The sequence below is a fragment of the Macaca mulatta genome, chromosome 12 (genome assembly GCF_049350105.2).
Source record: "Macaca mulatta isolate MMU2019108-1 chromosome 12, T2T-MMU8v2.0, whole genome shotgun sequence".
Lineage (NCBI taxonomy): Eukaryota > Metazoa > Chordata > Mammalia > Primates > Cercopithecidae > Macaca > Macaca mulatta.
This window is the reverse complement of record NC_133417.1, coordinates 14608319-14736560: the sequence shown is the minus strand read 5'-3', so window position 1 is coordinate 14736560 and position 128242 is coordinate 14608319. Positions and strand designations below refer to the sequence as shown.

Genomic DNA, 128242 nt, shown 5'->3' with positions numbered 1-128242 from the left:
TGGTGGGAGTAAGACTGCCCTTTCAGGTTGCGTGGGAGCTGGGTGAGACCCGTGACTGCTGGCTTTCCCCCACTTCCCTGACAACCTGCATGACTCAGCGGAGGCAGCCATAATCCTCCCAGGTACATGACTCTATTAGCCTGGGAATTTCACCCCCATCCTCCACAGCAGACACAGCAAGACCTGCCCAAGGAGAGTCTGAGCACAGGCATGCCTAGCCCCACCCTCACCTGATGGTTCTTCCCCAGTCACTCTGGTAAAGGAGGACAAAGGGCATAGTCTTGGGAGTTTTAGGGCCTTGCCTATTGCTGCTTCCTCTCCATACTACCACAACTGATGCTCCCCAGAAAGCACTACCTCCTGGTAGGAGACCAACCAGCACAAAAATAGAGCATTAAATCACCAAAGCTGAGAACCCTCACAGAGTCCATTTCACCCCACTGGCACCTCCAGTGGAACAGGTGCTGGTAACCATGACTAAGAGATCCATAGATGGTTCACATTACAGGGCTCTGCGCAGACAACCCCCAGTACCAGTTCGGAGCCGGGCAGACTTGCTGAGTGACTAGACCCAAAAGACAGATAACAATCACTGGAGCTCAGCTCATAGGAAGAGACATTAATAGGAAAACGGGGCGAGTACAACATCAAGGGAACACCCTGTGGGACAAAAGAATCTGAACAACAGCCTCCATCCTTAGACCTTCCCTCTGACAGAGACTACCCAAATGAGAAGGAACCAGAGAATGAACTCTGGAAATATGACAAAACAAGGCTCTTTAACACCCTTCAAAATTATACTAGTTCACCAGCAATGGATCCAAACCAAAAAGAAATCCCTGATTTACCTGAAAAAGAATTCAGGAGGATAGTCATTAAGCTAATCAGGGAGGCACCAGAGAAAGGCTAAGCCCAATTAAAGGAAATCCAAAAACCTATAGAAGAAGCGAAGGGAGAAATATTCACGGAAATAAATAACATAAAGAAAAAACAATCAAAACTTCTGGAAACAGTAGACTTACAGAAATTGCAAAATGCTCTGGAAAGTCTCGGCAATGGAATTCAACAAGTAGAAGAAATAAATTCAGAGCTTAAAGACAAGATCTTCAAATTAACCCAATCCAACAAAGACAAAGAAAAAAGATTAAGAAAACATGAACAAAGCTTCCAAGAAGTGTAGGATTATGTTAAATGACCAGTCTTAAGAATAATTGATATTCCTGAGGAAGAACAGAATTTCTAAAGCTTGGAAAACATATTTGGGGGAATCATCGAGGAAAACTTCCCCAGCCTTGCTAGAGACCTAGACATCCAAACACAAGAAGCACAAAGGACATGTTGGAAATTCATTGCGAAAACATTATTGCCTAGGCACATTGTCATCAGATTATCTAAAGGCTTTACATGCAAATGGACACCAAAAGCAATCAGGGGTAGCTATTCTTATATCACACAAAACAAACTTTAAAGCAACAGCAGTTAAAGAGACAAAGAGGGACATTATACAATGGTAAAAGGCCTTGCCCAATAGGAAGATATCACAATCCTAAACATATATGCACCTAACTCTGAAGCTCCCAAATTTATAAAACAATTACTAATAGACAAGAAATAAGATTGACAGCAACACAATAATAGTGGGGTACTCAGTAATCCACTGACAGCACTAAACAGGTCATCAAGACAGAAAGTTAACAAAGAAACAATGGATTTAAACTATTCCTTGGAACAAATGGACTTAACAGATAGATACAGAATATTCCATCCAACAACTGCAGAATACACATTCTATTCAACAGCACGTGGAACTTTCTTTAAGACAGACCATTGATAGGCCATAAAACAAGCCTCAGTGAATTTAAGAAAAGTGAAATTATATTAAGCACTCTTTCAGACCACAGTGGAATAAAACTGAAAACCAACTCTAAAAGGAACCTTTAAAACCATGCCAATATGTTCAAATAAATAACCTGCTACTGAAAGAACATTAGGTCAAAAACAAAATCAAGATGAAAATTAAAAAATTCTTCAAACTGAACAACAAGAGTGATGCAGCCAATCAAAATCTCTGGGATACTGCAAAGGCGGTGCTACGAGGAAAGTTCATCACCCTAAACGCCTACATCAGAAAGACTGAAAGAACACAAACTGACAGTCCAACGTCACACCTCAAGGAATTAGAGAAACAAGAACAAACTAAATCAAAACTCAGCAGAAGAAAGGAAATAACTCAGATCAGAGCAGAACTAAATGATATTGAAACAGAGAACCAACACACACACACACACACACACACACACACACACACACACACACACAGCTGGTTCTTTTAAAAGATGAATAAAATTGAAAGGACATTACCAGGATTAACCAAGAAAAGAAGAGAGACAACACAAATAACCTCATCAAGAAACAAAATGAGAGATATTACAAGGGAGTGACACCCCTGAAATACTATGAACATAAACTAGAAGACCTAAAAGTGATGAATAAATTCCTGGAAAGACACAAACCTCCTGGCTTAAATCAGGAACAATTAGATATCCTGAACAGACCAATAACAAGCATTGAGATTAAAATGGTAATGAAAAAATTATGGTAAATAAAAAATTACCAACAAAAAAAAGTCCAGGACCAGATGGATTCAGAGCAGAATTCTAGCAGAATTCTAGCAGACATTCAAATAAAAATCGGTACCATCCTTTTGAAACTATTCCACAAGATAGAGAAAGGAAGAACCCTCCCTAACTCATTCTATGACATTACCCTAATACCAAAACCAGGAAAGGACATAACTGAAAAGGAAAACTACAGACCAATATCCTTGATGAACATAGATGCTTAAATCCTTAACCTAATACTAGCCAACCAAATCCAACAACGTATCAAAAAGATAAACCACCATGATCAAGTGGGTTTCATAGGTAAAAGCCATATTTATATTTAGGGTAAAGAGGGACATGGAGAATGTGATATCCCTTCCCAATATAAGAATTGCAGTAACCAAGTGTTTCCAAACAGAGGATAATTCTTCTCAGCAGAGCATTGTCACCTTCCGGAGGGCCAGTGTCATGACAGCAGGGCTGAGGAGCTGGGGTGAAAGCACTAGGTACTCTACTTCTGGAGCACTGTTAGATTATTCCCTCCAGAATTTCAGAAAAAATGCAGGGACACTTTGAGGAGAAAGTTAGTTTCTGCTAACAGCATCGTAGACTTGCACCAACCTGGTTGAGCTACAAATGTAAATGATAGGCAAAATATTTAGCACACAGGATGCAATATGTGGTATTTTCCTTCTCAGTCTTTTACAGTGGAATTTTCATCTGAATAAGAAAGTAAATAGATTAGTGGTCTCCACTTTGGCTCCCACGTTCAGCTGCAATTTCTACTTTAGAACAGGTAGACACTGTTTTATCTGATTGGTGGCATAACTTGGCTAAAGTTGTGGTGTGTTGGTCACGCAGAATAGATTATCCAGGATGGGGAAGGAATGGAGCTTTGGGTTTGGGGCTTTGCTGACTTCCTGATTGTTCTACAGACCAATGAAGAGTCTGTGCGTCCAAACACCTATTACACTGCCTCCTGAAGAGAAGGCCCAATATCTTATACATTACAAGGTTCAAAATATTATTCAAAATAATCCCTCTTGTCTTCAAATGCACATTTCCTCCAAAAATTAAAACACACAGAAAGAAAATGTAAAGCTCTACAAAATTTAACAAACACTCCAGGCCATTATTTCAACTTTGCCATGAGCAATTCAGGGAAATGAAAACCCAGGTGCTATTTTCTATTTGACTAACTTATGTTTTAGTACTTGGCATTTGTGTGTCTACTCTCATAACAAGCAACTATGTGGTGATTAAAAATTAAATGTTTTGCCTTGTTTGAAGAGCTGCTGTTCAGAGGATTGCATTGGAAAGCACTTACCTGAAAGGAGAACTAATGTTCTGTTAGCGGTGGAGAGCAGAGTGATTTCCATTTGCTCTGTGCATATCACTGGAGAGGTCCTAAACTGTAAATACTCACTGTCCATTTATGGGGTTTATGTATGCAATTTCTACAGAAATCGTCTTTGTAAATGGAATTGAAAATTATCCTTGCACTTATTCCACAGCCTTTTCTCATCTCCAGCAAGTGAAAATGAGCTTTCGGGTCTCAAAATATCTCCTGTGTGTTTGATTTTGTTGGGCAAATTTGAAATGATCCTCCAGCTCCAGAGTTGGTAAAAACAAAATGGTTTTCTTCTTATTGACTGAGCAAATGATATTCTTAAAAATGATGTCTGTATATTACTTATCATATGACACAAATTCCAGGGAAAGACCATGGGAATTACAGTCAGGCATAACAACCTTTCTTCTCTCTCTGCTGTTTACTGGCTGGATAATACAGGGTAAATTATTTAAATTCTCTGAACCTAAATTTTCTCATATATAAAGTGAAATTAAAAATATTTTCCCCAAATTTCTGCTTCCAGAAAATGTGGCCCACTAACCTAAAACTTGAGAAGCATGGTAGTGTATACAACACAAAATTCTAAGCCTGACAACCAACTGATTGGACCTTTTCTCTCAGTCAAGAGCATTCCAAAATTAACCTGAAAAATCAGTTAATGTCATAATGTGAAGGGGGAATCAGATACCCCTTACACCCTCCATCCTTTGGAATTCAAACACAGCTGACCAGTATCAGCATTAAAACAGAGATCTTAAGACTAACAAAACAGACTATTTGTAGCAATAAGATACACAATTCCAACCTAACTCTAGTAGTATCACATGACAGATAGCAGGCCCTGAAACAAATAAAAATATTTCACCCCAAAATATATCTTACTAAGTCTCTTCAGGAAAGTCAGGCACCTTTTAAGATCTGATAAAAACACATTTACCATTTACCATCCATTGCCTCTGAAGTCTTCTCCCTCCAGGCTTCACCTGCGTAACAAGAGCCTTGGTTTCCACAACCCTCCTTATTTTAACCCCAAGCATTTCTTTCTGCTGACTTCAACTCTTCGAGCAAAACTTAACTCTTTCAACCAATTGCCAGTCGGAAAAACTTTGAATCCACCTATGACTTGGAAGCCAACCTGCCTCCTTTAAGATGTCTCACCTTTCTAAACCAAACCAATGTACGCATTGCATGGATTGATTGCTATCTGCCTGTAACTTCTGCCCCCTACCCCTTAATGTATAAAATCAAGCTGTGACCTTACCTCCTTGAGCACATGTTCTCAGGACCTCCTGAGGCTATGGTGTGGGCATCTCCTCAACTTTGGCAAAATAAACTTTCAAAATTGATGGACACTTGTCTGAGATACATTTTTGTTTAAAGCACAAAGAGGAGATAGAAAAAGAGAGATGAGAGTAATGAATATAAAATCTGGAAGAAAATATTGTGGAGACAGAAAATGATTGAGTCCCGTTGAGGGGAAAGTATCTGTCTTGAGCAAAAAAGATCCTAACAGATGGCCAGAGCATGTGTTAGGAAACACTTTTCATTGTGACTTTTTTCTCCCCCAAATTTCCCATAATAAGCCATTTCTCCCTCGACCCAACATGGTTGTTCTCTGGAACAGGAGCACTGTTCACATGCTGCTCAAGAATGGTGGTGGTAACAGCAGAGCAGCTCTTGAGACTGGCTGGTGGAAAATAAGTCTCAATGAAGGTATGCAGGACAGCTTGTCTCTAAAAATTACCTTACCTGCACAAAACGTAACTCCAAGAGCTAGAGGATTACTCTTTGGTTCTGGTTTTTATGGCAGCTTCATTATGTAGCCACGATTGATTAAATGATTGGCCACTGGTAATCAAGTTAATTTCCAGCCTCTTTGTCCTTTCCTGAGGTTGGAGGGTGGGACTGAAAGTACCAATTCTCTGAGCACGTGGTTCCCCTGGCCACCAGCCCCTTCATCCATGGAGATTTTCCAAACGTCACCTTATTAACATAAACTCAAGTGTGATCGAATTGGGCTTGTTATGAATAGCAAAAGACCCTCCTTTAAACTTTATAATTTTGAAGCTATTTCAGGAATGGGGGAAAACAAATATTATTTAAAAAAAGGTATTCCTCTTATTCCTATAACTCAGGAATTTGCAAGAGTGTTAGAAGCTCTGTGGTGGGAACCAGGGATAAAGACCAAAGACGTATTTCTGAGAGCACAACTTTTCAATAACCAATTAATACATTATTTATTCATTTATTCATAAATAGATAGATGGTTACTGTCAAAAAAAAAACCACTTTGTGTTTATAGGTAATACAACAATTACAATATATAGGGCACAAATGAAGCTTCACAGGTGTCAAGACTCGAAATCTTGTAGACTAAGTTCTTTGACCAGAATGCAATACAATTGGAAATCAGTGATAAAAGAGCCACCTCAAATTTTTTATTTTAGACAATTAAGTAAGAAATCAAAGAGCTTTTGAAAAGTATTAGAATTTATGAGCTGTTATATGCTAACATATTTGAAAACTTAACTGAAATGGTAAATTCCTATAGAAACATGAAATTTCAAAAATTGTTAATGAAGTAAAGAGCATAAAAGTGTTAAAGTAATGGAAGTGGTCATCAGAAGAGTAACATATAAGTTCTACAAACTTTCACAGAATAGCTCTTTACTAACTTAAAAAAGTTGTTCCAGGACAAAAAATAAATAAATAAATAAAGCTTTCCCAGCTCATTTTATGAAGCAAGGGTAATCTTTATTCCAATATACATAAGGTTTCTAAAAAGCCATTCTTAAGGGTATGTGGCCAATATGCTGCTTATTCAAAATTAACTGAGGGATTAGTAAAGAAAGCTCAGAAATATAATCATGTATTTGTAGCAGATATGCTAAGTGATAGAACTGGAATGCCCAATTAGTAGGGAATATGTAAAGGATAAAGGCCACTAAAAGGAAAAAAGTTATGTTCAATTTATTTCATTCAATATATAAATGTGAACTCCAGAGTGCTTAAAAACCCTAAACACTATCGAGCTAAAGTAACAAAATGTAGAATATCATTGAGCCCTGACATAAGGATGGGGGAAAAAGATAGTATACCAGATTCTTAAACAAAAGACTATTAAAAAAAGAGTTAGTGGGTTCTATTAAAGAAAGATTAAATATTTCATTAAAGAAGGAAAGTATAGGTGATGTTAACAAACACAGGGCAGATTGAAAGGAGAGATCTGCAACAACTAAAACCAATTATAAGCTAATATGTTAAATATGGAAGAAATTCTACAAATCAATAAGAACACAGGGAAATATAGAGAACAAACCTAAATATCTAGAATTATATGACAAGATACTCATCCTCACCAATAGTAAACTGAGATATTGTTTTATACGTATTGGGAGATGCATTTCAGGCAAAGAATAGAGGTTTGAATTATACCAAGCATTGTTATGGATGGAGTGGTGTGTGTGGCAGTGACCAGGGTGGATGCAACTGGTAAGGCTGATCTGGAGAGCAGCCGACAGAAGTTACATTGCATATGTGTACATGCTGTTACCAGCAAGCCCATTCCTGGGTGTATATTCCCAAGAAGTTAATGAAAAATCATGTGTGAAGCTCATTCTTTTTATCGCTGTTTGTGATAGCTACTGGTTGTAGCCATTTTATGTGTTTATCTCTAAATACATAAAATATGATTGATGTATTCAGTGCAGCAAGCACTTAGGAGCAGTGAATTAGGTGCACCTGTGATCACATGAACGTTACTTAAAGCTACCACATTACACACACACACAAATAGGCTCCATGGCACAATGTCATTTACACATCCTAAAACACGTACAAAAACCCAACACTCTTTTTATAAGGTTATAGGCAAATCCAAAGACATGGAACAAACACATTAGATTGGGTGTCTGTGTGGGAACGTAGAACAGGATTGGGGGTCAGGAAAAGCAAAAAGAAAATAAAGGAGAATGAGGTCTTCCACGAACTAATGATAATTATGTGCCATAAACTGGAAGTTATACTTAATTAAACTCCATAGCTGAGGCCAAATAGAAACAAAAAAGTGTGCAGCAGCAAGGAATTGTTTAAGTTAACAGTGCTCAACATATTTGTGTTTCTCTGCAGTTTAGAAAATTGAAATTTTGAAGGGATTGGTTAATACCGTATTCATTTGCTTTTTGTTTGATTACTTTTTATCTCAGTTCCTCCTTAAGAAGAAGAGCTTAGTCCTTGCTGTGAATTTCTTTTGTATTCTTTGGGCAAAATCTTTAAGTGCCTTAATAAATATATGATCTTTTGTTAGTACTGAATGCGTAGGAGGGTTTTTTCTCTTTCCCGTCTTCATCTCCACGTTCTTTCTAGCAGATGCTGCCATCAGAGCATGATCCTCAGTTTTCATAAAAATACACACACTTATAACAAGAATCGACCACATATTGGCATCACTTAAGCGTTCCTACCACTCCATTTTACTGTGATGTATCAGTGGGTAAACACTGCATTAAGTGAGCTATAGTAAAGCAATCCAGAAGAGAACTATGTGGTCATTAGAATGATGGAAACAGTTTTAACAAGATGGTGACTGCTAACAATATATGAGTGGAAACAATGCCAAAACAACAATATTCCTCATATATATTTGTAGTAAAAATCCGTTTGAAAGAAAATATGAAACACATTAGTAATGATTTTTCACTGTGGTGAGAAGATTGGCCTTGGTTGTAACAGAAACCACCAGTACCATCATCCCCATAGCCCTCCCCAACTCTTCCCTGTGCTTCGCAATTTCCAGCAGCCACCAGTGTCAGCATCTTTGTGCCTGAGGGCTTTGGAAAGCCTCTCTGCTGATGTGCCCGTACACCAATGAATTGACACCTCCTGGGGGCAGCCCTCAACGGGGACCCACCGGAGTTCACGTATAACACCAACAGAAAAACAATGCAACATAAAAAATTATGCTGTGACAAATTAATGACTCCCATCAGTGTAAGGGACAGAGTTTAAAAATGTTCACAGTATGACTTTCTGGCTTCCTCAGGTGGTGTCAATTCCTAAGACAAACACCTTGTAATTCCTTTTTTTTTTTTTTTTTTTTTTTTTTTGAGACGGAGTCTCGCTCTGTCGCCCGGGCTGGAGTGCAGTGGCGCGATCTCGGCTCACTGCAAGCTCCGCCTCCCGGGTTCCCGCCATTCTCCTGCCTCAGCCTCACGAGTAGCTGGGACTACAGGCGCCTGCCATTGCGCCCGGCTAACTTTTTTTTTTTTTTTTGGTATTTTTAGTAGAGACGGGGTTTCAACGTGTTAGCCAGGATGGTCTCTATCTCCTGACCTCGTGATCTGCCCGCCTCGGCCTCCCAAAGTGCTAGGATTACAGGCTTGAGCCACCGCGCCCGGCTAATTTTTTGTATTTTTAGTAGAGACGGGGTTTCTCTGTGTTAGCCAGGATGGTCTCGATCTCCTGACCTTGTGATCCGCCCGCCTCGGCCTCCCAAAGTGCTGGGATTACAGGCGTGAGCCACCGCGCCCGGCCAACACCTTGTAATTCATTACAAATACATATATGTCAAATATTATTATTTGAAAATAAATAAAGAAAAATTAATACAGTATTAAAATACCGCTGTTTTTCCTGTCTGATACATAAAGAAAATGTAATATGAATACTTATTGTTTCCAAGAGTATATGGAAATTGACATTCATATATACTTTGGTACCTAAGTAAATTTATAGCAAAATAATTTAAAATATGAACAACTACTGGTATGTTTATTGTGGCATTATATATAATATCAAATTAGAAGAAAAGTAAACGTCCAACTAAGATTTTAAAAAATGTATTGTAATTGCACAACAATGTACTTAATGCCATTGAACTGTGCACTTAAAAATCGTTAAAATGGCAAATTTTGTTAGGTATATTTTATCACAATAAAACATATGTTATAGTGCACCTAACAAAGAAATGAGCTATTGAAGATGATATCAGAAAGCATTTTATCAATGGAGAAACGTATTTCTCTGTGTGTGAATCATGTTGTAAAAATGTGCTTAATATTTTGCATTGTATATTATTTGTTATGTCTATATGTAAATGCATATCAATTTATATTTATAGACATTGAAAAGGTTATATTTTAACATAAACTTAATGTAATTATAGTTCACACATTTTTCTTTTGCTTATTTAATTTTTTCTAATATTTCTCTAATAAGCCAATCTTACTTAGGTTAAATGGAAATGACCCTTTGATCTCAGCACTTTGGTAGGCCAAGGTGGGCGAATTACTGGAGTTCCGGAGTTTGAGACCAGCTTGGGCAACATGGCGAAACCCCATCTCCAAGAAAAATATAAAAATTAGCTGAGCGTGGTGGTCCAAGCCGGTAGTCCAAGCTACTCAGGGGGCTGAAGTAAGAGGATTGCTTGAGCCTAGGAGGTAGAGGTTGAACAGTGAGCCAAGGTGATGCCACTGCACTCCAGCCTGAGTGAAAGAGCCAAGCCCTGGTTTATTGATTTTTTTTTTTTTTTAAGAAAATGACCTTGATGGGGAAACATTTGGAATATTGCACAAATATGTTCTTGGGTGTCTAATCCAAACCTGAGATTCAATAATGCTTATAAAATGGGAGAAATAGAGCAAAAAATATTTTTTCTAAAATTTTTCTTTCTCATTTCTCTGATTCAAACTTTTTTGACCTACTTTTTTAATGAATAAGAAGCAATTGATTTCAAATCCCTTAATTTTTATCTCATTTCTTAATTACAAGGAAAACATAGGCTGATTTGTCCATTTTTATGTAAAGCCTAATTCTCAGAAGGCTTTCTGTGCACCATATTTAAGTCACTTTCTACATGATAACATCGTTATTTATGTTGTTTATGAATATGCTTTCTTCTATTGGGTTGTTAGTTTTATGAAAACTGCATTCTGGCTAATTTATTTAATGTATTTCCCACAGTGTCCAAATAAATGTGCGTTTGTACATAATAGATTCCTGGTATATTTGAGGGATAACAAATGGCAGTAAATTAACCTTTTCTTTTCCTACCGTTTTTCTCCATTTTTTTATAAAAACATATGGAGCCTTAATGGGTTCCTCCCTTGTGCGTTCCTGTTCCTTTCACTCAAGCTCCCTCCTCTTCTCTATTAGAGCCATTTTCAGGTATTTTTCGTCTCTTAGGGAACATGTAACATTCAACGGTTAAGATTTATGGAAATGTGCCCCCCAATATGGCTACATGCCCTTTTTTTTATGGTGTGAAGAACATAATTTTATAAGTTAGCCGTTCCATTATTGGGCTGTCAAAGCTATTAATATGTTCTTTCTAACACGTGAGCTACATTTTTTTTCCCTATGAATCTAGCCATTGACTCCATCTCTGCCCCTATTGAAACGGGGAAAGGGTAGGGTCTCTCATCTATATGGCACTCTGTGGTTGAAGAGCATAACCTGGGTTCCCTCAGAGGCTCCTTTACTGGGCTAGGTGGCCCTGGGTTCTCACATAGCCCAGCTTCCTGGACCTTGCACTGTGATGGCTGCTCATGACCACGCTGTTGGTTAGCCATGGTGCTCCCAAGGCAGGGCACGGTGCTACTGGTTTAACTAGGCACAAACAGAAGACAGGGGATTTGCCATTTCAGAGATTATAATCCTATCATAATCATGTAAGTGCTTTGACTTCATTTCAGCGAATGTGGGCATTGCCGTGTTATGCAGATCTTCTGCCTCTTTGTTACCATTTCTTGATGTCCATTTATATTCTGAGTGTGTGTTCTCCAGCACTGCAAGCTTGTACTTGACTTCATAGGTAAGAATTCCATGTTTTTTTTTTTCACCCATTTTCTTCACCCAAGTTATGCTTTATAAATGTTAACTGATTATAAAACTTGAAAGTTCATTTCCTCTCTCTACTAATTTCCCCCACCCCAGCACTCCTGAATCACGTGTGGCATCAGAACGGAGCTGGCATGGTTTCTATGGCACAGAAAACACGGTGGGAAAAGGGTCTATGCAGGACCCTGGGATGGACACTGCAGAAGTTAGGGAACCAAAAGACCAGATTTTAATACTTGCTCACAAAATATCATCCCCTGGCAGTCAGAGAGAAGGACCAATGCCAGTTTGAGGCACCGACTTGAGGTATAGCTTTATGTTAGCACAAAGTTAATGTTTATTAATTTCATATTATAATTCTTCGGTACCTTATCTACTCTAATCTTCTCAACCAATGTGTAAGAAAATTTTGTTTATTTTCCCCATTTTACATTTCAGGGAAATAAGTATTGGAAAACCATGTACTTGCCCAAAGGATACTCTCAAGTTTTGGCAAAAAAGACGTCTTTCGTCTTTGCCCCATATTCCTATCCTATGCCCCATATCCCATATCCATCCTTAGGGAAAGAAACATGAAGAAGCGCTCTCTGGCCTTTTAACTGTTCTGGCGGTCATAGCTCCCAAAAAGAGTAAGGAGTCCTAATCTGTGTGGACAGAGCCTAAGATTCTGGGTGATGTTTCACTAGGCTGCAGACAAAGCAGGTGCCCGACCTCCATGTTCACTTCCTGTGTGTGTCTCTCCCCAGGCTTCCTGCGCTGCTGGGTTTCACGAGAAAAGCCAGAATGGGGGCCGCATCCGTGCAGAGTGCAGCCAAATGGGCACTCTCTGCTCCAGATTCCAGACCTGCTGGGACAAGGTCCCTGACCAACATGTCCACTGGCCCTTTGTCTAGGAAACAGTTTGTACACCTACCAGGTTGGTGCAAAAGTAATTGCGGTTTTTGCCATTTAAATTGACGGCAAAACCATGATGTAGTAATGGCATTACTTTAAATGGCAAAAACCGCAATGACTTTCACACAAACTTATCGCTCTTCTAGCTTCAAGGGAGTGACAAGTAGAAAGTTTTACATTGATTCCTGAACCTCAGCCTTGAGTATTGTTGGGAAGACATCTGCTCCAGATGGCCAGGGTGTTGTAATCAAGGTCTGGCCCAAGTACTAAGAGAAAGTAGGGTTTCATTTTTGTTTTTGTTTTTGTTTCTATTTTCCAGTTTCTCTTTAGCTGTTATGCTCGTGTCCAGGCATAGGTAACGTCTGTGCGAGTACAATCTCCTTTCTATAAAACTGGAAAGGAGTGAGTGGTAGGTTTCTTGTCCAAAGCCACGGCCTTAGATTCTTAACATTAACCTTTTATTCCAGGTGCCAACTGTTTCAGGTATAGAGGCATGGGGCTTGGTTGATTTATGCAGGAAAAAATCCTAGGTAGTTTCTCGGAAACCTCCTTAGCTTTAATTAATCCAGGGAAAATCTCCGTGGCTATTAAGGACCTTCCTTATCCTCTGTCTTAGGACACACATGTGTGACTTAAGTTCTGTCTAGTTTCCCCTACTGTGGAGTTTTTTTCAAGCATCATAGGCATTAAGTTGGAAAGGACCTCTGTTACACATACTGATTAGTAAGAGAATAACAGACATTCATTAGCATATTATTTCATATATTATTCATTAGCATATTATTTCATACATTCCCATTCTCTGGGAAGACATCCAGAGAATGAAAAAGTCTCAAACAGGTGGCTTTGAATGTCAGCTTATAGAGCATCTTCAACAAAGTGTTCTTTGTTGATGAGGAGTAGATTTATAGAGAAGTGACAAGAAAAAGGAAAAGGACTTTGAGTTTCTAGCCAGGGCAACTTGTGGGCCTGGCAACTTGTGGGAAGGGAAATAACTGGCAGATAAAGTCTGGTTAGCAAAGGTTGTTAACAAAGATTCCTCTCCAGATGGTAAGAATCTACAGCTGTCTTCAGTAATTAACCTTTGTTCTTCCCAACGGAAGTCAAGATACCCTTTACCTTTGTAAATCTATGTCTTGTTTCCAGACAAATACAGGGAGGACAGAGAGCTTTCCTGTATCTGCTTCAACTTGCCTTCAGCTCAACAACCCTTCATATTCCAGGGAGGTATATTCTGCTGCCCCTCTGCCATACTCCAGCATTCCTCTGCTTTCCTCTCCGATGTACTGCGCCTTTCTTTTCCATCCTATCCCCACATTTTGCTGTAGTGTGTGTTGCCCCAGGCCAGGTAGCCGAAACATCCCCTGTGCAGCCTCTCCTTACTCTCCTCAAGCTACACAAGCTTCCCTCTGTGAAGTGACCCTCTGCTCCCGCATTTTGTTTCACGTTGTACTTTCTGTTGCAGCAGAAACCAATATTGAGCCTGCTCCTGAGAGCTGGGGTTGAGTAGCTTGCCTGGGTGAGATGAGAGTGAAGACACGGAGAGTGAAGCCCTCCCTAACACTGTGGGTGCATCCCAGTGCCATGGGTGCCCATGAGCTCGTGATACTGTATTCTGTGTATTGGTTTGCCTCTGTCTCTACAGCATTACACTAGGAGTTTCTTAATTATTCCACCCTTTATTCATTCAATAGATATTGTTGAGCATGCCCCATGTGCTAAGAGTCATGGCAAGGTCCCAGAGTAAAAAGGATCAAAACAAACAAAAGAATAAAACATGGTCGCTGCCCTCAAGTGACTCCCAATGTAATGGAAAACCCAGGTGAGTGAACACTCACACTGCTGCGATGGTTCAAGAGTCAGCTAATGCCTGTGAATCCCTGGACGAGATGCGGTTTATCTGCATGACAAGTGAGGAGACTCAGACTCTAGCAGATCACTTTACCTGGTGCCCTGAAAGGTTTGCAGTTACTCTCTAGAGGGAGCAGGCCAGGGATAGAAAGGGGTGGGGGTTAGGAGCAATAACCACGTATGCACCGAGGAATGAGGCTGCAACAGCAGTGCAATGTCTTTGTGGCTAGTGAAAGCACAGGGAATTGGAAGCATTTGTTGTGGTGGGAAAAGAGAGTATGTGGGGAGGGGGTGGGAGTTGAGGGGATGTGGATTGGAGACAGAGGCTCTTGTTGTGGTGGGAAAAGAGAGTATGTGGGGAGGGGGTGGGAGTTGAGGGGATGTGGATTGGAGACAGAGGCTCAATTCTGTTATTCATCTTTGCATCTACTGCACTCCACAAGGCATGCACAAGGCATAGGCTCTAGGCTCTCTTTTCTCAGTCTCTCTCTCTCTGTCTCCGCCCTTATTTTCTAATGAGCAAATGAATGAAGAATGAAGTAGACATTCCAAGGCTGCCTCCAAATGCCTCTTAGTAACATCAATATGTATGGTTGATGGCTGTTGAAATCACCAGGAAAAAATATGAACATTACTGTTTAAGTCTCGTTATTCCTTAAGTGCCTGTGTGTGTTGGCTTAATTACTTTGAATGGAAGCATATTTTAACATTGCTATGACATCCCCTACAGAATAAATGAGCTAAGAAAGAGACTTAAGCTGTAGACCACAAATGGCCCTTATATCATGTGAAGTTATTAATACCTGCCCTTGTTCATTGATTATTTAGGTAATTTATTTCCATTTGGGACATTTTACTGCAGGTATTCTAGTCTGTGCTAAAAGCTGCAGGAAGGTGTACCTGTCCAGCCTGCTGGGTGTGATGCCCTGTTCTTGCACATATCTGTCCCAAGCTCTGGGGTCACTGGCACCCATTAAGTTCTAGAAAAACTACAGGAAGGAGCACAGTAAGCCTGGGAATAGGCCAGTGGGGAAGTACGAAGAATGAGAAGCAAAGTGGAGAATTAAGGAAGCACTGGAGAGCTTTTGCCACTGAATCGGACAAAATATTTGAGTTGTATCGGAAAATCAAAATTAAACAAAAAATTTTGAGAGGCGCTTACTCTGTTTTTAACCCTGGGCTAAACAAAGACATGTTTAGATGTAAGAATTTATTATAGGTAGATAGATAGACAGCCCTTGGCATTGTGGAACTTAGAGTTTACTTAAAGATAATTACTTCATAGTGGTCAATGAAAATAGTAGATATTTACTATGTGTTTTATCAAACTGCTCTTATTCATTCATTTCATAACATCATAATAACTCTCAGGGGAAAAAAAATAGTGGAAATGAAATTGTTAGATAGTTAGACAGACATGAGCAGGGCAGGAGAGCTGCCTTCCAGCCCAGGAACGTCAAGTGACCATCAGGTGATGTTCAGGCAGTTGTTAAACTGTCTCTCTAAAATAAAAATTGGTCACAGTCAGTGCTAAAGAAAGTCCGTCTCCCAATAGACAGAAAGCACTTGAAGCTGGTGATCAGCTGCTTCCTGATAAGATCTCAGGAGTTGGGCAAGTGTGCTCAGGCACGTGCACTAAGAGGCAAAATGGCGGAGTTTAACTGGTATATGACCTTCCTCTAGCAACACTCAGCTGGTAAAGGAAGAATGCTTCAAGTGAGCATGCACACAAAGTCAGTAAATCACTGTGCATGTGGCCCCTCCCACATGCTGGCAGGCCACTGAACATGCCGACAGCCCCTCCCAAGGAAAAATCAAGGGAGGAGAAATGCAAACTCTGGAACCTAGCCAATGTATAAAACCCCAAGTCAAGGGCCAAACAGCACACTTGGATCTCCTCATCGCCCACTTGGCCCCCTTCCAAGTATGCTTCCTTTCGTTCCTATCTAAAACTTGACTCAGTCTTTCCCTCTGCCCTATGCCCCTCAGCTGAATTCTTTCCCGATGAAGCAAGAATCAAGTTGCTGCAGATCCGCCAGATTCGCTGCTACTAACAAAATGAACTTTGTGAAGATGAAGGAGGAAAGAGAATTAAGGACTACGCTCTGATTTTTAAAAATCTTGCCCAAATTCCTATTTAAGGGGCCTGGGGAGTCATGCCCTACAAATCGTAAGTTCTCATCCTACGGGTTTTATTTAACTCTATATATTGTGACTTACTTTCCAACCTGGCATAAATTACAAGACAAGGAAGAAAAATCAAAATATTTTACCACAAAACTTACTTCTTTGCCATATTTTGAAATGGCCCTGCAAACTTGTTCTTTGTGGAGGAAAATTTTTCATCTGTAAAGAATCTCTATTAACATAGCTGGATCTTTTTCTTCTGGATGCTTCCAATCCTAAAGAAACCTCTTTAAGATTAACTATGATTTGAATAGGAAGCAATTTGTCATCTATTGTCTCTAAAGGCAGCTACTATAAGACTTCAAAAAAACTTTTGCCTCCACAGTCTTTTATCTTAACCTGAACATTCCCTTCCTATGGATCCCAAGTCTTTAGACAAACTCAACCAATTGTCAACCAGAAAATGTTTGAATTCACCTATAGCTGGGAAGCCTCCCCCGACTCCCCTACCCTGCTTTGAGCTGTCCTGCCTTTCTAGAAAAAACAAATGTATTTTTTAAATGTATTTGATTTATATCTCATGCCTCTCTAAAATGTATGAAACCAAGCTGTACCCTGACCACCTTGGACGTGTTCTCAGAACCTCCTGAGGGCTGCTGTGTCATGGGCCATAGTCACTCATATTTGACTCAGAATAAATCTCTTCAAATATTTTACAGTTTGACTCTTTTTGTTGACAGAATAACCTGAAGAATTGGACTACACTTAATGGGCAGCTGAATGTTTGGAAACATTATGGATTTGTAGTTAGCATTTGTTTAATTCTAGGGCAGTATTCCTCATAAAATAGAGAGAAGGAGAATTTTCATGGTTATCATTAAGATTAATAAGATAACACATGCAAAGTGATAGGAAAATTGTTGTTGTTATTTCAATCAATGTAGCTATTATAATTATGTCACTGAATAGAGAGAAACTGCATACTTATGAAAGATCATATAGTAGCTCATGAGAAGAACTTGAGCTGGAACCCAGTTCCTGTGACTCATATTCAAATTATCTTTCTAGGAAGTCACACGGCATACTCAGTTCTCTTTAAAAACACCAGAGTCCCCATCTTGTGCTCAGAATGTTCTCTTACACTCCCTTTGCTTCCTCTTTTCTACTAGGTGAGGTAGCAGCATCACTGGACGCAAGAAGGACGCCCCTACCCCAGCCCCACTGAAATGATTTGGATGTCCAGGTAAAGTGTGGCCTCCCTAAAACATGTTTCCCAAGGGTGACTGAAACAGCACCATTGAAAATTCAGTACTCTGGTTTCAATGTTGACTTTTTCCTCTCTTTTCAAAGTTGTCTATTTCTGTGAGACAGAAATGCTGGTCACTTCATCAACACTTTAACACAAAGATTCTTGAATTCATTCAAGTGACTGAGCCCTTAGGAATCCTTCCCGCCTTCGGGAACACTCCGACATTTGGATAGGCTCACATTAAAGTAAGTAAATAAACCAGACACCATTTCACACTAGGTCCCAGTGAGAAAAAGAAAGATTCCTATCAAAGGGACAAAATGGAAATGACCTCTCCCAACTTTTCATATGTGTAGATTCAGCCGAGGTAATCAAAATAATGGTTTTATCATCTTATTCCTTCCTTCCAGTTCAGGCCTGATCGGAATATCTAAAGACCTCTGTGGAATCATAGTAAAATGGGCAGATGTTGGAGCATGGTAGTAAGGATTGATTGAGAAAATATCAATGGCAAATATTACTTTAATAACTAGGTTAGTGAGTCAATCTTTGGGTTGAGACCATAAACCCAAATTCATCTTTGTTGAAATTATAGTACAGCATATTTGTATTATGTCGGAAAAGTCATTTACTGTGGTATAAGACACAGATATATTTGGTCTTTGTTCTGAATTCCTGGCACACAGTTCCTAGAACCTTTGGAATTTCCTGAGTGATAGAAATATCTTTTGTTATTCATAATGAAGCTGTTTCCATCACACCTGAGTTTATGCTGATATGTGACTTCAGGTGGAGCCTTTAGATAACCTCTGGATGGGAGTGGGTATCAGAAAGACTAAGTATTTAGGAGATTGGAACTTCCAGCCCTGTGTGGCCACTGACCTCCAGAAAATAGGATGAGACAGCTGGAGATTACGCTCTATAAAAGTCTTGAGCAATGAGATTTGGAGACATTTTGGGGTTCGTGAGCAGGTCAATTTGTTCAGAGGTGGCAATTTAGAGATGTCCTACCTAGAGAGGGCATGGGAGCTCTATGTCACCCACTGTGCTATGGCATGCCTTATGAATCTATTCCATTTGGCTGTTTCTGAGTTGTATCCTTTACAATAAACCAGTACATGGAACTAAATAAACAGGAGAGAATCATAGGAACCCCAGATTTATAGTCAGTATTATATTTATAAAATATATAAATATATTTATAGAAGTATTAGGTGGCCCAGGACTGCAACTGGTGTTGGAAGTGGGGACAGTCCTATGGGACAGAGCCCTTTAATTTGTGGCATCTGATGCTTAGTCCAGGTAGACAGCATCAGAATTAAATTGAATTTTTGGGTACTCAGTTGGTGTCAGAGCCCTGGGGAATTTGTTGTTGGTGTGAGAAAACTCCTGACACTTACCTCTCAGGGTTTCTCAGTTTATCTGTAAAACAGAAATACTAAAGTCTATCTGTTAGGTTGCTATGTGGTTTTAATTAGATATCATAAATGAAGTGCCTTCTATTTTGTCTTTCATAGAGTAGTTTTTTTTTTTTTTTTAGAAAAAGCTAACTATTCTTAAAAGATTTTATATAAAACAGTTTTAGTTCCACATCTTATGAGAAATTTTGTGTTGCCTAATTAGAGAGGCTTATAGCTCTGCCCCCATGGTTAGGATGTCTCAACCCTTGTCACTGACCTAAGATTCTCCAAGAATTCCAAAAATCCAGCTATGCCAGGGAATACAGACCAACAGCAATCTTTTGTTTGCACAACTTTTTTTGTAATTGAAATTGTTTAAAAATGACTGTATAGTAATGAGATTCACATCGAAAGCTTTGATGACGTGCGTCTTCTGAAAAACCAAAAGGTGCGGCCGAGTAGGCTTCACAGTCACAGTCACGATGCGCTGTGTTGAGGCTGCTGCTTAGAAAGGTGGGGCTTCTTCTCCCTGCTCACTCACTTGTCTGGCTGATCTCTCAGTTCAGCTGCAGGAGCTTGTTGGTCCTGAAGAGTGGTCTGTCTTTATTTGCTGATGCTTAAACTTTCCTTCTTGAAAACTGAATCATTGCTATTTGGTGCACATTTTCACCCAGTCTGAGTGCCACCTTACATCTTTCATTCTGCATCTTGAGAATTATGTTTTTACATTCAGAGGTGACGACTAGATCAGAGCATTGACTGCTCCCAATTTCACTTTCACAAAAGAGAGCAAAGGAGGTGGTGATGTGAGGTTTGGGGGTGATGATAAAGTCAGAGAGGGGAACTTCCACTGAAGCCCACATTATAAGAAGAGCTGAACGAACTTGTACTCTTGATCTCCCCTTAGAAGCTGGTTTTGTACCTGAACAGAGAGAAGTGCAGATATTAGAGACCTGGCTGATGTCTGGTGCTTTATTGCCCTGAATAGACAGAAAAATGCAGACCCTTGGGATGCAAAGTGCTTGCCATAGCTGAAAGTGAACAACAGAGGCTGGGAAGAAGCAGGGCCAAGCAAATCCAGCAATTCTCCAGGGCCGTAGCCCTAGGCCCAGCTGGTGGTAGTCAGGACAAATTAGGGGCATGTACAGTGTTGAGATCAGAGTCCTGGGAAAGCACCTGTATTACAGATCAGAATGAAGGATGATCCCAGAAACAAGTCAGACAAGAGGCAGGTAAGTGAACAAAGTGATCACAAGTCAAGGGAAATGGTGAGTCCATAGTCTGTCAGTAGAAATTTACTTTAACTACTTCATCCTAGGCCATATTGTGTACATACATATATTGCACATCAAGGAGATCTGCTCCATTTTTCAATCGCACGTCAAGGAGATCTGCTCCATTTTTCTTTTCCTTTTTTTTTTTTTTTTGTATATGTGTTGCTGAAGTGAGCACAGATCTGCTAGCTTTTAATCAGAAAATCCACACTCCAGGGCTGGCTACTACAAGTTGTTTCACTTCCTTTCTTACTAAATACTATCAGAAGCTATACTAATTAAGCATAAAGGTTGACAGATATTAGAAAGGTTGTTGATTAGCAATAATGAACATTAGAAATGTGCTTACATTTTTGTGCATTTTTGATATGCAATGTGTGTGGATTAGGTAAAACATTTTGAAAACACTCTGATTTTAAAGGAACAAACATTAAAATCTAGTGTCTATTTCACTATATACCCTTAGAGATAACATGGGAGGTTCAATACATAAATAATCTTGTGCTGTGATGTTGCTTTAGAAGATTATTGGTCACAGTATTCCAAGAGATGATTTGCTGAAATACATAAGGAGAATATTGTAACAATTGTTTTCAAAGAACTTTCCATGCAACGCGTTTTCAGAACCTCAAAACAGAATAGTGCGATTTTATTAAGGCTGCATGCTTACTCCTAAATTGTGTACATGTGTAGCATAATTCAGTCTTGGGCTTAATTGTATAATTTCCTGGAAGCTAAATAATGAAAGAGTGTTAATTCTCACCTGTCTTCAATTACTGGGCAGCACTGGTGAGATTCTCAAAAGAAATCTAGTAGCTGCGTGTGACTACAGTACTCAGGAACTGTATGGATAGAGAAGAACAAGAATGACCTACGGACAAAAAAGACAGAGCAGTGGTCCAAAGGGAGTGAGTGAGACACCAGCAACAGGGAAGCCTTCTGGCTCAGTAAAAGCACTTGATCTGTGGTGGGGAATGCTTCAGGCTGCACTAGCTATGCCTTCTCTGGGGAATAGGCAACCTTGGGCACGGAAAATCACTGAGACAAGATTCCAGAGGCCCAGTTCAGTGCCAGCCCTAATTGGTCATGTGAACTTGGGTAAGGCCCTTATCCCCTCTAGGTCTTGGCTTCCTGATGGGTTAGATGAAGAGTTAAACAAAATATTCTTGGCTGGTGTAGCACAGTGTGGTGAAGGCAGTAAGATTTCAGGGTCTTTGGTCTCTATTATAATCTTAGGCTCACTCTGCGTATCTAGGGCTTCTTGTGCAAGTTATTTGATTATTTAAGTTTTAATATTTTTAATCTATTAAATTCGGGCAATAATACCTATATCAAAAAGGCTATTTTTATTATTAAGTAAAAGGTGACATGAAAAGTGTTTAAAAGACTGCTTAATAGTGTTAGCCCATTCCTCTCACCTTTCCCTTTACACTCACACAATCTACTATTCTATGAGTTAAGGGGAAATTACTGATGGAAATTTGTGGCGCAGGCACAGATTCAGTTGTAATGTTATTTCCTCAGTATTGGGCTTGAGTGATACTAAACAATGAAGATAAAGTTTACTTTTGAAGTGGAATGGTTACAGTACCATTGAGGGAATACATGTTTAACCTAATAAATCTGGAGACCCATTTTGTAGTTGTATCCTACCCCATGGGAAGTACAAGAGACACAGCACACCAAACACTAGGAAAGCTTTACGATGACCAGTCAGGACTCTGGATCCAACTGGAAACATCACGGTGTGATGGATCAGAATTTGAAGCATGAGGAGAATCTGGGCTAAATGAGCACAGAAATCATGACTTCAGCACCCTGGGAAGAGGAACCTCTCTCTGTATCTATAAATGTTTGTGTGTGTGTGTATATGTATATACACACACACACATATATATGTATATATAACATATATTTAGTATATTTAAAAATTATGAAATTATGATAAAATTGTGACTTCAGTCATCAACAATTTTTTGTTAAGTCATTAATGAATGACTTTTTTTTTTTTTGAGACAGAATCTCACTCTGTTTTTTTGAGACAGCCCAGGCTGGAGGGCAATGGCATGATCTCGGCTCATTGGAATCTCGGTCTCCCAGTTCAAGCGATTTTCCTGTCTCAGCCTCCTGAGTAGCTTTGACTACGGGAGTCTGCTACCATGCTCAGCTAATTTTTGTGTTTTTAGTAGAGATGGGGTTTCACCATGTTAGCCAGGCTGGCCTTGAACTCCTGACCTCAGGTGATGCACCCGCCTCAGCCTCCCAAAATGTTGGGATTACAGGCAAGAGCCATTGCAGCTGGCCTACACGAATTTTCTTTTTTAAAAACCTGGTTTGCTTCATTCCTTATTTGACATTTTATTTTATAAAGTGATTTATTTGTACTTATAAATTTAAGCAATATAAAGGATGCAAGGAAAGAAAAACTTAGAAAGCAAAAATGAATCCCAGTCTAATGAAGGGGAATTAGTCATGGTTAGTATTTGATACACATGTAGATGGACCTGTGGATGCAGAGATAGACCTGGAGGCAGATTGGCAGAAAGATAGATAACTAACTAGAGGTGTCTGAAGACTGGAGTTGGAAGGGGTATCACGTACGCCTGAAACGAGTCTCTTTAGATGGCACACCCAGGGGATCCGTGTGTTTCACAATAATGTTCTTTAAGTCACTAGTTCTCTCTGTTAGGATCTTATGATATCTACTTTCTCATTTTTCCTCTTCCCAACTTCATTTCCAACAGTTTCTCAGCCAGAAGGTTGGCTGGTAATAAGACAAGGACAAGTGAGAGTGCTTCCTCCTTCATCTCCATCTGTTTTGAAAAGGAGTCTTGTATGTGGACATTCCCCACTTTTCCTTGGCACCCCTCACCCCTCCTTGCAGCGTTACATGGCTATTTGAGCACCATGAGCTTCACTTTCAGGGAGATCTAAATCCTACCTAAGGTCTGAGTTAAGACTACCTATCTTTCAGCCTCCTACCTCATTTGTCCTCAATATAACTGTATTTGGCAAATATTCTTCCAAGTGTGAAATTTGGAGTTGGGGCATATTCTTGTTAGTGATGAAGGTGGAGCTTTCTTCTTGATATTTTCTTGTTGCTTTTATAGATTTTAGCAAGTTTTATGGAATGAGAAGTCAAAAAAAAATGGCTTTATTCAATGTGCTTGAGCCAGAAGTCTCCTACCTGTGAAGATTCTGGTACTCAGATTTAATACAATCAAGTGTCTCTTGAAATTTTCTGTCTTGTTTTAATTTTTGGGTGTGCTATACCTTGCTTCAGCACTACTAATATAAAAAAAACTATATAGACAAGAATAATCAAGAAAAATACATCAAGGGACGATGTGAAAAGATTTTTAGTATTTTATAATCTACCATTAAGTAGTAAGATATATTTAAAATCTGTGTATTTTTAAGAGGAGGCTCCAAATGAAAGAAATATGAAACAAACAAAGTTAGACATGGGAAGGAAAATGATCACCCCATTGCTATGTTCATCATGTCTTATTCTCACTATTTTAGGAATGTCAAGGTGGCGTTTAGGCACCGTGTGACTCCTTTACTGTGAATCACCCTCCACAACCCCCAGGTGCAGGCTGCTGATTATTCTCTTCAGATTTTCTCCAGGAGTTCCCTGTTTCTCTGTCTTGGATATATATTTGGCTCTGCATGGTAGACCAGGAGCACCAGAACTGAGACATTAAAACCTTTTGAGTTAAATAGTGTTAGGAGATTATTTTCACAGGCGCCTTTAAAAATAGATGTATCCAATTACTGTAATTCTAATTTTTCAAATGCTAGTACTTTTGACAAGTTGCAGCTCTGTTTACCAGCTCTTATAGGAGTCTTATGATTTCCCCCAAAAGAGCAGCATGAAGCTGAAATTGTAAGTTTATCAAAGCAAATTGCATGCATTTTCCAAAGGCAAATTGCAGACCAAAGCCATTTGTAGATGAATAGAAAACTACATGAAAGAGAACACTCTACTGTGTTTGCCTACTCATAACTTCAACCCAAATTACCTTTTAAAACACTATTTGGAAATCTATAGAACCTCAAAAGGGCCCATTAATGGATGTGTTGAAAATAGAACCCAACTTCTTAAACTCCAAACACAGAGTTTCACTCTTCAACAAGGAAGTTTCCCAGAGTAAGGTTTAAACTTAAGTTCCTGAAGTTCATAGGCCAAAAATATACAAAGTTTACATTGTAGTTTCTTATTACTGTAAGACTCACCACATATTCAAAAGACCATTAGGAAGTCCTGAATGCACACTGTGTCCTACCCTGAAGAAGGCACAGTTTATTGAAACTATTATCATGTATATCTAAACAAACTGTTTTACATAGAAAAAGGTAAGTAAAAATATTATTGTGGATTAAGGGATAGAGGATTGAAAGGACAATTTCAACGGCTTTTAACAAACTCAGCAGATTCAAAACTTGAATTCTGGTCTCAACTTATCTTTCAGGAGGAAAATGCTGAAAGTGTACAGCGAATGTAACTTCGGTTTTCTGTACAATATTTAATGAGATAAATGCCTCCCTTCCTGTGGTGTTGGTAACTCAGCATTTGCCTTGCATTTTTATTCTCCAGCATATTCTCTTCTGTGTCCAGAAGGCTGATTTCCATGGGGGGCATCAACTGCATTCCCTCCCCACTTTCAATTTTGCTGGTATAAAGCATCAGAGAGAGATCAGAGGATGAGAAATAGAAAGATCAGGGCATTTAATCCTCCCACCCTACCCCGGCTTGAGTTCAGGTCTGACAGTGTCTACAGCACTGGCACTACAGCCCTGAGGGCCACCTTATTCCATGCTCTTAACTAAGCTCTTAACTAAGCTCCGGTAACACCATTGTGTCCATTTGTTCCATCAGGCCTAGGAGTGGAAAAGGCTCTTCACTCTTGCTGGCCGCTAGGTGTCTACATATCCCTTGTAGGTTGCTACCTCTTCCCACACCTTGGTAAACACTCCCCTCATTAAGAAGCTTCTTTGAAAAATCCCTTGCCCACATCCTGGCTAACACGATGGAGCCCTGTCTCTACTAAAAATACAAAAAAAAAAGAAAATTGTCCGGGCATAGTGACACATGCCTGAAGTCCCAGCTACTCAGGAGGCTGAGACAGGAGAATCACTTGAACCTGGGAGGCAGAGGTTGCAGTGAGCCGAGATTGCGCCACTGCACTCCAGCCTGGGCAACAGAGTGAGACTCTGTCTCAAAGGAAATAAAAGTGTCAAGGTCATGAAAGTTAAAGGGAGATTGAGGGACTTACAAATAGGAAGAGACTGAGGAGACGTGACTACTGAATGCAGTGTGGGATCCTGATTTGGATCCTGAAACAGAAATAGATTCATGGTGAAAATTTGGTTTAAAACCTGGTAAGATTTGAATAAAGTCTGTAATTTAGTTAATGGTATTCTAAGAATGCTTATCTCCTGGTATCAACAAATGTACATTGTAAGGTGTTAACATAAGGGGAAGGTGAGTGAAGTATGGACACTACATAACATTTTTGCAACTTTTCTGTAGGTCTAAATTTAATTCACAATAAAATTTTAAATTAAAAAAAAAAGAAAGAAAAATCCCAACTAACTGAGCGTGCCATGTGTTTTAGACTGGGGTCCTGACCGATACACATTTGTGTATCTAATTTTAAAAGCCTATTTCACCTCGTGTTCTTGCATACAATTATAGTGCATAAGCTTGTGGTTAGAGATAAGCAAACACGCTGAAACTAAAATGCAAATGTGCACTGGAATACTGTAACTTAAAAGCTGCCACCAAAATAATTTCTGCAGCACACAAGTCCTTCCTGCGCTTAAGAGATGAGCCTGCGTATGCACACAGGTGCTTTTCTTAGCAAGAGCTTCTTCTTATGTGGGTAACTCTAGGCCCTCTCTCTGGTGTGGAGTCTCTGTCTTGTTTGGGAGTCCTGATCTTCTCACTTATCCTCTGCTGAGCCTTTCCAGGCAAGCCAGTGATTCAGGAAAGACCACTGACAGTGGAGAAAGTACACAGTTTTGTTTCTACAGTCCAGCTAGCGGGCAGTCCTGGTATTCAGAAGGAGAATTAATTCTTTATTTTGGATTGAGGGATATGTTTGGCATTTATTAATTAACAAGCGTGTGAGAGATCCTGAGAATTTCAAACATTTAATTTTTAAAGGAGTCTAAGTTGAAACTTAACTTCATTATATAAAACTTCCTTCTGCTTCCTCAACTTCACTTGTTGGAATTATTTTATTTTAGAAATGGCAAGCTTTCTCAAAGATTAATGCAAAGCTCATGTCAAAGTAGAGCTCTCCTCTCTCTCAATTTTATTTCTACTATTTTAACTATTTCATCTTATTTTATTCATTTATGTATTTATTTATTTTTAGTTTTTCTGGCCCATTAGTTCCGTGATTTAATTTATTATTTTACTTTAAAAGATTTTCCCTTGCCAGTCAAGTAGCATTCCATAGAATACATGAGAGAATACATTTTTGAAGAAAACTAGTAAACAACCAATTAAAACTCTTTATGGGTTTTCTTCCACATATAAATTACTATTCTGTACACGAAATAATAAAAATAAACTTTGGAATGAAAGTATATAAAAATGCCAATAGAAATTCTAAGTGTGGGATAATCAGCCTTGAGGTAATTGATAGCTGCCTATACTTACATACTTTGTCATCTGTCAATCATTTATTCAACAAATATTTTCCACAGCTCCTATAGACAAAGCATTTTAAGGGTAGTATTAAAAACAAAATATTTTCCCTGCCCTAAAAGTCTTTATAATTTATTTCAGAAGAAGAGAAAGGTACTCTTTTTGGTGGATGGGGACAGAGTCTCTCTCTTTCACCCAGGCTGGAGTACAGTGGTACAACCTCAGCTCACTGCAACCTCTGCCTGCCAGGTTCAAGCAATTCTCCTGCCTCAGCCTCTTGAAGTAGCTTGGACTACGGGTGCCCACCACCACGACTGTCTAATTTTTGTGCTTTTAGTAGAGATAGGGTTTCACCATATTTTCCAAGTTGGTCTCGAACTGCTGACCTCAGGTGATCTGCCTGACTCGGCTTCCCAAAGTGCTGGGATTACAGGCGTCAGCCACCACGCCCGGCCTCCAAGAAAGGTACTTCTTAAGGAAGTGCAATGACAGTGGCAAATAAGAGTTCCAAGCAGAATGAAGCCTCTTCCTGGTAGTGGGAACTGGGGTTTCTGGACTCAGCCACGGATCAATTATCACTGACAGGAACCATGAGACCTGTGCAAATGAATGACTGTGTACAGTTCTAGTCATTGATCTGATCCTCAAAAAAAGATGTGGTAAATGTGGATTAATTGAATAAGGGATTGTGTGTGTGTATGAGTATGTGTGTGTGGAAGGGAGTGTAAAGTATGCCACTACTTTGTTCTTTGAAGATAGATTGAAAACGCCTCCATCTCTTCCTTCGGCATGCAAAGACGAAACGTGCGAGAAGTGTGAATGCAAGTCTATTCACCAGTTTCTAGGATTTGCTCACAAGGTTTGGTGGGTTGGGATGGGGTTCAAAGTTTCAAAGAAATATTGCACAGCCAAGAAAATAAAATTCTAGTATACCTATTCAGTTGCTAGGCAGTTACTAATAGGTTGTTGATGCTTAGGTAGGCTGAAATACAATTAATTTGAAGAACTATCTAGGAAAAATCCTGGATAAGAGACCTAGAAGGGATTAAGGAAGTAAGAGTGGCTCAGGCACTTCTCTAACCATTCAACTGTATAATGGAGCGCAAGCAATGCTTTTCCTCGATCTTTAACAGAGTGTACTGGTGGGAAGATGCATCATGACACATATCCAGGAAAATATCATCTCTGAGTCTTTCTGCCTTTTTGTGTTGGTTGGGAGAGGCTAAAAGAGACTTCTGAAGAGGAACGACAAGTGTTAGAAGAAGCGTAGCATATGTGCTACCATTTCAGGGCATTACAGCGGAGAACTCAGAGAGGCCAGAATCCTGTACCAAACGGTAACCACCTCTTTTCCGGGTGAGACAGCTACCAAAGAAAGACACATGAAGCAAATGGAGCCAAACGAGATGATCATACTGATCTCTGCTACATTGAGCTACAGCACACGGGAGTCCCAAAACTTGCTGGGCCGCCTTTCACCTTCATGTTCACTCTTATTAACTTATGATGAGCCCTCTGCCAAACTGTCATATTTGAAAGAGCTTTTACCAGAGAGGAGGAGGGGGAGGAAGAGAGAAAGAAAAAAAGATAAGCAAAAGGGCTGGACTTGCCGTGTGATCACCAGATAAAAATACTAAAAACTCAGTTAGCTAATGCTGGAGGGTGACCTCTTACATGACCCAATCAGAGATTTGACATTTATCTCCTGAGTGTGACATCCCATCTCATCAAGGATTTGGGACAGTGGGGATGAGGAGACACATTCTCTCTCCCTTTCCTTGCTCAGCCTTATTCTCTCTGTTCACTCTTTGGGCCTCAATGCACTTTTGTGGCCAGTCCAGTTTGTGGCCTGCCCCTTGCATGGCCATCTCTGCAGTATCAGTGAAAACTCACCAGACCCTCTGTGTGGCCACTCTTTTTTTCTTTTCTGAAAACAGTTAGATACTTATATCCACCCCATGCAAATTCCTCCAGGATATTGCTCTTGAGTTATCCTTGAGAAATTTCCATCTTGAAACATGTCTATCTCCATATGGGGAAATTTAATTAGTACTCCTATTGTAGGGATTAGGGAAAGCACCACTACACTTTTCAGCAGCTTCAATGACTTCACCAAAGGGCATTTATTTACTTAGTTATACCAACTGTTTGTTCACCGGATACCATCTCCTTTGACCCTTTCTATGTGCACACAAACACATACACACAGTGGGTGTTGACTGTGAGAACTGATAATATCACACCCATTTTAGATACATCATTGGGGCAAAAGGGAACATTTCTGGGAGATATTTTTCTTTTTGTTGTGGAAATTCTAACAATCTCATTTTATTTTCTCATTATTCAAATTATTAAATTATTGTCTTTCTCTCTGTGCTTACATAGGGATCATCTTTTGTTATTTTAATCCATTTCAAGAGCATGTCTTGAAATGGATTAAAATAATCCATTTTGCCCTATTCAGGGATGATTGCCCCTACCTGAACTCCATCTTGCTCCAACAAACAAGCCATATAATTAGAGATCACACTCTTAGTAAAAAGTCTGACCAGTTAAAGAATTAATTCCCTGTGGCTGGGAGTATGGAAAGCAAAAAAGAAACTCTGTTATGATTTCTATAGATGGAAGGAGAAATGTGCTATTTGAATGATAGCATTTAGTTGTCATTATCTAGAAGAGATACTTCATTTAAACTTCTCCTTTACTTAAACACCTCAGTGCTCACATTCCTGCCTGGAACATTTTTAGCAATAACTGCTGGTTGTCAATGACAACAATCATATTTAATTGTTCATCTTGACATGCTCCAGCACTCTATTAAGCAAAGATTACAATAGATTGAATAAATGAAAAGCAAAGATGCTGGCTAAGAGTTCTGAACATATCAGTGGAAATAATGAATTACATCATCCTTCCATGAAAATGCAGGAAGGGCCAACACAGGTCAAGAGCTTATTAGAGTTTCAGATTGTCCATTTTTGACAGAATTAAAAAGAAAGCAAGTTTATTATGGATTATACATGTTAGCAGGGAGAGGATGAAGGTCAAATTTCTTGATTAGGTGTTATTTAGCTATTTTACCATATCTCAAAGTTATAATTCAGAAAGGGAATGAAATATATCTTGTTTCTTATATGAATTTTTAAAAGGTACACAGTAGATAGTCTTACTGAATTTTAGTTTAATTGCACTTTCATCTCAATATTATTATTTTATCAAGCCAGATAAGTAAATAATATCCTTTCATCAGTTATCAGAGCACAGTTGTAATATAAATGGGATTAGTACAATGAATGCCTTTGGAGAAAATTATAAAATGTCCTTTCATGCAAATACAGTTTTATAAACACGACTTTCCTTTGTTTTAATTCAATCTCTGATGAAAATGTAAAAATTTTAAAATTCTGGGAAGAAGAAACATATCTGATCATTTTTAAGTAATTGATAGATCACAGTAGAATTATGTTTTTCTTTTAAATGATGAAGATAGAAAATTTGAATCGTTTAATTAGACATGTCACTGAACCCAGATGTAAGGGGATCACTTTGATGCCCTAGAAAGAACTTTATACTGAATGAAGAAGTCCAGATATCATATTCTGATGTTGGGCTAAATACTAATTATAAAACCATCATACAAAATTATTATTATTATTTTGCAGCAAGTGACTGTTAACATTGAATGTGTGTTATCAACTTAAAAAGTCTATTCTTTCTTGAAAATATGTGTCATAAATATTTTCTCCTCAAATAATAAACACACCTTTTATAAATTAGTTAATTTATTACAGAATTGTCTATTTATGACAGCATCCTTCTGCCATTTATCCAATAATTATTTTGTTAACTATTACATTTCATAGGCTTAATGTCTTATAATTGTTTTGGTAAACTTCCTGAATATCTCTATGTGTACAGAAAGCAGGGAATGGGCATTTTAAGGGGATGAGATTTACAAATTGTCTTTTAGAAAGTTTGTAACAATGTACCTAGCCCAATGATAAACAAGAACGTCTTTCTATTGATTATATGAAATTTCTACTTTCCTTTAAAGTTTGGCAAAATTATAAGAAATATTTAATTATTATTATTTATTTATGATTTGTTATACTCATAAATAATCCATCCATCCAATAACAAATAATTTATCTATCCAAATTATAAGAAATATTATTAATTATCATTTATTAATAAATAATTTATCCAATAATAAATAACTCATCCATGTTGTCTATCATGTGTTATTTTAACAATGAATAATAGATAATATTTAATATTTATTATTTGATTTAATTTTTACATAAATGAGGTTGCATTTTTTTAAGTATTTATTGACCATTTGTCAAGCTCTCTTGTTAATTTCCTTGACTTCTTATTCCTAATTAGACCTGCATGCTATTCATGTTGCAAATATTTCTCAGTTGGTCAATTTTCCTTTCTTTTTTATTATAGGCAATGTAAACTTACTACAGAAAGTCGTAATTTTAAGGTGTCTCTGGCACCAGAATAAATGCATGCTAACAAATAATACATGGTACAGTAATAATAAATGGTACGGGAATAATAAATGGTACGGTACAATTTTAAAGTCCACAGATTGGGTGGGAGCCAAATGGAACACTCTCTTCACAATGTGGGGCATGGTCTTTGTGAGGACAACTCCTCTAAACCCAGCTTTAATTATGTAGATTTGTGAGAGTGTCAGAAGTTTGAAGTAGGATCAGTGAATAGGATTCTATGGTCCTAAATATTATTTTAATTATCCGGTATTCCAAAAAGTGTTTCCTGAAAGTTAAACAATGAGAGTTGGTTTCCTTTCACTTTGCTAAGCGGTGTTTTATTTTTTCCTTCTTAGACTATATGCATGGTCTGTAATTATGCATGAAGTCAAATTGATGAGGGTTAGCCAAATATGCTGAAATGTCAGTCTGAGAATTTTAAGTGTAACTCTTGCAGGAAATAAGAGCAAACTTGTCCTACTAATACTGACTACCCTGGAGGACACTTGTACTTTAGTAAGTCTAATGAGTTGTTTTTCATTGAGTCAATTTTTTTACATCAATGTTCATTGAATATTTATTCTGCATCAAACCCTGTATTCAGCACTATTTGGTTAAAGATTATCTATTTACTTATCTTCTATTTGTCTATCTATTATCTATCTATCTATCTATCATCTATCTATTCATTTATCTATCTATAACCATCTACCCAACTATTTATCTCTATCTATCTATCTATCTATCTATCTATCTATCTATCTATCTATGTCTATCTATCTATCTGTCATCTATCATCTCTATTCATTATTCATCTGTCTACGCTATCTATCTATTAGCTACCTATTTAGCTAGCTGGCATCTATCTATCTGTCTCTATCATCTATCTTGATAGAGATATACAGAGAGAGATATAGTTTTTTCCTCAGGAAAGTCAGTGTTAAATAAGGCTGTCAACCGAGCATAAGGATGAGGACAGGTGAACGATAGAGGAATCTAATTCAAATGGGTAGTTCAGGGAAGGCTTCTTTGGGAAGGGGATTATTAACACTAACACATGAAGGGCACGTGCATTTATGCATTATGTGGATAAATTACCAGAGGAAGTACTGGAGAGAACTAGAGAGAAAGAAGCAAGATTCAACATGTTTTTTTTAAAAAGTGTGCTTTAAAAAAAGTTACAGGAAATTACCCTGTCAGTCAGTGTTTCTTAAGGCTGAGCATCAAGAGAAATAATTCCTGGGGATGTTAAAAACTCAAATGTGTGGGAACTATCCTAGGCCTGTTGAAAAGAAGCTTAATGAGTCCACAATAGGTCTAAAGCAGTGGCAATCTTGAAGAAAACACAGAAAAAGACAGAGACTGAAGACCAATGCAAGCAATTCTAATTCCAGACCCAAGGAAATGAGATAATAATTATAATTTCTAAGTATTAAAGTCAACCTTCTACAAATGTACAGAAACAGAAACCCAGGACAATATTTAAAAATGAAGAAATGAAAAAAAAAGATAACGTATCTATAAAACTGTGCATCTACAGCTTAATTTTTTAAGAATAAATACTGCTTTTATTAGTAACTTAAAGAAAAAGGTTATGATTTAGGCAAATAATAAGGAAGAAGTAAATTGAATTCAGTTAGTGACTGATTCAAGTCATTGATTGAAGAAACAAATAACAAGTTTCTTGACTTAAACACCCTATTTATTTTTCTAAGTTAGAGTAAGGCTCAGGAAACAGCAAGTTTTGTCTGAAAAAATTATTGGCAAAACTCAGAAGTTCTCCCTCAAATCAAGGAATTCCTCTCTCTCTCTTTCTTACTCACATGCATGCACACACACCAGCAGATTCTAATCACAGGGAAAAATACCAAGATCAATAAATATGCTATTCAGATATAAGAAACTTTAATATTTTATAATACGTGCTCTATATTTTTAAAGGAATAATAGGGCTACAGTTAAAGTCTGTTTTGCGTTACCATCTCAGTCTTACTTCTTTCACTTCTTCCCTTTGCAAAAAAATGTCATTTTACTGAACATTAAATATTTAGATCTAGGTCATTTCCTTTAAATGCTGTCTGAACATTTATGTATGAATGTATTACAATTTCCATACCCATTCCTCTAGCAATGGAAATTTAATATTATTCCCAGTTTTCTATATTACAAAATGTTGCAATAAATATCAATATTTTTATCTCTTTGTGGAGGCTATGGAAGTTCCCATTTAGAGTTCTTATTTAGAAATGGGAATTCCCAGTTGCAACAGACATCAATATTACTAAATCTCATCCTTTTCCTCTATTTTTTAGTTCACACTTTTGCCCCCACTTGTACCTAATCACACTCACCAAAAGGGCGGTAGGTGTGGTTGCCTTTCTTGCCTGTCACTGTGTGATGGTTTGAAGCAGCTAATCCTTTCAAAGGCTAAATGGAATGTAAAGACTTAGCCCTATTTTAGAGATAAAGAAGGCTAAGTTAGAGCACGCTAAGTATGTTTTTTAGATATCATCGAGAAAATGGAATATCCATTATTGTAACTGAAAAGTCTGGGCTGTTTCAATTGAGTTCAAAAGCCACAGTAAAACATGAATTTAGAAGCAAGCTGTTAGAGAAAATATGCATGTGAATGTGTATGTCTCTGTGTGTTTATGTATAAATATATACCATGTAAACTATAACACAGATAAGTCAGCCTCCTACCCACTATACATGTGTGCACGTGTACACACAGACACACAGAAAAACATGCATTGTATCAGGGTTATTTCCAGACCACCTATAATATTGGATTATAAATTACTGCCTTTAATAACATAGTTTTGCCGGCAGCTTGGTAGGAAGTCCCCAGTAAGAATTAATTTGAAGGATATAGGTGCAAGTTGCAATGTCTTTCTACTTTCCAAATATTTCCCTTGTATACTTCAACAGTGCCTGGTGTTTCAACATTGGTGATTTATTCACTTGTTTTCAGGCATTGCAATCTCCAAAGGTCCTACTTTCAAAATAAAATTTTAGAATTTATAGAAAACGTGTATTATGCCACTAAGATTAGAATGATTGAATAGATCTAAAGCATTTATAACCATTTCCCTTTTGGGGTGTCCAAGGGAGAGAATACAGTCATAGATTCTGAGTTCTGTTTCTGGTTGGGCCAGTGAAATACCTTCCTCATCCCTTGTCTGCTTTTCTCTAGAGACAGAAACTAAAATCCAAGGCTCAGGCTGCCAAAAGCTTAAAACAAAACAACAATAACAATAAAATAAGGCAGGTTGGACAAGTCTGTGGGATGGTGAGGGTGTAACAAGTCCTGGAGAGGGGATGTTCCAATAGATAGAAGACAAGAGTAGATGGGAGAGGGCTTCCCACAGCGGCTCACCTATAACACATCTTTAAATGTCTTCTTTAAACACCATTTCCCTTCCCCAACATAGCCGATACACTCTCTTTATATTCTCTCAGGCCTCTTATTATCACACTTCTCCTCCTTCCTTATCTAACTCTCCCTGCCCTCAGGTTCTGAGCTACTCCCTGCCATGGACAGCCCCTCCACACCTTCAACCTCAACAAGGCTCATGTGATTCTCTCTTCATTCCAGTGTAATATTTCTCAATCTTGGCATGATTACCAATTTGAGCTGAATAATTCTTTGTTGTAGGGGAAATCTTGTGCATTGTAGGATGTGTACCAGCATCTTTGGCCTCTAGCAGTTAGATGTCAGTAGGATCTCCCCAACTGTGACAACCAAAAATGTCCCTAGACATTGTCAAATGTGCCCTGGGGGACAAATAGTTGAGAACCACTTTTCTGGATATAATCTCTATCTCATTACACTGGTAATTGCAATACAGAGTAGTCTCAAACATAAATAATGAGATTCAGAAACTATGTGAAGTATAGTGTTTATCTGAGTGCAAAGCTGGAGGATGACCACCTGGAAAACACATACTCTAAAAGAATGGGTCATCGTTCCTAGGTGGATAAGTTGAGGTTGCATTTATATAGGGGGAGTTGCAACATTTTCCATACAAGGTCAGTGCATAGGTTATAGCAATTTGATAAGCTAGAGATTGCCACAATAAAAGGAAGATTGCCTTGACATTCCATGAGGAGGGATGATGATCCGAGGCGGGTCTTATCTCTGTTGCCACAAGGCCTTTCCTAATCATTTATAGGAAAGAACAGAAGTTCTAGCTGCATACCATGTGACTCAGGCCACATAGCCAGAATCCTCTCTGAACTCAAAATGCCTTAAAGTTCCAACAATTTCAAGTTTGAATTATTTAATTTTACAGTAGAAAAAGATGTCAGGAAGAGTACTGAGAAAGTATCTAACCCAGAATAAAGAGTTCAGAGAGGGCCCCCTAAAGGATGTCAGAAATGTCAATGCATATGGTTGAGAAAGAGTTTTCTAGGTTGAGATACATCACATATGGAAGCCTGCTGATAAATGATAATGAAACATCAGGAGAAATATTAAGTAATTCAGAGTACCAGCAGGGAAGTAGTGAGATACCGCTGGAGGAGGTGGGTGAAAGGAATGGGATGAAGAACGTTGTGTACTATGATGAAGAGTTTGACCTGCTCCTGAGGTCAAGAGAGGACCACTGAAGCATTTTAAACACAGAAATAGTTTCATTTTAGAAAAGTTCTTCTGGTAGCCTGTGGAAATTAAAGTCAGCAAAGATAGAGAATATTAGGAGACTATTATACATCTTAGAAAACATTCGTGTAATGTTTAGGGCCATGTAGTCATTGACTAGGTCAACTAGGTAAATCCTAGTGTCATCCTCTTTCTACATCATAATTTCAACAAAGTCATGGCTGTCGGAAATTCAAAAAGGGATTTTTTTCTTTTTGAATGATATTTCTATCATTGTTACACAGTGAGACCTGAAAGAAGGTAAAACACGCTTAGGAGCTCTTACTCATATTTTTCATTGTAGTTTTTTAGAATTTAATTTTTACTTATTATTTTCTCAATCTATAAAATTCGAAACTCTCACAAGCCTTAGCATGTAAGCTCTGTTACTGTCTTCACACATTTGGGAGTTCTCATCCAGTCTCGGGGCCATAAATGTATCCTATATTTTATTAACTTTAATTTACATCTCTAGCTTGAATTCCGCCACTTAATTCTCAAAAACTACTCAACATATCAACTTAGATGCCTAATAGGGACCCCCACACAATCTATCAGTAAATTCTGAAAGCACTATCATTAATAGACATATACCTATACCTAACTCACACACACACACACACACACACACACACACACACACACACACACACACGGTTTGGTTTCGACATTATTTCTTCTTACTTTTTCTCTGAAATTGGTTACAGTGTGAGTTTCCTTTTTATAATCAATCTTTACTCAGCTAACACTAGCTATTGTGCTTTACAGTTAAAGATCAGACTGGCCGTTATGGCTTACTATTATGAGAATCAATGTTTTATTTGACACTTTGTGCCTCAAAGCTGCCTATTATTAAATTGTGGCAGCACTATTACTTCCCAAATGTGTTGGCCTTAACCTAATCCCCAAATCCTTGTAGGCACATGTACATGGGCATGTTATTAACTGAAAGTACTTACTCACACAGCCTTACCAACTTAAAAAAAAAAAAAACAGCAAATGTGGTGGAAAAAAAAGTCATGTAACATTAATAGCACATATTCTATTATAAATTATTCTGCAACAAATAAGCAAATGTAAAAATGATGCTGTATTCACCCCCCAAGTTAATCTTGTGTAGTGGCATACTGTGACATGGTGTATCTCATTTCCCAGTTTAATGAATTATTGTAAACACTATTTGGTCAAAATTACATGTGTATAAAAACCTTAGGTCCCATGTTTCTTGATATTTCTGTGTTTGAAGTGAAAACCACACCACACAATCTCTATAATTTGTGCATGACTATTTAATTCCAAATAATGCAATACAACCTGAACTGGCAAAGATAAAAAAAAGAGAGAGAGAGAGAACTTACAATGGGATACAGAATCAGAACCATCTTGGATAGCCACAGGAAGGCATATAGCCTAGCCTCAAAAATGAACCTGAAGCAAGAACTATGTACCAAGTAATTTTCTTTGAATTGACTCATCTTTGCTTTATCCCACAAATCTGCTTCATTCTTCTCTTATGTCTCCTTCTGTCTTTCTGTGATTCACTGGTTTGTGAGGTAGAGCCTGACCTACAATGATTCTTTCTTTTATTCTCTCTTTTTTTTTTTTTTTTGAGATGTAGTCTCACTCTGTTGACCAGACTGCAGTACAGTGGTGCTATTTCAGCTCACTGCAACCTCTGGCTCCTGGGTTCAAGTGATTTTCATGACTCAACCTCCCGAGTAGCTGGGACTACAGGTGTGCACCACCAGACTTGGCAAATTTTCGTATTTTTAGTGGAGGCTGGGTTTCCTCATGTTGGCCAGGCTGTTCTTGAACTCCTGACTTCAAGTTGTCCACCCACCTTGGCCTTTCCGCATGCTAGGATTACAGGCATGAGCTACCACACCTGGCCCTATAATAATTCTTGAACTTATATGTTACTATTCCCATCATCAGGCAAAATAACCTTCTCTCATTCACAACGTCTGATTTCTGGGAAAGACACTTGCTATTGACTGAATGTTTGCATCACCATCCCCCCAACCCCGGCATCAAATTTATGTGTTGAACCTATAATCACCAACGTGATGCTATTTGGAAATCAGACCTGTGGGAGGTAATTAAATCATGAGGGTGACTGTTTATGGTAGAATTAGTGCTCTTGTAAGCAAAGAAACAAGAGAGGATGCTTCTTTCTCTGTACTCTCTGCCATGTGAGTACACAGCATAAACATAGCCATCTGCAAACCAGGAAGGGCGCCCTCACTGGGAACCTGACCATATTGGCAACCAAATCTTGGACCTTCAGCATCTAGAACTGTGACAGATACATTTCTGTTGTTTAAGCTACCCAGTCTATGGTAACTTGTCACGGCAGCCTGAACTGACTAAGAGAGTACCCATTCTTATGCTGTCAAATGTTAGCAAATAATTGAGATCCTGCTCCACTGAAGACTTCTTTGTCCTCAATTGTAGATTGAGAGAATGGGCAGTTAATAGAAATGATTGTAAGTAAGTCCAAAGTGGTTTGATATGGTACATTTAATAATTTAAATCTGATTATGTTATTTTTCCTTTTGGTTTAACATGTATCAAATAAACAAAAAGTCATATCCTGGTCATATGGTGCCTTAGATTTAGGGAAAAAAATAAAAATAGAAAATAAAAGAAAGGAAAAGAGATACCTCAATCTTTTCATCCTACTGTGCTTAACTGAAAGAACTGTATTTGATAAACTTTACTTTGCTATCATTTAGGAGACTCTCCTTAATGTGATTCTGTTCAACTTATCCAGATCCTATTTCACACGTCTTCTGTAGAAGCTGTCTTACTTCCCACACTCCCTCCCACTTTTATACATTCGTCAAACCATTACCTAATCCCTGAAATGACCTCTCTACCTGATTGCCTAAGTTTACTTACTCCTCAAGATCTCCTCCTATTTTATTTATATTATGCTTTTACTTTTTAATACATGATGTTCAGTGTGCAAAAGTTGTAAGATTAAAAACATTAATTTCCATTTTAAGGAATTTATAGTATTCTAATGGGTAAAACACTTTCAATGCAAACTAATATATTATACAAACAATAATATAGCCTTATACATGTATACAATTAGTATTCTAATTGGCTAAGCACATTTTCAATATAACTAATGTATTAACATAGCCTTTACATGTAATATACATATAAAATGTATAAGCCTATAATTATTAATACTATATTAAATGTATTAAGCAAACATAAAATAGTCTTACATGTGTAAAAAGTAGACGTGTCTGGAGAGAATAGGTGAAATTCAGAGAGGAATGATTAACAATTTTGTAGAATGGGAAATTAGGAGATTGGGAGGAGAAGTTCAGGAAGAATTCACATAACTGCAAAGATCTTCCCTTCTGATAATCTTATCTGCCCTAGCATTAGTGACGTCTTATACATTGGACCCACCATTTTCTCTGTGTACTTTATCTTTGTAATGAGATTGTGAATTCATGTGAAGAGCAAACATGAGTGACCTATTTTCTCGATTTTACAGAATGTGCTGCAGAGTTCCTATCATTTTTCTTTTTCTTTTTTTTTTTTTTTTGAGACGGAGTCTTGCTCTGTCACCCAGGCTGTAGTGCAGTTCTGCGATCTCGGCTCACTGCAACTTCCACCTCCCAGGCTCAAGTGATTCTCCTGCCTCAACTTCCCTAGTCGCTGGGATTACAGACACGTGCCACCACACCAGGCTAATTTTTGTACTTGGAGTAGGATGGGGTTTCACCATATTGGCCAGGCTGGTCTCGAATTTCTGACCTCAAGTGATCTTGACCTTTCAAAGTGCTCAATTACAGGCGTGCGCCACCACGCCTGATCCCATTTTTTTTCTTTTTTTTAAGTTTTGACATTTTTTGAAATCTGGGAACTTGACAGTAATCCGTTTTCAGCAATTGAAAGAAAAAAATTACTTGATGACTGGGAAGGAAATAAATATTCTTAACCAAAGTGTTCTTCTAATGCACTAGAAAATGACGGGAAGGGCAGAGAATAGTCTCAAAAACTTTTATAAACTGGAACTGTGTGGTTCAAATGATCAGCTTTGTATTTGCCTCAAATGAAGCTGAGCCCTTCTCTGCTTTCCCATGTAGGGAGCTGGACTCAGACTGCCTATAGCCTTTGGTCGACTGATGGCTGCTTAATCACAAACAAAGAAATTCTAGGACAAGTAACGATAGCTTTTATTTAAAAAGGACTTCATATGTTACAAAATCCATTATCACCAGTGCATTGGTCAGTTCAGGCTTCTGTAACAAAACACTTCAGACTGTGTGGATTAAACAACAGAATTTATTTTCTCACAGTTCTGGAGGCTGTATGTCCAAGATTAGCGTGCCAGAGTGGTAAGGGTCTGGTAAAGGCCCTCTTCTTGGCTTGCAGATGGTCACCTTCTCACTGTGTCCTCTGATGTCCTTTTCTCTGTGCACACACAGAAAAGAGAGAGGGTGAGAGAGACAGAGAGTTAGTTCTCTGGTTTCTATTCTGATTAGAACACTTAATTACTCTCTTGTGGTCTCCATTTCCAAATACAGCCACACTGGTGGTTAGGGCTTCCCCATATGACTTTTGGGGAGACGCAGACATTCAATCTATAACAACATGTTACTACTTGGAATCCTCAGATTAGTAAAGAAGGAAGGACAAGAATTAATATAACCATTTGCCAATGAAGCACTAAATATCAGGGAGCTTACAGATTGTTCCAAATCATAGAAGCAGCAAATCTTAGAATTGAAATCAGAACTTGCGTCCAAGTGTTTCTTCTCCATGTTTCTGTCCATTACTGATGTTGGTGCCAACTTGGAGTTCAATGGGGAAGTCTTGTGGAATATAAGGATAGGAAAGCTGGGTTCTGTATATTTTAGAATTAAACTGTGAACCATCTACTGCTTTATCTTGGCTTTTTTTAAAAAAAGAATTTTCCAGATTCACTTAATGCTCTAGGAGGTAGGCAGAGTGTTAGAAAAGAAGAATAAGACAAAGTTGCATGATAATGAGGCTTCAGGGCTTCAGAATAAGACCTCTGGATCTGAATATTTGTTATTCAGGATATCAAAAAAGGATACTTTTTAGAAAAAAAAAAGTGTTATTTTAAACCAATTGTAGTCATAGTGGCAGGAGTATTTATATTCATTAGTTGTTAACATTGGTCCTTTAACATTCTTGTAGCTTCCTGTAAGCATTCATGAACAACAAAAATGTTTTCTTTTAAGAGAGTAAGAAACCAAAAGGACATGTCTATAATTCTTATTTTGAAATAAGATAAAATTACTTAGCTACAAGGAGATATTTTGGGAGAAGATGTCTTTTACTACTTAATAAAATTTACTTTTTTCCTCAAAGATAAGAAAACAACAATAATAGCAACCAGAACAAATCAACCTTCTTGATTTCTAAGAAATTGAATTAATTTTCCCTTCAATAATAATCTTTTTCACCCCCTTCTTTTTTATTTCTTTTTAACAAGACCTAGCACCAGCTTTGGTAGAGCAACTGACTGAGGAGGTCCACACCTTTCTTTGAAGTTAGGAGCCTTTGACTTTCCCCACATCATGAAGACGTCTCCTTTTGCCCAGCACCTACTTCACCTGGCTCAGAAGGAGGCCAATGCACACACTCGGAGTGCTTATCTCACTCTCCCTCCATTCTGCACATTCGGGCACTGTTCTTAGCAACACAGACTTTTCCGTAAGGAGAGTTGCAACACATTTTGCTCAGGAGGAGGGAAAGGGAAGTTGACTTTCCTACTACTTGCTTAAAATACTCAATTGCTCCCCAGTGCTCATGGGATCAGATATGCACTTGGTAAACTTCTCCAGGAGGTTCTGTGGGGGCCTACCTTCCCTCCCTCCCCAGCCTCCATTTCATCGCTTCCCTATGCAAAAGCCAGGCTGCTTCTTGAGTTTTTGCTGCTTGTTTTGTGTTTTTGTTTTGGTTTTGGTAAAAACACATAATGTCAAATTTACCATCTTAGCCATTTGTAAGTGCACAGTACAGTATTATTAACTATATGCACATTGTTGTGCAACAAATCTATAAAGTGTTCCATCTTGCAACACTGATATGATCTGGCTGGGTCCCCACCCAAATCTTATCTTGAATTCCCATGTGTTGTGGGGGGAAACTGGTGTGAGGTAATTGAATCATGGGGGCAGGTCTTTCCCATGCTGTTCTCATGAGAGTGAATACGTCTGATGAGACCTGATGGTTTTAAAAATAGGAGTCTCTCTGCACAAGCCCTCTTTTCTTGCCTGCTGCCAATGTGAGACGTGACTTTCACTTTCCACCATCATTATGAGGCCTCCCCAGTCATGTGGAACTGTAAGTCCAATAAACCTCTTTCTTTTGTAAATTGCCCAGTCTCGGGTATGTCTTTATCAGCAGCATGAAAACAGACTAATACAAACACTAAAATTCTATGCCCACTGAGCATCAAATTTCCTTTTCACCCTTTACTGTCCTCTGGCAACAATCATTCTATTTTCTGCTTTTTAGAGCTTGACTACTTTAGATATTTAGATATCTCATATAAGTAGGATTCTGCAGCATTTGTCTTTTAGTGAATGGCTTATTTCACTTAGCCTGATGTCTTCAATATTCATCCACATCATAGCATATGACAGGATTTCCTTCTTTTTCAAATGTAAAAAAATATTTAATTACTTGTATATAACATATACCACAGTTTGCTTACCTATTCATCCACCTATGAACATTTAGGTTGCATCCACCTCTTGGCTAGTGTGAATAATGTTTCCATGAAGATGGTATGTAAATATCTCTTTGAGACTTTGTTTTCAACTATCTTGGATAAAGACCCAGAAGTGGGATTGCTGGATCATTTGGTAGTTCTATTTTCAATTTTTGGAAAACCACCATACGATTTTTTTATAGCAGCTGTACCATTTTGCATTCCTACAACAGCATACAAATGTTCCAGTTTCTCCACATCCTTGCTAACACATCCTTGCTAACACACTCTTTGTCTTTTATTTCTGAAAATAATCATCCAGACAAGTGTGAAGTGGTATCTCATAGTTTTAGTAGCATTTCCCTGGTGATTAATAACATTGACCATCTTTTTACATATTTCTTCACCATTTGCACGTCTTTATGGAGAAATGTCTATTCAAATATTTTGCCCATTTTAAAATGTTTTTGAGAAACTATTCAGTTAGAAGATTTGTGTATATTTTGAAGATTAACCCTGTATCAGATATATGGTTTGTAAATGTTGTATCACATGCCATAGGTTGCCTTTTTACATTGTTACTTGTTTTTTTGGCTCTGAAGATGCTTTTTAGTTTGATGTAGCCACATTTGTTTATTTGTTTTTGTCACCTGTACTTTTGGTATTGTACCCACTAAATAATTGCCAAAACTAATATTATGAACCTTTCCTCCTACATTTTTTACTAGAAGTGTTACAGTTGCGAGTACTACATTTACATGTTTAATCCATTTTTAACTATTTTTTTACTCTGATGTAAAATAAACATTCAATTTTATTCTTTCATACATTAATATTCAATTTTCCCAACACTGTCTATTGAAGTGACTATCTTTTCCAATTGTATATCCTTTGCACTCCTCAAAAGTCAATTGTGTGGGGTCTATTTCTGGGTTTTCTATTTTGTTCCATTGGTTTGTATGTCTGTCACTGTAGCAGTAACATATTGTTTTGATCACTGCAGCTTTGTAATATATTTTGAAATCAGGAAGTATGATGCCTTCAGTTTAGTTCGTGTTCCTCAAGGTTGATTTGCTAATTGTAGTTTTTTTGTGGCTCCATATGAATTTTAAAATTGTTTTCTCTCCTTCTGTAAAAATAATTGGGATTTTTATAGTGATTGAATTTAATCTGTAGATCATATTGGATAGCATGAATATCTTAACAATATTAAGTTTTCCAGTCCATGAACATGGGGTAGTCTTTCCATTTGTTTGTGTCTTGTTTAATTTCTTTCATCATTGTTTTATAGTTTTCAGTATACAAGATGTTCACCTCATAGTGAAGTTTATTCTTAGGCATTTATTGATTTTGGAGCTATTGTAAATGGGATTGTTTTCCTAATTTCTTTCTTTCTATTTTTGAATAGTTTATTTTTAGTCTATAGAAATGCAGCTGAATTTTATGTTTATTTCATATGTTGCAACTTTACTAAATTTGCTTATTACCTGTGACTTTTTAAATTGAGTCTTTAGAGTTTTCTATACATAAATTTTTAAATTGAGTCTTTAGAGTTTTCTATACATAAGATCATGCCATATGCAAACAGAAACAATTTTAATTATCCTCCTATTTCAATATATTTTATTTCCTTTCTTCCCTAATTGCTTTGGCTAGAGCTCTGGTACTATGTGGAATAGAAGTAGAAAGAATGAACACTCTTGCCTTCTTTCTGATCTTAGAGGAAAAGCATTCAGTGTTTCACCATTGAGTATGTTACCTGTACGCTTTTTACATATGGTCCTTATTATATTGAGGTACCTTCCTTTTATTTTTACTTGTTAAGAGATTTTACTAAGAAAGTGTATTGCATTTTGTAAAATTCTTTTTCTGTATCTATTGAAAGAAACATTTAATTTTTACCCTTTGTTTTAGTTTATATGATATATCACATTAATTGATTTTTTATATATTGAACCATCCTTATAGCCCAGTGATGAATCTCGCTTGGTCATGATATAGGAGGATCCTTTTAGTGTGCTATACCATTGAATTTAGTTCACTAGTATTTTGTTAAGTAGTTTTACACCTTTATTCATCAGGAACATTGACCTGTAGTTTTCTTTTCTTTGTCTGGCTTTGGTATCAGGGTAATGCTGTCCTCATAAAATGTGTTTGCAAGTGTTCTCTCTCCTTTAATTCCTTTGCAAAAGTTTGAGAAGGATTAACATTAATAGTTCTTTATATATTTATCAGAATTAACCAGTTAAGCCATCTAGTCCTAGGGTTTTGTTGTTGTTGACAGGTTTTTGACGACTGATTCAGTATGAATGTTCAGACCTTCTATTTCTTCATAGTTTACTCTTGGTCAGTTGTATGTTTCTAGAAAATTTTCGATTTCTTCTAGGTTACCCAGTTTTTTTGAAATATAATGCAGTAGTATCTTATGATCCTTTTTTATTGCTGTGACAACAATTATAATATCCCTTTTTGTTTCTGATTTTATTAATCTGTCTGCTTTTCTTGGTCAATCAAAGGTCTTGTAAATTTTGTTAATCTTTTCAAAAAACCAATTCAGCATTATTAAATTTTTTTTCTATTTCATGTGTTTCTGTTCTAATCTTTGTTATTTTCATCTTCTGCTAATTTGGGGCTTAGTTTGTTCTTCTTTATTTAGTTTCTTGAGGTGTAAATTTAGGTTGTTTATTTGAGATCATTCTTCTTTTTTTAAAGTAGGTGTTTATTGCTATGGCCTCCCCTTCTTAGTACTGCTTTTACTGCATCCCACAAGTTTTAGTATATTGTATTTTTCATTTGTCCCAATGAAGTTTTAAATTTTTTTGATTGCTGCTTTTACCCAATAGTTGCTCAATAGTGTATTATTTAATATCCACATATTTGTGAATTTTTCAGTTATCCTCCTGCTATTGATTTCTAGTTTCACTCCATTGTGGTAAAAAAATATACTTGGTATAATTTTAATCTTAAATTTGTTAAGATTTGTTATTTTGTGTCCTAACAAGTAATCTTTTTGGAGAAAGTTCCTGGTACACTTGAGAAAAATGTTTATTCTGCTACTTTGGGGTGGAATGTTCTGTGTATGTTTGTTAGGTCAATATGGTTTATGATTTTATTCAAGTCCTCTGTTTGCTTATTGATATTCTGTGTTGATTTTCTGTTCATAATTTCTTCCTTTAGTTTTGTCAATGTTTGTTTTATATGTTTAGGTGCTCTGATATTGAATACATATACATTTATATTTGTATTCTTTCCAGCATGATTGACCCTTTTATCATTATAAAATGCTCTTCTTTGTCTTTTTTTCACAGGTTTTCATTAAAGTATATTTTGTCTGATATAAATATAGCCATATCTGTCTTCCTTCTCCTCCTTCTCTCTTCCTTCTCTCCTCCTTCTCTTCTTCTTCCCTTCCTCCTCCTTCATCCTCTTCCTCCTCCTCTTCTTCTTTTTCTTCTTTTTTTTCTTCTTCCATCATCATCATCATCATCATCATCATCATCATCCTTTTTCTTCTTTTTTCTTTTTCTTCCTTCTTCTTCTTTTTTGAGATAAGGTTTTATGCTCTTGCCAGGCTGGAGTACAGTGGTGTAATTGTAGCTCACCATGGCCTTAAACTTCTGGGCTTAAGTGATTGTCTAGCCTCAGCCTCCTGAGTAGCTATGACTACAGGCACATGCCACCACATTTGGCTATTTTTTAAAATTACCTCTAGAGAGAGAGTCTTGCTATATTTTCCCAGGCTGGTAAGAAATTCCTTACTTCAAGCAGTCCTCCCACCTTGGGCCTGGCAAAGCACTGGAATTACAGGCATGAACCACGATGCCTGGCTACATCTGCTCTTTTTTGGTTGTGATTTGCATGGAATAACTTCCCCTTTCTCTTCTCTCTCAGCCCGTGTCTATTGTTAAAGTTAGTTTCTTGCATACAGCGTATGGTTGTGTCTTGTATTTCTTTTAATCAGCCACTCTATAGCTTTTGATTAGAGAGTTTAATCTATTACATTTGGAATAATTTTTGATGGGAAAGAATTTATCACTACCGTATTTTGTTAATTGCTTTCACTTAAGTCTGGTAGTTCTTTTACCTGTATTTCTATTCTTGCCATCTTCTTCATTTTTTGTTTATTTTCAAAGATATTTAGAAATTAAGTAGAGTGGCTAACACCTGTAATCCCAGCACTTTGGAGACTGAGGTAGGAGGGTTGCCAGAGCCTATGAGTTCAAGACCAGACTGAGCAACATAGTAAGACTCATCTCTACAAAAAACAAACAAAAAAACAAAAAAAACCCCACTAAATTAATTAAGTAATTAATTAATGTAAAAATTAACGAGATATGCTTGCATGTACCTTGGGAGGCATGCTGATGTATACCTAATCTTCTCAGGAGGCTGAGGTAGAAGAATCCCTTGAGCCTAGGAGTTTGATGCTCCAGTGAGCTATGATCATGCCACTGCAATCCAGTTGTGGGTGACAGTGCAAGTTCCTGTCACAAAAAGAAAAACAAAACCTTTACAAAACTTACATACTTTGTTATTTTTAATTTTAAAATAATTCTATAGTTTTTTTTGTGTATGTGGTTACCCTGGAGCTTACACAAATATCTTATAGTATTACAGTCTATTTAAAGCTGATAGAAACTTCAATCATGCACTAAGACTACACTTCAATTTTCTCCCATACACTTTATGCTATTTTTATCATGATTTATTGTATTCATATTATATACCTTTCAACATATTTTAGCTATATTTATTTTAGTACATTTTTCTTTTAACTTTTATACAAGTATTACAGTAATTTACAATGATTACAGTAACAGTATTATATACTTGTCTACATATTTACCTTTGCCAATGAGTTTTACATTTTCTTATACTATTGTCTTGCTATTTTGTATCCTTTCATTTCAACCTTAAGGATTCTCTTTTGCATTTCTTTTAAGGCAGGTTTAGTGATGATGAACTCCTTCAGCTTTTGTTTTTCTGTGACAGTCTTTATCTTCCCTTTTTGTTTTAAAGAACAGTTTTTCCAGATACTGTATTCTTGATTATCAGTTTTATTTTTTTCTTTCAGCACTTTGAATATATTATCTTACTCCTTCCAACCCAAAAAGTTTCTGCTGAAATATCTATTTATAGTTTCATGGAAGTTCCTTTGTATATGACAAGTCACGTTTTTTCTCTTGCCGCTTTCAGAATTCTTTGTCTTTTACATCTGACAATTTGATTATAATGTGTTTCAATGTGCATCTATTCATCTTATTTGGTGTCTCTGGGTTTCTGGGACCTGGAACTTACTTCTACAGATTTGATAAATTTTAGTCATTACTACATTAAGTGATTTTTATGGTTCTTTGTTTCTTCTTTTTCTGGGACTTCAGAATATGTGTGTTGGTCAACTTGATGGTGTCCCATAATTCCTAAAGCTTTCTTCACTCTTTTGTAGTCTTTTTGTCTTTATGCTCCTCTAAATTTTTTCCAGTGATCTGTCATTGGATTTGCTAATCCTTTCTTTTGCTTGATCTAGTCTGCTGTCGAGCCTCTCTAGTAAATTTTTCAGTATATGTTCTTCAGCCCATGATTTCTGTTTGGTACTTTTTAAGATTTCCCAACTCGTTGTTGAAATTCTCACTATGTTTTTATGTCCTTGATGAGCATCTTATAATTATTGTTAATTATCTATTGGATAAATCATGTAAGGTTGGTTTCTGTATGTTTATCTTGTTCCTTTGTTTGGAACATCTTTACCTGATTCTTCATTTTATCTTGACCCTCTATGTTGGTTTCTGTATATTAATAAAGCAAGCACCTCTCCCAGTCTTCATGGATTGGTTTTATAAAAGACAACACTTTCACCAACAAATCCAGCCAAAAATAATGGTGGCCTGCAACAATTCTTTCCCTCCTGAGAAGGAATTAGGCAGTTGTATTTTTGTCCATGTATTCCGTGGTGAGCCAGAGAGAGGGTAGCTATGGTCTACAAGCTCAAAACACCATTTTCATATTCTCTGAGCAGCTTGACTGTGCTGGGCTTGTTTAAGTCAAAACTGGTTAGAAATGTTAGTTATTTTGGCATCCGTGGAGAAAAGTTAGGGTGCTGGACACATGGACAAATTCTTTCCCTTCCCGTGGGGTAGCTTTCAGCTTGGTTTTTAAAACCTACTTGCTATGTGCAAAGCAGGGAGTGTAATCACTGGCATCTACCAGGCTAAACTGTTGCCAACATTCTCCCCTGGGTGAACGTTGGACTGTGCCAGACCCATCACAGTCCCAATATTGGTATTCAGAAACCACTTTGCTGAAAGCCCCTTTGGAAAAGTGGAGAGCTGAACACACAAACCAATCTCTTCTCTCTCCTGGGTGAAGCGGCTCAAGATTCTTTAAGATATTTTGAAATATTTTTTTCAGAAAATTCACAGAGCTCTCATTCTTTAAAGATCAATTTCTAGAAATGTTTTTTTCTTTTGATTGAGCCTTATTTCCCTGTTTCTTCATATGCCTTTTTTTTTTGTTTTTTTTTGGCCAGGATTTACTTATTTGGAAAAAAAGATCTCAAATTCTCAGGCCATAAGGACTGGCTTCATGCGGGGGAAGATCTTTACTAATTATTCCAGTCAGAGATTCTGTGGGCCTCTCAAATCTTTTCTAAAAATGGGTCTTCTCTGTGCTTGTTTATGTAATTTCCTAATTACAATGGTACACAGGATTTTAAGAAAATCTCATAATTTCTTGTGCCTTCTACTGTCTGTCTGTGCTGCTGCTGGTTTTCTGGTGTTGCAACAAGCTACTTTGCTCTCAGTGGCTCTTAGGCATCCAATGTATTGCAGCATATCATCAATGCCCTTCACCAGGTGAAACAGAAACTAGTTCCATAGACAGCTTCACTGAAAAGCCAGAAAATTTTATGTACACTCTACTCTTCTATTTCCTTCTCAAGGAAAAAGTTGTGAGTTGACCATGTTCTCCTGATTGCACTAATTGTGCTGGCTTGGTGGGAGGGCTATTAGTGAAATGCAACAGGCTTTCCTACTCTTTTCAATACAGCTATTGTTTGCTTTGGGGTATTGTGACTTCTTAATTATTTCCAGAGTTCTCATAAAGGCTTTTGGAATATATATTATTGCTAAATTTGGATCTCTGTTGGATAATGAGTCTGGGGTTCTTAATCTACTATCTTGCTGATATAACCCTTTTCAAAACTTCAGACTTTTAAAACACTTTTTATTGTCATAAATTGGAGACATTGTATCATTTGTAGTGCATAAACATTTAGACAGAACAACCCATAATTATTCTCTGTTTTAGTATCTTCCCTTTCAATATTTTCGCATGCTTTTTATAATGTTGCTATTATCCTGCATGAACAAGATTTATTTAACATTATATTCTAAGCATTCACCATAAAATTATAAACTACTCATAGAATTACTTCAGAAGTTTTATGAATTCAACTATGTGAATATTTTGTAATTTACTTGAACATTTACCTATATATATATACTTTTTTTGCTATTATCAATAATAGCTAATATTATTGCTAATGATATGATTCTATACCTAAAAAACCCTAAAGACTTCACCAAAATGCTCCTAGACTTGATGAACTATCTCAGTTAAGTTTAAGGCTACAAAATTAATGTACAAAAATTAGTAGCATTTGCATACACTAGTAAGGTTCAAGCTGAAAGTCAAATCAATAATGCAATCACATTTACAATAGCCAGAAAAAAATAAAATATCTAGGAGCCTATCTAGCCAAGGAGGTGAGACATCTCAAAGAGAGCCACAAAACACTGCTGAAGGAAATCACAGATGACAGTATCATTAAAATGTCTACACTGCCCAATCTATACATCCAGTGCTATATGTACCAAATTACCAATTTTTTAAAAAAAAAAGAATTAGAAGAAAGTATTCTAAAATTTATATGGATTCCCAAAAGAGCCTGAATAGGCAAAGCAATCCTTAGCAAGAAAAACAAAGCTGAAGGCATCACATTGCCCAACTTCAAACTGTACTATAAGATTATAGTAATCAAAACAGCATGGTACTGGTAATAAACTAGACACCTAGACCAATGAAACAGAATAGAGAATTCAGAAATAAAGCTGCACGCCTAGAACCAACTGACCTGTGACAAAATGGACAAAGATAAGCAATGAGGAAAAGACTCCCTATTCAATAAATGGTGCTGGGAAAACCGACTAACCATTTGTGGAAGAATGAAACTAGACCACTCCCTCTCACTATATACAAAAAATAACTCAAAATATATTAAAGACTTAAATATAAGACCTCAAACTATAACAATTCTTGAAGAACACCTACAAAATACTCTTTCAAATATCAGCATAGGCAAAGAGTTTATGACTAAGTCCTCAAAAGCAATAGCAACCAAAAGAAAAACTGATAATTGGGACTTAATTAAACTAAAGAGCTTCTGAACAGCAAAAGAAACTAGCAACAGAGTAAAAAGGCACCCTACAGAATGGGACAACATGTTTGCAAACTGTGAATTTATAAAGGTCTAATATGCAGAATCTATAAAGAACTTAAACAAACCAGCAAGAGAAAAAGAAATTATGTCATTAAAAAGTGGGCAAAAAGTATAAAGACTATTCTCAAAAGAAGACATAAAAGTGGCCAAGAGACATATAAAAAATGCTCAACATCACTAATCAGAGAAATGCAAATCAAAACCACAATTAGAATAACACCTCACACCAAGTGAGATCCAAGTGTCATGTGAATATCAAGTTTTCCCAGCACCATTTATTGAGGAGACTGCTTTTTCTCCAGTAGATATTCTTGGTGCTTTTGTTGACAGTTGGTGGTAAATGTCTGGATTTATTTCTGGGTTCTTTATTTTGCTCCACTGGTCTATGTATTTGTTTTTTGCCAGTATTATGCTGTTTTGGTTACTATAGCTTTGTACTATGTTTTTAAGTCAGATAGTGTGATTCCTTCAGCTTTGTTCTTTTTGCTCAAGGTTGTTGTGGCTATGTGGGTTTTTTTCAAACTAAAAAGCTTCTGCATAGCAAATAAAACAATCAACAGAGTGAAGACACAACCTATAGAATGGGAGAAAATATAAGCAAATAATATGTTTGATAAGAGATATATATCTGGAATATATAAGGAACTTCTATAATGCAACAACAAAAAACAAACAACCCAGTTCAGAAAATAAAAATAAAATAAAGAACTTGAATAGACATCTATTTAAAAAAGCATACAAAAAAATTACAAATAGACAATAAGCCCGTGAAAAGATGCTCAACATCATTAATCATTAGGAAAATACATATCAAAACCACAGTGAGATACCACTTCACTACCATTAGAATGATGGTGTGGGTTGGCTCTGTGTCGCCACCTAAATCTCTTGTTGAATGTAATTTCTAGTGTTAGAGGAGGGGCCTGGTGAGAAGTGATTGAATCATGGGAGTGAACTTCCCCCTTGCTGTTCTCATGATAGAGTTCTCACAAGATGTGTTTTTTCTAGAATGTGTCACACCTCCTGCCACCCCTGCCCTGCTGGCCACATAAAGATGTGCTGGCTGCCTCTTTACCTTCTGCCATGATTGTAAGTTTCCTGAGTCCTCCCCAGAAGCAGAAACCTGTTCAGCCCACAGAACTGTAAGCTGATTGAACCTCTTTCCTCTATAAATTACCCAGTCTAGGTAGTTCTTTCTAGCAATGTAAGAATGAACTAATACAGATGACTATTACAAAAACAAAAGCAAAACAGAAGTAACAAGTGTTAGCAAGGATGTGGAGAAATTGAAATTCTTGTACATTGCTGGTGGAAATGTAAAATGGCATAGCCGCTGTGAAAAACAGTATGGCAATTAAAAAAAAAAAACTATTGCAACCATATGATCCAGAAATTCGACTTCTGGGTGGCAGGCTCTAGTTTCAATCACCTCTTACCTAAGGGCAAGGGCACTATGCATTCCAGACACCATATCTGAGCACCCTTTTCCCCGTCCAGCAGCACATTCTCTTGGTTATTTCTTTCCTAGATCTGAGTCTGATCCTAATTCTCTCCAATAAGTCACTTCATAGAGGAGAGAAATAGCAAGTATTCCATAGGCCAACTCAATTATTACAGGACAGAATTTTTCATTCTGGATCTCACCAGGCCTGCCTGTCTTCAGCACAGTGCTCAGCCTAAAATGAAGACCTCAACAGATATTCATATATCTATGTTCATTGTTTACAATAGCCAAAAGTTGGAAGTAGCCCATATGTCTACTAATAGATTAGTGGGTAAACATATTGTGCTACAGAAATATAGATGGACTAATATCCAGCTTTAAAAGGAAAGAAATTCAGACACATGCTACAATGTTGATAAACATTATGCTAAATGAAACAAACCAGTCACAAAAGGACAAATGCTCTGTGATTCCAACCCGTATGTGATACTCAATGTAGTCAAATTTATATAAAGAAAAGTAGAATGGTATTTGCCAGGAGCTGGGTGATAGGGAGAAACAGAGAGTTAATGTGAGTAGTTTAAGTTTTGCAAGACTAAAATGTTCTATGGATTTATGATGGTAATGGTTGCACAGCAATGTGAATGTACTTAATGCTGGTGAAATGGCAAAAATAGTAAATTTTATATTATGTACATTTTACCACAAGTTGTACAAAATACATATTTTTTTAAAACCAAAATTGTCCATTTTTTTTCATGTCTCATTGGGGGAAAAAGATACAAATAGTACCTTTATTATATAAGAAACAAGATATAAATTTAAATACAGTGGAATTTTTAAAACATGGAAGATTATCATACAAAATGACTTATTACCACATTTGAAAATAGAGATGAAATAGATTTTTTAAAATGATTAAAATTCACTTAAGAATGTATGAAAGTTCTGAGTAGGCTAATATGCTTAAGAGAATTGAATATGTAGTAAATACCACTAAGTAAAGAAAAAACCTGCATAGGTTTGTGAGTAAATTAAAAATTTAAAGCAATGAAAGCAAATATATTGACAAAAATCCTTTCAGCACACAAATAAGTTCTTATTATAAAACATTTTACAAACCTAAAAATACTTTTTCATTAAACATATTTTCTAGCTCAGTTTACAGGTCTCACATTTTTATTAAAAAATGAACAAAAGTAGCACACAAAATGTAACTGTGAGGTTAATTTATTTTAAAGGACTATAATAAGGAAATTATATGATAATATCAAGACACACCCAAGCTATTATTAATTAATTCTCATTAAAATATAAAAACCAAAAAGAGACTGCTGGCAAGATGGCAGAAAAGGAACAGTTCTTGTAGCTCCAGCCAGACCAATGCAGATGGCAGGTTATTTCTGCATTTCCAACTGAGGTAACCTGTTCATCTCATTGGAACTTGTCAGGCAGTGGGTGCAGCCCACTGAAGGCAAGCAGAAGCAGGATGGGGCATTGCCTCATCTAGGAAGCGCAAAGAGAGGAAATCTTCCCTCCTCCTGTGTCCGGAATTGGTGGGTTCTTGGTCTCACTGATTTCAAGAATGAAGCCACGGACCCTCGTGGTGAGTGTTACAGTTCTTAGAGATAGTGTGTCCGGAGTTTGTTTCTTCAGACATTCAGCTGTGTCTGGAGCTTCTTCCTTCTGGTGGGTTCGTGGTCTCGCTGCCAGGAGTGAAGCAGCGCGTCTGGAGTTGTTCATTCTTCCTGGTGGGTTGTTGGTCTTGCTGGCTACAGGAGTGAAGCTGCAGACCTCCGCAGTGAGTGTTACAGCTCATAAGGGCAGCATAGACCCAAAGAGTGAGCAGCAGCAATATTCATTGCAAAGAGCAAAACAACAAAGCTTCCACAGTGTGAAAGGGAACCCCAGAGGGTTGCCGCTGGTTAGCTTGGGCAGTTTGCTTTTATTCCCTTATTTGGCCCCACTCACATCCTGCTGATTGGTCCATTTTACAGAGAGCTGATTGGTCCGTTTTGACAGCGTGCCGATTGGTGCGTTAACAATCCTTGAGCTAGACACAGAGTCACAGAGTGCTTAGTTAGCTAGATACAGAGTTAGCTAGATACAGAGTACCAATTGGTGTATTTGCAAACCCTGAGCTAGACACAGAGTGCTGATTGGTGAGTTTAAAATCCTTGAGCTAGACACAGAGTCACAGAATGTTAGTCCTCCAGGTCCCCACTAGGTTAGCTAGATACAGAGTGTATTCACAAATCTTGAGCTAGACACAGAGTACTGATTTGTGTATTTACAAACCCTGAGCTAGACACAGAGTGCTGATTGGTGCGCAGAGGATCCTCAGGCTAGATATAAAAATTCCCCAAGTCCCTATCCGGTTCAGGAGCCCAGCTGGCTTCACCCAGTGGATCCTGCACCAGGGCTGCAGGCAGAGCTGCCAGCCAGTCCCCAGCAGTGCCTGCACTCCTCAGCCCCTTGGGCTGTCCATGGGACCCGACACCAGGGAGCAGGCGTGGTGCCCATTGGGGAGGCTCAGGCCACACGGGAGGCCACCACAGGGGGGAGGAGCTCAGACATGGTAGGCTGCCAGAGCCCTGCCCTGCAGGGAGGCAGCAAGAATTTGAGTGCTGCCCCTGTGGACCAGCACTGCCAGGGGACCTGGCACAACCCCCGCAGCTGCTGGCCCAGGTGCTAAGCTCCTCACTGCCCTGGGCCCGCGGTGCCGGTGGGCCACTCCATGTGTGGGGCCCACGGAGCCCATGCCAGCGCCTCTCCCTCCACACCTCTCCAGCAAGCAAAAGGAGGTGTCTCCGGCCTCAGCCAACCCAGAGAGGGGCTCCCATGGTGCCATGGTGGGCTGAAGGGCTCCTCAAGCACCACCAGAGTGGAAGCCGAGGCCAGAGGCCAAGGAGGCGCTGAGAGTGAGGACTGCTAGCACAGTGTCACCTCTCACTCCAGCCAAGGGAAGCTGTGAGGGACTGTGCTATTCAGCCCAGATATTATGCTCTTCCCACAGTGTTTGCATTCCACAGACCAGTAGATTCCCTCACATGCCTACACCACTGGGGCCCTGGGTTTCAAGCACAGACTGGACAACTATTTGGGCTGACACTGAGCTAGCTGCAGGAGTTATTATTTTTATTTTTATTTTTTTCATAACCCAGTGGTACCTGGAACCTCAGCATGACAGAACAGTTTATTCCCCCGGAAAGGGGGCTGAAGCCAGGGAACCAAGTGGTCTCACTCACTGGGTCCCATTCCCAAAAAGCCCAGCAAGCTAAGAACCACTAGCTTGAAATTCTCACTGCAAGCACAGCAGTCTGAAGTTGACCTGGGAAGACTGAGCTTGGTGGCGGGGTGGGGGAGGGAGGGGCATCTGTCATTATGGAGGCTTGAGTAGGTGGTTTTTCCCTGACAGCACTAAAAAGGCCCGGAAGCTCAGACTGGGCAGAATTCAACATGGTGGAGCAGAGTGGCTATGGCCAGACTGCCTGCCTAGACTCCTCTTCATTTGGCAAGGCAACAGCTTCAATCAGAGTCCTATAGATATTACTCCCATCTCCCTGGGACAGAACACCTGGGGGAAGGCGCGGCTGTGGGCATAACTTCAGTGGACTTAAATGTTCCTGCCTGCTGGCTCTGAAGAGAGCAGCAGATCCTGACAAGGAGGGTTTTCTCAGTACAGCGGTTGAGCTCTACTAAGGGACAGACTGCCTCTTCAAGTGGGTCCCTGACCGCTGAACCTCCTGACTGGAAGAGACCTCCCAACAGGTGTTGTCAGAGACTTCATACAGGAGAGCTCTGGCTGGCATCAGCCTTTGGGACTAAGCTTCCAGAGGAAGGAGCAGGCAGCAGTCTTTGCTGTTCTGCAGCCTCCACTGGTGATATCCAGGCAAATAGGGTCTGGAGCAGACCTCCAGCAAACTGCAGCGGACCTCCAGCAAACTGCAGCAGACCTGCAGAAGAAGGGTCTGACTGTTAGAAGAAAAACAAACAGAAAGCAATAACATCAATATCAACAAAAAGAACCCCCCAAAAGAAACCCTATCCAATGGTCTTCAGCCTCAAAGATCAAAAATAGATAAATCCATGAAGATGAGGAAAAACCAGTGGAAGAATGCTGAAAATTCGAAAAACCACAATGCCTGTTTTCCTCCAAATGATTGCAAATCCTCTCCAGCAAGGGCACAAAACTGAAAAAGAATGAGTTTGATTAATTGACAGAACTAGGCTTCAGAATGTGGGTAAAAACAAACTCCTCTGAGTTAAAGGAGCATGTTCTAACCCAACGCAAGGAAGCTAAGAACCTTGACAAAAGGCCCATATAGCCAAGACAATCCTAAGCAAAAATAACAAGCTGGAGGCATCACACTACCTGATTTTAAACTATACTACAAGGTTACAGTAACCAAAATAGCATGATACTGGTACCAACACAGCTATATAGACCAATGGAACAGAACAGAGGCCTCAGAAATAACACCAGACATCTACAATCATCTGCTCTTCGACAAACCTGACAAAAACAAGCAATAGGGAAAGGATTCTCTATTTAATAAATGGTTCTAGGAAAACTGGCTAGCCATATGCAGAAAAGAGAAACTGAACCCTTTCCTTATACCTTATACAAAAATTAACTCAAGATGGATTAAACACTTAAATGTAAAACCTAAAACTATAAAAACCCTAGAAGAAAACTTAGGCAATACCATTCAGGGCATAGGCATGGGCAAAGACTTCATGAACAAAACACCAAAAGCAATTGCAACAAAAGCCAAAATTGGCAAAGGTGACTTAATTAAATTAAAGAGTTTTGCTCAGCAAAAGAAACTATGATCAGAGTGAACAGGCAATCTACAGAATGGGAGACAATTTTTGCAATCTATCCAACTGATAAAGGTCTAATATCCAGAATCTACAAGGAGCTGAAACAAATTTACAAGAAAAAAACCAAACAACCCCATCAAAAAGTGAGCAAAGTATATGAACAGACACTTCTCAAAGGAAGACATTTATATGGCCAAGCAAACATGAAAAAAACCTCATCATCACTGGTCATTAGAGAAATGCAAATCAAATCCACAGAGAGATACCATCTCACATCAGTTAAAATGACAATCATTAAAAAGTCTGGAAACAACAGATACTGGTGAGGATGAAGAGAAATAGGAATGCTTTTACACTGTTGGTGGGAGTGTAAATTACTTCAATCATTGTGAGAGACAGTGTTGCAATTCTGCAAGGATCTAGAAGCAGAAATACCATTTGACCCAGCAATCCCATTATGGGGTATATACCAAAGGATTATAAACCATTCTACTATAAAGACACACACACTCATGTGTTTACTGCAGCACTATTTACAATAGCAAAGACTTGAAACCAACAAAATGCCCATCAATGATAGACTGGATAAAGAAAATGTGGCACTATACACCATGGAATACTATTCAGCCATAAAAAACTGAGTTTATGTCCTTTGCAGTAACATGGATGGAGTGGGAAACCATCATCCACAGCAAACTAACATAGGAACAGAAAACCACATGTTCTCACTCATAAGTTGGAGTTGATTAATGAGAACACAAGGACACAGGGAGGGGAACATCACACACTGGAGTCTCTCGGGGGTGAGGAGCAAAGGGATGGAGAGCATTAGGACAAATATCTAATGTATGAGGGGCTTAAAACCTAGATGATTGGTTGATAAATGCAGCAAACCACCATGACACAGGTATACGTATGTAACAAACCTGCACATTCAGCACAAGTATCCCACAACTTAAAGTAAAATAAAAAAAATTAAAAATAAGAAAACAAAAAACAAAAAAATACTCACTGTTATATTTTTGAGTATGAATGAAAAATATCATTCTCTAATTGCAATGCTTGTTTATCATGTATCATTTTTAATGACTTAACAAGAGTAGCATCCTATTTAGAAATAAGAATATGAAATAGGCCGGGCACGGTGGCTCAAGCCTGTAATCCCAGCACTTTGGGAGGCTGAGACGGGCGGATCCCGAGGTCAGGAGATTGAGACCATCCTGGCTAACATGGTGAAACCCCGACTCTACTAAAAAATACAAAAAACTAGCCGGGTGAGGTGGTGGGCACCTATAGTCCCAGCTACTTGGGAGGCTGAGGCAGGAGAATGGCGTGAACCCAGGAGGTGGAGCTTGCAGTGAGCTGAGATCCGGCCACTGCACTCCAGCCTGGGTGACAGAGTGAGACTCCATCTCAAAAATAAATAAATACATACATACATACATACATACATACATACATACATAAATACATAAATAATATGAAATAATATTGAAGAAGATAGGAAAAATTATTTGTAGATGATTTGAATGCCTATTCAAACAAATCTAGGAGAATCTTCATGTTATTAAAATTAATAATCGGTTTCAGCAACATGGCCAAAATATAAGAATAAAAATGTAAAAAGCAGCATATGTTTTAAAGCCTGATCAGAAACCAATTTGAATTTATTTCTTAAGAAGGTACATTTGTGGTAGAAACAGAGCTATTAAATATCTAGGAGTTATTTATAGAAGAGATAGCTGTACATATAGATATATACATACACAGAATAAAAACATTTCTCTTTAAGACTTCAATGTCCTTTAAAAGAACAAAAATATGTCTAGTTTCAGACTTTCCTGAAGCACAAAATGTTATAAGACAGAAAAGCAATTTGTAAAGGTGTTTACAAGACAAGATTTTTACTGAAAATTTTAATATGACACTTATTTATTACTAAAATAATTTAATGACCTCTTCAAAAATATACCTGGCTATTGCCTAAGCCATACATTCTTCTACCTTTTAAAAAATGACTTAAAAACATACTCCAACCAGTTGAAAGTTGAATCCAGTCTCAAAGACTCCTTAGTTAATTTATATAATTATTTCCCTTCGAAATTTTCTTAATATCTTATTGTAATGTTTATGTTAACACTTACAATCCATACTGAATAGTAGTACACTTAAAACACCTGAAGCAAGTTCAATGATGCAATTGTACACGAAAATGCTTAGAAAATTCCATTCAAAATCCCGAGTGCAAGTTAATCCTCCTGAATTTGTACAAAGATAAAATTAGCACTATCACACTAATGATGTACAAAAAAAAATTTCCTTTCTTTGGAGTCATATGACTAACTACATTTTACTTGCATTTACTATTAACAAATGAAGGGTTCTTCTGTTCAACGTAGTTAATTGACTGGATGTACGGTACTCATCCCCTGTTATCAATACAGAAGTGAGGATAAACAAAAAGGAAGGAAGGGAGGGAATTAGCCAAAGTGGTGAAAGACACATGGATCCAAGGGGAATTGGAACCTGATGATGGCTTTGATACCTACCTAGAGGTAGAGGACACTTGACTATAGGTTCCATGCCTTTGGGTAGCTATAACTGAGTTACATTCATAAGGTTAGAAGTCACAAAGTTCTACCTCATCTGTGAAGCAAGTTCTGAGAAAAATACTCTACCAAACAGCACTAGAAGTCCCAGGAATACTGTCCAGCTCCCAGGAACCATTGCTGGAAAACGTATCACACACAAAATGCCAGGAGCCCAGGCCTACAGCTTCCATACTTATAAGGTAAATTTATACTATTGTCACGGTAAATGAATATCAAGATAATTAATGTCCACATCTGTTTGCTCACATTGCTTCTTAATCTTCCTCTTTCCTCCTAAAATTAAATTAAAATTATTCTGCAACTGGGAAATCAGAATTCTGAATCATTTTTGGAACAACAGCAAGCATGCCCACTACAGGCCAGGCACATCAAGGAACCTCATTGGGGGAACTCACAGGGATAAAATCGTAAATCAAAGGAAAACACAAAACATTATAACACCTTTTAAAAATATTCAATAAAAATTGTACCTTATAACTACTGAAGATAAAACCCCTTAGGCAACTTTAAGTAAGTGTGTTTAAAATGCTCCATGATACAGTGGACGGATGTGAAATTACGAAGCAAGAAAAGGACAGTGTGAAAAAAGTCAACCAGAAAAAGAAATTTCTTTTTCAAATAAATGTAAATAAAATTATAGACATTGAAAATATAATCACTCAAATTTAAAAAAATCTCAGTGGATGTATTAATATCTAAGAAAGAATTAGTAGATTTGAAGAGAGATCTGAGGCAATCACCCAGAATTAACACAGAGGAATATTTAGGGATGAAAGATACTGATAAGAATTTAAGAGATGGGAAAGATACGTAGAAAATAACCATCATGCATAAAGTAGGGCTTCCGGGAACATACTATTATCAATAACGAGGAAACAACAGTTGAAAACAAAATACTTTCAAGTTTTCTAAAATTGCAGACTCATATAGACGGAAGTCTCTGTGTCCTGAGAGGCTGATTCCACACCTTGGCTATCAAATGATGGTTCAGAACTTGAAAAGCAATGAAAGACCTCTTAAAAGCTTCTCAAAAGAAAACACCATACATAAAAGGAAGAAGAAAATGTGACTCACATTTTTTCAGCGACAGTGCATAAGAGACGACATTGAAACATCAGCCTTAAAGTTCTGAAGGGAAAAAAAGATACTCGACCCATGGCTCTCTATCTAATTTAAATTATATTAAATGCTGTGTCTATAATAAGAATATTTTCAGAAATAGGAATGAAAGAAAGTTGACTAATCAGACCCTTTACAAAATGTAAACAGATTTGACTCACATGTCTTAAACGTCTCCCAATTTGAATAAACATTAATTAATTAAATATAAATTCTTAATTAAGTTTTCATAATTTATTGTGTACTAGATGGCTGGTTATTTTAAGTTTAAGAAATATTTATTTATCAGCTATCAAATATCAAGGAGTGTACTGCATATAAAGAAGGGATTTAAAAACCATATGAGTTTAATGCCCTGAAATAAGACCACTACAAATAATAGCTAACTTTTTTTTGTTGGCTTAATTATGTATGCCAGGCGCTTAGAGTTACATTTACTTTAGAGTCATGCATAAAACTTTCTTGAGATAGCTATTATTTTACAGATTATGAAACTGAAACTAAAAGTGGTTTAAAAACTTGTGTAAAGCTCTTAAGAATAGAGACAGAATTCTAAAATTCTAAGTAATTTTTCCCTCATGCTGTTTTCCATTATAATTCATTGCTTTTTCATCATGCTTTGAATTTATAAGTTATTTATGAAAGTTTAAGCCTTCATTCGTATGATGATCCTGAGAACATAGAGAAATAGAAGAGTTTGCTAATTCATTGATGTGGAAAATACAAGGAAAAGCAATAAGGAGTTTTACCAAAGTCACAGTGGGCCTCCTATAAAGTTGGAATAAAAATTTATATTTCAAGAAATTCTCATATGGGAGCTTATTTTTACAGTAGACCAGAGTGGTACCTTAGAATTAAGAGCACCCCTTGCTCACCTGTGTGCACTGCACAACTCTTAGCATCATTGTGCCTTGACTTAGCCACTTGTAGAGACTCGGTTTGAAAGAATACATGAATGCACAAGTCAACCAGTCACCAACGTTTCTTAAGCATTGGTGTTTTTACTCTTTTTAGTTAAATTTTATCAATCTCATTAATTAAATAAAAAGTTATTGAAAAATTAATAAAAACCACTACAAATACAAACAATAAATAAATGATGAATGCTGACCACTAAAGCATGTAAAGGAAGAACTTCTACAGAGTGAAATGGGGACAGTAAACCTGTTTACATGGACAGGAAGGGGAGCGCAGATCAACTCATCTGAAATCATTCAGTAAAGGCATGGCTTTCTAATGCATTTCATTGGTCTATTTGTCTGTTTGTTTGTTTTTTGTTTTTTGATTTTTGTTTTTGTTTTTTTTGTCGGTACCACTCTTTTGAATAGTATTAACCTTTAAAATGAAGAAGATTGTGTCTTCCAGCTTTGATCTTCTATTTCAAGATTGTTTCCACTATTTGGTATCCCTAGAGATTCTGTATGAATTGTAGAATGGTCTTTTCTATTTCCGTAATAAAATATCATCGGTATTTTATGAATTTAATGATTTACAGTGAATTTATAGATTACATTGTGCAGTGTTAACATTTTAAGATTAAATCTTCCAATCCAAAAACGTATGATGTCTTTCCATTTATTCATGTCTTTAATTTTTTTCGATCAATTGTTTACACATCTTTAACCTTCTTGGTTAAATTTATTCTGAAGTATTTTATTCTCTGTAATGCTATTATACATTATATTTTTATTAATTCTCTTGGGATTGTTCATTGTTCATTTGTAGAAACACAGCAGATTTTTGCATGTTGGTGTCACATCCTGCTACTTTGCTGTATTTGTTTATGTGCTCTGTGTGTGTGTGTGTGTATGTGTGCATGTTTGCGTGTGACTTTTAGGGTTTTCTACACATAAGATGATGTAATCTATGATAAGAGATCATTTTAATTCTTTATTTCTAATTTGAATGATTTTTTTTCTTGTCTAGTTACCCCAGCTAGAATTTCTTATATCTTGAAAGGAAGTGATAAAAGTGGTATACTTGTTTTCTTCCTGATTTTAGAGGAAAAGCTTTCAGGGTTTTACCAGTTAGTATAAGGTTAACTGTAGATTTTTCATATATAGGTTTTATTATATTGAGGTAGTTTCATTTTCTCACTAGTTTTTAAAATTGTTTGTGTTATTAAAAGATGTTAAATTTTGTTCAATGCTTTTTATGATTGATTGAGATGGTCATATTGTTTCCCTTGATTCTGTTAATGCGGTTTATTACACTGATGTATTTACATCTGGTAGACTACCTTTGCATTTCAAGAATAAATTTCACCTACTTATGGTGTATGATTCTTTTAATATGCTGCTGAACTTAGTTTGGTAGTATTTTGTTGAGGATTTTTGCATGAAGGGATACTGATTTATATTTTTCTTCTCATGTGGTGTTTTTGGTGGCAGAGTAATTCTGGCCTTGTAAAATGAATTTGGAAGTGTTTTCTCCTCTTCAAATTTTTGAAAGAGTTTAAGAAGGCTTGCTCTTAGTTTTTGTTTGTTTGTTTTAGTGGTTGGTAGAAATCACCAGTGAATCCATTGGGTCCACAGCTTTTCTTTTTGGGTGAGATTTTAGTTACTGATTAAATATCTTTGCTAATTATGGGTCTATCCAAAATACATTTCTTTGTGATTGAGTCTTGGTAGATTTTGTGTATTTGGGTGTTTGTCTATTTCATCTAGGTAATTCATTTTGTGTGTGTGTACAATTGTGCCTAATAATCCCTTATAAGCCTTTTTATTTCTGTAGAATCAATAGTGATACCTTCCCTTTTATTTCTAATTTTAATAATTTGAATCTTTTATCTTTTTTCTTGATCAATTTAGCTATAAGCTTGTTAATTTTTTACACCTTTCTAACAACAAAATTTTTGTTTAATTGCTTTTCTTTATGATTTTTCATTATCTATTTTGTTTATCTCTGTTGTAATCCTTATTTCATTCCTTCTGATAGTTTTGTATTTAGCTTGTTCTTTTTCTAGTTTTTTTAAGTTATATTATTCTTTTTCTAGCTTCATAAATTGTAAAGTTGTTGATTTGAGTTTTTTTATTTTGATGTATAATTTTTTTAAAAAATGTTAAACATCTATTATTTTTGTACTGTTTAATTTGATATGCTATTGTTTTTCTAGACTCTTAAGGAAATGGTTAGATAATCCAATTTTCATTTTTCTTATTTGAATTACTAAATTATAAGTGGTATTAAAAATTATAAATTAGGTTGGGAACAGTGGCTCATGCTGGTAATCCCAGCCTTTTGGGAGGCTGAGGCAGGAGGACAGCTTGAGTGCAGGAATTCAAGATCAGCCTGGGCAACACAGGAAGACCCTGTCACTACAAAAAAAAAAAAAAAAGAAAAACAAGGTGAGCCGGGCATGGTATCTCACACCTATGGTTCAAGCTACTTGGGAGGCTGAGGCAGGCAGATCACTTGGGCCTCAGATTTAAGGCTTCAGTGAGCTATGATTGTGGAATTTTACTACAGCTTGGGTGACAGAACAAACCCTGTCTCAAAATAAAATAAAATAATAAATAATACCATGTCTACTATTCATGTAGCTATTTTCAATCTTCTTGAAAAAGCAAGTTTTAGGTGTGTTTCTTCTAAATAATATGTTCCTGATTCTGTTTTCTACTGTAAAATCTGACAGTTTCTGTACTGTACAGAGGAAGACAATGGTTTCTTCCAATCACTTTTATTATGCTTATAGTATATTTGGATTTACTCTAGATACCTTATCTTATTATACATATGCAATAGGCTTTACTTTATTTGATCAAAATAATTTTATTAAAAAAAACTAAAAGTTATCACTCTGTGATGTTTTCTCTTAATGTCAAAATAAAAAGTAACACATATTCTATCAATAAATGAGTAGAGATTGATAATTTTGAGTTCCTAAGAGTTGGATATTTACTTAAGTTTGATTTTTGTAAAATTATTATTTCAGTTGTTTTGGGGGAGCAGGTTATGTTTGGTTACATGGATAAGTTCTTCAGTGGTGATTTCTGAGATTTTGGTACACCCATCATCTGAGCAATGTACACTGTACCAAATGTATAGTCTTTTATTCCTCATTCCTCTCCCACCCTAACCACTGACTCCCCAGAGTCCATTATATCATTCATATGCCTTTGTATCCTTATAGCTTAGCTCCCAATTTTAAGTGAGAATATACAACGTTTGGTTTTCCATTCCTGAGTTACCTCACTTTGAATAATGGTCTCCAACTCCATCCAGGTTGCTGCAAATGCCATTATTTTGTTCCTTTTTATGCCTGAGTAGTATTTCATTGTATATATATTTATACAAAATTTTATTTATCCACTTGATGATTGACTGGAAGTTAGGCTGGTTTCATATTTTTGCAATTGTAAATTTTGCTGCTATAAACATGTGTGTGCAAATGTCCTTTTCATATAATGACTTTTTTCCTCTGGATAGATAACCAGTAGTGGGATTGCTGGATCAAAGGGTAGTTCTATTTTTAGTTCTTTAAAGCGTCTCCATAGTGATTTCCATAGTGGTTGCACTAATTTACATTCCCCACCAACAGTGTAAAAGTGATCCTTTTCAACATATCCATGCCAACATCTATTATTTTTTGTTTTTTGTTTTTGTTTTTTGTTTTTTGTTTTGTTTTTGTTAATGGCCATTCTTGGAGGAGAAAAGTGGTATTGCACTGTGGTTTTGATCTGCATTTCCCTTATATTTAGTGATGCTGAGCATTTTTTCACATATTTTTTGGCCATTTGTATATTTTCTTTTGTGAATTATCTATTCATGACCTTGGCCCACTTTTTGATGGGATTATTTGCTTTTTTTCTTGCTAACTGTTTGAGTTCCTTGTTGATTCTGGATATTAGTACTTTATTAGATGCATAGTTTACAAAGATTTTCTCCCATTCTGTGGTTTCCTGTTTACTCTGCTGTTTATTTCTTTTGCTGTGCAGAAGATTTTTGGTTTAATTAAGTGCTACCTATTTATCTTTGTTTATGTTTCATTTTCTTTCTTTAGAGTTCTTGGTCAGGAATTCTTTGTCTAAGCCAGTGTCTAGAAGAGTTTTCTCATGTTGTCTTCTAGAATGTTTGTGATTTCAGATCTTAGATTTGAGACCTTGATCCATCTTAAGTAGATTTTTTTAAAGGGTGAGAGATGAAGACCCAGTTTCATTCTTCTACATGTGGCTTGACAATTGTGCCAGCACCATTTGTTGAAAAGGCTCTCCTTTATCCACTTTATGTTTTTGCTTGCTTTGTCAAAGATTGGTTGGCTTTAAGTATTTGGGTTTGTTTCTGGGTTCTCTACTCTGTTCTGTTAGTGTTCATGACTATTTTTCCATGCTGTTTTGGTAATTATAGCTTTGTAGTATAGTTTGAAGTCAAGTAATGCCACACTTCTAGATTTGTTCTTTTGGCTTAGTCTTGCTTTGGCTATGCAGGCTCTTTTTTGATTCCATATGAATTTTAGGATTTTTCTTTCTAGTTCTGTGAAGAATGATGATGCTATTTTTGATGGGAGTTGTATTGAATATGTAGATTGCTTTTGGCAGTATGGTCATTTTCACAACATTGATTCCACCCATCCATGAGCATTAAATGTGTTTCCATTTGTTTGTGTCATCTATTATTTCCTTCAGTAGTGTTTTGCAATTTTCCCTGTAGAGATCTTTCACCTCCTTGATTAGGGGTATTTCTAAGTATTTTAATTATTTTTACCGCTATTGTAAAAGGAGTTGAGTTATTGATTTGATTCTCAGCTTGGTTGCTATAGTGATATTGATCTGTGTACATTGATTTTGTACCCTGAAACTTTACTGAATTCATTTATCAGATCTAGAAGCTTTTAGGATTAATCTAAGGCTTTCTAGATATAAGATAATATCATCAGTGAACAGTGACAGTTTGACTTCCTCTTTACTGATTTGGATGCCCTTTATTTCTTTCTCTTGTCTGAATGTTCTGGCTAGGACTTCAAGTTCTATGTTGAAGAGAAGTGGTGAAAGTGGGCGTCCTTGTCTTGTTCCAGTTCTCGGGGGCAATGCTTTCAACTTTTCCCCATTCAGTATAATATTGTCTGTGGGTTTGTCATAGATGGCTTTTAATACCTTAAGGTATGTTCATTTTATGCTGATTTTGCTGAAGGTTTTAATCATAAGGGGATGATTGATTTTGTCAAATGACTTTTCTGCATCTATTGAGAAAATGATATGATTTTTGTTTTTAATTCTGTTCATGTGGTGAATCACATTTATTGACTTGCAGATATTAAACCATTCCTGCATCCTTGGCATGAAATGCACTTGATCATGGTGGATTATCTTTTTGATATGCTGTTGGATTCAGTTAGCTAGTATTTTGTGGAGGATTTTTGCATCTATGTTCATAAAGGATATTAGTCCGTATGTTTTTTTTTGTTGTTGTTGTGTTCTTTCCTGGTTTTGGTTTTAGGGTAATACTGGCCTCATAGAATGATTTGAGAGGATTCCTTCTTTCTCTATCTTTTGGTATAGTTTCAGTAGGATTGATACCAATTTTTCTCTGAATGTCTAATAGAATTCAGCTCTGAATCCAGCTGTGGTCCTGGACTTTTGTTGTTGGCAGTATTTTTATTACCATTTCAATCTTGCTACTTGTTATTGATATCCTCAGAGTTTCTATTTCTTCCTGGTTTAATCTAGGAGGGTTGTCTATTTCCAGTACTTTATCCATCCTCTCTAGGTTTTCTAGTTTGTGTGCATAAAGGAGTTCATAGTAGCCTTTAATGATATTTTGTATTTCTGTGATATCAGCTGCAACATCTCCTGTTTCATTTCTAATTGAGCTTATTTGGATCTTCTCTCTTCTTTTCTTGGTTAAACTCGCTAATGGTCTATCAATTTTATCTCTTCAAAGAACCAGCTTTTTATTTCATTTGTCCTTTGTATTGTTCTCTTTTTGTATCAATTTCATTTAGTTCTGCTCTGATCTTTGTTATTTCTTTTCCTATGCTGGGTTTGGGTTTGCTTTGTTCCTGTTTCCTTTGGTTTGTTCTTGTTTGGTTTGTTCTTTTCCTTGAGGTGTGACGTTAGATTGTCTACTTGTGCTCTTTCAGACTTTTTGATGTAGGCATTGAATGTTATGAGCTTTCCTTCTAGCACTGCTTTTGCTCTATCCCAGAGGTATTGATAGGTTGAGCCCCTATTTATCATTCAGTTTAAAGAATTGTTTTTATTTCCACCTTGATTTCATTATTGACTCAAAGATCATTCAGGAGCAGATTATTTAATTTCCATTCATATGTATTTGTATAGTTTTGAGGATTTCTTTTTTGGGGTGTGTGTGTGTGTGTGTGTGTGTGTGTGTGTGTGATGGAGTCTCACCCTGTAGCTCAGGGTGGAGTGAAGGGGTGCAATCTTGGATTACTGCAACCTGCACCTCTTTTCCCAGGTTCAAGCGATTCTCCTGCTTCAGCCTCCTGAGTAGCTGGAATTACAGGCACCCACCATGAATGCCAAGCTAACTTTTTGCATTTCTAGTAGAGATGGGGTTTCCCCATCTTAGCCAGGCTGGTCTAGAACTCTTGACCTCAAGTAATCCTCCCACCTCAGCTTCCCAAAGTGCTGGGATTATGGGTGTGAGCCACCACACCTGGCTGGGATTCCTTTGTAGTTAACTTCCAGTATTATTCCACTGTGGTCTGAGAGAGTACTTGATATCATTTTGATTTTCTTAATTTTACTGAGACTTGTTTTGTGGCCTACCATGTAGTCTATCTTGGAGAATGTTCCATGTGCTGATAAAAATAATGTATATTCTGCAATTGTTGGGTAGAATGTTCTGTAAATATCTGTTAAGTCCATTTGTTCTAGGGTACACTTAAAATTCATTGTTTCTTTGTTGACTTTCTGTCTTGATGGCTACTTGTCTTGTTCTGTCAGTGGAGTACTGACACTCCCACTATTATTGTGTTGCCATCTATCTCATTTTTTAGGTCTAGTAGTAATTGTTTTATAAATTTGAAAGCTCCAGTGTTAGGTACATACATATGTAAGACTGTGATATTTTACTGTTGGACTAATCCTTTTATCATTATATAGTGTCCCTTTGTCTTTTTTTTTTTAACGTTGTTTCTTTAAAGTCTGTTTTATCTGATAAAAGAATAGTTACTCCTGTTTGCTTTTAGTGTCCATTTTCATGGAATTTCTTTTTCCACTCCTTAAGTGCATGTGAGTCCTTATGAGTTAGGTGAGTCTCTTGAAGATAGCAAATACTTGGTTGGTGGACTTTCTTTAATCCATTCTGCCATTCTGTATCTTTTAAATGGAGCATTTAGGCCATTTACATTCATTGTTGGTATTGAGATGTGAGGTACTGTTCTATTAATTGTGCTATTTGTTGCCTGAATAACTTTTTTTCTTTTTTCATTGTGTTATTGTTTTCTATGCCTTGTGAGATTTATACTTTAAGGAAGTTCTATTTTGGTGTATTTTGAGGTTTTATTTTAAGATTTAGAACTTCTTTTAGCAGTTCTTGTAGTGCTGGTTTGGTAGTGATGAATTCTCTCAGTATTTGTCTGAAAAAGATTTTATCTCTTCTTCATTTATATGCTTAGTTTCACTGGCTACAAAAATATTGGCTGATAATTATTTTTTTTTAAGGAGGCTAAAAACAGGACTTCAGTCCCTTCTGGCTGATAGGGTTACTGCTGAGAAATCTGCTGTTAATCTGATAAGTTTTCCTTTGTAGGTTACCTGATGCTTTTGCTTCACAGCTCTTAAGATTCTTTTCTTCATCTTGACTTTAGATAACCTGATGACTGTGTGCCTAGTTGATGATCTTTTTGCAATGAATTTCCCAGGTGTTGTTTGAGCTTCTTGAATTTGGATGTCTAGATCTCTAGAAAGGCCAGGGAAATGTTCCTTAATTATTCCCTCAAATAAGTTTTTTAACTTTTAGATTTCTCTTCTTCCTCAGGCACATCAATTATTCTTATGTTTGCTCATTTAATGTAATTCCAAATTTCTTGGAGTCTTTGTTCATTTTTTAAGTTCTTTTTTTTTGTCTTTGTCAGATGGGTAAATTCAAAAGCCTTGTCTTTGAGACCTGAAGTTTCTTCTATTTGTTCTAGTGTATTGTTAAAATTTTCCAGTGTATTTTTTATTTCTCTAAGTGTGCCTTTAATTTCCATAAGTTGTGATTTTTTGTTTGTTTATGATATCTATTTATCTGGAGATTTTTTTCATCTGTACACTGTATATTTTTAAAATTTCTTTAAGTTGGGTTTTACCTTTCTTTGGTACCTCCTTGAGTACCTTAATAATAAACCTTCTGAATTCTTTATCTGGCAATTCAGAGATTCCTTCTTGGTTTGGATCCATTGCTGAAGAGCTAGTGTGATCTTTTGGGGATGTTATGGAAGTTTGATTTGCCATATTACCAGAACGACTTTTCTGGTCCCTTTTCATTTGGGTATGCTATTTCAGGGCAAAGAACTGAAACTCAGTGGCTGCTGTTCAGATTATTTTGACTTATAAGATGATCCTTACATGTGGTGATCTCCCCCTTCTCCTAGGGAAGGAGCGTCCTGAGAGCCAGACATCAGTGATTGCTATTGTCCACCAAGCGGGGCTACCAGGCTTTGGCCTGGTGCTGGGTAATGTCTGCAAAGAGTCCCATGATGTGGTCTTTCTTTGGGTCCTCTAGCTGTGGATACCAGGACCTTATCCAGTGATCCAGTGGAGGTGGCAGGGGAGTGAAGCAGTCTCTGTGAGAGTCCTTGGTTGTAGTTTTTGTTTTGTGCACTGGTTTTCTTGAATGCTGGTTATGCTAGCAGTGAAGTTGTCACTTGGACAAACTCAGTACCTCTGGTTAGCCAGTATGTTGCGTGCAGTGAAATTAGCTGTTGTTTTCTTTTTCTTTGAAGCAGTGTTGTTCTAAGTTGCTGTAATGGCTTGAGTTAGTTGGCCTCCAGCCAGGAAGTTGCACTTTCAAGAGACCACAAACTTTGTTAGTAGTGGAATAGAAGCTTGTCCTAAGTCAGCAAGGGTAAGTATTCAGGTTTCTCAGGCTATGGGCAGGGCCTTACAGTTCCCAAGAGTTTATGTCTTTTGTCTTCAGCTACCAGGGTGGGTAGAGAAAAACCATCATGTTGGGGTAGGATTAGGCAGCTCCAAGTTCAGACTCTCCATGGGTGGGGCTTGCTGTGGCCACTGCAAGGAATGGGGCATGGTTCTCAGGGCAAGAGAGTTATGTTCCAAAGGGAATAATGGTTGTCTTTGCTGCATCATACAGGTCCCCAGGGAAGTGGGGGAAAGCTGGCAGTGACAGGACTCACCCAGCTCCCCTGCAGCCAACAGGGCCAGTCTCACCCCCACAATGTCCCAACAACAGCACTGATATTATATCCAGGCAGCAGGTGTGGGGGCTGAGATCTTGCCCCAGGCTACATGCCTCCCTGCTAAGAAAGCAAGCAGGGCTTTCAGGCCTCCCCAACCCCCCTCCCCACACCATCAGCTGCAGCTTCTGTGCTTGTATCTGCACTTGCCATTAGTCCCTCGGATTCTTCTCAGGAAAATTCTTGCTCAGTTGAAATTATTACAAAGTTCAGCTAGAAGCTTCTTTTACCCTGTGGCCTCTCTCTAATTCTACTGTCTGCCTCTCCCAAGGAACCCTGTGAGATAAAGTCAGGGATAGCCTCCTGGGACTTGAGCTGGGGACTGGGATTAACTACAGGGATCTTCCCACTGCTTCTTCTACTTCTATATTTTGCTTGGCTCCCTAAATCCATTTTAGCTCTAGGTAAGGTTAAATCCTTCTCCTGTGCTCTGGATTTTCAGGTTCCCCAGTGGAGATGTGTGTTCGAAGACAGACTTTTCCCCCTCACGCTTTGGGGACTCAGTTTTTCAGATGTTTCACCAAATTTGCGGCAGCAAGTTGCTTCTTTTGAAGCATCTGTGAATTCTTTTGGTTATCCTGGTATGTTCCTGTGGTGGTTCTTGGAGCAAAATTTCACGATGTGAGTCTCCACATGCTGTTCTGTCTGTCCTAGGAGGAGCTGTACATTCGTCCTGTCTCTTGTCTTCCATTTTCTCCAACTGTCAATAGAATTTAATTTTCATGTGTTTTCTTTTCCTGTTTATTAGAATGATAATATTATGTTTCATTTTGGTTTATAAATTTTTTTCAATTATTTAAAAATTATACATCACATTTATGATCTTCTGTGATCACAACTAAGTTATTAATTTATATTTTTAAACATTTTCTTCTCTTTAAAAAAAATCTTAATACTATCTTCAGCAAAACAACCCATTAGAATCTTTCCTATTACCCCTTTCCCAGAATCTGTAAGGTAAAGAATAGCTGTGATTTTTAATTTCAAATTCCTATTATTTTTATCTTTTATATGATTTATCAACAATTATTTTGACTTAGTACTACTAATTAATGATAATTGTTTTTCATTATTCTTTATTATATAACTTCCTCTTAAATATACTTAACTTTAATATACTTTTTAGAAAAACTTCTGCAGTGGCAACATTTCCGAATTTGTATATGCCTGCAAATATTATTTTGTTCTTTTTTGCTGCTTAAAATTTCAAAAACAATCAGTTAATTGCTCTAAGTAAATGCTCAAAAGTTAGTGTTATTAATCAACAATTAGGTGCAATTATTTTTCTTTTTTTGTTTTAAATAACCTTTGCTTGCTCCCAATTTTTCTTTCTGCAATTTTTGATAACTTTCCTTTACTCTTTCAGTTTTATAGTTTCCTCATATTATGCCTTGCTGTGGTATTTTCTTTTCATTGATTCTGCCTTGAATTTTAATATTATTCTGCTCTGGGGAATTTTTGTCATTATTTCTCTGGTTTCCTTCTCCTCTTTTTTTCTCTCTTTTCTCTTGGTTTGAAGTGTGATGTATTACAGAAATGTTGCTCCACCTATGCTTCTACTCTTCATGACCCTTGATGCCCAGGATCTATTTTACAGAAAGAGGGAAGTTGTTTAGCACACTAACCAAGTCATGTTAAATCTGTTACCTAGTTTCTGGGTTTCTTTAAAGATTATTTAATTTCACATTTTAAATTTCTGAATTCTTTAATTTCTTATGGTATAAAAACCTGTTTTGTTGCTGTTGTTTTTGTCTGTTTTGGTTAGCATGTTCTTTCTATTCTGAGATCATTTAATATAATTATTTTAGGAAACTCTCCTCTTTTCTCTTTGAACTACATTTTACTATATTTTTCTTTTCTTTTTTTCATTGTATTTGTTCTCCTTGGGTAGTTTTTGAAGAAATCAAAATTCTGTGCTTGGATCTATATATATTCTTTCTTTTTAAAAATAAAGCTCTGATCACAGAAGATACTAGTTCTGGTTAGGCAACCGATTTGAATGCATCTCCTCAATCCTCCTGGATTCTTTTCATAGTCCAACCCTTCTAAGCCTCTTGGCCTTGTTTACCCCCAAATGTCTTCTCATTCTGTAGCTGGTGTTCTGAGTTTGGTTTTTTCCACCAACTAATTACCTTTTCTGAATTCCAAAACTTTTAAAATTATTTGTGTATGTATGTGCCCATGCTAAGATTGTCATGATTAAATATTTTGAGTATCATAATGGTTTTTATATGTATTTAGAGGCTTTGGATAGGAGCTAATACACACACATTTATTTTCTTATGTTATTATTTCTATCTTTTGTTATTGAATATAAGGAATATTTAGGTAAAAAGAATATAAACATGATCTATCATACATCTGAGGAGACAATATTTGAACAGGGTCTTGAAAGATGAGTAGAATTTTATCAAGTAAAATGTTGGCTGTCACAATATCAAATCCTGTGAATATCCAGATTATCTGAATACTGACAAATATAGATTGCTTCAGTTAATGTCCAGAAATTCCTCCAGATGTTTAAGAAAAAAAAAATTAATGCAGAAGATTCTTCAACACAAATTATAAGAAGGGTGGTTGATGCTATTATTCAGAAATCAGTAATTGCACAAAGCTGCTAACATCTTTAGGGCTAGAGGAGCTGTAAGAAAAAGGGAGTTACAAAGAGCTCATGCGAGGTGTAATGACCATGAGTTCAGAGTCGGAAGAGACACTTGAAGCCCTCACCAACTTGAGCATTAGACTGTGTTTCACTCCAAATTTAAGAAACCAGAAAAAGAAATTCTTCAAAGATAGTTATTGGCACTATGCTACAGCTATTATGTTTCTATCTTACATTTTGATTATAACAATTTTCATTACATTAGTTTATGGGTTAGATTTCCATTTCTTATTTATTAACATATTTCAAAGAAATTTTAAAATTTCAAACATACAAAAAAAGATAGCCAGATAAATGTGTTCCATTGACTGTACAATAAAACCCAATAGGTAACAGCATCACAAAAGAAGGAGTTGATGGTGTTTATTTGAAGGTCTACATGGAAGAAAACAATAAGAGACCCTCATTGCAAATAACTCAGGATATGTGTAAAGGATATTTAGATGATTAAATGAAAGTATTAATATTTCTGGAAAGCAAATTGGACTCCTAGGTCTAGACCCTACACATAAATTAAAGTAGAAGTAACTAAAAAGGAATTGGTTGGAGCTAACATTTGTAACTTCTGTAAATTTTGTAACTACTCACTTATTATTGATATTTCCAGATGTTTGAGAAACACATAATAACTTTCAAATTTAGCTTTCATTGCATAAAGACAAGTACACAAAGAATCAGAATAGAAAACATATTTTATTCCTTATTATATAAACTTGCCACACACAAAGAGAAAAGGAATAGGGAGAAGTGTTTTACCTGAAAAAAATATCAAGCACAGCTGTGTCCTAGCATGTGTGGGCAGCGTAGAGACAAAAATTCTCTGAAGGAATAGGACTCTAGAGAACCTTCTAAATTTGCTTTTTGTTTCTCTCTTTAAGCAGATCTGCAGTGACCTTCTTAACTATTTGCTTAGAGAAACTCTTATATAGCCACTTTTAACAGAGACAGGGGAGAATATCAGGGCAGAATCCAGTTTTCAAGGCCATCGGAATGACTCCCAGTTAGTGCAGTCTACCATGTGTCTCAGAGCAATGTCTCATCTTGCCACCCTAGAAGCTGAATAATTACAAACAAGGGAAGTAGCTCTTGAAAAAGTGCAGCCTGTCTCTAGGCACTGGAAGGTATCCTTAGGGCTATGAATAACAGTTAGCATAACGATATTAAGTGAACCAAATAAATGTCCTTAGCAAATAAGCAAGGATATTATTCGCTTTAAACATGAACATACAACCCTAATAAATAACCATTCGGGCACACTGTGTGGACTATTCAATTTGTTGGGAACAAGCCCCCAAAAATCTGGCCATAAACTGGCCATAAACAAAATCTCTGCAGCACTGTGACATGTGCATGATGGCCATAACGCCCACGCTGGAAGGTTGTGGGTTTACCGGAATGAGGGCAAGGAACACCTGGCCCAGCCAGGACGGAAAACCACTTAAAGGCATTCTTAAGCCACAAACAATAGCATGAGCAATCTGTGCCTTAAGGATATGCTCCTGCTGCAGTTAACTATCCCAACCTATTCCTTTAATTCAGCCCATCCCTTCGTTTCCCATAAGGGATACTTTTAGTTAATTTAATATCGATAGAAACAATGCTAATGACTGGCTTGTTGTTAATAAATACGTGGGTAAATCTCTGTTCGAGTCTCTCCTCTCTGAAGGCTGTGAGACCCCTGATTTCCCACTTCACACCTCCATATTTCTGTGTGTGTGCCTTTAATTCCTCTAGCACTGCTGGGTTAGGGTCTCCCTGACCGAGCTGTCTCGGCACAGCTATCACCTATAATGGTGTTGTTACAAACAGCTTCCTAACTCAGTGGATTTTTAAAACAACTTTTAATTTTTATTGCTTATCTATCTGTGTTTTAACTGGAATTTCTTCCCAGTCTTGGGTGCCTTTAGGTTTTCTTTGCATCTCTCTAGGTCTTCTTTGGAGCTGCAGCTCCCGTGAGCACTATGTTGAACCAACCAAAGGTTTGGAATCAAGAAACCTTATTTTAAAGGAAGAAGTAACAAATTGAGGAAACCGTTTTAATTTACTATATCTGTCCACAAATAAATCCCAAATTATTTATGTTATTTTTACATGCAAACTACCCTCACTCCTTCCATAAACCACATCAATGTCTTATCCAACTGTGGCATCAGGCTTGAAGCCAAGGAATTTGGGATCAACATTGTGTTCAGATTGTCTAGATTTGGAGACCCAGGAACTCAAAAGCTTAGCCACTTTCTTTAACCAGTCACCTTCCCCCTCACTAAAAGAACAGCACGTAATGATGGCATAGAAACTAAATAATTGTGCCACTAGATTTGGAAACTTGGTGGTTGAGATAATGAACTCATTTTTGGGTGGAAGACCATATGAATAAATCCAAGCAGTGAGTAGTAAGCCTCAATATTATATGACAGAAATCCCCTGAAGACATCAAGAAAGGGTAAAGAGATGGAAAGAAAGACAGAAATATTGAGATGAGTATGGAATTAAAAATATCAACATCTGTAAGACAGACTTTTCTGAAAATTATATACAGGGGAGGAATTACTTCAAACACATAATCACTGAGAATTTCAGAATATTTTTTAAAAATAGGACCTCATTTGACAGAGATTAAAGAACTAAACAAGTAAGAATGAATTAATAGTCACATGCAACCCATTATATTTAAATTTTAAAAGATTGAATACTAACAAACAATTCTAATATGTCCTGTGCATGGACACAGATTATCTATAAGGAATAATATTTAGATGAACTTAATAGAGTACTCAAAAACATTACTGTATGCAAAAAAAACCAAACAAACAAACCAAAACCCCAACAGATTAATACTTTCAAAGAGTCAGGACAAGAACTTCACATTGATAATTTTAATTCATGCCAAATTATTATTTAAAGGTGCAGATAAATTAAACCATAGATATTTCAGAAAATTTACCACAAAAAAATTTACTTTGAAAGCTCTACAAAGGAAGTAGAACTAGAAGAAAAATAATAAAACCTCCATGTATTTGTATAGTTCTGTATGTTCATCTTATTGATTTCTAGTGTTATTCCATTGTGGTCAAAAAAGACACTTAATATAATTTTGATTTTTAAAATATTTTTGAGACTTGTTGTGTGGCCTAACATGTGATCAGTCCTGGAGAACGTTCTGTGTGGTAATGAAAAGACTGTGTGTTCTACAGCTGTTGGGTGCAATGTGCTGTAAATGTCTGATGGGTCAATTTGGTCTATGGTACACTTTAAATCCAATGTTTCTTTGTTGATTTTTTGTTTCGATAGATGATCTGTCCAGTGCTAAAAGTAAGCTATTTAAGTCCCAAGCTATTATTTTATTGGAACCTATCTCTGCTTTTATATCTAGTAATATTTGCCTTATGTATCTGGGTGTCTTGTTATTGGGTGCATATAAAGTAATATTGTTACACTCTCTTACTGAATAGATCTCTTTATCATTATATAATGTTCTTTTTTGTCTCTTTTTATAGTTTTGAACTTAAAGTCTATTTTATCTCATGTAAGTATAGCTATGTGGGCTCACCTTTGAATTACATTCGTGTGGATTGTCTTTTTCCATTCCTTCAATTTTAGTCTATGTGTGTCTTCACAGATGAAATGAGCTTCTTGTAGAGAGCATTTAGTTGAGAAATCCAAGACAATGGATGATATCTCACTTGAGTTAAAAATGGCTATTTTCATAAAGAAAAAAATAGCAAATATGGGCAAATATGTGGAAAAAGGGACCTCCAATATGCTGTTGGTGGGAGGGTAAATGAGTATAGCTATTATGCAGAACAGTATAGGAGTTCCTCAAAAAACTACAGATAGACACACTATGTGATCCAGCAATCCTACTACAGGGTACATATCTAAAGGAAAAGAAAACAGTAGATCAAAGGGTTACTTGCACCTTCGTGTGTACTGCAGCACTATTCACAAGAGCAAAAATATGGAATCACCACAAGTGTCCATCAAAAGATGAATGATGCAAAATGTGGTATATATACATAACTGAATATTATTCAGTCATAAAAAGAATGAAATCCTGAAATTTGCGACAATGTAAATGAGCATGGAAGACATTATATTAGGTAAAGTAAGACAAACAGAAAGACAAATACCACATTTTCCCACTCATATGTAGGAACTAAAAAATTAATATTATAATAGAGTGTAGAATAGTGGTTACCAGAGGGTAAGATGGACAGGAGAGATGGGGGAAATAAGGAGAGGTTGGGTAATGGGTAAAATATTACAGTTAGACAGGAGAAATAAGTTCTAGTGTTCTACAGCCCAGTAGGATGACTATAGTTAACAGTAATTTACTATATATTTTCAAATAGCTAGAAGAAAGAATTTTGAATGTTTGCATCATAAACAAAGGTTAAGTATTTGAGGTCATAGGTATGATAATAGCCTTGATTTAATTATTAAATATTATATGTATTAAAATATCACAGTGTACCCACAGTGTACATAATAATATGTACAATTATTATGCATCAATTAAGAAAAGAAGGAAAAATCTAAAGGAAAACAAAACTGAGGTGATAAATAATTTATTAAAATTTTAGTATATATAATTTTAAAGGAAAATGATTTCAGGGTGTGTATACATAAAATGTCATTTGGTATACTTTAAATGTGTGCAATTTATGTATGTCAATGACACCTCAATAAATATGTCAAAAATGTGTGGCCACAAACATCTAAGCCAAAATTGAGGATGAAGACCATGCAGCAGTAGAATTCGGTGGAGAAGTCGAGAGGGAGAACAAATTATTGGGAAAGAGAAGACATAAATAACATAGATATCAATATAAGTATGAAAGAAATAATAAAGCCTGGATTTAATTAATATAACCCATAGTTAAATGAAAATGAAAGTTTATTTTCAAAGCAGTAGAAGAAAATTTGATATTCACATTGTAATATAAGAAAGGAGGGGAAAGAAAAACTATAACAAAGTACAAAAGAGTAAACAAAGATTAAAATGGTAAATTAAAATAATATTATCAGTTATAATAAACATAAATGACAGAGAGAAAAAGAAAACAGGACCAGGCAGAAGGGTTCCAGAGGAGGACTAATCTCCCATAGAATTCCAGAAACACCTGCTGTCAGCAATGGGTCTTGGTAGGGAGCTCAGATAGCCAATCAGTTCTTTCTTTCATGTAATTGCACCACATGGCTGGCACGCCACCTCTAATCACACCTGGGGAGGTGCATACTGAGCTGACAGTACAGACTGAGGCCAGAGAACTGGTGCACCATACTGCCAAAATCCCAGTCCATTTCCCAGCCCCATCCTCTGGAGCTTGTTGTTGTCTTCTGCTGGCCTCGATGCTGTGCCACATGCAGGTCATTAGGGCAATTACATGTCTGTTGCTGTTTCTGTCTCTGAGATTCCAAGAAATGTGGATCAAGACCTGGTTATTACACTTTGTTTACTCCATGACATCTCTAACAGAAACATGTAAAGTGAAAAGTTAGTAAAAAGAGATTAATATTTCAGGAATAGGATGAACTAGCAATTCTAAATGATTCTCTGCCAGTAGAAAAACTATATGTACTGGATCAATAATTACAACCATGACTTTAAATGCATCATTGGCTTCACAAGAAGGTATGATAAATCTCTAAGATTTAGAGGTGAAAAGGAAGAATAAACTAAAGGAAGAGTGAACATAAATTCAGAAGAAAATATTGCCCTGGGAATCTACTGCAGGGATTGGACCAGATTGTTAGAGTAGTTCTATCCACATTGGACAGATATAGTCATACTTCCTCATACATCTACTATCTCCATGAGGGGAATGGGCCCTCAGTAGTCTGCTATTCCAAAGAGGATGAGAGATGCGTGGGACACACTTGGATATCATCCAGAGCTTGGCGTCAAGCCGAGCAGACCAGCCTAGATCAGCTTCTCACTTGGTCTATTTTTGTCTTCTCAGGTTTATCCCAATCAATTTTTTTCATGTAATTGTCTGAGAGTCTCAATAAGTCTAGGTCAGCCAACCCCAAGACACATGCTTTTTGATTCAAGCCACTGAGTTTTGGAGTGGTTTGTTACATACTTTATTGTGGCAATTGCTAACCAATATGTTACTGTTAAAACGGTAGTTGGAGTCCCTTGGTAGCAACTGTGTTTACAGGATTTGATTTAGAAGTAATCTTCCTTGCTTCTCAAGAACCAGAATATGAGTTGTGGAGACATGAAGTGCCTCTCAGCTTGGGAGATAGAAAGAAAGAACTATGATCTGGTGGAAGCAAAGCAGAAAGGGCAGCAGAGAGGGAGACTTCAGGAGGGTGTTAAGCCTGTCAGTGTGTGATGGATAATACTGGTGCTATGGACTGTTTGTGTTCCTGTAATTCTTATGTGGAAGCCTAAACCCCCAGTCGGCTGTATTTTGAGATGGGGCCTCTAAGGAAGTAATTAAGGTTCAATGAGGCCATATGAGAGGGGACTCTTATTCAATAGGATAAAAAGGGACATCAGAGAGTTCATTCTCTCTCTCTTCATGAACATGCACTGAGGCAAGGCCATGAGAGGACACAACAAGAAGGGGGCCATCTACAAACCAGGAAAAGAGCCTCACCAGAAAATGAATTGTCCAGAGCCTGGTTCTTCAGCTTCTAGCATCCAGAACTCTGAATGGATCTATTTCTCTTGTTTAAGCCACCTCGTCTGGGTATTTTGTTATGGCAGCCTGAGCTGACTGATACAATGGGGATCTACTCAGGTCTCTGCTTCAGCTCCAACCTACTCATAGCTACAGAGAATAGTGCTGCTGCTTTAGGCTCACAGCATCTCACAGGATATTACCTTCTGTCACTGATATGGTTTGGCTGTGTCCCCACCCAAATCTCATCTTGAATTGTAACTCCCACATGTCCTGGGAGAAACCCAGTGGGAGGTGATTGAATTATGGGGGCAAGTCTTTCCTGCACATGTTCTGATGGTTTTAAAAATGGGAATTTTCCTGTACAAGCTCTCTTTTTGCCTGCTACCATCCGTGTAAGACATGACTTGCTCCTCCTTGCCTTCCACCATGATTGTGAAGCTTCCCCAGCCATGTGGAACTGTAAGTCCATTAAACCTTGTTCTTTTGTAAATTGCCCAGTCTTGGGTATGTCTTTATCAGCAGGGTGAAAATGCACTAATACAGTATATTGGTACCAGTAGAGTGGGGTGCTGCTAAAAGATACTCTAAAATGTGGAAGTGACTTTAGAACTGGGTAACAGGCAGAGGTAGGAACAGTTTGGAGGGCTCAGTAGAAGACAGGAAACTGCAGGAAAGTTTGGAACTTCCTAGAGACTTGTTAAATGGCTTTGACAAAAATGCTGACAGCCATATGAACAACAAGGTCCAGGCGGAGGTGATCTCAGATGGAGAAGAGAAACTTGTTGGGAACTGGAGTAAAGGTGACTCTGGCTATGTTTTAGCAAAGAGACTGGCAGTATTTTGCACCTGCCCTAGAGATTTGTGAAACTTTGAACTTCATAGAGATGATTTAGGGTATCTGGAGGAAGAAATTTCTAAGCAGCAAAGCATTCAAGAGGTGACTTGAGTGCTGTTAAAAGCATTCCATTTTAAAAGGAAAACAGAGCATCAAAGTTTGGAAAATGTACAGCCTGATGATGTAGTAAAAAAGAAAAACCCATTTTCTGAGGAGAAATTTAAGCTGGCTGCAGAAATTTTCATAAGTAACAAGGAGTGGAATGTTAATCTCCAAGACCATGGGGAAAATGTCCACAGGGCACATCAGAGACCTTTGCTGCAGCCCCTCCCATTACAGGCCCAAAAGCTTAGGAGGAAAAAACAGAGCAGGCCAGGGTCCCTATGCTGTGTGTAGGCTAGGGACTTGGTACCCTGCATCCCAGCCACTCCAGCTGTTGCTCAAATATGCCAAGGTACATCTCAGCCCATGCTTTCAGAGGGTGCAAGTCCTGAAACTTGGCAGCTTCCGTGTGGTGTTGAGCCTGAAGATGCACAGAAGTTAAGAACTGAGGTTTGAGAACCTCTGCTTAGATTTCAGATGACGTATGGAAATGCCTGGCTGTCCAGGAAGAAATTTGCTGCATGGGTGGGGCTCTCATGGAGAACCTCTGATAGGACAGTGCAGAAGGGAAATGTGAGATTGGCACCCCCACACAGAGTCCCTACTGGGCATCCCCTAATGGAGCTGTGAGAAGAGAGCCACTGTCCACCAGTCCCCAGAATGGCAGATCAACTGACAGCTTGCACCATGCACCTGGAAAAGCCATAGACCCTCAATGCCAGCCTGTGAAAGCAGCCAGAAGGCAGGTTGTACCATGCTAAGCTACAGGGGTGGAGCTGCCCAAGACCATGGGAACCCACCTCTTGCATGAGCATGACCTGGATGTGAGACTTGGAATCAAAGGAGATAATTTTGGAGCTTTAAGGTTTGACTGCCCTGCTGGATTTTGGACTTGCATCAGGTCTGTAGCCCCTTTGTTTTGGCCAATTTCTCCCATTTGAAATGGGTGTATTTACTCAATACGTTTACCCCCATTGTATCTAGGAAGTAACGACTTGCTTTTGATTTTACAGGCTCATAGGCAGAAGGGCCTTGCCTTGTCTCAGATGAGAGGTTGAACTGTGGACTTTTGAGTTAGTGCTGAAATGAGTTAAGACTTTGGGGGACTGTTGGGAAGGCATGATTAGTTTTGAAATGTGAGGGCATGAGATTTGAGAGGGGCCTGGGGTGGAATAATATGGTTTGGCTGTGTCCTCACCCAAATCTCCTCTTGAAGTGTAATTTCTACAGTTCCCATGTGTCATAGAAGGAACCCAGTGGAAGGTGATCGAATTATGGGGGTGGGTTTTTCCTACATTGTTCTTGTGATAGGGAATGAGTCTCACAATATCCGGTGGTTTTAAAAATGGGAGTTTTCCTGCACAAGCTGTCTCTCTTTGTCTGCTGCCATCCATGTAAGATGTGACTTGCTCCTCTTTGCCTTCTGCCATTATTGTGAGGCTCCCCCAGACATGTGGAACTGTAAGTTCATTAAACCTCTTTTTTTTTCTCATAAATTACCCAGTCTCAGGTATGTCTTTGTCAGTAGTGTGATAAAGGACTAATACAGCCACAGAAAATTATCTTTTACAAGAATGTGTCTTTTCTCAGGGTGTGGCTTACAGCCAAGAATATCAAAGACCCCGGCCTTTGCTGCAAATTGGAACAATGCTAAACAGTATCCCAGGTGTAGAGCTCCCTGTAAAATCAGCAGAGCTTGCATTTGCAAGTGTATTAATAGATCAACTTCTCCTTCTGCCCAATCTTGCCTTCCTCACTTTTTATTTCAGAAGAACACTTACTAGTACATTTTCTGCATCTAACTCTCAGTCTCAGAATTTGTTTCCAGAGAACCCAATCAAAGGCAGAGTTTTTGAGTCATTTTCTGCATTGCACTTTCATTCCAATAGTTCTGTCGTACCCTCTCATTAAATAATGGAAGTGGCTGACTACTGTACTATTCAAGGGTGAAGGATCATCCCATGTTTTGCTTGAAGCGGTACAAAGAAAAGCAGAAAACACTTGAGCTTTGCAAAACTTCTGCCTCAGAAAGAAGTAGGTAGACAATTGTAATCTGGGATAAATTTAAGATATGGAAGCATTTACTAGGCAACCTGGGGGCGACTGAGGAAATTAACATGGTCAAAAACAAGGATTTTTTCAGTAACAGTTGATGAACACTTGGGCAATTGTAATTTGGCATAAAGAAAATCAGGACTTCCAAGGCCAGTAAATGATGATATCCACAGGATATCTTTATTTATATAGATACATTTGCAAAATTGAGATTACTCTGCATATAAAACCTTATGCATTGTTTTATTTAACTTTTAAAAATGTTTTAGGTTATAAAATCATTTTCAGAGTATAGCTTTTGATGATTGCATAATTTTCCATACCGGAGATATACTGTAAATTATTTATCCTACTTCTCTATTTTTTTATATTTATATTGTTTTATTTTTTTCTATTATAAATAATACTGAGTTGACTATCATTACACATAAATCTTAATGTATATTTCTGATTATTTTCTTGGGATAAACCTATCAAAGTGGGTTTAATGACTATTTTCAGTAATAAAAAGAAAGATTATTTTGAAAGCTTGTAATATATATTGCAGAACCTTGATCTGTAAGTGTAAAATACGAACTCCTTCCAGACTTTCAATCAGTATATGTTTCTTGACTTGTACAATGTAAGCAGAACTCTTTTTAGATGTTAGAGAAAATAAACAGGTAGAGTCTTGTTCTCAGGGTTTTCATGTTCAATACAACACAACACAAAGTTTTGTGTATGTGTATACATAATGTGCAATTGCCAGTATGAGTCCTCATTATATTATCAACTGTAGCAGGCATGATTTAAAGTATTTTTTTTTATCTTCTGGTATGCTAACAACAAAAAGTTTATAAAGGAAACATATCATTTTCTTGCAAAGTAAGGACAGTATATTTGATATGAGTTTTTTACCCTGCTCTGATAAGAACATAGAAGATATGTTGCTATTGAACTTTCTTTCCCATATATATTTTTGGTTACTTTTTATTTCATATTCTGCAGTTACACTTCCTATACTTCAGCATCAGTTTATATTCAACTACATCTCAAACTTCAAATCTTTATGCTTCCTTCAGAATCTTCTTACAAATCCCTTTCCTGTCATTGTAAGTTATATGTACCCTGCAGGTTTTCACCTCATAAAAGGGTTAAAAAAAAAAAAAAAAAAAAAAAAGAAAGCAACATCCTTTGTTTTTATAGCATAAGGAGTTCAGCTCCTGGCAGTTCTGCCAGCATAACAGTTTATGAATACTGGGCAGCCTGTTTCAACTGAGACGTAAAAGAATCAAGACTGTATCTTAATTGTAGTATCTGATTCTTTTAATAATTTTCATCCAAGTAAAGAGCATGTTTGCAGCAGTTATTTGCATGAGCCGCGTCATCAGCACCCCAAACATTAGCATCCTGGCCATCACTGAAGACTCTTGGTCCTTTTCCTGATGAACGATGTTGCATGGCATGATCTTCTTTTTCTATAAAGCCTGGAATGACATACCTGGGACAAACACTCTAGGAGGAAAATATAAATGTCCTTCTTTTCTGATATTCTCATTTTCGTCAAGTAATAAGGAAGTGGAAAGGTGGAAGATACATGCAAAATCATAAAAGTGATTCTCATTCACAAGATAACCTATCATTTCCAAGCAAGTGGAATATAAATACTGTAGGTTTTAGAGATATTTAGCCCCAAATAAAACCACAGATCTACACATGAGTCACTGTGGCACTTTAACCTGTCTGGGCTCTATTTCCTCCTCTTTAAAATGCACAGAGGGTTTTTGTGAAATCAGTTTACATCATGCATAGACCATTTCTAAAATAGTGCTTTCTGTACTGTAGTTGCTCAATAAAAAAGTAACAATATTAGAGAAACAATTTTAGATTTTTCTTTCAGTAAATAAGCTTACAAATAAAATATCTACTTTGGCTTTTATGATAAACTTTGGTTTGAAATTATCTGAAAAGAAATCCTTAGTGTTCTCATGCACTCCTCTTGCTCCTGTCCATGACCCTTTTGAACAGTGAAAGAGGTCAACATTTTCTAAAGAGTCTATGTGTTGACAACTGTATAGTTGCTTGACAATGTTTTATGAAATAAGTAATTAGTAATGGTTTTAGCTATATTTTAGGTACTCACTACAATACTTTTGTTTTGTTCTACATTTTTCTAAATACCAAGAAAAGAATTAGAAAATTGTTCAATTCTAGGACGTGACCTTATCTTACTGATTACACCAAATCCAAAGTCAATGTTAGCCTCCCTTTCAGAGGTTGTAAATAGAAACCCAAATTGGATAACACATTTCCCATCAAGACAAACAGGTGAAGCCCATCAATGAAAGTAAATTATCAGGTGAGGACTCAAGGGACCTGGGCCAGTTCAGATTCTGTCCAGTCGTTAAACTTTTTAGATGTCACTGTCTTCATTTGCCAAAGGCAGAAAACGACCCTGACTTCCCTGATACACAGAGTTACCATTAATGCTGCCTGGTACGATGGGCAGAAATGTGCCCTAACAAAGAGATGTAAATACAGTATGTACAGCGTTGAGACTTCCTAGAAGGGAACTTGCTGTCACCAATGCTCTGCCGTGAGTTGCCTCAGGTTGTACAGTTCCTGGTGAAGGCCTAGAATTTAAGCCATTAAATAGGAGGATTATTTGGGAACTATAAAAAAATGGAGGTAGGTTAATCTAGGGTCAAATATATATGAGAAGCAAAAAATAATATTGTGGTAAGAAAATAGGTTAAGCAGAGAAAGATTCTATGGTTCTGATTGAAATAAGCATTGCTAACTATAACTAGTTTTTGTGCTCCTCGGAGCATGAGGTTTTGAAGAGCTCATTGTGTTTCTCTTTGGAGAAATCATCGATGGACCTTCAATCTCATCAATGGAAATTTTACCCAAAAACACAACCTTGATACTTCAGAAGATGGGAGGAGAGAAGGATCATGTGCCCATGAGTTTTACCCCTTTGATACACAGTATTGTTTGGCTTATAAGGTATTTGGGGGAAGATATGAGCAAGTAAGAATATAAGTGTGTCATCTCTCAGGTAGATATGATTTGAGGCATTAGTTGACATCCTACAGAAGAAATAGTGTTTTAAAAGTCCAGCTGCAACTAATGGACCCATCATTTACCAGCTATTTGACTTTGGGAAAGTAACTTATTTTTCTAAACTTTATCTCTGAAATGAAATTAAGGATACTGTATTTGTTACGGTTCTCCACATAAACAGCAGATAGATAGATAGATAGATAGATAGATAGATAGATAGATAGATAGATAGATGATAGATAGATAGATGATAGATAGATGATAGATAGATGATAGATGACAGATAGATGACAGATAGATAGATAGATAGATAGATAGATAGATAGATAGATAGATGAGCAAGAGAAATTTTAAGGAATTGGTTGAAAAGATTACAGAGGCTGACAAGTCTGAAATTTATAGATCAAACTGGCAGCCTGAAAATTCAGATAAGAGTTGATATTGATGTCCGAGTTTTTAGTGTGAAATTTGTAGGGGAGGCCAGCAGGTTGGAAACTCAAGCGAGATTTCTATGTTACAGTCTTGAAGCAGAATTTCTTATTTTTCATGAAACCTCAGTTTTAAGGCCTTCAGTTGATTGGATAAGGCCCACCCTGCAGAAGATGTTGCAGGGTAATCTGGCCTATTAAAACTCAGCTGACCGTAGTATTAATCACATCCAACAATACCTGTACAGCAACATATACACCAGTGTTTGATCATACAACTTAGTATCACAGTCTAGGCAAGTTGACACATAAAGTTAACCATCATGGAGCCTTACCTGTGGATCAATGGGATAATGGTCTGAAAACTTAGCAAGGAGGTTGAGATGATTTCCTTTGTCAGCATTTTATTTAAGTGGCTGAGGGTGTGGGAGTGGCAGGGGATATATTTCAAATATATCAAATCAAGCCTAAAATATCTTCTTGTTGACTAGATAGGAATTTGTGTTACTTTAATACATACAACATTACTTTATCTTAAAGAAATTGATATGATTCAGGTCAAGGACCCAACAAAAACAATGTTTTGTAGAAAAAACAGCACAAAATTTGAGCGTGTCAGAACTGGATTTGCATCTAGGTGATATCGTCTCTATCACTTCGGGAAAGCTACTCTTGCCTTCAATTTCCTTATCTGTCGAATGAATTTAATAACATCACTTCTTTGAGTTTGGGGGATGTGTGAAACACATGAAACATAGAGTTTCTCAGAAAATGTAGTCTAATATTTGTAATGATTTTTTTTCTTCATTTACTTTTCTTTCAACGTGCTGAGTAGAAACTCATTTTTCCATCTGATGAATACGTTTTCAAATTCCACAACTTTCTGGTAATTTATAGTTACTAAAACCAGTCCAAGTAGTTTATAAATTCAATCCCATATCAATTTTAAAATCTTTGTCTCCTTCTTTATTTTCTGAAACTGAGGGTGCAGAGACTTGGAACGGAGTTTGTGCATGGCTTATTCTTTCACTTCTTTTTCTTCCCACTTTTGTATCTTGCTGCTTCAAGTTTGGGACAAGTGAAGAGCTATCATGAGATGGTAATGTTCATATGCCTCTCGGGCTGCTTCTGTGATGCAGAAGTGCTTCTGGCCTGTTCCTGATGTTCCCTGATGTGTGAGGCAATCTACAGATATGTTGGTTTCTGTGTGGCATGTATGCTTTTCTTGGAGAGGTGTCCAGATTTCCAGAGCATGCCTCTTACTGATGACCCGCTTTTAGAGGGAAATGTGTTTCTTCATTGGTTGTCCCCACCAAAAATCCATACCTCCAACCTCTTTTTAGTTGCCGACACTGAGGCTACTGAGGTATTCTTCCCTCCATACCTTCTGGGGGCTTTAGGGATGTGGAGTGGGGAGATGCATTTTTGCCTACTGGTTAGAGCTACTCTTGGAATTCTGCCATATTCAGATAACATGTGGCAGAAACAGGCAGACCTCTTTAATTATATTCCATGGAGCACAGGCACCAAGTTCCCCAGGAACTCTCTCACCATGCAGTGCTCCTGTGGAAGCAATAAGAGTGTAGCCCAGCAGTTTTGTAATGCAATGAATATGACCTGGTAAGCCAAAATCCAAGCTCTGTTTCTTGCAGGAATATCCACCTGACTTGCTTAAAGCTCTCATTCCCACCATTCCTTATCTTCAGGGGTGTGATGGTGATGGAGAGGAATCATAGGGCAAGATCATAGGGAAAGTATTTTGCACTATGAGTATTCTATTCCCTAAAAGACAGAAGATGTTTGAAAAATTACCTATTTCCCCTCTTTCGTTCCTCAGCCATCCATACTATATTCCAGGATGACAAGTTATCCAGTGCCCTGGGACCTGTATCTGACCCCATTTGTTGATGACTCTCTTCTGAATACAGGCCTTAATTGACAATTACAAGGCAGCTAAAAAAAGTGTCATTCCACATCCTAATACAGTAGCTATTATTATTATCAGCAGGAACAGTAGCTCCTTGATTCACACTGAGCTGGTAGTACTCTGTTTTTCTCCTTTATGACCATTGTATAATGGATGCTTTCTGGATGGTGGCATATTGGGCCGTAAATACTGTAACTTCCTCCTACATAGATTTCCAATTGGAGCTCCTTTACAATCATTTTATGGTTTTAAATATAGCTCCATACCTTCTTCAAGATCTTGCTTCCTGTTTCACAAAGAGCTGTTGGTCTTCCTCGTGCTGAGAAAAATAACGTTCAAAGTGCAGAATACAGCCTGTTTCCTGGGGCTTGCTTTCCACCAGGTTCCTGTGGGGCAGTCAAGCAGGTATTTCAGCAGGGCAGTGTCATGTTGCTGCATATCCTGGCCACATCTCCCTTTAGACTCCACATCACAATATCTACTGTTCAATTCCCTCGTTAATTAATTACCCTATAGGGAAACCCAGAGTCAACAGAATCCTGTATAAACTGATGGGATTCCATTTTATGAGGTGAAATGCAGCACTGCCTTGGGCGGTGCTCTTTTAATTAGGCCCATGCTATTCTGTCTTAGTTGAACACAATGTATAGGTGTCTTTTAATTAGTATCCCAAAAGCACTGACAGTGACATCCTTTGGATAGACCCGCAGTAAGTAAACTAAGTTGTGTCCACCTGAGGCCCAACAGACCATTAGGACGCCCTTGCCAGGGCCATAATCTTCCCTCCCCTTCAAGGCAAACTTCTACAAAATAGAAAACAAAGAAACCAGATCTTCAATGAATCTGAAATGAATCCCTGTTCGTGTATTTATTACTCATATATAGGAGGTTTTCTTTTATGCTTTTTTAAGATTCCCCGAAACAAAACTGCACTTGTATAGCTAGGAGCACTAGAGAACAATGCAGATGCGGGACAAAGGATGAGTTCTCAGGACCTGGCACTGAGCTTTGAAACAGCAGCCTCCCTTCAATGAAGCATCCCTCTCAGCATTGCAGGCGCCAAGTTCCCATTCTCTCTCTTTCCTTCCATGTGCTCAGGTTTCCCGGCTCTCGACTACTTTTTTCTGACACCTCTTTTAATTTCTTCCTCTCCACAGGTGTCCCAATTTTTCTGATAAAGATATTTCACTCTACCCCAGCTTCTTTATTTTGCATTCCACATCTATTCCTTAAAACTGTTTTCTGAAGTGGCAAATGTTTTTGTTTTTGAGGATGAAGATTTTGGGTTTTTTTCGTGCTCACTAAAGGAAACATGATCTTGTTGCCAGGATTCTCCCTCCTCTGAAGACAGTGGGTTATAACAAGTGACAAATATTTTCTTCCTGTCTCATGCTAATATTCAAAATAAGAGATTTACTATGTCTACTCAGCGTGAGGCAAGACAGTTTATAATTTGCCATTTGTTTGAGTTGTGTGCAGAAACCTACATTAGCTCACACCATATTTCTTATTTATTTGATTGATATTTCAGCACCCCTTGTAGATTGATGCCTCCAGCAGACACTCAGAAGGTCAGCTCATTGCTATGTGTCTGGACCACTCTGACCCTGAGCTCTACTTAGCCTGCTCATCTCTACAGATACTTCTCAGAGCAAATAAACATGGATTTGACCATTACAGAAGTTTTAGATCAATGCAAAGACACAGTTGTTACTCAGAGCTTGACTCTCTTCTACATTTATTTGGTTTTTAGCCTTGATTTTGTTTTTTGTTGGTCCTGAGGTTGCTCCTCAGATTTCACGGAATAGTTTAACTTCCTAGTTTGGACCTTAAGATCCCTCTAAGGTACTCACTACGGTAGTCAAGTCCATGAGGGCAGAAATCATAGACTGGTCAGCTACTCGCTAGCTTTGTTATCTTTGTCATCTTGGGAGATTCACCCGGCATCTCAGAGTCAGGCTTCTCCTCAGTAAAATTGGGGCAGTTTAGAGACATTTGTTACAAGAATTAAATTAGAAAAGCAGTTAAATTGCTTTAGCACAATATGAGTAACATGGCAATCTTCAATACGTATTATGTGCAAGTATAATTGTATCTGTTTATTAGTGAAATTTTATCTTATTATTGCCATTTCTAGCAATCGCCCAATCTTTCTCATCACTGGGCTCTCACCCAGACATTTGCAGTCCTGGAATCCTCATGAGGGTGGAAAAGCTCACCCTCATCCCTGGTGACATGCACGTTGGACAGCTACTTTCCAGCATATTATCACTGGAAAGCTATCACTTAAGAGTCCCCTGCTCAGAAAGAGCTCTTCAAATGCCATTTTGCATTAACTGTCAGAGGCTTTATAATCCTTAAGCCAGTCTTGCTACATGCTATGATGTATATTTTAGATATATTTTCTCATTTGATACAGGCAAACTGTTTGATGTAAGATTTTGTTTTCGTATTATAAAGAAACTGAACTTTGATAGGATTAAATAACATATCTATAGATTATGGAACTAGTATTAAAATCTGTTTGTGATGACTCCCTAGACACGGTGCTACCATTATGACATGAGCTGTAATGAGTGAAGATTGAGGCTGGAGAGTGGTGGGGCAGAGGCTGCAATGTGCTTCACTGAAGGGGCCTCGGAACGAGTCAGGGCCAAGTAAACAACTTGACTGAAGCTCAGGCTTTCAAGTAGAAGATGGAGAATTTTTTTAAGGAGAAGTGCATTTCATAAATTTTCAGGCAGAAGCAGTATATGCAGGCAGCACAAAGCAATTCTTAAGGACCCAAAGCAAGTGGATGTGAATTGGAGACTGATCCTTCATATACTAGCTGGTTTGATCTTACAGCATTGCTTAGACTCTCAGTGACTCAGTACCATATATCAAATTAGGAAAATAGTAGTACTTATAAGAATATTTTGAGAATCAAATGAGTTAATGAATATAAATCATTTAGTACATTATCTGGTGCATAGTAATCACCCAAGCTATTATCATTTAGCTCTTACTAATTCAAGACACAAATATTAAGCTTAAGCATATAATAATGTCTTGAGATATATGACATTTGACTGTAACTATCATTTTGAAGTTGCCATGTCAAGGGTGAATACAGTAGACCCTGGAATAACATAGATTTGAACGGTGCAGGTCAACTTACACTAAGATTTTCTTCCACCTCTGCCACCTTGAGACAGCAGTACCAACCCCTCCTCTTTCTCCTTCCCCTCGACTTACTCAGTGTGAAGAGGATGATGACTTTTATGATGGTGCACCTCCACTTAATAAATAGTAAATATATTTTCTCTTCCTTATGATTTTCTTAATAACATTTTATTTACACTATTCTAAGAAAACAGTGTGTAATATACATAACATAAAACTTATGTGTTAATTTACTGTTGAAATTATTGGTATTTAAGGGTGTGGCAAGTTAATGTCCAACTCCAGTGTTGTTCCAGGGACAACTGTGTTTGATGTAATATAATATTTTTGTCTTAAGAACTCATTAGAAATGATCCTTTTTCACTTTCCAATTGGAAAGTTTTTTTTTTTTTTAATTTCATGACAATATGTGAATTTGTCAATTTGAGCCCTGTTTCCAGAAAATGAGCATCTTTGATTATATTTATAATATTTCCTCCAAATACAGCATAACTCTCAAGCCAAAGACGGCCCTGGTGGACAAGATCTCCTATGACACTTTACCTATACATTATCACATTCTTCGCTTACAAACCTTGCACTTACATTACTATTTTAAAGTACTAAATATTTTCGAAACCTATTTTTTAAATAAACTCAAAGACAGGACTATAAGATGCTATGGAAAGGAAGAAAAGAACACTTAATAACAACCAGGTGTCCTCACTGTTTCCTATTCTCTTGGTATTTCCTTTCACATGTGTCATCTTATTTATTCATTAAAACAATCATGCGGGCTGGGCGCTGTGATTCATGCCTGTAATCTAAGCACTTTGGGAGGCCGAGGTGGGTGGATCACAAGGTCAGTAGTTTGAGATCAGCCTGGCCAACATGCTGAAACCCCATCTCTACTAAAAATACAAAAATTAGCCAGGCCTGGTGGCATATGCCTGTAATCCCAGCTACTTGGAAGACTGAGGCAGAAGAATCTCTTAAACCCAGGAGGTGGAGGTTGTGGTGAGCTGAGATTGCGCCACTGCAGTCCACCCTGGGCGACAGAGTGAGACTGTCCAAAAAAAAAAAGCAAATTAAGTGTTACAGAGCAAGAAACTGAGTATCAAATAGGACAAAATTAATGTCCCATGGCTTCACAACTACAGGGCAGAGATGGGATTAAAATCCACAAGCAAAAGCCATCTAAGCTTCTTTGCATTACACCACATTTAGGAGTATTTCATTCTGAGTTTGAATGAAATATGGTAGATGTTGTTAAACCCAGGTAATACGTAAATGATCTGCAATTTTAGAGGACGTTTTAGTAAACTACCTAAGGACCGACAGCTAGGCTGTTGTAGACTCAAGGCCAATATTTACCTACCAATTAAAATAAAATCAGTTCAATGCATATTGTTAACACCTCAAAGTTTCCATTTAACACAGCTTTTACTATTCATATATAAAGGTGAAATGGGGTTTGATAAAATTGTCTTGATATCTCTAAATAGGAAAATGATTTGTTTTTCCTGTTATAGCCAGTGCCGAAATCAGGCCTATTTTAAAAAATGAGCTGCAGCCACAGTTTTAGTAAATAATACACTCTCTCGAATGTACTTTGAGAGGAGATTATTTGGAAAACAGTCTTGATCATTTCTGACATGATGTAAACATGTCACCACTCTCAACTTGTGCGCTTGGTTCCAATTTCTAAGAGCATTTCATTCTTTTTTAAAAAAAATTGGTTACATAAAACTACCTTGATTTATGCTTGGTTTAATGAGAGAGAAAATGAAAAGGGCAGATTGACAAGGAAAGAAAGTTGTTGGAATAGCTGGACCAGGAGGGGCAGATGCAACATTTGCTTGAGGCCTCTGGGGAGACTGAACCCCCAGCTCAGGTCTAAGCAGTACTTTTTCCACTTGTAGGAAAAAAACAAATGAGAAAACCAAAAGATAACAAGTTGTGACAGACTCTCTGGGCTCTGAGCACTGGAGGTAGGTTGGCCCTAGTCTCTGAAAGCATTTAGGATACACATCTCCCTTCTTGGTTAGAACATTGCTATCTCAGTTGACTCTTCTGTCTGCTTTTCCTTTAGTTCTAACCTTTGTGTTTCTGACTTTTGTATGTAGTTGTTAAAATAATGAGGTCGAAGCCAATGTTCTGCTGCAAATCTTGACTATCCTACTTCCAAGCTTTATAAGCTTCAGTAAGTCACTTCGCACCTCTAAGCATTAGTTTCTTCATCAGTAAAATGGGTGTAATAATGGCTACCTACTCATGACTTAGTACATTAAGATACTGACAAGCTTCATTTGTAGCAAATGTTAAAGATATTTCTAATGACAACATAATGCCCGCTGCAGTGAAAATTCAGGATGAATCCCTCAGCTGGGTGTTGTGCTGCTGAGGAAGATCACAGAGCCATCCTGAGTAGCGTCCTAGAAAAGTGTAATATAAGCCGAAACTGACACTCAGTATCATCAGGATATCTTCTGTGTTTTTCTAGAAAAATCAGTTTTTATTCTCAAAATAAATACTGTATAACGACTGTCTTCAGAAAACTGCTGTACTCCTCCTCCTGGCTCTACTCTCAAGTATGACATGGTTCAAATAATGTTGAGAGAATAGAAATCAAGACACACCATCTTCCTCATTTTCCTGTTACCAACTGGTAAGTCTCCCTGCAGTAAATTAGCCTTAAGATAATTATGTTGCTTCAGTGTCACACATGTACTGGTATATTTCTCATTGTATTGAAGTCTGCTTCTCTTTTTTCTTCATCTCCAAATGTCCTCTGATTGTGATTGTTTCCATAGCTGAGTCACGCCTGAGACATCTCATTGACTTTCCCTCCTAACTACTTGATAGTCTAATGAAAGGAAAGAGAGGGAGGTGAAGTAATAGAATAAGATAAATTAGTAAGTTCTGGACAATTCTGGAAAACTGAAATGATAGGATTAATGTTCAGAGCGAAGTACGATAAATGGACCATGAGTCAAATATTTCATGATAATTCTGTAGAAAATGACATTTGAAAACTCAAATTGTACAAAACCAAATATTTCCTTCATGATGGGAAAGGGGTGGGTCACACCTTAAATTTCTTTCCAGTCTCCCTGCTATAGCCACACTCTAGGGGGAAAAATAATCAAAGGGGTCATTCTATTACGTGAAATGAAAGACATCATTCTAAGGAAATTTTAAATTTATTTACATTATTAACCCTATACATGTTTAGCAATACCTTTCTCAAAGATAGTAAAATGAATGCACCGTTATTTTGTGAGTGAGGCTGTGGAAAACAGTTCTTGCTTATTGGACATATCTGATGGGGAGAGGTCAGAGGTGTTAATGTAACCAGAGCATGTGCTTCTCTTATACAGTGGGATCCACAAGGAGGATAGATGACTGGTTGTCTGGTGAATTCAGTATTACTTTTATTAGGCTATAAAAATAAAAGTTTCAAGGCCAACTAATTGTATTGTTTGTCATAGCAGTGCCCCTGTAAAAGGAGCATATTTTTCAGCCTTGGCCTGGGAAGATGCCACATGAACTGTCACTAAAATTAAGGAAACATCTCTAAATCAAACTAATTTAGACTAAATTTAGACTATATTTAGTCACAGGTAGTTTGTGGTGACCCCATTCTCTGTATGTGCTGAAAAACTATGGCCGTCCATGTCCCATGGCCTGGGCAGGTTTGCACAAAATGTGTTTGTGCTAGAAATCCAGAAAAACAAACTGCCACACACACCAGCATAAAAACTGAAGCTCAGAAAAGTGAATTAAAGTCCTCAGAGCATCAGTTTTCTTACCAATTGTATCTATTCTCTGGACTTGCCATAAAAAGTTGCCGCAAACTTGGTGGCTTAAAATAAAAGCAATGCATTGTCTTATGGTTTTTGAGGCTAGAGGTCCAAAATCAAGGTGTCATCAGAGTCACACTCCCTCCGAAGGCTCTAGGGGAGAATCTTTGCTTGCTCTTCTCAACTTTGGGTGGCTCCTGACATTCCTCGGCTGTGACAGCCTCACTCCAGTCTCAGTCTCCATTTTCAACGTGTTCCTCTTTCCCGTGCCTGTGTGTCCACTCCTCTTCTTATAAGGACTCCATTTATTAAATTTAGGGGCCACCCTAAATCTAGAGTGATTTCATCTCAAGATATTTAACTAATTAAATTTGCAAAGACCCTATTTCCAAATAAGGTCACATTCTCAGGTTCTGAGTGAACATGTATCTTGGGGGACCACTATTCAATCCATTACACTCTTAGATTGAGCTGGCAGATCTTAACTTATAGACTTATTGTGACTGAATAACTTTTCTGTAAAATGTTTGGTAGCTAATAGGTGATCAACCAATTCTTTGTTTTTAGGAATACCACTATAATTATTTTTATTCCTGACCGTGACTCATCTGAATATTCTCATTTTCTTAAATATATTAATATGTTCAATTCTTACTCTATTCTAGGCATTCATTATGGAAGCAACCTGCTATATGTAAATAATCATGATTTTTATCCTATCTAGTAGGCTCTGTGTTATAAATGATCCCTAGAACCATAGACTTTCTGTTGTGGGAGCATGGAAAAGGGAGTGATGATTTCTGAGAAGATATGACTGGCAATTTTCCAATAGACTTTTCTAGAAGGGTCTTGGGTTAAACTAAATAAATGTCAAACTAAACTAAGAGACAGCACTCTAATGTACTAATTGGCTCCCAGATTAGGGCTCTTAACCATCATTCTATTCTGCCTCCTAGATTAAAATTGGTAGCGGGACATGAATTTATTCTTTGAAATGAGCACAGGTTAAGTAAAATAAGAGTTATGGAAAAACAATGACAGGAAGAATGCGAGAATTACACTTTGCTAACAGTAATAGTAAACAATAAATAGTGATATTTATTGGAAATAAGTTTAACAATATGCATTTAAGACAAATTTAAGATCTTATTTTTTTTTTTGATCAGTAATTCCTTATTTAAGAATCTAACTTTGGAAATCATACAGGATTTGTAGAACCTTTTTACAGAAAGATATTCATTCTGGAAATATTTTTAACACTGAGATTTGGAAACAATATAATGCCCAACCTCAAAGGATTAATAAATTAAATTGTGATATTATCCTCAATTGAATACTATGTGGTCATTATAATTCATGTTTCCAAGGAATATAATAAAATAGGAGAGTCCCGGGCTTTTACTCTGAGTGACATTGGAAGCCATTGAAGGTGGAGGAGAAAGAGATGAGAACGTTTCCACACAATGAAGAAGATGTCCAGCCAGTCATTGACAAAAATGCTCTGTTGATCAAGTGGATGGGAAGTAGGACTAGATTACAGCTCTGCACAGAGCAGTGTGCCGAGGCTCACATTGTGAATTTTAGCTCCAAGTTGACCGCAAGAACAAGCCAGCATTCCTGAGAGGACCCACAGACTCTCTGAAGGAAGCGAACTATTCCTGCAGGACCCAAGAGACACCGCAAATACTGTCAGTGCCCCAACACCAGAAGTGGTGAAGGGAGACCCTCCTCTCTGGAACACACACCCCCACTGGAGAAACTGTAAGTCTGTTTGTGGGGGAAGTTTCCAACCTTATCTGGAGCTGAGTCCATTTAGAGAGCTGAGCAAAATACAAGGTTAGAGGAAGCAGCAGAAAGGTCCTGGGAGCTCACTGGGTGCCCAAACAAGTCATTCCTGCCTGGCACTACAGGGATCCATCAGGAGGGTGGCCAGAGGAGCAGGTGTTGAAACTCCACAGGAGGAAAGAAATCTCTAAGTGAACTTTGTAACAATTTGAACAGGGTGATAAGCCTCCTGGCCAGAACTCATGGGAGAGCACAGATCTGTTGTGTAGACTTCACACGCAGGGGAAAAACCAAGCCCTTTTTTTCCCCACAGTTGGCAAGTTTTCAAGCCCATCTCGCTCACTGCCTAGAAACAGGCTCCGTGAGAACTGCTCTTCGGTTTGCATGGGAGCTGGGTGAGGCCTGTGACTGCCAGTTTTCCCCCACTTCCCTACAACCCGCATGCCTCAGCAGAGGCAGCCATAATCCTCTATGTACACAACTCCATTAACCTGGGCATCTCACCCCTATCCCCCACAACAGCCACAGAAAGACCCACACAAGGGGAGTTAGAGCTCAGACATGCCTAGCCCCGCCCCCAACTAATGGCCCCTCCCTATCCACCCTGGTATCGGAAGACAAAGGGCATATAACCTTAGGAGTTCTAGGACTCCCCCGCCCCACCACCTGACCACTGGTCCCTATACATAATGCTACAGCTGATGCTCTCTGGAAAGCACCACCTCCTGGCAGGAGGCCAACCATCACAAAAATAAAGCGTTAAGACTAAGAATCCTCATGGAGTCCGTTGCACTCCCCACCACCTCCACTGGAACAGGAACTGGTATCCATGGCTGAGAGACCAATAGATGGTTCACATCATAGTACTCTGTGCAGACAACCCTCAGTGCCAGCCTAGACCTGGGTAGACTCACTAGGTGGCTAGACCCAGAAAAGAGACAACAAACACTGCAATGTAGCTCATAGAAAGTGACATTTATGGGAAAAGGGGGAGAGTACTATATCAAGTAAACACCCTATGGGACAAAAGAAACTGAGCAACAGCCTTCAGCCCTAGACCTTCCCTCTGATAGAACTTACCCAAATGAGAAGAAACTAGAAAACCAACCCTGAAAATAAGAGAAAATTACCTCTTTAACACGCCCCCAAATCACCCCAATTCACCAGCAATGGATCCAAGCCAGGAAGAAATCCCTGATTAACCTGAAAAAGAATTTAGGAGGTTAGTCATTAAGCTAACCAGGGAAGCATCAGAGAAGGGCAAAGCTCAATGCAAGAAAATCAAAAAAATAATATAAAAGTGAAGGGAGAAATATTCAAGGAAATAGATAGCTTAAAGAAAAAACAATAAAAAATTCAGGATGCTTTAGACACACTTTCAGAAATGTGAAATGCTCTGGAAAATCTCAGAAATAGAACTGAACAAGTAGAAGAAAGAAATTCATAGCTCAAAAAGAAGGTCTTCAAATTAACCCAATCCAAGAAAGACAAAGAAAAAATAAGAAGAAAATATGAACAAAGCCTCCAAGAAGTCTGGGATTATGTCAAATGACCAAACCTAAGAATAAGAAGAATAAGTGGTGTTCCTGAGAAAGAAGGAAATTCTAAAAGTTTGGAAAACATATTTGGGGGAAAATTGAGGAAAATTTCCCCAGCCTTGCTAGAGACCTAGACATCCAAATACAAGAAGCACAAAGAACACCTTGGAAATTCGTCGCAAAAAGATCATTGCCTAGGTACACTGTCATCATGTTATCCAAAGTTAAGACTAAGGAAAGAATCTTAAGAGCTGTGAGGCAGGAGCACCAGGTAACCTATAAATGAAAACCTATCAGATTAACAGCAGATTTTTCAGCAGAAACCCTGCAAGCTAGAAGGGATTGGAGCCGTATCTTCAGCCTCCTCAAACAAAACACTATTCAGCCAAGAATTTTGTATCCAGTGAAACTATACATCACATATGAAGGAAAGATACAGTCTTTTTCAGACAAATACTGAGATAATTCGCCATTACCAAGCCACCACTACAATAACTGCTAAAAGAAACGCTAAATCTTGATACAAATCCTGGAAATACATCAAAACAGAACATTTTTAAGGAATAAATCACACAGGATCTATTACAAAAATACTAGCTAAAAAGCAAAAATAAAAACAAAAACAAAATACACAGGCAACAAAGAGCATGATGAATGCAATAGTACCTCGCATTTCAATACTAACATTGAATGTATATGGCATAAATGTTCCAGTTAGATATATAACGGCAGAGTGGAAAATAACTTACCAACCAATCATCTGCTGCCTTCGAGAGACTCACCTAACACATAAGGACTCACATAAACCTAAGCAAAGGAGTGGAAAAAGGTATTTCATGCAAATGAACACCAAAAACCAACAGGGGTAGCTATTCTTATATCAGACAAATCAGACTTTAAAGCAAGAGCAGTTAAAAGCGACAAAGAGGGACATTATATAATGGTAAAAGGCCTTGTCCAACAGGAAAATATCACAATCCTAAACATATGTGCACCCAACACTGGAGCTTTCAAATTTATAAAACAATTACTAATAGACCTAAGAAGCGAGATAGACAGCAACATAGACACCAATAGTGGAGGATTTCAATACTCCAATGACAACACTAGACAAATCATCAAGACAGGAAGTCAAAAAAGAAACAATGGATTTAAACTATGCTTTGGAACAAATGGACTTAACAGACATGTACAGAACATTTCATCCAACAACCACAGAATACACATTCTATTCAATAGCACATGGAACATTATCTAGATGCACCATATGACAGGCCATAAAACAAACCTCAATAAATGTAAGAAAATTGAAATTATATCAAGCACTCTCTTGAACTACAATGGAATAAAATTGGGAATCAACTCTAAAAGGAACTTTCAAAACCATTCAAATACATGGAAATTAAACAACCTTCTCCTGATTGAGCACTGAGTCAAAAACAAAATCAAGATGGAAATTTAAAAAGTCTTCAAACTGAATGGCAATAATGACACAATCTATCGAAACCTCTGGGATACAGAAACGGCAGTGCTAAGAGGGAAGTTTATAACCCTAAAATCCTAAATCAAAAGGTCCATAAGAGGGCCAGGCGCGGTGGCTCATGCCTGTAATCGCAGCACTTTGGGAGGCCAAGGTGGGTGGATCACCTGAGGTTGGGAGTTCAAGACCAGCCTGACCAACATTGAGAAACTGCATCTCTACTAAATATACAAAAAATTAGCCAGGCCTGGTGGCACATGCCTGTAATCCAACTACTTGGGAGGCTGAGGCAGGAGAATCTCTTGAACCCAGGAGGCAGAGGTTGCGGTGAGCTAAGATTGTGCCATTGTACTCCAGCCTGGGCAACAAGATTTAAAAAAAAAAAAGTCTGAAAGAGGACAAACAGACAATCTAAGGTCACACCTCAAGAAATTAGAGAAATAATAATAAATTAAACCTAAACCCAGCAGAAGAAAGGAAATAACCAGGATCAGAGCAGAAGTAAATGAAATGGACACAGACACATAAAAAATACAAAAGTTAAATGAAACAAAAAGCTAGTTCTTTGAAAAGAAAAATAAAATTGATAGATCATTAGCAAGATTAACCAAGAAACGAAGGCAGAAAGTACAAATAACCTCAATAAGAAACCAAAGAGGAGACATTACAACTAACACCGCTGAAATACAGAATATCATTCAAGGCTGCTATGAAGCCCTTTAAGCACATAAACTAGAAAACCTAGAAGAGATGGATAAATTTCTGGAAAAATACAACCTTCCTAGCTTAAATCAGGAAGAACTAGATATCCTTAACAGACCAATAACAATCAGCAAGATTGAAATAGTAATTTAAAAAATACCACCACCAACAACAAAAAGTCCAGGACCAGATGGATTCACAGCAAAACTCTAGCAGGTATTCAAAGAAGAATTGGTACCGATTATTTTGACACTACTTTCGAAAATACAGAAAGAAGGAACCCTCCCTAATTCTTTCTATGAAGCCAGGATCACCCTAATACCAAAACCAGGAAAGGACATAATCAAAAAAGAAAACTACAGACCAATATCCTTGATGAACATATATGCTAAAATCCTTAACAAAATGCTAGCTAACTGAACCCAGCAACATATCAAAAAGGTAATTCACCATGATCAAGTGGGTTTTATACCAGGGATGTAGGGATGGTTTAACATATGCAAGTCAATAAATGTGACGCACTACATAAACAGAATTAAATACAAAAATCACGTGATCATCTCAATAGACGCAGAAAAAGCATTCAACAAAATCCAGCATCCTTTTAATATTAAAACTCTCTCCCAGCTACTCAGGAGGCTGAGACAGGAGAATCATTTGAACCCAGGAAGCGGAGGTTGCAGTGAGCTGAGATCGCACCATTGCACTCCAGCCTGGGTGACAAAAGCTAGACTTTGTCAAAAAACAAAACAAACAGACAAACACACAAATAAAACAGCTCTTAGCAAAACTGACATACCAGGGACGTATCTTAATGTAATAAAAGCCATCTATGGCCAGGCGTGGTGGCTCATGCCTGTAATCCCAGCACTTTGGGAGGCCGAGGTGGGTGGATCACAAGTTCAGGAGATTGAGACCATCCTGGTGAACATGGTGAAACCCTGCCTCTACTAAAAATACAAAAAATTAGCCGGGTGTGGCAGTGGGTGCCTGTAGTCCCAGCTACTCAGGAGGCTGAGGCAGGAGAATGGCATGAACCCAGGAGGCAGAGCTTGCAGTGAGCCGAGATCGCGCCACTGCACTCCAGCCTGGACAACAGAGCGAGACTCTGTCTCAAAAAAAAAAAAGTCATCTATGACAAACCCACAGCCAACATAATACTGAATGTGGAAAAGTTGAAAGCATTCCCTCTGAGAACCAGAGTAAGACAAGGATGCCTACTGTCACCACTCCTCTTAAACATAGTGCTGGAATTGCTAGCCAGAGCAATCAGACAAGAGAAAGAAACAAAGGGCGTCAAAATTGGTAAACAAGAAGTCAAGCTGTCACTGTTTTCTGATGATATGATTGTTTACCTTGAAAATCCTAAAGACTCCTCCAGAACACTCCTAGAACTGATAAAAGAATTCAGCAAAGTTTCTGGATATAAGATTAATGTACATAAATCAGTAACTCTTCTATACACCAAGAGCAACCAAGCAGAAAGTCAAATCAGTAACTCAACCCCATTTATAATACCTGCAAAAACAAAAATAAAATACTTAAGAGTATACCTAACCAAAGAGCCTAAAGACCTCCACACATAAAACTACAAAACTGAAAGAAATTGTAGATGACATAAACAAATAGAAACACATCCTGTGCTCATAGATTGGTAGAAGCAGTATTTTGAAAATGACCATACTGCCAAAAGCAATCTACAAATTCAATGCAATGCCCATCAAAATACCACCACCATTCTTCACAGAATGAAAACAAACAATTCTAATATTCATATGAAACCAAAAAAGAGCCCAAATAGTCAAAGCAAGACTAAGCAAAAAGCACAAATCTGGAGGCATCACACTACCTGATTTCAAACAATACTATAAGGCCATCGTCACCAAAACAGTATGGTACTGGTATAAAAATAGGCACATAGACCAATGGAACAGAATAGAGAACCCAGAAATAAACCCAAATACTTACAGCCAACTGAATTTTGACAAAGCAAACAAAAACGTAAAGTAGGGAAAGGATACCCTTTTCAACAAATGGTGCTGGGATAATTGGCAAGCCACAGGTAGGAGAATCAACCTGGATTCTCATCTCTCACCTTATGCAAAAAGCAACTCAAGATGGATTAAGGACTTAAATCTAAGACCTGAAACTATAAAAATTAAAAACCAAACCCTTTAGACATTGGTTTAGGCAAGGATTTCATGACCAAGAACCCAAAAGCAAATGCAATAAAAACAAAGATAAATAGCTGGGACCTAATTACACTAAAGAGCTTTTGCACAGCAAAAGAAACAGTCAGCAAAGTAAACAGACAACCCACAGAGTGGCAGAAAATCTTCATAATCTATACATCTGACAAAGGACTAATATCCAGAATCTACAATGAACTCAAACAAATTAGTAAGAAAAAAAACAATCCCATCAAAAAGTGGGCTGAGGACATGAACAGACAATTCTCAAAAGAAGATATACAAGTGGCCAACAAACATATGAAAAAATGCTCAACGTCACCAATGATCAGGGAAATGAAAATGAAAACCACAATGTGATACCACCTTACTCCTGCAAGAATGACCATAATCAATAAATCAAACAACAGTAGATGTTGGCATAGATGCAGTGATCAGGGAATGCTTCTACACTGCTGGTGGAAATGTAAACTAGTACAGACACTATGGAAAACAGTGTGGAGATTTCTTAAAGAATTAAAAGTAGAACAACCATTTGATCCAGCAATCCCACTACTAGGTATCTACCCAGAGGAAAATAAGTCTTTATGCGAAAAAGATACTTGAACATGCATGCACAATTCATAGTTGCAAAATTGTGAATCCAACCCAAATGCCCACCAATCGAGTGGATAAAGAAAACTGTGATATACATATATCATATATATACTTACATATATAAGTATATATGATATATATGAACTGTGATATATATAAACTGTGATATATATACACACATATATACATATATACACACATATATATACACACACACATATATACATATATATATACCTCTCATGGCATACTACTCACTCATAAAAAGGAATGAATTAACAGCATTGCAGTTGCAGTGACCTGGATGAGATTGGAGACTATTATTCTAAGTGAAGTAACTCAGGAAAGGAAAAGCAAACATTGTATGTTCTCACTGATATATGGGAGCTATGCTATGAGGACGCAAAGGCATAAGAATGATAATGGACTTTGGGGATTTGGGGGCAAGAGTGGGAGGTGGGCAAGGGATAAAAGACTACAAATATGGTGCAGTGTATACGGCTTGTGTGATGGGTGCACCAAAATCTCACAAATCACCACTAAAGAACTTACTTATGTAACCAAATACCACCCATACCCCAATAATTTATGGAAAAAATTAAAAAAAAAGGAAAAATTACGTTCACTCTCAACTATGTGTATCTTACATTGAGTGTCCCTAGAAGACCCTGAGACAAGAATTTGTGCAAGTTGTTTATTTGAGAAGCAATAGTAACAAGCACAGGAAGAGAGGCAAAGAAGTGAGACAAACAAGGGAAAGATGCCACTAAACAATGGTTTAAAAAAAAAACCCAAAAACTGAAGCAAAACCCCCAAAAGGCTCTCTTTTTTTCCCAAAAATATGTCATATTTATTGACATATAACACACAGGGTAAAATTAAGGCTTTTAGCATACAGTTCCATACACACAGTCACATAACCACAATCAAGATGCAGGATATTTTCATCACTTCTCCAAATGTCCCCCATTCTTGCTCCTGATAGTCAATCTGCCACTCCCTGGAGACCACTAATCTGTTCTTTGTCCCTCTATTCTTGCCTTTTCCAGAAAGACATATAAATGGAATTATACAGTAGCCTTTTGAGTCTGACTGCTTCACTTCACAAAATGCATTTAATATTGAACAATGTTGTCGCATGAATCACGTTTTCTTTTTTAATTTTTAAGTTGTTGAGCAATATTCCCTTGTATGAATGCACGACCACATCAGTTGTCATTCATCAAATGAAGGACAGTTAGGTTGTTTCCAATTCTTGGTGATTATGAACACAGCTGCTATAAACATTCATATGGACATAAGTCTTCTTTTCTCTTGAGTAAATGACTAGGCATAGTATTGCCAGGACATATGGTGGACATATGCCTAAACTTATCAGAAACTGTTCAATGGACAACTGGGACTCACTCCTCCTGGAGACGTCTTGTAGACTGCACACAACTATGCTTCACAGTTTTTCCATTCAAGGGACCAGGAAGCTGGGGGATTTATTTGTTCTCCAACTCTGCCATTGGTTGAAGGTTGCTCTCAAGAGCATTAACCCCTAGAGCATTTATGGCCCATCTGGTACAGAATATGCATATTCTGAAGGCCATAGTAAAACCTAGGTTAGAAGTTGAAGTTGTTTTCAGTAGAAGTCTTGGCGTTGGTATGCACAGAATGTTGAGGTCTGCCAGCACCTTCTACGTCATGAGGGGAAACACGTTGCCATTCAAATTCTAGTAATAATAATTTTTTTGGGGGGGATGTAAGGCTTTAACAGGAACGTGACTTTTCCTTGTCTGAGAATCCTCAAATATATGTTAATATATTTTGTAAATAATCACAATAATACTGATTATTACTGTGAGAGAGTTTATGAAGCACTTACTAACAGGGAATTATCATTATCTCTGTTTGCCCAGGACGATATTGCAGGGAGATAGTGAAGCCACTATTCAGTTAAGCATCCTGGTTTCAGAAAAGGTACCTCTAACCACTATGTTATACTATATAATCCTGTTATAACATAGGTTATGAGAATTTCTACAAATAAAAAATTAAAGAGAATAAATGAGAGTTTGTATATAGGTCACTGAACTGTGCATATATAATAAAATGGTAAACAAAATGTAGTGTACTATAAAATAGTGTGCTTGTATGGTGGGTTTTAAAGACTTTGCTTCTGTTTCCCTTTTTTGGATAAATTTAATTTAAAGATCATGTGTTTGTACATGGAAAAACATAGAAATTTTACTTCTTTAATGTAAATAATGTGTTAATTTAAAAAATAAAATTGGCTATTAATAAATTATAATTGTATATATTTATGAGGTACAAATATATACATTATAATTTATTGTATATGTTATGTACACTTATACCTATGATGCTAAGATGTATGTATACAAAGTGGAATGATCGTCTCAAGCTAATTAACATATCCATCACTTCAGAGACTATTAAATGATGGTGGGAAGAGGTCAAAATAACACGGGGAAAACTGAAACCTGAATCCTGATTCTGCAGTTGGGAAGCAGTTGTAATGGTGAGATGTCAATTGCCAGGAGACAAAGGCAGAGAAGAGAAGTATTAAACTCGCTGGGTGCTGTGTTCTTTAAGAGCATCTGTCTTTGCTGGAAAGATTGATTCTGGCTTGCGGGCAGTCATTATCACAGTGTCCTACATCAAAAAGCCTCCTTGCTCTGCCCCCAGCAGTTCATCGATTCTGGACAACCCTGGGTGGTCTTGGACTCTCACCAGCATCTGCTCAGCCTCGAAGCCCCTCCAAACCTCACTTTGCCTCCACAGGCCACATTAAGTTCAAATTAAGGAATTCCTCTAGGCAGAACTTTTTCAAAGAGTTGAAGCCAAAATAAAAGTTAATGAATTCCGGTAAAGGCAAAAGACCCCTGGATAGATGTTTTACCCTTTTTATTCATTGAATTCATGCAGGTTTTATTTTCTCAGTTTTCTCTTTGTAAAACTCTCTGTTCCACCAATGTTTCCAAAATTAGTTTTGACCTTCTGGCAACATTTTAATTTCACATGCCCCAGTAGATTTTCTTTGTTCAACAACTTATTTCATATATTCATTATTCCTTTTAGAAAATAGCACTATCGTGCTCAACATAAGTATTCATTATATGCCTAATTACACTGAGAACTGTGCACAGAGGCAAGAGCCTGGTGCAGAGGAGGAGCACTTGTCTGAGGGGAGCAGACCCAGCCTCATGCAGGGCGGTGAGACTGAAATGTAACCCTGAGGACAGGGGGCGAGGCAGGAGCTGAGGACAGAGAGCTGGCTTGGGATGAGGTTGCTCAATGCCTTGGGTAACATGTGAAGGAGTTTATATTTTATTCCTGAGGGTGGAAGAAAACCATCTCCTCCTCTAATTTTAAACCTTCTTGATGGCAGGGCATGTGTAAGTCGGAATATCTCTCAGTATCTCCTAGTAACTGTTGAGGACAAGTTCTCATTAATAGCAACTACTTATATATTGTGGCTCAGCACCTTCCAAATACCCTAACAAGACCATCCCCTAATCTTCACAAAACCCTAAAATTTGCTATCATTTAATTGAATGTATGGATACTCAAAAATAAGACTCAGAGTAGATGAGTTGCAACTGCTTTGTTGAGTATCTAACGTGAAAGATGTAGAGAGAAGCAAGACCATTTTAAGTGTCACTGTCCCATAATAAAATAGAATAGGTTCTAACTCCAGCTTTTCCCTTCCCCAGGTTTGTGACTTTTGGCAAATCAGTTTTTTACATATCAATAAGCATTTGTTAAAAGTATCCTAGGATTTTTGCATGATGCTTTGTTCTACATGAAGAGGCAACAAAAACAGTCTTTACTCTCGAGGAGCTAATGGTCTTGTAGGAGAATTAAAGTTTACAAACAAGTAATAGTAAATCAATGTGAAAACTACAATAATAAATGTATACAATTTATTAAGGGGCAAATTAACTCTTCAGAGTTTTATAATAAACTGACCATGAAAATGACTAATGATTTGCCAGGCAGAGGAGAATGAGACAGACATTCCAAAAAAGAAATAATATTCACAAATCCATGGATGTTCAAGTGTGAGAAGACTGGTCCGCCCAGACCATGTGGACACTTGTAGGCTTCAATCACTGTCTTCACCTCCAGTCTACAGATGTGTAGCTGTTAAAATGGGTTCCTGGGAACTCCAGAGGTTCTGCCAGTGTTGCAAACATAACCCTGTGAGGCCCAGCACTTGCAAGACCAGCAAAGAGAGGTGATGAGCAGAAAAAATCCAGGCCTCTCATCATATTAACTGTGTGACATTGGGTAAGGGTCCAAATCTCTCTGTGCCTCAGTTTCCACATGTGTGCCGTTGGGAAAATACTAGTAACTATATCACTAGGTTGTTGTGGAGAGAAATCATTTAAATATATGTAATGTTTTTGGAACAAGTCCTGGTGTAGAGTACATTCTATGTAAGTGTTAGCTAATTTTATGGTGCTAATCACTCTTTAAACAGAAGGACTCTTCTTTACCTGTTTTATACCTTCAGCTTTCATATAAGATATATTTTGAAAAAGTGTTTGCACAAAATCTTGCTAAAAATTTGAACATAATGCCTATAGATCCATTCTTTTAACAAATATGTAATGAGTGTCTTTTTGTTCCAGGCAATGTGCTTGGGATAGAGCAGCAACACAATTAACAAATACTTCTGTCCTCATGGGCTTTCTTTTGAATGGGATAAATTAAAAAAATATATATATATATATATCTTTTTACACAAATATATATATATATGAGAGAGAGAGAGAGAGAGATTATTTTATGTTAAAATCTCTGAGAAAAATAATAAAAATGTTGGAAAAAGAATGCTGCGAGTGGGGTGTTCATTACCAAGCAGGGCTGATAGAAAAGGCCTTGGTGATGTCTGGGGGAAGTCACGAAGCAGGTGAGGGAGGGACTCAGTAGATTCCCAGGCTTGGTGGGAGCAGGCCCTATGTGTTGAGGAGCTGCCAGAAGGCCGAGGAAAGCAGGAATGAATATCATGAAGAAGCATCAGGAAGGGAGGGACTGGTAGCCGAAGGTGAGGGCCTATACAGATTGAGGTAACATTGGTAATTTGGAAGACTCAGGGTTTTATTCCTTGAAGATGGGAAATTCTGGGAGGGTTTGGAGCAGAAGCATGACATGATATGATTAAGGTTTTAGGCAAATGCTAGGCTGGGAGTGGTTGGTGGGAGCATAGGGGTATCCCAAATGGAAGGAAATAAGTTACTCAGCAATCCATAGAAGAGATCATGGTGGTTTTGATGGGAGTGGTAGCATAGGTGTAGTGAAAGGTGGTGAAATTCTTGGTAAAATTTCCAAAGGTTATATAAGGTAGAGAGACTGTGGCAGAGTGTATCCATTAAAATCTTTTTTGCTGTTGTTGGGACGGAATCTCGCTCTATCACCCAGCCTGGAGTACAGTCGTGCAATCCCGGCTCACTGCAATCTCTGCCTCCCGCGTTCAAGCAATTCTCCTGCCTCAGCTTCCTGAGTAGCTGGGATTACAGGTGCGTGCCGCCACGCCCGGCTAATTTTTGTATTTTTAGTAGAGACAGAGTTTCACCATGTTGGCCAGGTTGATCTCGAACTCCTGACCTCAGGTGATCTGCCCACCTCAGCCTCCCAAAGTGCTGGGATCACAGGCGTAAGCCGACATGCCCAGCCTAGAATCATTTTTAACTGATGCCTTTGGCACGTGTGTTTCTGGGAAATTGTTCAGTAGGTTCCTGATTACCTAGTCAAGAAAGAGTTATGGGAGCAGAGCAGGGTATGGCTCTAATTCCAAGCACAGGTGCAGCCCAATGGTTTCCTGTCTTTAGACAAGAATGCTTAGTAATTCCCTTGCTTAAATTGTTCCCTCCTCTCTATCATTGAATAGAATCTGACCCTGAGTAATGTGACTTAATGAGGGCAGTTTAACTGTGCATTCAAAGAACCACTAAATATATATTTATTGTACATTTAGTCTCAGCCATTATGCATAATTACACTTAAAATGGCACTGAATAGATAAGTTACAAGCCACAACAGGTGTGACTGGAGAAACACAGAGAAGGCACATAAAATCTGGGAGAGAGAGCAGATTACATAAATTTCCCATTAGGGCAGAGAAATATAAGGTATATTTGAACTTTGAAGCCAATCGGTGTGCAACCAGGTAATTACAGGCAGCCTACACCAGGATGGGAGATGCTGGAGCGTAAGCTTGGGAATGCCCCCATAACTCATTCATCTTCAGAGTGCCCTTGGGGGCCTGGCCTCAGCAGCGAGGAAATCAGAGAGCGTCAGTTGGAATTATATCAACATCTGAGAGGCCATGGAGGGAATGAGCCTCATTGACCATGATTAAAGCAGATGAGCTGCAGGTTTAGCTCTTCTCCATTAAATTCCTGTTAAACTTGAGACCTTCCACGGGCATTATCTTATTAATAGGCAGGACAGTCATTAACAGGTGATGGAAGGAGGGAAGAAATGACCGTGAAATTTCTGAGAATTTAACAATGCCTGCTTCATGTCCAGTTAAGAAACTAAGATTCAACATTTTTATCAGGAATTTGCATGCATTATTTCACTCCTTTCTCATATCAAATCTGTTCTTTATCGGCATCAATCTAAATAAGGATACAGAGGCAAAATTAATATAAAAATTATTGTAGGCCAAGGTTGAGGATTGAAACCTGGGAAATACTTAGAAATGGCTTCATTCAGCCTTTGCTACGAGCAGGCTTTTAGAAGTTAAAAGGAATAAGGAGTGTGCTGATGCGAAGTTGTCAGGAATTTTCAATGGTTTACAGAAATATCATTGATTAGTGATTGGCTATACATTGTAGAGCTATGGGGTATGAGTTATGGTGTCTGGCGTATGGCATTGTTAGGTTAATTTACGGCTACTTGTCATCAAGTAATCCAGAGCCCACCCAGCCAGTGGCTTCACAAGGTGATGACTTAGCTCAAGGTGGGGAATGAGACCTCACTGCTGTCACATCTTAATGCCCCTTTTCACATTGCTCAGATAAAAATTTCTTCTCTTTCTCATAAGTAAAGGAAGAGAGACTAAAAGGGCCTTAACAATTTTCTAGAGGCGGTATTTTCTAGGTTCAGAATTAACTACAGAAATATTGAGTCCCATGTTATTTCCACGCTATCATTTGTCCTCCAAAAGGTAAATTGCATTGTCTGACATCATATTTTAGTTTCAGAGCCTGTCCTTGTACCAAGGTCTCTAGTGTTTTTCTCTATAGTTTCATGCCAGCTGCCTAGCTATGGGCCCACAGAATCAAAGCCTGGAGAGTTCCTATGAAGACCTGGATAACCAGGTTTCAACATAGCTCTGTCTCTGGAGTGAGTGATGAAGGAAGGAGGGGAGCAGACCATGTAGCCAACTTCTCTGTTTGCATTTTTTACTTATTGTTTTGTAGTGCAAGCATCAAATACTGGAAGTGGCTGAGTATTTTTCTTTGAGTATGGCAAAAGCTTGTCTTTTTTCAGGTCTTCTTCCTCTCTCCCATTAAATCACTTTGGTCTCACACAACAAAATGTTCTTCAGGGATGGCCTTAGGCAAAGCTGTAAAATCCATCCTCTGTTCCCAGAACTTCTCCTTGTTTGTCCTCTCTCTCATCCTGTGGATCTCTTATCCTCTTCTGATACTTAGGAAATTTCCCTCATACAAGCTCAAAAAAGGATCCAGATCATTATATGCATGAAAACATGGCCTCATTTGCAATTCAAAGGGCAGGCCAACTGTGATTATGCCTCTTATGTGTTGTGAATCCAATGATGAATTTTAATAAAAGTTCTAAATTGAGGTGTAGCCACATTCTAAAAGCAATGGAGAATGATTTCTGGGACATGAAAATGTGCCACCCTTTCCCATTGCTTTCTTTCATGTTATTCAGTTAAGTCTTAATTCTCAAGTTTCTATATTTGATTTTTCAAATTACCCTCCAACCTGTAGACAAAGTGGACTCTCTGTGGTTGAGATGCTCAAGGTAAAGCAGAACCAGGTAGCCATAGCAGGATGAGGGGGTTGTCATGCACTCTGTGCGCTCAGAAAATGTTGCAAAAATGTCACAAGACATCCTTTCCTGCAATCAAGCCAAACTGAAATAGGCTACAGCTGGAAATTCCCAAACGGACCAACAGTCGTCCGCCAAGAGTCAGCCAACAAAGAGAGACCTGTGGCTTTATACTTACAGGTCGTCCATTCAAGGCTCTGTGCCTCACTCCCCCTGGTCCCTTCCCCAGCCTTTCGCTTTTTACCTTTATAAACTCTAACTCTCCAACCCTTCCTTGGGAGCGCACCTTCACTTTATCCCAAAGGCTACCTCTCTCCAATCTATAGGTCACCTTCAGAAAATATAGCCCCTTTCTGCCTCTGTAGATCTCACCGTCTTTTGTTAACAGCTTTAATATTCTAAAAGAAGATTCACAAGCATCTAGACCTGTGGCCAAACTAAGTTTAAAAGACAATTGATTGAGCGTTGTTTTCTGGGTTCAGTTGAAGTGCGTTACTCACCTATGAGCTGGTAAGGATTACTCTTACCTTACTTAGGAAGAACAGTAAAAACGAGGAAAGAAAGGCTGAGCTCCAGAGTCAATGTAGCTGTGATAGGCTCAATAATAGCCCCTCCACAGTTGTCCATGTTTGAGTACTAAAAACCTGTGAGCATCTTACCTGACGTGGCAAAAGAGGTTTTGCAGATGTGATTAAGTTAAAGATCTTGAGGTGGGGAGAAAATTCTAGATTAGGTGGATGAGCCCAATGCAATTACAAGAGTCGTTATAAGAGGAAAGCAGAAGAGTCAGATCCTGAGAAAGGGATAGGTGATGACAGAGGCCAAGATCAGAGAATTAGAGAGATAGACGTTTCAGATGTCATGCTGCTGGCTTTGAAATTGGAAGAAGGGTTTGCAAGCTAATACGAGCAGCCTCTTGAAAAGACAAGGGAACAGGTTTTTCCCTAGAGCCTCCGGAAAGAAGGCAACTCCACTGATACCCTGATTTTGGGACTTCTGACCTCCAGAGTTGTAAAATAATAAATTTACGTTGTTTTAGTGACTACGTTTGGGCTCAGTCGCTACAGGAGCGGTAAGAAATGAATAGGATGACCAGTGAAGATGATCTTCCCTAGTAATGGTTAGTCTTTGATACAATTAGACTTTGAAGAGTTGCAGCTGTTGTAGGGTACTATTGTAAGATTGTGTTAGAAAATACTTCAGGAGAATAAGGTGAAAATAAATGACCATGGCATGTACCAGCAGACCCCAAAGCCTTTGAAAACAGAAATGGTAGCGGTAAACAAATGGCACTTCTTGGAGTAAATATTAGTGTTCTGTTAAGGGCCTCAAGATTGTAAATTGTCACATTCCACTAAAACTGCTCTTTTCTCTCCTTCTCCTTTTAAAGGTTTGTCCAATAGAACATAAAACTGTGAAGCTTGAAGCTAAACATGACCTTGACCAATCCTGAGGTGAGCAGTGATTTCTTTCAGGTGTCAATCCTCAGCAAATGCAAGGGAAGTATTAACCTGCGGCAAAATGAGTGCTGGTGTGAAAGAGAGAATGAGCGTTTCCTGAAGAATCTAACGTTCTTCCTCCATGTGTTACGAATTCAATCAGGCTTATGATGAGCAAAAAATAAAACAGTTCCTTTCTCTCTGTAGAAGAAGGTGATCATTATTCTTATTATTTTTGACCTACAGTGGATGCAACCCAGATTTGAATCCAGGAAGAAAGAAAATTTTGTGTTCTATAAAACATTTTGGAAAAAAAAAAGTGCTACTGTAGGTAACATGCACAGTGGTGTCCTGGGATCCCCAGGTCAAATCCTTTGCACTCACTCCTGTGTGTTGCCATGCCCTCGCTCCATCCAAAGTCTGTCACCACCATCCTCCTACGTGGTGTGAATGAAAGTAGCACAGGGTGCCAAGACTCCCAAGATACTCTCCTTTACTTGTCCAATCATTATCCCAATTCTAGCTAAATTCCTTAACGGGCATAACTGCCTAATTCAAATTTAAATGGAAAAAGTTACATGGGGCCAGTGGCAATTTTATTGGACAGCACTGATCTAAACAAATATCTGGGACTGGTTTTCTTACGTTGTTCACTGGGTTGGAGGAGATGGTGAAAAAGAACCTCAAATCTCCCGCGACAGACATTCTTTTCAGAAAGGGGGCAGATGGGGGACAAGGAACAGTTCGTCTATCATTCCTTCTCTCCTACAGTAATTACGCCAAGATACAAAGTTATAATTTCTTCGAGTTCAACCGGAATCCAAAGACTCCTCGTCTTTCTTTGTGTGAGCCTGTTGATTTGCATCCTTTCCAGGCTACATAAACACAGAGGACCACAGGGTAATCCAGATGTGTGTATGACCTGAGCCGTGGGGAGGAATGCTGTGTGATCACCATTGCCTGTGAGAAACTTGCCTTACTATCTTCTTCCTACTGTTTTTACTGCACTTACCCAGTAGTTGCCAATTAGATGGGCCTCACAAGTGTAAAAATCGTCAGATCAACTGTGGTTACAACAAGAATCCTTGCGTGGAGACGCCATAATTTTAGATGCACATATCATGGTAGAGAAAAGGTGACCTTTGGGATGATTGTGTCTCACTGCTTTACAGTTGGGAAAGCAGGTCAAAATACAACAAATTACTTGTCCAAGGTCCCATGGTAAGATTGTTCCAGAAGCTCGTACACAAGCTGTCTGTACTACACCATATCCTGGAATTGTGCTCTCTCCTCAAGGCCGTTTTCTGTAGCAATTTTCAAGAACTATAGGAATGTGCTTGCTCAAATATGAAGCGTGGATGTTCTTTTCATTGCCTTCAAAATAAATTTTTTCTTTATGTCTTCTGTTATTACCACTGAACAAATGTTTTCCACCTACTCCAACGCTACTCCCAAAGTAAGGGAAGATAAAAAGAGAAGTTAGAAATTACTGATTACAACTACCACTATTATGACTACTATCATTTCTGCTATTGCTACATGAGAAATTATTTCTATAAATGATGTTATTTAATTACATTAACAGCACTATGTGATAGGTATTGTTATCCCCAATAGTCCCCCCAAAGAAGCAAAGAAACATAAAACTTAAGTAATTTATATAAATTCCCAGAGCAGGTAAGTGGTGATGTTGGGATTTGATCCCTAAGGTAAATATTCCCAATGCTCATTATTTTCCAATAGTGTGTTTGAGTATGTTAAATACCTTCACTTCCATCTTTGAATATATAGGAAAGCAGTTCTTATTAACATTTTACTGAAATGTGTATCAACTGATGCTATGTATTTTCAGTTTCAAGTGAGTTGAACATAATTCCTTTAAGAAGAGTGGCTTGAAAAGAGTATCCGAATGAGTCAAGTGACCTGCACAAGCAACAAAAGTTGTTTTTGTACAATTTCAGAATCACAAGCAACAATATCACAAGCAACAATAAGTTGTTTTTGTACAATTTCAGAATTTGTCAAGATCTGTGGTCTCAGCTGAATGTTTCTGCAAGCCAAATCAGCCACACAGCACTCAAAATCACCAGGGAATGCTTTTTCAGCATTTTATACCTGCATTCCCCAATCCTCTAACCCCCAAGTAATGACAGAATATCAAGGACAGTGTTGGTGTGGAATCTGACATGCACATTTTTAAACCAGTCTCTAGGGAATTCTAACTTACACCCTTAACCCCTGGAAAAGATAATCTTTGAGATTTTTAAAAGTCTATTTTAAGAGACTTGTGAGCATTTCAAGCTGTAAGTCAGAAGATAAAATAATATATGGAATAGGTGAGCCTTTACAAAGCTCATTTTTACCAAATTACTGTTCACGTTACCAAGTTACCCTACTGATATATTTAGATGAGCCATTGCACATTCATGCCTCAGCTCCTCTCTGACTACTCACCTGCACCAGGTGCGCTCAGAGGTTTTATTTGAAGACTAGGAAGTGCTATATGAAATTCGAAAATGTTCTCAAGTGCCTGTAAAATGTTTTCTTTTTCCTGAAAGCAAAGATTCGTAGAAAGGTCACTTAACTGTTTTTTTTACAGAAAATTGATGTGCATAGATCCATACCAGTTCTGGATGAAATAAGCATCTTGACTGTCCTATTGAGAAGACATGATATTGGGGTGAAGTCCAACGCATGTCTTCAATTTTGGCTTTATATTTGAAATTATAAATTGCACTCAGAAGAGAACAAAATATGTGTATGTATTTGAGAAGTTGTAAATGTAGTACAAAGAATAATAGGAATGAAAATAAAAAGCATTTCAGGCTCTAATTCAACATTCGTGGCATAGTTTATAACAGTGAACATTGAAAACATATTAAATGCTGAAGAGAAGATAAAAAAAACTGTGGTAAATCCACTAGATGGAATATTACATAGCCTTACACATTATAGTTATTACTTCTGTATAACAATATAAAATATCTTACAACATAATAGTAAGCAATAAAAACATGAGAAAAAAATTTTATTTACCACCTAAATAAAACTAGCTTGAATTGCATATATGAGAAAAGATCACTTAATTATGAAAAATAACATAACTAAGAGGAACATAATCTTAAGGATGAGTGTTTTGAATTGGTTCTGGAGTCTCTGGAATTGACTCTCTAAACTAATTAGATTTAAAGGCACCAATGACTCTATTTCCAGTAGTGAAGAGAGCACTGATAGTCTATAATGTGATACAACAATAGAGATGGACAAAGCATCACCATTGACTACTCCTAATCAAATAGCTATGAGAGGCAAGGTTCTGGGTGACCATATATATAATACTTTCTAACCTTTTTGTCAAACTGACAAGTGTAATGAGATTGACTAGTTGCGCCTAAGTTTGCTAGGGAAAGGAAGAGAAGAGCTCAGGGATTCAAATTCCCAACTCAAGAACTATGTAAATGACTTGAACATTTCTGTGTCTTCCTTACAGGAAATCTTTATCTTCTGTAGCTGCAGATCTGAGATTGCTCAAAAATCAAGCCCAGAATCTCATCCTGTGAGAGGCTGAATGACAATACAAGTTGAATTTCCAACCTCACAGGGTGTTTATTGTTAAACTAGGACACTGATTGGCAAGGAATGGGATCCTGAGAGTTGGAATGAAGACATAAGAGAAGGCCCTGATGAGACTGGGGACATTGATTTCCTCAATTCTGGTAAGTCTTCCTTGCCATCAAAAGCTGTTATTCCACCCCCATCTGAGTAGATCAACCTGACTTTGCCTAAGGAAACTGCAATGGCTTCCCCTGAGGCAGTTGCTTTGCAAATTCTAGACCTATAAATATACTAAAGTTCCAGCAGGCCCCTAAAGGTGAGGTGCAGAATGTGACTCATGAGGAGGTGTGCTATACTCCAAAAACAAACAAACAAACAACAAACAACAAAGAGACAAACAAAAACCTTGATTTTTTTCAATATATATAGACAGAAATATCAGGAATATATGTGGGAATGAACATTTATGTAATAACGGCATAAGAAACATAAATTGGGATGAAACAAACTTTTATTGACATGGGTCCACTAATTAGAGATTCTCATTTAAATGTCGCAGTTTGGAGAATTAGAAGGGGGCTCTAATAGTTCGTCAAACTGGTAAACTAAATTATAGCCCAAAAGGTGGTCCACCGTGAATAAACTAGAATGACATTCTAGTTTAAGTGTTGCAGTTTGCAGAATTAGAAGGGGGCTCTAACAGTTAGTTGAACTGGTAAACTAAATTATAGCTCAAAAGGTGGTCCACTGTGAATGAATCATGTTGTATTCCCGATTGTTCATTTCACATGGGAGGAGAAATAGCCAGACATGTATTATATATCGATTCATGGCCACGACCGAGGGTTTGCCTGCATGGTTTAGTACTTGGAAGAAACATGATTGGAAATGCTGGACCTGCTTTGGTGTTCTGCAGAGGAAGAGAGTGAAGGCTTAGGGAGATGGGAATGTTACTTTTTTCACTTACAACATACTCACCCACATTGAGAGGGTCCAGTAGACACAGCCTTTATCAATACTGTGAGAAATACATTAGTGAGGGAGCCTTAGCCTCCTTGAACAGCTCTGTGATCGCTCTCCTCTGCTGATTGGAACTAACAGTGGTAACTCATGTCACTGATTTGGGAAGCCTAAATGCAGTGAGAGTAATTGCATCTAGGAGTGGCAGGGGTCAAGTGGCAGCACTCAGCCAACAAAAGGTGGGCATCGTTGCTGTAACAGACAGCAGGGATCAACTCTCCAGCTCTATGTCATTGTAGGGTTAGCAGGGATCTTGGTCACCTTCCTCTTTCAGAATACATCATACCGGTTCATTACATTGATGACATTAGGCTGATTGGACCTCATGACCAAGAAGTAGCAGCTACACTAGACATACTGGCATTACTTGGTACTTGGTGACATTGTGGGTTCAGTTCTAGACCAACACAAAAAAGCAAATATTTCTTTATTTTTATTTTACTTTTTTTTTTTTGAGACAGAGTCTCACTCTGTCTCCCTGGCTGGAGTGTAGTGGCGCGATCTCAGCTCACTGCAAGCTCCGCCTCCCGGGATCATGCCATTCTCCTGCCTTAGCCTCCTGAGTAGCTGGGACTACAGGCGCCGCCACCTCACCCAGCTAGTTTTTTGTATTTTTAGTAGAGACAGGGTTTCACCGTGGTCTCGATCTCCTGACCTTGTGATCCGCCCACCTCAGCCTCCCAAAGTGCTGGGATTTCAGGCGTGAGCCACCATGCCCAGCCGCAAATATTTCAATAAAAGGAGTCACATAAATTTTGGGGTTTCCCAGTGCATATAAAAATTATATTTACCCTTTATTGTCATCTATTAAGTGTGCAAAAGCATTATGTCTAAAAAACATACATACCTAATGAAAAAATATTTCATTTCTAAAACGTGCTGAACCAAAGACACAAAGTGAGCATATGCTTTTGGAGAAATGACATTGATGGACTTGCTTCATGCAAGGTTGCCACAACTCTTATATTTGTAAAAAGCACAATATTTTTCAAAGTGCAATAAAGTACAGCACAATAAGATAAAGTATGCCTGTACTGGTAAGATGTTCACATGTTAGAGGGTTGTAAATAAATTCAGAGGCCTTTCCAAATCAGTGAAATTTCTAGGACTTTAATAGTATGGAGTATGTTAAGAGATCCTTTCTAAGGTGAAGATTAAGTTGTTGTGTCACTCAGTTAAGACCCTAGAGTATCCCCCCGAGATGAGTAATATGTTGACTTCAAAATTCAAAGAGGCCGATAATAATGCCTAGTGGGCCTCTTTGAATTTTGGAGGCAATATATTTCTCATCTGGGTGTGATGCTCTAGGGTCTTAACTGAGTGACCTGAAAATCTGGTACTTTTAAGTGGGTCCCAGAAGAAGAGAAGTTTACACAATAGATTTAGGTTGCCATGCAAGCTGCTTTGCCTTTGGGTCATGTGATGCAGTAGATCCAGTGGTGTTTGAAGTAACAGTAGCATATAGGAATGCCATTTGGTGTCATTTACAGGCCCCTATATGTAAGTTTTATAGCAAAGCTCTGCCATCCTCTGCAGATAACCACTCTCCTGTTGAGAAACAGCTTTACCCTGTAATTGGAGCTTAGTTGAAACTGGATGCTAACTATGGGCAACCAAGTTCCCATGTGACCTGAGCTTCCCATCATGAAATGGATGTTTTCTGAGCCACCAAACCTTAAAGTTGGGCATGCACAACTGCACTCCATCATCACATTGAAGTGGTATAGACCAGACGGGACTCAAGCAAGCCCTGAAAGCACATGCAACTTACATGAAGAAATGGACCAAATACCCATGGTTTCTAATCCTGCTATGCTGCCCCTTCTCTCTCCTAGCCAGCACCCATGGCTTCAGGGGGAGCTCCCTAAACTTAGGTGACAGAGGAAGTGAGAACTCATGCCTTGTTTACAGATGGTTCTGCACAATATGCAGGCACCATCTGGAATTGGACAGCTATAACACTGTAGTCCTCTTCTGAAATATCCCTGAAGGGCAATGGTGAAGGAAAATCCTCTGAGAAGGTAGAACTTGGAGCAATATACCTGGTTGTGAATTTTACTTGGAAGGAGAAATGGCCAGACATGTGATTATATATTGATGCATGGTCATGACCAATGGCTTGACTGCATGGTAGAGGATTTGGAGGGAACATGATTGAAAAATAGGTGATAGAGAAATTTGGAAAAGAAGTATATGAATATACCTCTCTGAATGGGCAAAAACATGAAGATATTTGGGTCCAGTGTGAATACTCATCAAAGGGTGACCTCAGGAGAGGAGTATTTTTATTATCAAATGGATAGAGTGACTCATTCTGTGGATACCAGTCAGCCTCTTTTCCTTGGCATTAAACCAATCCACCCCCGTCCTTACCCAAAAACCTCATGAAAAAAGTGGCCATGGTGGCAGAAATGAAGGTTACACATGAGTTTGGCTACAGGCACTTCTACTTACCAAGGCCAACCTGACTCCAGCTGTTGCCAAGTGTCCAACCTGCCAGTGGCAGAGACCTACACTAAGTCCCTGGTATGGCACCATTCCCCACAGTGAGATGTTAGCTACTTCGTGGCAGGTTACTTACATTGGACTACTCACATTACTGAAAGGGCAGCATTTTGTCCTTTCTGGAATAAAAGCTTTCTCTGCATACAGATTTCTTTTATTTCCTTCCAATGCTTATTCACAGTGCCCTGGAGGTTGCTATTGTTAACTTTATTCTCTAAACAAAGAAAATAAGATACAGAGGGTATAAGTGAGCTGCCCTTTCCTACCTGGATATGGATAGCAATTTTTTATTTCTTGTCAGCATCTCTCATTAATCTGTCTCTTCATGCAAGAACAGCACTCTTTTCAATTTTGAAAGTTTATATTGTGTTTAATATCACCTAGGATTAATCTTCCCTCATTCCCCTTATTTTTCAGAATTTTTCAAGCCATTCTTGTAGGGTTTGAGTAAGGATTTTGTAAGCATTTTGAAAACAAATTTTACTTCGAAACATATTGGAAATGTATGAAGAAGCATAAAATTTGTATGTTAACAGAGATCGTTTAAATCGTTTTCTTCTTTAAATACAATAAGACTTCGCATTTGATGATGTCTTTGTTTTTGTGCGTCTATGATCATCAATATCAGTTTCAATACCAACCCTGTTTCAATGCAGACCTCGTAGATAATTTATGTTTCCCACTACTTTCTTCTCATTGATAGTCATGATGTGAATGTTGCCTTTTCTCCATTATTTCTTCTAACCATTTAATAAGAAAGTTATTAATTTCTGTATGTTTCATATATAGCAACTGTCTTGAGTTTTTTTGATCATTTGAATAAATTTGCTGAATTGAATCTAGCAGGTGTTTCATGTTTAAGATTATATCTCTGCAAATGATGATTATTTTGCCATTGTTTTCTAATTTTTGTATTTCTGTCTTGTGTGATAGCATTTACTTGCAACTGCAGAAGCAGGTGAAATAATAGTGGTGATAATGAAAACTCTTGTCTTCTTCCTGCTTCTAATGAGAATAATTTTAATTCCTCCTTGTAAAGCCTGAGGGGAGCATTCAAGTTTGACATATTAAATGTGTTTATTCACACACATGCATGTGTAGATAAAGAAGGGGCAATAATATCTACCTCATGGGGTGTTGGGAAGATTAAGAGACATAATGTATAGAAAGCACTTAGAACAGTGCCTACCTCATAGGAAACTCTTTACAATGATGAATTTCTATGTTCATATGCAAGAGGTATCCCGCTGTTTACTCTGTAAAACCGCAGCCATAAATGGGTGAGTTAATACATGCAAGACATTTGAAATGGTTCCTGGAACATAGTAAGGGCTCAATAAATGTAAGCCATTAATATACTGCATTATGAAGGCATTTTGTCAAGAACTGATGCTGATCTTTATCAAAAGATTATGCTGAGGTTTTTTCACTTTTGATCTATCAGTCAAATGAATTGGTCTGGCATATTTTCTAGTGTTAATTCGTTTGCTTTCATGGAATTAGCTCGTCTTGTAGGTACATTTAATCAGCTGCCAGAGTTTGCAACTATTTCGTTTACAAAATTTAAAAATCAATATTGAAACAAAAAATTGATCTTAGTTTTTTTTCAGTTGAGTTTTAGTAGGAACATTTCACTAACTTCACAGAAATTATTAGAATCTTTTCCTAAATAGAAAAAGAATACCATGCAAGAGTATAAATAAATTGGATATATATATACACACACACACACACACACACACACATAAAATATTTGACTCCCTAAGTATTTAGAAAATCAATATCTTCCTTAAAGAGTTAGTGAAAATCCCCTGTGAAACATTCTGGCCTGCTTATTGTTTTTTGTCTTATTTTATTCTTTGGTTAAGCTTTTGACACTCTTAATGGTTTTAATTATTTTACTAGCTTTAATTGACAGTTTAGGTTTCTACCTCTTTAGGTTCCCTGCCTCATCTGGAGTTAGTTTTGATCGTTTATATATTCCACAATGAGCATATATTGTATTCTTTTCAGTTTATTTCTATGGAGCTGAACGAAGTGATGTCTCGTGAATCCAATATTTTCATCTGTATCTTCATTACCTTCCTCCCATAAATTTGTATTGTTTTATTTCACTTTGCTTTTTTTTTTTCATTAACTTTGGTTAAATTAAGTAATGGTTTATTTTCCCAGAGTTTTATGTATTTTTTATTTTATTTTTAATTTATCAATATTATCTCCTTCATTATAATTTATACATTTTGTTTTTTCTTTTCCTGATTTTTTTTGGGTGGGATGGTATGGAAACCAGTTATTTGCATCCTTTTCTATTTACTAAGTACAAGACTAGTCATGTTTCTCTGAATATTTTTCAGTGAACCACTGAATTTGGTTACATACTATTTTATACTAATTGATTTTTGCATTTTCTGTAATTTTAGTTTTAATTTTCTCTTTGATCAAAAGTTGTTTATGAAAGAGTTTTCATTTATTGATTGGTTAGTTTGTTTAATATTCAAATTATAAATAATTTTTTATTAATTTATGTCTCACAGCAGATAAGTCAGATAATGCTTTCTATATTATTTCTGCTTTTAATTTTATTTTTTTTGCTTACAGAGGTTTTACTTTTGCAAATGTTTCAGACGTGCATGAAAAGAATATATATTCTATGATTTCAGTCTTAGTGGTTGCTATGTACATAGTTAAATGTGCCTTAATAATTAGTTTAATTGTAACTATCTCAAGTGTTTTATTAATTAGGTTTTTTTTTGTTTTATTCTATACTAAATCACTCACAAACTGTGAAGGATGAATTGAAGTCCCCCTCTACTAAAATAGTTCTATCTCTACTTGGTTTTCTTGCCATGTTACTCATTCCTTTCTTAGGTTATGTTAGTGTAGTTACCGATTTTTTTTTAAGTTTAATATTCTACTTGGATTATCCTTGTTTGCTTTATATATTGCCTTTCTTTGTCTCATTTAACGTTTTATGTCCTGAAATATTTTCAAAACACCTTTATTGAGATATAATTAATATACAAAGAACTGTACATATTTAAAGTATACAATTTACCAAAAAATAATAAAAGGAATCCAAATAGAAAATAAAGAAATAAAATTATACCTGTTTGCAGATGTCATGATTCTATCACCAGAAAACTAAAAACACCACACATAGACAAAAATACATAAATACATAAATTCAGTTAAGTTTTGGGATACACAGCAAACATTTAAGAATTAGTGACATTACTATACACTAACAACAAGCCATCTGAAAAATAAATTGGGAAAACAATCCCACTTACAGAAGCATAAAATAGAGTCAAATTCTTAAAAGTAAAGCAAAGATGTAAAAGACTTCTATACTAAAAAATAGAGAACACTGATGAAAGAGATTAGAGGAAACACAAACAAATGGAGAAACAATTTTCTATTAATGGATTGGAGGACTTAATATTGTTAAAATGCCCATACTACTCTAAATAGTCTAGATATTCAATTCTATCTCCACCAATCTCAAATGCTTTTTCTATAGCAAAAGGAAACATAATTTTAAAATTTATAAGGAACCACCAAAGTCCCAGAATAGCCAAAACAATCTTTGGGAAAACGAATAAAGCTGGAGACATTACACTTCCTAATTTCAGAATATATTACAAAGCTGCAGTGATTAAAATAATATAATACTGGCATTAGGACAGACATCTAGATCAATGGAAGAGAACAGAAAGTTACAGAAATAAACCCACATATATATGGCCAACTGATCTTTGAGAAGGCTGCCATTAATATGCAGTGTTGGGGAAACTGGATATCAACATGCAAATAAAAAAAAATCTGACTTTTTAATACTGAAATGCCCTTTCTTTCTTTTTTTGTTTCCCTTTAGAAATGAAAAGATTTTCTATCATGTTCCTTTCCATCTTAAACATTTTGCTTGTATTTTTTAAAATAATATTTGAGTTTTGATTTTGTGACCCAACCTTTTTATTTAAACTATTAATTGTCACTGATTAGCACATTTTCGTCTCTGGTTTGCAGATAGTTTTGAGTGTGATACCATTATATTAATTAAAGCTATTCTTTCTGATTTTGGAGCATTTATTTTGCTTTATCTTTTACTGTGCTCTCTGTGATGGTTTTGCCAGGGAAGTTTGCATATACTGAGCTAATTATTACCTTTATGACAATGAGTTTGTATGTATCACATTTGTTTCTCTTTCTTTACACATTTTCTAATGTATACTTGCCAGAGATAATAGAAAAACACATGTTGCCACTTTGCCTGCTTCTACCTTTGAAACTCTTCATCTCTGAAGTTTAGATGATTGTATTTTTTCTGTATGTTTCAGCTTATGCCCTTATGTACTCAATTACTTTGTCTCTTTAAAGTAAATTTTTTGACCCCTGGCTATAAAATATGGGGAAATCTCATAAAAGCTTACACCTTCTCTTTCCCATCATACTCCCATTAGTTATAAAATTTTTAACACATCAGAGTTTATAATTTTCACATTTATATTGAAGACGTAACACTGCATTTGTTTTAGCTTTTATTCTTGAGTTAAATGGCATCAACCCTCAGCACTAGCCCTTCATGATACTTTCTCCAACCATCTCTCTCTCTTTTTTTTGTTCAAGTTTATTCCATCATTGTTTCCTTAAGAAGGCATAATTAAAAATATTTTCTCTGTTCTTGGAAATTGTAAACAATATGTGTCTGTCATTTTCATTCTTAAACTACTATATGCCTTATATAAAATTCTTGGGACACTTCTGCTCACTAAGGAATTTAGGCATTGCTCTAGTGTTTTCTAGCAGTGCTGAAAAGTTAGATTAAAATATTCCTTATTTAATTTAATGTTCAGTAACTTTATGAGGATATGTTTCAGGGTTAAACATTATGTGTCATTTTTTCCAGGTCTCAATATGCTTAGTGATATCTAAAAACAAGTTTTTTTTTAATATATCTGAGAAAAACATTGAATTACACCTTAATTTCCTTTGTTTCTTTTCTCCTCTTCAAAAATAACTATTTTCCTTCAAAAACAAGTTATACTTTCAGGTCCGATCATATTATCTCTTCAGGTCTTTTTAAACGTATTTTTCATTTTGCTTATTTTCTTTTATTAATTAATTAATTTTTTCTTTCTTTGGCAAAGTCTTGCTCTGTCAACCAGGCTGGAGTGCAGTGGCTCAATTTTGGCTCACTGCAACTTCTGCCTCCCCAGTTCAAGTGATTCTCATGCCTCAGCCTCCCGAACAACTGGGATTACAGGTGTGTGCCACCACACCCGGCTAATATTTTGTGTTTTTAGTTGAGATGGGATTTTGTTATGTTGGCCAGGCTGGTCTTGAACTCCTGGCCTCAGGTGATCCACCCATCTCCGCCTCCCAAAATGCTGGGATTACAGGCATGAGCCACTGCAGCAGACCACTTATTTTCTTCTTCTTTTTTTTTTTAGAAACAAGGTCTCATTTTATCACCCAGGCTGGAGTTCAGGGGCGTGATCATAGTCCACTGCAGCCCCAACTTCCTGGGATCAAGTGATCCTCTCACCTTGGCCTTTGAAAGTACTAGGACTACAGGCATGAGCCATCTTTGCTTACTTTTCTTAATCCTGTGCTCCATACGGCATCCTCTGTTTTTCCGTAATGTTTATTCTCCCTCATATTGTTTCCAAGGTTACCTTTATTCTTGCATTTTGTATTGATCTTATTTTTATTTCACTTTTTTTTGGTTCTGCCACTCATATTTCAAGTCCTTCTTCTGCTTCACCATTTCCCTCCTTAAATGTTGTTTGTTGGCTTTGACTCATTGTTTTTTTTAGGAGATTACTCCATTAATGTTTTCCTTTTTCCTTTTATTTTATGGTAATGGAAACAGTTTTTATGTATTCAATGGGATCATTTTTGGGGGGAAGTGTGTGTGTGTAAATTACAATATATTTTTATGGATCCGGTGATAATTTTTTTTTTCATTTTGAATCAGATGATGCTACAGGCTAACAGATTTTTATTGTCTCTATGCAAGGGAGTCCTTAGTTAACTGAGTAATATGGCTGTAGGCTCATCACATACACTGTGTTCTCACTCCCCCCACACCTTACCCAATGGCAGTTTGCTGTTAAGTCCAAGTTGAGTGTACGCTGCCTCCTATGCCCCCACCTCCTGTGCTTATTGTTGGTACCAAACAGGTTCCCTGGAAGCTTTCACTTTTATTCTCATTCTTTCAAAATGAGCTTTTTAAGTGTGGCTCCTGAACATGGTCCATTGACTTTGTCTTCTACAAAGATGTGCTTCCTACAGACTCTGGACCACCTGGGTGGCCGTGACAGCACTTTCATCTTGCTCTTCACTGAATTACATACCTAGTGTTTTCTAGTTTTATGAAAAAGTGGCTTTCCACTGTTGCTTTCATTTTTCCTGTTGTTTCTATATCATATCTGGGAGAGAGTTAGGGAAAACTGACTTTAGAGCTTTAAAATCAGGTGGCCTGTTATTCTTGTAACTATGGTACCATAATCATATTTCAAAAAATTGGCATTTCCAAAATAATAATTGTTACTGCATAGCAGACATATGAACTTGTTGATCCTATAGCTAATTATGGCAAACCTAGTCAGGAGCAGTTTGTGGGCATTTGCCTAAGGCTCAGTGTTCTCTCATTATTGGGATGGACCCAGGGACAAGTCCAATGGCCACTTAGCTCCAGTGAACTAAAGACTGTCTCTGCTGCCTTGCCTGTCAATGGGGCAGTGCCAACCTTTGGCACATAAGTCACTTGTGCATAGAAACAGTTTCTGGTTT

The 128242-nt window shown here is 37.5% G+C and overlaps 1 long non-coding RNA gene across 1 annotated transcript; it reads left to right on the top strand.

Annotated features, from left to right (window-relative positions):
* The first annotated feature begins 16553 nt into the window (after positions 1–16553).
* On the top strand, positions 16554–114383 carry LOC144333562 (uncharacterized). The gene is made up of 3 exons (XR_013402316.1): positions 16554–16708; positions 17835–17908; positions 114319–114383. It is a non-coding gene; the product is annotated as an uncharacterized LOC144333562 (long non-coding RNA).
* The last annotated feature ends 13859 nt before the right edge of the window (positions 114384–128242 follow it).